A 144,179-nucleotide genomic window follows, 5' to 3' on the forward strand; every position below is an offset into this window, starting at 1 on the left:
GCAGGTGCTTTGCAGGCCTTTTAAGAGGGAATAGGGTAATAGGGGACGGTAGGGAAGGGAATAGGGTAGGGGATTGGGCCTCCGGTAAACTCACTCACTCTGCGAAACACAGCGCAAGCGCTGTTTCACGCCGGTTTTCTGTGAGAACGTGGTATTTCTCCGGTCGAGCCGGCCCATTCGTGCCGAAGCATGGCTCTCCCACGTCTCCCACGTCTTCTTCTTATTTCATGGCAGGGCCGCTGTTGATGGAGCTGTCGCCACTTCTGTACACCGCCAGCAGATTTTTTATAAGAAATGACATTAGCATTCTCTAAATTGACTTACATAGTTTTTAAGCTTTTGCATAGCTTTTATCGCGGGCTTTGCTCGCGGCGACCGAATTAAGAAATTCCGTAATGCAACACACCTAACATTCGTCTAACGTCGTTTCGGTTCGGCAGACTTCGGCTCAGTGTGGCTCGGGGAGTGGTGCTCACCGGGTGCGAAGCATATATCTATCTGTGCCAGTCGGTGGACTGGCACAGATAGATATCAGAAACAAACTGCTGTCATGTGACGTAGCTAGACTCGGTACTGTGTTCGTGTGCGTGCGACTAGACGTATACGAATTATAATTGCATACGTTGATTTTTCAATCTATAAAATGCTATGCAATAACTTTACCGAGGCAGTCCCCGAATGCCACACATATTGGAACGTAGTTCCTTATCGCGCGTTGAGCCTTAGACTAGCCTGAAAAAGTTGTAACGACACTTTTTTATTAGTACCTGCATGGCAGAGGGCGTTGATAGTATTTCTGTGCGTCAACTAGATGGCGTTTTTTGAGAATAAACAGTGACGCCTTGTTAGTATTCCTGGGCGTCAGCGTTTTTTTTTTTTTGAGTGTATGATATGATATGATATGTATGATATGATATGTATTGTTCTTCGAACATAAGGCTGCCTTCACATCCGCGCGGCTCGTTTTAGTATATAAGTTGCGCGGCTGCCGCACTACTCGTGAGTCGTGACTTAATGTGAAGGCAGCCTAAGAAATAACTTCGTTCCATTCGGGTGTCCCTTGATACCTCTCAAGTTTTTTTTTTCTTGGTCTTACTTCTTGCTGATGATGATAAGCTAAATATTATATTTGAAACAGGTCGTGCTTTTATAATATTAATATAAATTATAATTTTAATCATAACATAATCTTGTACGTCGAAGGGAACTAGTTGACCTACAGAATATGAAATACGGCGAGGGAAAGCCCTCTGGGGCGAACTTAGGGCTACAAGTGATTTAACTAACACGGTTATTTACAACTCTGTTAGCGTTATGGGCGGTTTATTTTTTGTCGTAAAATGTTTGCGTGTTTTTTGATGATGTATTAAAGTTCTCTATTAGAACCATGTTTGTTATAAATCATGTAACTTGTTGTAAAAGCAAGATTGAGTTTGATCAAATCAATAGACAGATAATAATTATTAACTGTTTTGTGGTATATTAGTAGCATAAAATTAATATTGGTAGCATAGTGTTCTATGGTATGAAATTGTTAGTGCCTTATCACACTGGCGATTAGTGAGCGATTTGAAAGCGACGCAACTGCGCAGCGCACACGCCGCGATTGCGCGGCGTGCACGTCGCGACAGCGCAGCTTCGTCGCGGCGTGGCGTGTACGCCATTTTGTACACTCGTCTACACAGATTATTATTATTATATATATTATAGTAGAATCGTCTTGGGAGTGACGTCAGAATCCATTTTGCTGCTGAGTGTCCAAAACGCCGAAGGCAAGCTGCGTGCACGCCGCGCAATCGCGGCGTCATCGCGGCGTGTGCGCTTCGCAGTCGCGTCGCTTTCAAATCGCTCGCTTAATCGTCAGTGTGATAAGGCCCTTAGATATTATGAAAAATTTACTCAGATAAATGCTTCACTTTTCTTTATTCTATACATTTGGCAGATATGTTTAATTTTGTGTTTACATGCGTTAACATTTTTAAGATGTAAAATCATAGAACAAAACAAAAAACCCGTTTGGTATCAGATCTTAAGATTTTAAGACGGAAACAGTAAGTAGGACGTAACTGAGGATTATAACAGTTACAGTTAGTTACTAAGTATCTGGAAAAAAATCCATAGGGATATATTTTTTCCGGAGAAATACCGAGAAATATTTGAAATAAAAAAATTATATTCCGAATAAGTCGAAAAATTTGGTCCGCCCCGCTCCCTTCTGGGCTAAAATGGTCGCTTTGAAGAATCACATTATGAATCATGTTATGATTCATTCTTTTAAAATCACAAAATGCAAGTCTGCTTGCAATTCATATCTAGTAATTCGTACTAACTTGACCCTTTTAACCTAATTTAATAATTTTAACCCCGCTGCGCGGCTAAAATGGTTACATTTAGCAATTCCTCTCAATCAATTCAGCAAATGAATTGTCAAAACTGTCAAACTGACAAATGTCAAATCAGTACAAAAATACAGAAATGAATTGCAAGCAGAGTTGCATTTTGCGATTTTATAAAAATGAATCATATTATGATTCATACATGATTCTTCAAAGCGACCATTTTAGCCCCGCAGGTGTTAGTAACATCACATATTTTTTCCCATCTAAAAATGCCGAGTGTGCCTAAAGTTTTCACTTGAAATGCTTTTATCTGCGGAAATGCATCAATCAGAACGATGTGCTTCTGATTGGAAGATGTCGCTTTTTTGTGTCCCAGTTAGATCACGTTAGCTTAGATTCCAAAAGTCTGATTGTTTTGAGGCACTAGAAATATATACTTACCTACCATTGTAGTGTAACTGCTCAGTTCGGCCACAAATTACAATAGACTGTATTTTTTCCTATTTCTTTTAGTTTTATATTTCACCCACCCGTTACAATTTTGGGTATGCTATAATAGGATAAACTATACTAAGTTTGACCATAAAAAATTTAGTAAGTTAAAAAGTTTTAATACTTAATTTGCCAAAATCGTTGCCAATCCAAAGTGTACTCGTACAGAGGGCTTATAAATGGCATATTATTATTGAGTCTACAAATAATAATAAATGCCAAGATTCAAAACCAAAAATCTTAAGAAAAACCAATAATTTAAAAGCATTTTCAAACATTAAAATTCTAAGTAAAATGTACAAACATTACTACAACTATTGTCTATTACAAAGCGAGACAGTATTAGATCATTACTGTTAATGAATTAACATTTGTTTACAGTTGGGAACACGAAAACTTTGCCAATTAAGATAATGGTGAATAGTTTCTTATAGTTCAGACGGCTTAACAGAATTGCAAAGTCTTGAATATTAATTCTGATGTGGTTTACATCTTACGGACTTGTATGAACTCTTGGTAGATGTATAACTTATTATATTATTTGTATCGTCGTGTGTGTAAATTTTGAATTTAATTATTATTTTTGTAAGAATGTAAAGAATTATTTGAAAATTTAATTAATAATTCGAGCGTTATATCAATCATGAAATAATTTTTTTATGCTTGAGAATTATCCTCTCCCTAATTATGAATCAACTTTGGCCTAATGGCCTTTGGTTCGCACTCGAAGAGGGTGCAGGTTCGATCCCGGGTGGAGGCGTGTACCAATGAGACATTTTCTGATCTCAAGTACATAATACTTACAGACGCTCGTACGGTATTTGAAGAGTGGTTACTTCACTCTGAAAATACTGTATAAATCATTCACAATGGATGGAAAGGCCTAATTTAAATTTTAATTATGAATATTATGCAACGTGTAAACTATTAACTATTCAAGGTCTGCTGTTTTAGTCTGTCATGTGTATTTTCCAATATGACAGACACAAACAGACAGACAGATATTTAAATATTCTAAATAAAACCGCATTTAGTCGTCAATTTATTTATTAAAATTTTCTTTATCTTACTTAAAGTCTGTACACTTTTACACAATACCACATCCAACGCCAGTCATTGAAACAATCTTCAAGTTCATCATATTACTATGTTAATAAAAAAATACAAAGAAAAACTTGAATATTAAATTTTCTTTGTATTCTACAAATATTATATTGTATTCATAGTATTGAAAAGTATTTTATACATGATGGATATTTAATAATATATTCTCAAGATGTTGATGTTTATAGCTCTTTCCCTTGCAAAATAATTACTTTGTCTACCTTTTAGGTAAAATTTGCAATAATCTTCAATACCTAGAATATTTTTTAGCGTTTGGTGAAATAATTGAACACTATTCATGCAATTTTCAAATTTTTCATCGGTTAATATTTTGTAATAATCATAGAAATAGGAGTATTTTGTATAGAAATATCCGAAGATTGTTTCAATGACTTACTGACTACAGTACAGTCGTGGAATGAACATCTTACATAGGATAAACGCAACTAAATTGTCTCTTGGTGGCAGTGTTCAATTTATTACTATTATAGTTAAATTTCAGGCTTAGTAAAGATCGGTGCAAACGGACGACAGATTTATAGTCAGATGGCGGAAATACGTCACTTGGTCGACCTATGTCAATTCAATGTTTGTGGTGATTTGTCGGCTGCGTTTGAAAAAAGGCAACCAAATTGCATAATACATAGGTCCGCAATCAGCCTATGAATCTCTTCTCTAAGGGTCCCCGCAGACTTACAATTTCAAGTTGGCCGACTATCGTACAAACCACAGAAATATATCAAGATAGAAGCGCCATGTCGCTCCAATTTGTATGAACACGAGCGTCTCACTTTTTTCATATCTACTGTGACGTCACAAGAGCGCTTTAGTGATGGGAATACGGAATACCCGTACGCGCGGAATCGATGACTTGTGACGTCACAGTAGATATGAAATAATTGAACACTATGCCTTTTTCTGTTCGTCAAAGTGTGCCTTTACACTGTGCCTTTTTCTGTTTCATGCCCGCCACGTATGCCCTCTGACCGTATCCAAAACTTCGAAAATGACAATATTGGCGTTGCGTTCCTTGAGGCATTCAATTATTGAATGCGCCAATATGAAAGTTGATGACGAAAATGGAAGATGAAAGTGCACAGTGTGGAGCTATAAGGTATGTGCCCGTCATGTAGAGTTAATCGTGATAGTATCAGTGCCGAAAGTAACTTTGAAGAATTAGCCAAAAATGACAAAAATTGACAAAGTCACTCTTTTAGCATTGCTAATTTCACAGTAAACTCTATACAAGGGATATAAGAATCACACTCGAAAATTCTAAATTGTATTTTATTAATTTATGTTACATACGTGGAATAGCAGATATTATATTTAGAGTTACTAGTCGCCCGTCTGCACCGACCAGAACTGGATAAAACCTCTTAGCCTATCCCTGAAATACAGAAAATACCAATTACCTTCCAGTAAGGTAACATTTTGATGAAACTAAAAACAGAATTGATGAAGACGTCTCCGTTGAATACAAAAAGTATTACACCGGAAATAGGCTTATAAATGTAAGAGCTGTAATCACTGAGACCAGCAGACCAGCATTGTAAACAGAACAATAAACTCTTAAAGCTTTAATTAAAAAGAAAAGAAAGTAGGCTGGCGAAAATTACAATAACTGTGGACTTATTACTGAAATTTATTCATAAGTAAAACAAACCTCTTGAGACGTTAAAAATCAAGTACCACCTCAAGATTAGGTTCTGAACAGTCATTACATTAAGTCTATAAAAAGTAAAATAATTATTTAGAAAGAAATATAACGAATTATTTTGGATTTACGGTTTTTGGCTTTACATCATCGCCATGTAACTTTATGAAAAGTATTAGCCATGATGAAGATCAGAGACAATAATAATTAATAGATTATATAAATTGAAAAACAACAAGAGTGATCACAAACTTTCGTTCTCCCATCTTGCCCCACCTTTTCACAATGTATGTGTTCAGGAGGTTTTCACTCGTTAATTCGTAGACGCCACTTTGCTGTGAGTTCACAGCGATAGTGTAAAGCCGAGATAATATTAGTATTACACACTAGTTTTCGTGCCCACATAAATTTTGTAACTTTCCGGACAGTCGTTTACGTTACGGGAATAAAACATACATTTTACTTATAATACCGACCAATTTACGGTAAATACAACCTGTTACGCCGTTTATCTACTATATACATATATACAAACGAAATGTTGGTCCGTCTATAAAATCAACATGGAAGATTACCGACGGTCGGTAAAGCGACGTTAACATTATTGCTTTTCCATACAGCCTTCAAAAATAAATCAAACACTTCATTACTTCACTGTACCTAAATAGTGACGACAACTGTACTTTACGGTATACCTATTTACTCCTATTATACAATATGTATTTTTACATTAAATTCATTTCAGTCAAATTCAAAATTTATTCTACGTTAAAAGTTACAACTTGGTGTTCTAAAACAATGTATCTACCATTATAATAAACCAAATTTGGCAGAAATAAATATTTGTACATTAAAATATTTTGTAACACGAGAATCGTATATTAGGATGGATATGCGGCTGAGCCTATATACAGTCTATGTCTATATATACAAACATATACACGAGTTCACTAAAAGTGTCCGGTACCAGGATTGTCCCGCACTCGTCAAACGCATGGATATGATAGTCTGTCACTTCACTTGGAACACTTAACGCCTTCTTATTTCAAGTGCACTTTAGTCCGACCACTGCAGAAGTTGGAAAACAATAAAAACATATTTGAACCACTCACTTTGAAACTGTCATTTTGTAGCTAACTGGCTCGTAGCGAGGTAATTATAAAGATCATTATAATAGAGCTTCTGAGAATATCTCATTTCTGTCGTATCTGAAATGTAGGCACGGGAATTCGTAGAATTTATCGAAGACGAAACGAAACCTAGTCTGAGAATCTCGTTCAAAGACTCCCATTAATGTAATATTATTTTATTGACAATATTTTGTAAATTACTAAGTTATCTCATTGTTTTCTAATATAATTTTCGAGTTAATTTTGCTCTCGCAATTTGTCAGAAATGGAATTCTTGTGAAGATGATATTACAAGAATGTGTCCTGCTTTGTTACGAAAGGGCTCAAAGTTTCCCTTTCAGCCCGTTGGCTTCGCCTTCGGCGTTTCTCCTACTAAAATTCCCCGCGATGGGTTCAAACGTGTTCGCTTACAACTTGTGATCAATGCACTTGAGAAGGTCCGGCGTGAGTCACACTATCTCGTCGTGATGTGCCACGTCACTGCAGCTTCCAGCCCGCTGCAGTCAGGCTCTCTGACGTCACACCCTCAGCTCCTCCATGGTAACGTTGGACTTCGCGTTCAGCTGCGTGTTCTTCTTCGTCAGCGTGCTGGTGTTCATGATCTGCATCTGGTGGGCGGATAGCAGCGGCTGGTTCTCTTGAAGCTGCCCGCTGGCTAGAGTGTTTATGTTGCTCTTACCTAGCTTCGGGGGTGGAGGCGCTCGAGGCAGCGTCGCCATGCCTGCGACGTTGTTGCTCGGCAGATCGGCGAACTCAGGCGGAGGTAGCTGGTGATGATGGGTGTGGTGATGACTCAGGATCGTCGCTGGGTCATTCTTCAGGCTCGTCTGGTAGGACAGAGCGCTTTCGAGATCCCCGCAGATGTTGTTCGGCATCTGCCCGTTTTCGACTCTCTTCTTTAGATGAGAGCCATTCGCGTGGCCCTCCTGCCCGTTCATCCTAGTTTTATCCCTTTGGTAGTATACCCCGGCGAATATGAGTACGTTTAATATTAACAACGAACATCCTATAGCTATGGTTACACTCAGAGCGGTGGAGTACGCCGCGAAGCCGTCTTCGGGGGGCGAAGCAGTCGCGTCTTTGTGCACCTCGGCAGCCACAGTGCTCTGCGTGACGGTATTTAGTCCTACGATATTAAAATTTAAAGAGGAAGTAACATTTAAAACAGTCAGTAGAGGAACTTTGGTGGCGACACCGGTATCCGTCATCACAAGTTCTGTGGGCTTCTTGAATGGGGGCGTGAAGGTTTTGAGGGTCGGCTGCAGGGAAGACTCCTCGTGCTCCAGCTGATGATGGGATTGAGGAACATCCTCTCCACCCGGACGGTGAAGATCTGGTACCAGATTCAACCAGAACGACAACCTGTAAATATTTTCCTTTTAAACAAAACGAAGACTTATTTTTATCATCTTAATTTTTGCATTGTAAATGCTGGAATATTTGCTCTTTGATCCTCATGTGTTATTATTCAATTCAAATATCATGCTACATTTAACATTAAAATACCTTAAATTATTCATGAAACGCTAAAACTATCATAATTAATTCGCTCTAGAACGTAATACTGACACAAGAACGAGCAATTATTTTATTTCTCTTGTCTGAGTATTAGTTAAATTGTATGAATTCGTTAGGTAAAATATACCTTTAGAAATTATACACATAATGCTCAACAATAGCGAGGAAATAGCGAGGAATGCTATTATTACGATGTTTGACATTGAAGTCTGTAAAGCTGGGACTTTGTGAAATGGGAAAAGATGTGTATTATGATATAATATTACTAGCTGTTGCCCGCGACTTCGTCCGCGTGGACTACGGTTTATAGCGCGCGGTGTCAACAAAATTTTTGTCAAATTTAAGAGCTTTTTAAAACCCTAGTACCCCTTAAATAAAAATACCCAAAAACAGCTGTGCAGTGTTATTTCATTATTTTAAATTAAACTTTATTTATGCCAAATTTTAAAGCTTATTTAGCCCCCCATTACACAACTTTACCATACATAAAATTTCATTACAATCGGTTTAGTAGGTTTGGCGTGAAAGCGAGACAGACAGACAGACAGAGATACTTTTGCATTTATAATATTAATAATAATAGTATAGATATAGAAAGAAGAGGAACTATATTTTACCAACTTCTTTACCAAGTAAAATCTAAGGTGCAAATCGATTCGTTATCGGCAAACGTAGTCGCCTACGCAAAAGGTCGTAACGCCAAAAAACATAATTTTACTAGAGATTGAGTTTTTGATATGCATAGTGTTTTCGTTTATTATACAATAATAGATGACCCGGTAAACTTCGTATAACTTTTCTCCTAAAATAAACCTTCCGCAAACATTTTAAGACTAAAATTAGATAAACCGTTTAATTTCTGGCGTTCTGGATTTTAGCGAGACTAATGACAATAAAAAATCTTTTTCTTTTATATTTAGATTTCATCCAACATCTTTTTACGTTGTCACAGTCCCAACTCGCAAAGTTATAAGATGAGGCCAATAATCACAAGAAACAGCAGAGTGGCCTAACCGTGAAAACTTTCAAGCCATGGCTTTAAGGCTTACCTGTGAGCTCTGTAGTGGTTCTTCAACTTCGATTTGATGTCAATATTCAAATACTTCTTGTGAACGGCTTCGTAGGCCGTCCACTCCATATTCTTCATTCGAACTCTCTCTTGCCTGCCTGCCCTAATGGGATCCATTTCTTGGGCTTCATTTGGATTCCTATAGATATATAAGATAGATAAAATAAAAATAATAATCATATTTATTACATGTTCAAATTAAATTGGACATGAATTTAAAACAAGCTACACTTGGGATTAAATTGTCTTTGATTTCCATTTCAATAACTAACGAGAGTTGTCTATAATAAACTTTATTTTTTTATTTATCTTTAGAGATAATAAAAAATACTAAAGTTAATTATCACGAAATTAAACCTAACTTATATTTTAAAATATCAGTCTAGTCTAAACACAGCAAGAATTTAAGTTAAACGACATTTTTTTTACGAAAACTATAAGATAATCGGCCAAGTGCGAGTTGGACTCACGCACGTAGGGTTCCGTACCATTCTGGGGGCGATACCGGTCCGTCCACGTCGTGTCCCTGGGCACCTCCCCCGTGCTATCGTGAGCTTTTTCACGGTGACACGGGAGGGGTGGCTGAACGCCGGTATGGCGTGTGTTTGTGTGCGTGCTTGTTGTGTGTGTTTGGCTGCGCCCGCAGTGTGAAGAACGGGCCCGCGACCGGGGGTGTCGGAGAGATTAAGATGGCAGAGCGCAACTTGAAAAATACTCCCCGGGCGGGTCCCGGTCCCTCAGGGGCCGGGGAATCCCGCACATCCCCGAAAGGGGATGTCTGCCGCGCGTATACGGGGGCGGCACAAATTGCGTTGAATGAATTGGAGGCCGCAAAAGCGGCGAGGCAGAGGGCTATTTTGGCGGCCCTAGGAGGCGATGACGGCGCGAAAAAGCGCGACAGCCCGAAGCCGGCGCCCATTACCGCGCCGGCGGCGGAACCACAGACTGAGAAGAAGTTGAGGGGCGACAAAGATCTTCCGCGTGTCCTGCTGACACGCGATGCGATCATGCCGCCCCCGTCTCGAATCCCCGGACGAAACACTCCTGGCCTAGACAGCGAGGACTGGCTCTCGGACTCCAGCGAAATGTCTGGCATGTCGCTGGACTCCGGGAGCCTGCCCGCATTCCTGGACAGGACACGCCGAAAGAGGCGAGCAGATGAAGACATGGCACCGCCCCTCAGCAAAGGAGTGGCGCCCAAACCAAAGAGAGGTCGTGGCCGCCCGCCGACAACCAGCCAATATGCCGGTCTGGCGAAGGCACAGGCCGACTTTAATCGGGAGAAGGAAGAGGTCGCTGAGGCAACGCGGGAGGCGAGGAAAACGCGAGCGACTATCAGCTCCGCCCGCTCCCAATCCGGACTCCCAGTTTCTTCTCCTTCCCGAGAAGAGGCTATGGAAAGGACAGGCGTTGATCTCATGAGGACGGTGGAGACTTCGCTGAAGACCATTGAAATGGTCGCCACGAGGTCCTCGAATCTTAAGGGTACCTACGTAAGGTACCTTAAAGAATCGGTGGCGACCATTAAAATGGTCTTCGAAGAATTGAAAGATCGTTTCCTTAAGAGAGATCAAGAGGCGGCAACAGAAATATATAATCTGTGAAAATTTCAACTCTCTGGCTATAACCGTTCTTGAGTTACAGCCTGGAGACAGACGGACAGACGGACAGACGCCAGACGGACAGACGGACAGACATCGAAGTCTCAGTAATAAGGTCCCGTTTTTAGCCTTTGAACCCTAAAAAAGTACAGTATGTAACTTACCCAGTCTTCGCGAAGTTGCCCCAATACATCATGACGGACTCGGACAGGGCTACCTCGGCCTTCGTATAGTTCCTTGGAAAATGCGCCAGACCTCCGATCAGTGGGGCTCCGAAGATATAAGGCAGCTCCTCCCCGTGTATACAGCCTTGACGCTGTTAAAAAAATATAATATAGTGAGTGTGGCAAAGTGCGCCTACCAAGTGCGCCCTATAGCTCATCCAGATCTTTTGGAGATCTCCAATTAGCAGTATGGGAAAATAGCTAGTATATTATCCCACAACATGAGAACTTTTGTGGTACATTTTACGAAAAAACTATCACACCTATTGATTTGTGCTTTAGCCTTTAACAAAGTAATTTTTATTTATATGTAAGTAAATGCGTTATCATCGGTCAGTCAAGGTTTGGTTACTATTAAAATATAAAAGAAAATGCCATAAAGATTATTACCACGCAGAAAAAACGACGCGAGCCCTCACATAGTTCGTCTTTTACCTAATATTAGTAGAAGAAAGCCTTTGCTTAGAACTAAGTTTATTTTTTCAAAGATAAGTAGGTGCTGAAAAATTGTGTGCTTTTACATATTAACGTAAATAAGATGAAATAATTGCACAGTATGTTATATTTCAATTCGTTAGTATAGACGAGGAAAGACAAATCTAAAGACTTATAACGAATCTAACGATACACTTTAAATTCTAATGCATCGGTTATGGAGCAAGCCAAAGAATACAATACATGGATACAGGAAAAACATAAACCCTGTAACCAGTCGGGTGAAACTACAAAATATCTAATTTACGATACTGCAGAAAAAATGTTATTTATGTAAAGCTCTTAAAACTATCCGACGTTGGCGGAGTTGAGCTCGGTCCAAGAAAATGTCATTGTCATCGCAGAGAGAACCCTCGTAGTCGCTACAAGGTTGCTGATCCATCAAGGCTGGTGTTTCACTTTTAATTAGATACAAAAATTTGTAAATTCTTAAGAAACATACCTACATGAAGACTATGCAATTGGTATGCTTATTTAATCTGATTTTTTGTAATGAAAACTTTTTAGTTACGTTTTACATCTTATTCGGATGGGTAAATGTTTGATTCGCGTTCGCTTAACATAATTGTAAGCATTTTCTTGCGAGACTGTGACAATCAGGTGCCGCACCAGCTTGTTCCTAAGTCCCTGGAAATTCCCATATTTCGGCCCGTATAACCACTATCATTTGAAAGGGCCTTGAGTCGGTCAGTGGGATTCGTTTCCAAGTCCATAATTCCACAGAGTATAACATACCGGAAAACTTTATAAACCTTTCCGAAATTGGTGATTTTGTTGTAATATAATTGTTTTTAGCCTTAAATGTTAGCTGTTCGAGTAAAAAGGTTTAAAACCATCCAAACGAAACACATTAGTACTCGTAACGTAAACGCTTTCCCACACCTACATCATTATTCAAAAAACCTATTAACGTTAAAATTAAGTTTGCGGTAAATTAATGTAGCGATTAACGTGTATTGTGCCTCCATAAATAACGTGCAACAAATTAATTATATTAACGGCGTTAAATGGCTCGCGTAAATTGCTCTTTTGTATTTCAAGTTGATACTAAAAGAGAATCACCAAATTCGAACGTGATGTCTTGAGTAGGGAAATCAAATCTTATTATACGAGGCACAACGTTCATATTTGAGGAAACAGAAAAAATAATTTAATAATTTCAAACATAATATTACAATTACAAAATCATTAATTGTAAATATTATTTAACATTACGGTAAGCACAAAGTTTATAATTGAGAAAACAAAATTACTAATTTGAAACATATTATAACAGTTATAAAATGTTACCTATATCCAAGGTATGATATTATTGGTTAAAATCAGTCACAAATTGTAGTGCTTTCTAATACTTTCTATTCACTGGTAGGTAACTACATTATATAACTAATGTTAAACTATTATTATGTTAAAGTTTAAATAATTACATGGTATTTATCACGTTAAGAAAGCATTGCAATACAATAATTTTCGTTAAGATTATTATTATAGCGCTCTCAAATATGAAATATTATGTATTTTTTTATTTTTTTTTTAATGAAATAAGGGGGCAAGCGAGCAAACGGGTCACCTGATGGAAAGCAACTTCCGTCGGCCATAGACACTCGCAGCATCAGAAGAGCTGCAGGTGCGTTGCCGGCCTTTTAAGAGGGAATAGGGTAATAGGGGAGGGTAGAGATGGGAAGGGAAGGGAAGGGAATAGGGGAGGGTAGGGAAGGGAATAGGGGAGGGTAGGGAAGGGAATAGGTGAGGGTAGGGAAGGGAATAGGGTAGGGGATCGGGCCTCCGGTAAACTCACTCACTCGGCGAAACACGGCGTAAGCGCTGTTTCACGCCGGTTTTCTGTGAGAACGTGGTATTTCTTCGGTCGAGCCGGCCCATTCGTGCCGAAGCATGGCTCTCCCACGTATTTCAATTATTTATACCTAGGCTCACAAATGGAAATCTTAAAACGAAATATCAAAATTAATCGTTAATATTGAAGGAATGCGAGTGAAAAGAAAAGAAATTTTCACTTCGTTCGTGTGACAAAGACATTATTGACATAGGAGGAAAAATTGCGACAAAAACTTGCTACGGAATAAACGTACAAGGTACTGTATATACAAAATAATATTTGATAATATATAATATTTACTATCTGACCCGGTAAATGTTGTTTTGCCGTATAAATTATTTCTAGTATCAATATAAAAAGTAGATAAAAGCCTATTCTCGGGCCTAACGAATATTGATAAGTATAAACATTAAAATCGGTTGAGCCGTTTTGGAGGCGTTCGCTTACAAACACTGTGACACGGGAATTTTATACAGGGTGTAACAAAAATAAGTGATAATACTTTAGGGTCTGTACGTGTTCCTTGTAGAGAGTTCACTGTGAAAGTAGCAGCGCTGAAAGACCAATTTTTTTTTCACTTTTGTATGGGGAAACTCGAGAGACTCAGGCCCTTGCCCATACAAAAGTGAAAAAAGTTTTTCGTCTTTCAGAGCTGCGACTTTCACAGTGAACTCTCTACAAGTAACACGTACACACCCTAAGGTATTATCACTTATTTTTATTAGACAACGTATATTAGATTTACTTTGTAAACATTTAAAAGTAAACAAAGGAGCGTTTACTTATTCATCTCTGCTACTTGTTCGTGAAGTAACATCAATTTTGCATCAGATCAGTACCCTTAAGTTCGCAACTCCATCCATAAAAGATTAGTATACAATAGTGTACGAGACTGAGCACGTCTTTACTGAGCAATTTAAGCGGCCACATCATTGGCTTACTATCTCGTTAGCTTCAAACTAGGTAAGTTGAGATTTTCCGCAGTATTAATATCAGCTTGCTCGCTTCCATCTAGCTTGACCTCCAAGTCTGTCCTGCCTCCTCCATCACGAGGCTCCCATCGGCTGGCCATGTTTAATTACTTAGCTTAAAATGAGGAGCACGATCGTTGAAGTTAGCTAATGTTGGTGTAATGTCGGGACATTTGCTAGTTAATTTGCTATACGTGCGAATGGGCCTATCGATCGGTACGTCAAACAAATCAATGGTGGAAGTTTTGATGGAAAATTGTTTAAATAGATGTATTATAATGGTACCATTATAAAAATTGATTTAAGTATATTTCATAGGCAAATGGCAGACCTACTTACTTGGTTGAGTTATATTACAATAGAGTAACCGGTTGTGCTACCGACCAAATTACGTAGGTCCGTCAATTGACCATGAAACAATTTCTCAGTTATTACCTACATAAACTAGCAGTATAATATACGCACTCTGTAAGATGGTCTGCTTTTGAAATAAACACCTTTTGTGGGTGGCCTTTATGTGGGAAAATTGTAAAACAATTATTTCAAACGTTTCTCATTCATTGACGTGTTTCAAAAATAAAAAATAAATAGATTTTTTTATCCCATAAAGAGAACCCAACAAAATCGACAAACTTGCGCGGGATAAAAGTGTTATCGTCTATTTTCTTTGGGACTAAGATGTTTGTAATAAACATTGAAATTTACCCCTATTTACGCAATTTCAGATCAAAGCCTTCGGATATTTGGTCTTTTTCTGTACTCGAGTTTCGTAAATATTCTGCAACTTTCGAGTCCCTTCCAAATTCGTTATCGCCGATGAATAAATAAGGAGTTTTAAACGATAATGTCGTTTGGAATGCCACCAAGAAAACGCGCCAAACTCCATCATGGAACTTCAAAGCTGTAAAATATGTGCCCTGTTGATTCCACTTTATATGCTGCTATTGAATTTGGCAAAGTACGAAGTTCTGCGACTCGGTAATAGGCTGCATAATAGATCTAATGCATGCCCCGCTAATGCAGTATTTGATAATGTGTGCGTCAAAATTTGCAGTTCGGAAGTATGTGAATTTCGGATTTTCGGAAAGTCCCGCATAGTGTGCACTATGTACGATGAGTATTTAGGGCATGAACAGTATTGCACATCATCACCACTAAGCACAAAGTGTCGAATCATCAAAAATCTTTAATCTGATGAAAATTAGAAAGACTTTCAATGCATTTGACCTAAGTTATACTTTTTTTAAGATGGCGACAAGATTAACAAGCGAAATCTAGGTGCGTATAAAATACTCTTAAACAACTAAAGGCTCTTATTTTTCAATTTAAAATTACTCACTAGTCCATTTTAGTCGTATGTGTGAAATGCGTTATATTGTTTATACTATGGTCACAGAATAATTATATAATATAGCTATGGTGTACTCGATGAATCTATAATAATCTCTGTCTTTATATAATAAGAGGTCAATAATTTTATTCTTTAATATTCTAAATACAGTGCGAGCATTTTTATTTAGCGCCTAGACTAAAAAGGTCAATGACCGGTACCGCCTCGATTCGCCGAGTACACTTTAGTATGAAATATTTCACATCTTTCTGTCTTTTTTTCAAAGAAATGTGCGTAATAAAAACTGTGCCATCTAAGTACAAGGAAAAATCTCCCCGAGTTGAAGGAAACAAATTGAATGTACACAGAATAATGTTCTATATTTAGAAGTGTTCTTTTGATCTCGATTCGAATTTAGTATGAAACGACACTCTTGAGAATAATTCGGCTCAAAATGTTATATTGAATTTGTTTGATGTACTGTTAATGACTTTGAAATTATGATTAACTTGACAAGGTAAGTGTATTTGAGTGTATTTCGTCTTCTCCGACTCTATTTTAAATCATAAGGCAATATGCGACTAAATTTATCCTCATTCCACGGTTATTGAAATATTGTCTAAAAAATTGAGGAACATAATAACTTACACGTAGATACAAAGTGAAACAACCTTTCTGATGTCCGAATTAAGGAGGTAAAGCTAAAAGTAATGTCTTACAAGAAACCTAAATTAACGAAAATGTAAACTGAAAAATCTTCTTTAGGAAAGCGAGGGGTTGATATTCTTCAATGTTTAGATATTAAATTAAGTCGTACATTACACGCTGATTAGAATAATCCAATATTTTAGGCGTGAAAACATGGATCCCGGGGGTACTCTGTAAACGTGTAATCCTATTTGGCTCGATGAATCGACGGGAATTTTTATAAACAGTAGAGGCGAAAGCCTCCATTTTCCTTTACGCCAGAAAATTAAAAAGTTCCCAGCGGGCAGGAGATTTCGCTTAAAATTTCTAAAATGAATTACTCGGCGAAGTTAAGTGGTTACTTATGGACGCCGGATTCGGCGGGAGAATTAAAAATTTTTTTTTCTTATTAAAATTGTGCACGGTTAAATGTTTCCTAGAAGTTTTGTATTTCAGTGGTGTATTGTTTTGTTTGAAATACTTTAGATATATTTTATAATAGTCAAAATATGATGTCTACGACGGATTTATTTTGCTAAGCGGACCCCTAGAGCCTAGACCTACAATAATTTTGAACAATATTTTATGAATAACTTGTTCGACAATAAGATTGATAGGCCGGCGCGTTCACTATTAACCCGAGACGGTGAATAATATTGCACAACACGTGATATTGCCTAATAAAATTCATCGTCTAAGAGGCCCGCTAAGCCAACTTAAAAAAGCATAGAAACGAACTTCTAGAAATTTTGAAAAATTGGCACCATACCATTTGATATCCATGTTGATGTTGGTTATCTAAGTACATTTTTGTACTAGTAAGAGTTTGTACTATATTATTTGAGCAAGTTGTATGTGTCTTGGGACTTTGACGAGGGGCAGAACGGAATGTTTAGGACTAACACTTAATTTTCCCAATGGCACAAATTGGCATATTATAGTTATCATGAGACTGATAATATATTATACTGTCACTTTAAATGTAACACATTAATAAACAGAGAAAGTATTTAAGAATTTAACAGATATAACACTGTTTGTAAGATGATAGTCAGGAAGAAACTCACTATCATGAAACAGCACACGAACAGAAAAGGAAAGATAAATTATATTGGTTAAACATTTTTAATCTATCAAAGTTGTCTTCAATATAATATTATCTTAGTTTAACGTTTTTGAACACACTTATTTTGTTCGAGATTCAATCAAAGGACCTCAAATCCGGGACACAATTATTATTAATATACTGCTTACAGAGTACCATCAAACAAATAGATTTTGCAAGTTTTTCCAAGTAACTGTAAGTTGTAATTATTGGAATTGATGTAACCTGACCAAATGAGGTAGAAACACCAACTGCCAAATCAATTTCTTTGATATTACCAGCAGAAGAAGTGTTAGAAAAGTGTAGCCATGTCACCTACCTGGGGATAATCTCCGTATTTGGTCTGATAGTCGAACACGTAGAGGTAGGAGTTCCTCCGCAGCGCTGAATGAGTGTCTGCTGTGAGGACTGTCGGCGCAACCACCTGCGCGTCGCTCAGCGCTTCTAGCGTCTCGTCCCTGGTGATAAGAGTTATTATCGTGTGTCATCCAGTCAAATATTAAGTAAATATTTAAGGGTATGATAAAACGGTAGAAGAGATGAACCTCAATTAAGTTGTTTCAAGTTCACAAAGTATCTGACTGATCACGCATTAGACTCAGTATTATCATATCAAGTTAGTTTTATTGTTAGTGGGCCAAGTTTTTGGTTACTGCGTCGCCTTCCAGAACTATTGATAATTTAAGTAATTTGTAATATTTGAATTTTGTGTTACAGAGCTAGAGGATTATCTAAAGTAATAATAAATATAAAAAATACGTGTGTCACTCGAGGACTGCCGCGGGAAAGCTACTGCATAGCATGTTTATCAACTTTTACTATTAAAAATTGCATACGTCTAGGTGCACGCACACAAACACCTTGCCGAAGTCTGCCGAAATGAATTTCTTGATTCAGTCGCCGTACTCCAAGCCCGCGATACAAGGTATGCAATAGCTTAAGGTGACGACGCGTTAAAGTAAAAAATCATTTTTGGATATGTTTTAGATCGCTTGTTTTGAAAAACAAGAAATGGAACAGCAAGAAATGGAAAGGGCGTAAGCGACAAAATAGTAAGCGACAAATGTGTCGCGTAATTTACAAACCATAAATATATTTCATATAAGCTATGGAAAACTTATAGTGTATGCTTGAACTAATCTATGTACAAATTTTGGAAGCTTAAATCACTCTCCTCTGTTGGCAAAATTAGAATCCCTGTTTTTATAGAGGTCTTTTTGATTAAATATTTTGTGTTATAAAAGTTGACCAATCGTGTTATGCTATGGGTAATTCGAAGATAAAGACATAATTAATACTGACAATAAACTTTAATTTCTTAGCTTTAGTCATTGCTGAGAAAAATCGATATCGCTACAGCCAAATTATCAAGGCGTCACCTATAACATACAAACCTTATATTGATCGGATGCTGCACTGGTCTCTCCCAGTCGGTATACTCATTGATGATCGTAGCTAGAATCTCCGAGAGGTGATACGTGTAAGTATTCCGGACGAATGACTTCAGAATTTTCGATCTCCTGTCCGCCTCTATTCCATATTGGACATCGTCTCCACTGAACGCAAAGTAAGCTTCCGCCTTCGTCACTCCAAGCATCAGGTCGTACCTAAGAGAAATATTAAAATCAATACCGATCTGCGCCAGACATTGTGCAGAAAATACGAAGCCTGTCGAACATAAGATAAATTGCATTACGTGAGGTTAGCACGGAATAAAAATGTCAGATCTAAAAATATATCTTCCAAAGGGCATTCAAGTTCCACAAAGCCTAAAAGGTTACCTAATGTAATATTGTTATATGTTATAACAATGAAATAGGTATGTTATTTGACTTTCTTTCTTTCTTATTTTCAAATTTTTTTTATGAAATAAAACGAGCAAACGGGTCACCTGATGGAAAGCAACTTCCGTCCCCATGGACACTCGCAGCATCAGAAGAGCTGCAGGTGCGTTGCCGGCCTTTTAAGAGGGAATAGGGTAATAGGGGAGGGTAGGGAAGGGAATAGGGTAGGGGATTGGGCCTCCGGTAAACTCACTCACTCGGCGAAACACAGCGCTAGCGCTGTTTCACGCCAGTTTTCTGTGAGAACGTGGTATTTCTCCGGTCGAGCCGGCCCATTCGTGCCGAAGCATGGCTCTGCCATGTATTAAATGAAGTTAATAAATATTTCAATCTAAATAAGTTTTATAATAGGAATGCAAAAACACTATGTTCATTGCGATTTAAAAACACAAAAATCCGCAATGTTTAAAATTCTAAATATTAATACGAAAATTCAGATCCGTAATAGACCAGAAAATAACCATAAACATGACCATTTCACAAACAGGACACCAATGTATGCAACCATTTTACAAGCCACAAGACACCGTAGTGGTAAAAGTATCTTGTATCCAACGCCATTTACAAGAATGTCTAAGAATTTTTGTATCACCAGTAACATTGCTGCTCAGGGAATTAATATTATTCTGTGAGCGCCAATAAGGTTCGCCACATCTTGTATTCAGGTTTGCGGCTTGCGGGATGCTCCTCCCTGGTAATCGCCATGTTTGCTCGTGTCGGTTAATCGTTGAATTAATTGTGGCGATGCAATTTCGGAAATAGTACCTTAGATTATAGCGTTCTGTAGTCTTGTTTACAAAATTACCGGATATATTCTAACAAGACTTTTAAGAATTCGCTTCTGTATTATTTTAAACTTTCTAGGAACACTGAATATTTCCTACACTTATATGGTTAAAACGTCTTTTATATAGGTTTTTAGGTCGTTAATTCATATTGATAAATAATATGAGAAAATGCCATGCCGTTGCGCAGTTATGGACATGGCATTTTGCCCAATAACATTTATTCCTACCCAAACCGTTAAATAAAAGAAATAGACAAGTTTATAAACTAAGGAGGCAAACGAGCAAACAGGTCACCTGATGGAAAGCAACTACCTTCACCCATGGATACTCGCGACATTAGAAGAGTTGCAGGTGCCTTGCTGGCCTTTTGAGAGGGAATACGCTCACTTTTTGAAGGTTTATTGGTCCGGAAATATTGATGGTGACAGTTCATTCGAGAGTTTTACAGTCAAGGTACTTCCTTTTTTAGTTAAGTCGAAAAAAATTCTATCATGGATAAATAGCAACTCTTACTTGGTAAGCTGTGCGACCGCACTCTTGCGCATGAACACTGCGTTGATGACGTTGACAGCAGTGGCGGGCTTGCCGAGCGACGAGTGCAACGCCTGCCAGTCATACCCCGGCTCGGAGTTCAACATCATCTCGCCTGTATCTGGAAATATGCCTTAGCTGAGTTCCTTATTTGCCTATGAAATTGACAGGAAAAGGGACTTCTGCCATCGAAGAAATTGGTTCACAGGCAGAATATGGCGGGGAGTTATTTGGTCAGGCTATATCAAATCAATATAAATAGTCGTGATTTGACACTTGTGATTGATATAACGCGATGAAATTACATTTCTACCTTTGAATCAATTTCTCTGATTTAGAATGTGTACTTTCTAAATATCAACGTAGAAAAAGTTTTGCACAAATTATAAATTGCGCTTGCAGATTGTTCCAATCACAATATTACCAAGGCTCAACTTCTAAAGTAAACATTCAAATACCTAAGTCGTAAAAGGATAATTATCGAGAGACGAGGAAACAGGGATCCGAAAAAGTGTGTAGATGAGAAAAGTTTGGGACAATTTAATAACGTGGACGAACGGCTTGTCAGCGGAGACGGCAATTGGGAGGAACTATCTGGAACAAGATATGCCCGAGCTGAAACTTTTATTTGTTCTTAATTAATTTGTTACGATATAGTTGGACACAAATTCATTTCTATAAATGCGGTGAGCGGAGGAAGTTTTTTACAAAAAAACTAGAAGTCTTTTAATAAAAAGAAAAACACTGAATGTCAAGAATACTGAATAATTATGAACATAATATAATTAGGAACGCTTAATTAAACAAGACAAAAGATAATGCAGGTCAGTCATGTCCTCTCCAAAATACTACAAAACTAACGCTATATTTTGCAAAACAAGCTTGAATGTGTTGGTACGGCGAAAACAAAGAAAAATAAAAGGATTACGAAACAAAGTGTTGAAACTTATATAGAATGCAGCACAAAACGCTGATTATACAGGTACTGATAAAGTTGATAACGATAACGTCCGAAACAAAGCTAAGAGACAAACAATAGAAGTTGGTGAATTCACAAGTGGACGGACAGCGCGTGCTCAGACTGCTGATATAAAGTTCCCTTTATATCTGAAACTTCGTGCACATACAGATATTGCGCTCGAATTACATTATATTATCTCTAAAGGTGTACGAATAAAGGTGAAATTTTGGTCGTTAAGCTCACCTATACGCCATTAAGAACACTGAGGTGCTTCGAAATTTAGCTCGTTAAACGTGCACAATTTTGCAATGCAATATGCTGTTTCCGTGTTAGATATTTGATATTCAAATGTTTCTTTATTGGTTTAGATAATAGAGCAGGTAGCAAATAAGATTGTAAAGTATTAAGCAATGAGCTCAGTATTAATTATAATTACGTAAAATTATATTATTTTTCTTCTTTGCTTTTAAATCAAAATAATGTATTCAACTTTTCACATTACTTAAGTTGTAGACAGGTGAACGTGTCTCTAGAAACTTCAGCTCAGAATTTTGTTCTGAACTAGCAAAAGACGTGAAATGAATTTGTGGAAATCCTTATCCGTATAAAAGATCTGACGTGTAAAATATACCAAACTAATTGAGCAATCGTTTTAATAGAATCGATTACGACATGAGGTCAATTATTAATTGATACTGTAATATCAAAAGTATATTATCTAGAAATATGATTTAAAAAATGTTTTAGTCGAACCAGTGGTAGGCATAGATAAGACGTAACTTTGATTTTGTTTCTTACCAATAACAACTCCATCCACGCTGGGCCCAAACGCATAGGCAAAGTCGGGCGCCTGCACAGGAGCCGACAGCAATGCCTCTAGCGGCCTCTCCCGCAAACATCGTAGCAACGCGGGCGGAGTGAGCTCTAAAAGAAAATCATTAGAAATGTAAATTACTTGAAATTGTTCAAGGGCTTAGAATATTCATGAGGTGGTTTAAATAATTCAGGTATTAATGGAGTTATAAAAGGAGAGCAGGATCGTTTTGGGCCGACAAAAATATTATTCAAATTTAATGTTAAGGACTACAGATAGTATTGTTTAGTTTCCGAGTCCTTAGTCAGGCCCTAGAGATAGCAATTCCAAAGAGCTAAGTAAATTATACAAATTGAATTATATCAATGAAGCGACGCAATTTATACATCCATACCTATTTAATACTTTAAATGCCATACAAATGTATGACATTTAAAGTATTGATGAGAGATGCAAAGTTGATTCAATATAAAATAGCAACAGTTGTTAAGAAAAAAAAAATACTATAAATGCGAAAGTGTGTGTGTTACCTCTTCACGACCAAACCGCTAAATCGATTTTACTAAAATTTGGTATGGAGATACTTTGAGTTCCGGGTAAGGACATAAGATGCTTTTATTTCAGAAAAATGTACGGTTCCCACGTGAGAAACGAATTTTGGCACGACGGAGTTGCAGACTTATCTAGTTCAGTATATTATATATTCCTAGGTTGATACCGGTAAAGTTAATTTACCTGGTGAGCAATTCGCATGGCTTGCTACAATCGCAGCGTACTTGTTGGGATCTGCCACCAGAGACCAGGGACTTAGTCCAGAGCCAGACATCAGAATTGCTCTGTGGAATAGCAGACCTGAAACAAAATTACATTTAAATGTTGATTTACTATGCACGGTTGTGAAAATAACGTTGAGAAGTTTGGCACTTCAGAAAATGATTATCAATGGCAAGTTAATGATTTTATCAATGATTATCAATTAGGTTTCCAATGGCAAGTGACTGATGGCGTCATTCTCATATTATTATATTTAATTATGGGTTCAATTATGGTCGCAAGTCCCAATCATTAGGTAATTCACAATTAAGGGCTCCCACTCAAAACTGCGAATTCGCATCGCATCTAAAAATCGCAGTAAAGTTTTGTCGCAGATTTTTGCGGTGCGATGCGAATTCGCAGTTTTGTGTGGGAGCCATTATACAAGTCGACATCCATACTAATATTATTAATGCGAAAGTGTGTCTGTATGTTACCTCTTCGTGCCCACACCACTGAACCGATTTTGCTGGGACATAATTCGAGTTTTATGAAAGGACTTAAGATACTTTTTATTTTGGAAAAATTTACGGTTCCCGCGCGATACAAATTTTGGCGCAACGGAGTTGCAGGCGACATCTAGTTAAGGATAAGGTTTTATAGCGTTCTACCTGGCTTGACTTATATAATTATTATAGTTTTCATCAGAAAACGTCTTAAGAAAAATGTCTGACGCAATAGTTTAAATATTTTTTAAAGGTATTAAAGGTTGTCTGGCAGAAACTGCTGCTAGCAGTAAGAGATTCTTTTCATTCGTAACTGTTACGAATGGAAAGAATCCAATTAAAGTAAAATAAACAAAAAAAAAAAAAGTTAAGCATAATTGAAAATAAAACGTTATCTTCCACGGCCAGTCTACAATTACATTTTACCGAGAATTTCTGTTCTTTTAACTTTTATAAACAAGTGTTTTAACCAGTGTACTCTGTTTAATTGTATTTAAATGAAAGCAAAAAAACTGTATGTTAACTAAATAATCAAAGCAGCAATCAAGTCGCACGGATAACACGTGATATTTAAACTGGTAACATTATAGTCGTCAGCTTCATAAAACGAGCCACGGAGGTGTCAACCGAACACATAAAAGATTATAACATAAAAATGGCTATAAAAGACAGGAACGATAAAGTCCTAAGCCACATGGCGGGTAGATTCGACACAGAACGATATCTCTTTAACACCCTAGAAACTGCACCCAGCTTGAGTGACCCCTCTCCACCAAGCCAATGTCACAACATCTAAAGGCAAAGGGTGGAGCAGCATAAAATCTAAGGAAATCGGAAAATGTCGGATCTACTGGCCGCCACACCGACTGGGACTCACCGTTCAAAACATTAATATTATTATTATGTAATTTATAAAACAATAAATATATATTTATTTATTATATGTATAATATATTATAGTCTATTCTATTAAGTATATATAATATATATATTACTTATAAAAAAAAGGTGTCCATGGCGTGATGGACCACGATTAATTAAAATTCATAATATTATCTCAATTATCCTTGGTGCGAAAGATCTAAATAATAAAATAACAAAAAAAGGATATGGACGAACAGTCCATAAACGGCTCCAATTTTATAATAAAAAAATAAATAAAAAAAAACATTATAGTCGTTAATTGATACTGAAATTTGGGACCAAAATTATTATTAAAGAGGGCAGATACACTAAAACATTTCTCTGAATCATTTTAAAACTCTGAACATTCTATTTTTAAGTACTTAACATAATCCAAACTAATATTATAAATGCGAAAGTATGTCTGTCTGTTACCTCTTCACGCTTAAACCACTAATCCGATTTTATTAAATTTGATACGGAGATACTTTGCGAGTTGCACCCGTGGCATGCAGGCTACAGTAGAAATACGACAGTATAGACAAACAGCGGAGATAAACTGAAGGTGCCGTTCCGATCTTTACCGCGGCTAGCCGCGATCGACAAAAATTCAGTTAAAATGCCACTTTATGACATAAACGTGACGTCTACGTCATAAAGTAGGATTTTATTTGAATTTTTAGCCGCGGTAAATTATTTATCTCCGCTATTTGTCTATACTTTCGTATTTCCACTGTAGCCAAGCTTCGGGTGCTGGGAAAAACATACGATAGTTTCTATTGCGGAAAAATGTACAGTTCCCAGGCAATAAAATTTTAGTGCGGAATTGCGAGCATTTACTACTATTATACTAAAGTCTAAAACTGTTTGTCAATTCTAAATGTTACGCTTCCCCCCTTACAAGGTGGAGGTATGAGGGTTCTACCTATGCCCTTGTTTGTCACAGTTATCCGGAGATTAACTATCCCGTCCCGGACGTGTATCCTTCAAACCCGGTCGTACCCGGGTGTGCCCGGTCCGACCCGGTCTAAACCGGGGGTTAGGGTATTGGTCAGGCATTGATTGAGGTTGGCGGATATACGAGTAAATGAATTAGTTAAATTATTTAAATGTACACTTGTCGGAAATACTAGCGTGGATATATTGCGCATGTCGATTTCGGTGATTGTAAGTTTCAATGAAACCAGGGCAGCGAAATACATACTAAAATTATAAATTATTTATGTCTGTCTGTCTTTCTGTCTATCTGTCTGTTACCCCGTCACGCCTAAACTGCTGAACCGATTTCGCTGAAATTTGGTATGAAGATACTAATTTATGTTCCAGAAAACGACGTGGGATACTTTTTTACCCAGAAAAATGTACGGTTCTCGCGTGATAAACAAATTTTGGTGCAACGGACGGACTTCCGGGCTTCATCTAATGAATTTATATATTTTCTGCGTGTGTGCAGTACACAAGAATACTCTCTCTTTAGTGTCATGACCCAGATTAGATAGACAGATGACCGACACGACCGATTAGCGTACCCATTGCCTATTCGACGCACTAATCTTTCCATTCAGACAACCAGGCAAGGGACATTTTACAATATGGTATAAGGTATAAGGGTTGATTCAGATGACGCGACGCGTAGATGCATTTCTATATTTATATGGATTTGACAGATTCGCTAGACGTCTCACGCAATTGAAATCTGTCAAATCCATATAAATGTATGCCGTGCCGCGCCTCGCCTCGCCTCGTCGCGTTGCGGTCTGGACTGACCCCCTAATTTTGGCCACGAAACTTAAGTGAAACTTCTTTTTCTGGATAACGACAATTTCAAACTATTGGTGTTAGTACTTTAAAAATGTAAGATCACATTTATTCAGATACTGAAATAACTCTCATATTAAAGTTGACTTCCACGTTATCTCACATAAAACATTCATAATTTATGGCTACAAGTCTTTGATCTTGAGTTTCCTTATATTAATCTAAAGTGTATTTTCCTCACAAACTTGTTACGTACGAAAAGGAGTTTTATAAAAAGTTTCACATGAAATTCTGTTACCGTAAGTCTGACGACAAAGTACACAGTCGTTCGCTTTCTGCTAGGGCTCGCAAAAGTGATTTTTGAACTTCTAGTAATATGTTGTCAAATTTTGGAGAGCATTTAATTTGTATATCTCTTATATATATAAAATTCTCGTGTCACAATGTCAGTAAGCATACCTCTCCGAAACGGTTTTACTAATTTTTACCTATATGCATACTAGCTGTCCCGGCAAACGTTTCTTTGCCATATTATAAAGTATTTCACTGAGACTGATGGCGACCATTGTTTGTGCGACGGGATAGCGATGGACGTTGCCATGGTAAATTACTTATTTAATCACTTCAATAAAATACTAAATAGGGGCGAAATACTTTATATGGCAAAACAACGTTTGCCAAGACAGCCAGTTAAAATAATAAAATTAAATGTCTCACACACAAAATGCCCGGAAGTATTCCACCCAGACAGGAGTAATCTTAACGTGCCTAAGCGTGTGCGCTAAAATTACACAAGAACACTCTTTCTTTCTCTACAATCATAGCCCATTGAGACGAATAACCAACACGACTAGCGAAAGATCAGGCACAGGACTGACATTTTATATGCCCATTCGACACATCAGCTTTCTTAGCAGACGACCAGGTGATCATCCAGGCCCTTTAGATAAAACGTCGTGGCTGAAGGGCCTGCATTGTCCTAACCGACATTGGAAACAACATATTTCCAATATTTAGTCTAACGAAGTTCTAATTTTATATAGAACATTGTTTTCGACAACCCTGTTTACGAAGCAAAAATGAAATTTCAAAGAAATTTATTTTACAAGTCGAACTTATACTGACATCTTTGAAAAGTTATCACCACCTTACAGAGTAATTGAAATATTGTAAAGGCTACTTTTTCTCTACAATTTTGGTAAAGTGAACTCTAACCTTCATCCTTTTAATTAAGGGCACCTAATATTAGAAGCCCTTTCATATAACGTATTCAACGGAGAAAACTTTTCAACAAACATGTACACAATATCATCAGACATTCATAAAGCTATTTAAAATGCCGGCAAATATTGAAACAAATTTTGTTTATACGTATTATAGGTCATAAATAAAATTAGCTTATAAAGTGAAACTTCTAGTTGCATTTTGTTTTATAATGCTATTTCAGTTCATTTTGATCGACAATATTATGTTTAATTAAACTTAAATATTATTCATTTAAGATAAATAATTTTTCACAGAAATTGAAATAAAGTGTTTATCATAAAGTTAATATACCTAGCGAATTTTATGGTGTTTATGTGGCCATATGTGGGTACCCCACAGACATAGATAGATACCGCATGTCCCTCCATTTGTATGAAAACGAGCGTGCCACTTTTTTCCTACCTATAACTGTGACGTACTGATGATAAGAAACGTGTCCATTATCTAAGCCAACGTTTAAAAATAATTTCTACAGCTCAATACGGCACTCTTAGGCATTAAGGCATTTTTAAAATTCCGATTGACGTCCGATTCCGATAGCAGACAAGAACAGACTTGCGAAAGTCGAGCATTGCTCGTCGTTTGTGAACGCGATATGGCACGCGAAGTACATACAAATGCGGTATCTATCTTGATCTATGTATGTACCCAGATACTTTGAGTGTCAGGAAATGACAAGTAATAGTTTTTAAATACCAAAATTTTACGACTCCCGCACGATATACAAATTCAAAAAAATTATGGCAACATCTAGCACCAAACAAATATACCATAAGCAGTTTCCGTGAGGGTAATTTTCGATGCCTTGTTAATTTTCGATTGTACTATTGTTCTCAATGTCCCCAATCTAACTTTTTATCCCCCAATCTTCGAAATTCATCATTAATAAACTTTTGCCCGAAATTCCGTCCACGAAAATTTCTAAATGCCTCCTTATAAGCTTACTTCGGGACAGCCCGGAACTTTCTTTTAATTAAAACGTTACTTTGGATAATTTTATTGATTTTTGCCAAAATATGTAACTTTAGAAGTTTTTGCTTAACGAAGTATGACGTTGTTTTATTAACTAAATTAACGATAACTAATTTGGATATAGGTAGTTTCATAAGTAATGTGGTTATGAAATAATCTAATACCGTAACAAACAAAAAATCTGAAAAATTTACTAATACTAGATGACGCCCGCAACTCCGTTGCGCCAAAATTCGTTTATCGCGGGTATCGTACATTTTTCCGGGATAACAAGTATCCTATGTCCTGCCTTGGGATTCGAATTATCTCCATACCAAATTTCAGCAAAACTGGTTCAATGGTTTTGCTCAGAGGAAGTAACAGATAGACAGATAGACCCGATTTCGCATTCATAATATTATTATGGGTTCCGCAATATTTTAATGAATAGCTAACATTCTACAAAGTTTGTTCTGCAGCAAAGATAAGAAATCTGGATCCTCATAAACAGATAAAAGTAAATATTTTCGAAGAACTTCGCTTAGCTCTACTACTAAAGTTACTCCGCGGGCAATATCTGCCGCTGACATCTGATTTTCTGAGAGATCACTTACAAATTGAACTTTAAATTTATGTTCGTGGTCACTTGTCTTCAGCAAGCCAATTTAGATTCTAAACCAACGTTTAGAATTTCCGGAAATAGTTTTTAGTAAACTGTGATTAATTATTTTCGTTCGAAATTAGAAGATTCAATATTTAGGTGTATTCAAAAATAACTCCGCCGACTGATATATAATTTACGAAAAAATGTTTTTACAATAAACGATTATACTCATTATTATTTTTAACAAAAAATTAAAACCGACTTCCAAGGTAAAAACAATACATCCTTATAATATGAACTAAAAAGTATTAAATAATTTTTCCTATCGAATAGTGCCTTTTTCCGTACATATTTGGCTAAAACTCAACTATTTCTGTACTCAATCTTCATAATTTTGAAGTCGGTACCAGATAGCTGAATCTTCAGTTTTCTGACAGAATATTTGAAACTTTTGGAACTGGCACCGACTTCAAAATTATGAAGATTGAGTACAGAAATAGTTGAGTTTTAGCCGAATATTTACGGAAAAAGGCACTATTAGATAGGAAAAATTATTTGATACTTTTTAGTTCATATTATAAGGATGTTATTATTGTTTTTACCTTGGAAGTCGGTTTTAATTTTTTGTTAAAAATAATAATTTCACTCTTTTTAGTTACCTAGTAAACTATCGCGTACTATACGTAGAATAATTAATACACTATATTATTATACGTATCTTATTACAAACTCACCGGTGAGCGAGACACAATAGAATAACAATAGATTTCCAAGAATCCACGATCGAAGAATTAATAGGAGTATAATCAGTAAAACCGTTTCGGAGGAGTAAGGACACGAGAATTTTAAATAATTTATGAAGATATTAAGAAGATGTACTTATTTATTGTATTAAATATTAATATTATAAGGCACGTATTTAAAGGGGCAGTTGTAAATTGCAGTTTTGGTAAGTTTAAAAATGGCACGTGTAATAACTAGTTTAGCAGTTAAAACTAAGCAGTAAAGTAAACAAAAATGAGTTGTAAAAAATAATGAAATGGATCATTGAAAACATTATTAAACAGGAAAATAATTAAATGAGCGGTAAAAATTGATGAATGAGCGGTTACGTGTGGGCAGTAACGAATCGGAATTTGTCAGTAAGAAATCTCATTCTGAGCAGTTTTTTAAACAATGAAGTGGTAAAATATAATAAAATTGGCCAAGTACGAGTCGAACTCGCCCATGGAGGGTTCCGTACCGTTATAAAGCGAAAGTACGTTACGTTATCCGTGGTTAAGTAGGCCTTCTGTTAAGTCGTTATCGAACCGCTCATTCCATCATTTTTATCTCTCATTCAGTTATTGGACTACTCAATTATTTTTTTATTACTGTCCATGTTTTACAGTATTGCGATTGTAAAACATGGACAGTAATTAATCAACCGCCATAAAACTAAATAACTGCTCAATATTTTTTTAAACTGATCATAATAACATCTCAAATATTTAAATAACCGCTAAAAAAATAGTTCCCATATTATAATAAACGTAATTATCCTAAAACGTAAGTATATAAACTACATAATAGAACAAAAGTTCTGATGCAATTTTAATAGTCTAATTCAGCAACTCCACAGAATACACATTTGTACAAGCTACTCTAATTTAACGAAATTATAAATAGTTTCTTTTAAACACATTTACTTATAAGTAGGGAATTATATCGTGAAAGAAACACAAGCACGAATATTTGTTCGTAATTTATTTATTTGACAACTACTTTGCTACATATCCACCATCCGGACATCTACCGGTCCCTAGCACTTGTAAGTTGTATGACTCGGGCGATCTTTACACGAAATATTATGTTTTGAGAATACACAAACTATTAGCAAAAAATTATATCGTGCAGGAAACCGGTCTCGAACGCTTCAACTCCCAAGCGGCCACATGTGGTGTACGAATTCAGACATCTAGAACCGGTCCCACTCGTTCGACTCGAGCGATCTTTGCGTTTTTATTACTTTGTATGGAAGTGAGACATGCATGTTATACTTGTATTATCGAAGCAGCTTACTTCTTAGAAGTAATGTCAAATGTGTGCCTTACGCTCTGGAGTTAAAGCTGAATTTGTTATGTTTAATTTTGGTGACATTGGTGACCCTGACGTGGTAATGATGATGATGATGATGAATGTAATTTGCATAGTAGCATATGCTTTCAGTTCTTAAAACAGCGCCTAAGCCCCCAAACTTGTATTTATAAGGAATCCGGAGTTCTGTTAGTATCTTCAGAACCATAGTATACCTCGGTGCAAAATCTTGCGTTTTGGTAGCATATGCTTAGGATGCTTCTTATAAAACCAAAATCACCATATTTTCCATATAAATTTTGAAGAGTTCCCTCGATTATTCATGGATCCCATCATTAGGTCACCACTTTTGTGAACATGGTACCAAATTGGAGTGAAACCTAATACAACAAAATAAAAATTTCGAAAATCGGCTCACAAACGGCGGAGTAATCGTTGAACATACAAAAATAAAAAAAATAAAAAAATATATCCACAGCCGAACATATAACCTCCTCGTTTTATGGAAGTCGGTTAAAAAGGAGACTGAGGTCTACACGCTGATATCCTTAATGTAAAATAAAACGAGAAAAGAAAAACCTTTTCAACAAAATTCGTTTTAAAAATAACATTTTAAATATTATAAAAAGCGCAAGCGAGAAGCAAAAAATATTTTGTTTTAGTAGCATAAAAATATATGCAAACATAATATTATATCAATATCGAAAACAGTTCTAAATTAAATACCGTATTCAACGTTACCTATTTCCCACGAGACGTATGAAAATGTAGAGAAAATAAGCAAAAATATGTTTTTGTCCAAATAAATTCTACAAGAGCTTTTGAAATTGGGTTGAATATTTTGCGTTTCCATTCCCCGTTTTCAAAAATTCCTCCAGCATGCTTTGAATATTTTCATGCTTGGGTCGCCTTGGAAATTTGTTTTTAAGTTGAACATGTACGTGAATTCAGTTCTGAATTTGAGAATCGCGGCGCAGAAACTTTTGAATATTGTAAAATGCTCGTCGGGTTTTTGGATTTACGCGAGTCGGTGTTTTAAAATTGTGTTAAAAATTAATGATGTAATCTTTGTCGAATGTTTCTGTTAATATTTTAAATAAACTTGAAAAATCTTGAAATATTTGTGATATTATAATATTATAGTGTATGGTAATTAAATGAATTTCGATGGATATAAAAACGAGATACAACGAACATCCAAAAGTACTTTTGTCTTTCTAAACTTAGAAATTTATACATTTTCAAAGCGACTAGTTCTCAAAAGAAGTTTTCAAAGCGAGGCTCTTAAAAAAACATCGTAATACCTTGTGACGTTGCAATGTGAAACGATCCTAACTGGCACCATTGGCGATCTTGTCGCCTCTAGCTAGACCGAACAGGCCCTATGATAATTCTACTGGAATCTGATCACATAAACCGAGCTATACTCAGGTACCAGCTCAGAACATCCCTTTAAGCCTAATAGCTACGTCACGTATGAATAGGCCGGCTAAGATTGAATCAGTGATTTTCGTAGTGGCCCCATGTTACATTCATAAACAGTTTGTGGATTGGATTCACAGCCATTTTGTGATTAGTCTCTACGTTGAACTGATCAAATATCAAACGATATAACGATAAATTAAGTACGATAGGCCTAGTGTCCGTCCCACATTGTTATGGGAGTAAGGAAGAGTACTGTTGTGAACTGTGCATCAACATTCAACATGGATTTTTTAAAATCAAATAAGGGGGCAAACGAGCAAATTTTGGGGTCACCTGATGGATAGCAACTTCCGTCGCCCATGGACACTTGCAACATCAGAAGAGCTGCAGGTGCGTTGTCGACCTTTTAAGAGGGAATAGGTGGTAGGTGAGGGTAAGGAAGGGAATAGGGAAGGGTAGGGAAGGGAATAGGGTAGGGGATTAGGCCTCCGGTAAGCTCACTCACTCGGCGAAACACAGCGCAAGCGCTGTTTCACGCCGGTTTTCTGTGAGCCCGTGGTATTTCTCCAGTCGAGCCATTCGTGCCGAAGTATGGCTCTACTACGTTTATGTGTACTATGGATATTATAAAATGACTCCTGCTTAGCCTGGTTGCTTTGAAATCGACCACCATCACAAAAACCGTAGACACCAGTCATAAAAGGCAGCAGTTATAAAAGTGACCTGTACGAGTTAGTCTGTCCAAAAGTATAGCAAAGAAATATTACAGTTTTTTGGAATTTAAAATTCTAGGGATAAAATTTTCTTTTCACAAAGACAAAGAAAACAAAATAAAATCTGACGAAATTTCCAATTGAATTTACCCATTAACAACAAGAAGACCACGCCGTACACAGAATGTAAATAAATCTGGCCGCGTAAAATATTTACCCGATACAGCGGCGAATTAGAAAACGCGTTTTGAATAAACAAAAGGCAATTTCGACGAAAAATGGTCCAATTTAAATATTCCCACGAAAATATTCCTGAAAGTTTATAATCCCGACCGAAATTAGGGCTTAGTGCAGTTAATCAACGGGATAGTGCAATATTTCGTGAAGAAATTTGCTTGGATACAATGTTGCTTTAGTGTAACGGAAAATAAATCGTAAAATTGTAATTAATTTTAAATACAAACAAAGGATGCCTGCTGTCTTTATCATAGTAAGTATTAAGATAAATATATTTAGTATTCTTTATATATATAACCAAAGGATTACAGGGAGTGTCGGTAGATGTAACACCGAAAAAGCAAGAATGTCCTTTTTTGCCGCGAGTAAGAGACGGGGATATTACTTCCTCTTCTGCTCGATATCAGCAGTCTATATAAACTATAAGATTCACGAATAACAATTCGGTCCATTTTTTTTAATGAAATAAGGGGGCAAACGAGCAAACGGGTCACCTGATGGAAAGCAACTTCCGTCGCCCATGGACACTCGAAGCATCAGTAGAGCTGCAGGTGCGCTGCCGGCCCTTTAAGAGGGAATAGGGTAATAGGGGAGGGTAGGGATGAGAAGGGAAGGGAATAGGGTAGGGGATTGGGCCTCCGGTAAACTCACTCACTCGGCGAAACACAGCGCAAGCGCTGTTTCACGCCGGTTTTCTGTGAGAACGTGGTAACGGACGAGCCGGCCAATTCGTGCCGAGGCATGGCTCTCCCACGTCTAAATATTGCCCATATTTAGACGTGGGAGTTTTAAATTTAATTTCCACCCCAAAAAAGCCGCTAAATTAGGCATAAATCTGGCAACGATTCTGTTTGCCTTTTTCAAATATTGCGATAGTAAATAACTATTTTTGTACTTTCTTCGATGTAACATGAAAATATTTTATCCCACCGAAACATTAAATGTAAAAAGGAGCCAAGCAAAATATTTCATAGCCATGCAATATATCTATCGTAAAAAGTTTTTAGATCGCATTCAAGCCAAGCCTTCAACCTATTTTGTAATTTAAATTAACATTCAGTGAATTTATAAATAGTTTTCTTTATTTCATAATTATTATAGTGGCTCGGCAATGAGCACAAGAAAAACAAATATAAAACTTCATATTTGGGGTAGTCCATACTTACACAAACGGCAAGCGTAAAGTCTTTTTAGTATGTAACGACGCATGTGGACGATGGTACTCAATAAATCCAATCAGTCGCTGATTATTTCTCTAGTGCTCATTGCCAAGCCACTATAATAATTATAAAATAAAGAAAACTATTGATAAATTCACTGAATGTTGATTTAAATTACAAAATAAGTTGAAGGCTTGGCTTGAATGTGATCTGAAAACTTTTTACGATAGATATAAGTATTGCATGGCTATGCAATATTTTGCTTGGTTCCTTTTTTCATTTAATGTTTTGGTGGGATTTAATTTCTTTTTTTATTGTTTCTTTTCTTTTCAGGTCACGTTAAAACTTTTCTGTACTTAGCTTAGCACACATTCTCTATCTCTAGGTATATATTCTAGGACATAAAATTAATTGGTACTTCTACAAAGTACAAATTCTATGACGATAGCCCAACAACTTTTGAACTTTCAGGAGGTTATTCGTGCACCGATGTTACTTTCGATTGAGTATTACGACCTATCCCGGATTTTTTAAAACCATAATAATTATACTCCGCAAACAAGCGATACCGCGATATAAAAATAAGCGAGTGTACATCGTAATTCGCAGTTCTGATTTCATTTATATTTTAATCGAATTTAATTATCATAGTTTCATTGTTAACTTTGTTAACACTATTTTTCCTTTTGTACGTAAAATCGAAGTCGAAACTAATTTTTAATGTTTTTACAAAGCCACAAACATAAAAATCTTTTCTTTTATTTAATAAAATTATATTATACTTTTCAGTTTTTAGGTTTCCTTGTCCAAAGGATGAAAACGGAAGCCTATTCCTAATGAGTCTAGACTTCGCTGCCTGTCTGTCGTCCGTCCGTGTGTCACGAGGCTAGATCTCGAGAACCGAAATAGATATTTTAATTTTTTACAAATTATGTACTTTTTTTGTCGCTATAAAAGCTAATAGCCCAACTAAAATAAAATTAATGATTAATTGGGGGTCTCATACAACAAACACATTTTTTTGCCCTTTTTTGCTCTATATCCATAATGGTAAGAGTAAGGTTTTGAAAATTTCAGAAAATACTTAATTGTATTTCAACTTTAATAATAAGTAATAAAATATACATAAACTTATGATTAAAGGGGGTGTGAAAAAGCCGCGAACCGCTTCGAGAAAAGTATGCTACGGCCGTGCCTTTGATAAAAAGCTTGGCTGGAGCACTACCGTGCTCCCAGATAACTAAGTTGACCTAGCTTAGTATTATTTCTGTAGCGTAAGAATATTATGTTAATAGAATACGTGGATTCAGCATGGACCATCTGTTGAATATTAATTTAGGAGTAGTGTTCCTTTAGTAACACGTGGAGGATAACCAAGTCAGAACCACGAGTATAATCAATATATCTTCTTATATATAAAAATGGATTTTCAAATGTGTTAGTCGCGCTAAAGCTCAAAAACGGCTGGACGGATTGGGCTGATTTTAGTCTTGAAATATTCGTAGAAGTCCAGGGAAGGTTTTAAAGTGACACGAAGTTCACCGGGACAGCTAGTAATATACAGTGTGTAACAAAAATAAGTGATAATACTTTAGGGTGTGTGCGTGTTCCTTGTAGAGAGTTCACTGTGAAAGTAGCAGCTCTAAAAGACGAAATTTTTTTTTTAATTTTGTATGGGCAAGGGTCCGAGTGTCACGAGTTTCCCCATACAAAAGTGAAAAAAAATGTTGGTCTTTCAGCGCTGCTACTTTCACAGTGAACTCTATACAAGGAACACGTACACACCCTAAAGAATTATCACTTATTTTTGTTACACCCTGTATAATGTTAGCATTTAACTTCATAATAGAAAGCTTGGTAAACATTGTTTGATACATGACTTATTCAATGGTGTTATTTTTAGATACCTACTAGTTTATATGAGTTAGTTCTAGTTATTTTAGTATACTGACGTGGGAGAGCCATGCTTCGGCACGAATGGGCCGGCTCGACCGGAGAAATACCACGTTCTCACAGAAAACTGGCGTGAAACAGCGCTTGCGCTGTGTATCGCCTAGTGAGTGAGTTTACCGGAGGCCCAATCCCCTACGCTATTCCCTTCCCTATTTCCTTCCTTACCCTCCCCTATTCCCTCTTAAAAGGCCGGCAACGCACCTGCAGCTCTTCTGATGCTGCGAGTGTCCATGGGCGACGGAAGTTGCTTTCCATCAGGTGACCCGTTTGCTCGCTTGCCCCCTTATTTCATAAAAAAAAAAAAAACTTGTGCATACTTTGGTAGTAAGAAAGGAAATTAATTCGGAGAGTTTATTCATTCATAAAATAAATAGTCCTGAAACTATAAAAACTGAAATAAAATAAATACACGTCTGAAAGTAGTCCAGATTCATAAAATAACTCAAGAAGTAGTAAAAAGTAGTGAAGAAAATAAAATAAAAGAAATAAAATAAACGCAGGAATAAAATTCAAAACTGCAGTTACAAATAAAATAACACTGAGGATGCACCGAGATTTCATTATGCACTACTTCTCTAGGATAAAGGTGCATTTATCGCCGACGATTACCAACATCCAGAAAATGTTCACTTGAAAATGCTAAAGAATTTACTCTAATACTAGATTACTCTCTTTATATCTCATCGTCTTCAAGTGTTTTTAGTTGTTCAACTGGTTCATTAAGATTAAAACACGATTAATTTAAATTTACCATAACATTCTTAATATTACTAGAGACCGCCCAATGGTCGAAATTCGAACTTAGTTTCAACGACATTAGGACTACTACCTATATTTTGTAAAAAATATTGACTTTATCATATTTTTCAACTCTTGTCTCTGGGACTCAGCTGATCTCAGGCTGGCATTTAGTATAATTCATTATAAAAACTATAATCCATTTTCAATTTGTCAACTTGTTGTCAACAGACTTCAACCATAAAATATAAAAGAGTAGGGGGAGGTCCCCCAGTGGCGGACACTTAAGGTTTTTTGGAAATAGTTCACTATAGAAAATAAAAAAATAACTTTTATTCATGAGATCTCAAGAGTAACAGAGTATACAATCAATAGAAACTAACAAAACAGCAATTTTTGCTTAAACATAATTAGGAACTTAAATTGAACTTTGGTGAAAAATAAATCAGTTTCTGAAAGTGGCACCTAGTACCGGACGCATATCAAGTCAAACCCGTAGCGCCGGACATAATCAGCGAATCAAACACCTATCGCAGATATAGCAACCTGCGCATTCAGGAATGTCTGCACACTCTTCGTGAGCCCACCCATGACAGTTGGACCACTGTATCTAATCTTCGTCGTAGTCTTCTAAACTCATTTTTTGATAACACGTTATCGATCGCTTCTTGTAAGTTCTTTGGGTCTCACTGTCCTTTCTTTTTCAAATTCTCAATTTTTTTTAGTTTCCGACAGTATTTTCTGTAAAATAAAATTATTTTAGGTTAAAAATATCAATGAAAATAAAATACCTAAGGAGCATGTTCATGTCCGGTACTGGGGGAAATGCCCATGTCCGGTACTAGGGGACGAGAACGTCAAAAATTAATGCAATTCATACAAATACTACTATAAAAGTTGGTATTTTTTTTTAGATTACATGGAATATGATGTCATGTTTTGTGTATAAGAGAACGTAACATAGTAGTATATAAAAAACCAAGAGCTTAATAGTTACCTGAATCTTATTGCGGTGCATCGTTTTCCCGCCAACACAAACAAAAACCCTCTCTAGCTTACACTCGCGGGCCAGTGGCCTGCTGCACCCCTCTCACACGTCTTTCAAACCACCGCGTTTTGAATTATCAAAATTTTGCTAGTATCCGACGCTAGATGCCGTCCGGCGTTAAGGGATTTCCCCCTATAATTCGTATGTATAGGCTTGTCACTAAAAAAATGTATAATAAATGCATAATTTCCAAATAATATTAGCTCGATGCTCGATGATCACCATATAAACTATAACTGTGCAAAATTTCATTCACCTACGTTTCCCCACTTTCGTCAAAAGGGATAAGTAGAAAGTTTTTCGCTCGCGTATTAATATAAAGATACTCATCATAAGCGTCGTCATTGTTATCAAGCCCATTTTGATATGTTTATAATAGTAAAGAAATGTAGAGTTCTTTTTATTTTGTTTGTGGTAGCTGTTAGTGTTTTAAGACTAGTCAATTTTTTTGCATATTAACTGCTGTCCCGTATCCAATTCGTTGGGCATTCAAAATGTTGATCTATAAAGATTATAATATGATTCCTTGATTGGCCTTGGCCTGGCCTTCTTTCGGTTTTTAGCAACAATATTGGCAAAAACAAATCCGTTCAGTAATTGTCGAGTTAAGTGTAGTTAATATGTGTTTTTATACATAATATTATAAACCCTGCATAATTAATGTATAAATTTTAGTGATTTGAGTTTATCTTTAAGGTTTGCAAAATTGTGGTTCGTTGATATATCAGCGAGTTCATACAACGTTTTCCATTGCGTTAGTATTCCTCATCTCAGGTGTACCCCCAAGAGGCAAGCATACTTAATGAGATTCTACCTGCATCGCCAAGTATGATGAAAGCCGCGATATTAAAAGCCGTTCTGTCTTTGTTATACGGCAATTTATAGAATATTTTACAGTATGATAAGTGTCAAGTGGAGATCTATGTTTGAGTTTCATTAGAGTTGAAATGTAGGTCACTGAGCTATGTATCGTTCTACATTCATGGTTACATTGCAATTGGTCTATTTCATTAGTATTAGCTTAGACGCGTACCCTCATACTTATAAAAAATCCGATGTGTATAGACCTATAGAGACTTATAGACGTAATTTTTGTCTTGTCTGCACTATCTTTTCTATCGTTACAGCCAAAAATGAACATGAAGTGTATATTATTATTGTTGTATTTTTTATTGTTAACACCTTCCTGCTACTGGTAATCCAAATTTCATAAAACATTTTTTTTTAGATTCTTGAATTTATTTTGTTACTGCTTCATACTAAGCGCTCACTAAGCTCAACTAAAACAACTGGATGATTTTCAAACTGAAAAACTGTTGAGCTCACAGTAAAATGTATGTATTCAAAAGAGTAAAAAACTGCCTATTTTACTTACCTTCCGGCACAGCAAGCGACGTCAGCAGAAAATGGACACACGCGGCCCCCGTGCCGTGGCCCATCAACGTCACATTCGTTGGATCTCCTCCGAACACCGCGACGTTCTCTTTGATCCAGTGCAGAGCTGCGATCTGGTCCATGAGGCCGTAGTTCGCCGGGGAGCGGGGGTAGTCGTCCGAGCGGGGGTTGAGGAAACCTGCAACAAGTGAAAGATGTTTTACGGTCTTGGTGGAAACAGTTGAGATGTTGGTTCTTGGTAGAAATATATTATAATAGATTTCATTTTCTAGTGGAATTAGTTTTGTTGTTGCACCCATGCTGGTACAGCTTTATAATGGCGTAGGTTGAAATCTATAGCTTTTTTTTTTAACGAGCTTTGGCCCACCACACATTCCCACCACTGTATCTCCTGTGTCGCCAGGATCGACAGCGGCAGAAATCTATAGCTATAGCCTAGGTCAGTGTCATTTTATTAGAATTTTTATCGTTTGCGGTCGCTTGCCGCGTTGATCGAAACGTTACCTTAAGACTTCCCGAGCTAATGCTACCAAGCATTTGAACTGAGCCAAATAGATTATATTTAAACATTACAATTAAGTTTTATCCAAACTTGACAAAATTAATAATAATAGACTGTTTCCGAGTGGCTATGGAGTATGACTGTACGTAATTCTTTCTTTGACACGCTCCATAGCCTTAAAAGCTTGTCGAAAAATATGCGTTATTCCACAAAAGGCTTAATGAGCAGAAATATAAAATGGCTTAAACATTTTTAAACATGCGGCAAGGAAATAACAGATTCGGTGAAACCTGTCATACGTGATTAAATGCGAATTCGTACGGAAAAATGTTCAAGCACGTGCGAATTTTAAATTCACCACTTCGAAAACGCACATTCGTAAATAATCCCACATAATATCACTCTGTGGCTTTAGTAAAAATAATATTGCAATATATTTAATGTGCTCAAAATATTTCATATTTACAGAATTAATGCGCTTTCCACGGTCGGCCATTATATTTAAGAGTATAATAAATTCCACAGCCACCATACCGAATACAATAAATAAATACGCATTTTGGCCAGCTTTATAGTGACTTTGACTTCAAACCAATGGCATTTATTATATTGCGCTATGCTTTTTGCACGAGTTTTTATCACTAACACCTTCGTGGTCTAGGTGCTCGTGCTCGGGTCTGGACTGATTGAGGTCATTGGTTCGCTTTCCACGAAGAAAGAACTAAAAAGAAATAAAGTTTTGTTATGAGTTATGACAATGCAGATTTATCATGTATTTGATTGTTTGACATGAAAAAAGGTCGGTGCGTCGGATGGGCGTTCTGATCTATCATCTATCGTCGGTCGTGTCGGTTTACCCTTAGGGTTATGGAAGCTAGGCAATAGATCATAGTGGGATCTGTTATTAGATACTAGTTCTTACTTGACTCTCCCATCCTGATATTTATGACTATTTGAATTTTGAATATTAACGGACTCAGGTACACATAGTTATTTTTGCCACTTTGTGTGTACGTTATATAACAGATTAGAAAAAAAAACTTGAGAGGTGTCAAGGGACACCCGAATGGAACGGATTTCTTACGTTCAAAAAACCTGTATACAGGGTGTAACAAAAACAAGTGATAATACTTTAGGGTGTGTACGTGTTCCCTGTAGAGATTTCACTGTGAAAGTAGCAGCGCTGAAAGACCAAAATTTTTTTCACTTTTGTATGGGCAAGGGCCCGAGCGTCACGAGTTTCCCCATACAAAAGTGAAAAAAATTTTTGGTCTTTCAGCGCTGCTACTTTCACAGTGAACTCTCTACAGGGAACACGTACACACCCTAAATTATTATCACTTGTTTTTGTTACACCCTGTACATAAACTCAAAAAAATTATTTAAAAAAACGCCATCTAGTTAAAGCACAGGAATGCTTACCATCAACGCCCTCTGCCCCTAACATGCAGGTGCTAATAAAAAGTGTCGAGTTCAAATCAAGATCAAATATCGTTCTGTCTAGTCTTCAGATTTCCGTCGAACGCGCGATAAGGAACTTCGTTCCAAAACATAGCAATTCCTTTATATTTAGTGCTGTTACTGCATCTTGCATAATATTATCCTTCACATGTATGCTCTTCATACAGTGTATTCAAATGTTTCTAGTTTTAAATCAGAAACTTCAGTTTGGAGCACCATCGTAAGTTTACAAGCGCCACTGGCAATGTTCATAACTACGCCCTCCAGTGGTCTAAACTCACATATAGAATTAGGTCAAAGTAAATGACGTGTTTCAATGGAGATAGTATAGAGTATAGACTAACTTAAAACGCTACATATAAAGCTGATCAGGGTAAACAGTAATACAGTGTAAGTTCAATTACAGAGTAAGGGGTTACAGGGTAAGTTAGAATTTTCCAAGTTAACTCTAAACCAGCACTCATGACTTCCATTATACAAGTACGCTGGACTTACGATACCCATTGAAATGACAGCTATTTTTGTTCCTATTTGAAGCGGAATCAGCGCCCCCAATGCGGGGGAAGAGATCTGACGTAAAAATGACGTTTGAAAGTCTCCATATTGGCGCTGATAGCAGTAATGAGAGTACTTGGAACTAATACTACTAATGAGAACCAATAACGACTAAGCGGCCATTTGCAAGTTAGGTCAGATTTAGTTCTCTTCCCCCGCATTGGGGGCGCTGATTCCGCTTCAAATATGCACAAATAGCAGTTGGGTGTCATAAGTCTAGCGTACTTGTATAATGGAGGTCAGTGTAAACCAGCGATTGGCGTTTGACATTTTTATCCGCCACCATAATGTGATATATATTATACCATTTTCATATTCTATAGCACAATACAGTCAGGCGTGCAAAATACTTGCCGCATTAGCGTTAACTTGAATTATCGAGACTTGCTCTGTATCTGAACTAACCTTGATTAACTTTGCATTATAACAGAATATAAACTCTCTAACTTAAAGAAATACTAAAGTATATTACATACTGAATATTGTACAATCCTTCAATTATTAATTGGCGGGTAGAGGAAATCTGAACGATCACTTAAGAGACACACTCCTCTTAAAATTCAATAACAATAGTAGGTAATTAATTTCACTCACAACGAGTTTCCTCGCAATATTGGTATTTCCCGCAACAAAATAAGTATATTTCGCCAACTTTGTGGCATAAAATGTGCAATGCCAGTATGATATACAATTTCCGAGTTCTGAACTAGTTGCGAAGCCGGAGCAAAAGATAAACTTTACTCAAATTAATTTGTAACGGTTGCTGAAACAATTTAGAAATGTTCCATTGCAGCATTTCCTGGACCGCGTCCGACGACTTAAACGCCAAAGGGTTACAAAAATACAAATATAAACAGTAGCATAACTAAGTTTGGTTTTATCGTTAAGCGTTTCGCAGCGCCGTTGGAGCACGCGTGTTCGAAGCTGTAACAACGTATGGACGAACGGCGCTGCTCAAGCGCGCGACTTTGAAACGCTTCTACTACCCCCATACATCTTCGGACGCGCGGCATTCCAACAGCGCTGCCGAAACGCTTAACGATAAAACCAGCCTAAGGGCCGGGACCGGAGACACATATTATAAACACGACGCGGCGTCGCATCGTGAAACGACGCCGCATCGTGGTACGACACGACGTCACGTCATGTGTTTATGTGTCCCGGCTCTAAGGCGTGTTCCTGAAACCAGTTTTTTGCAATTGCACGCTTGAAATTTCCTTTTATTTTCAATTAACTTTCTATATCTAATCTAATCTTTTATCCATCTAATATCTAATCTTTTAGATCTTTCTATCTCTGTTGTGACAATATGTGTAACGATAGTGAGCTTATGCTCATTGACAGATTGTATAGTAGTATAGTGAGTACTATAAGTGAGGCGGCCTTGGAGAGCTTTATGTGTAGTGAGGCTAAAAGAAATTTGCGCGTTGTGGGATGGAACAAGCATATTCAACCGGCTCATTGAGTGGCTCGACACAACTATCATGTTTGGTTATCTCATGGGAAACCTCGCTCGGGTGAAATCTTTGAAAATATGTCCTCGTCTCGAAGAATATTTAAGTCAAAACTGAGGTGGTGTCAGAATAATAAAGTTAAAATAAAAATGGACATTCTGGCATCACATCACACTAAAAAGAACTTTAAGTCTTTTTGGAGGCAAACCAATAAGCTCAATCCAAGGCCGTGCATCCCACTCAATGTCGAAGGCATACAAGAGCCAGTTGGAATTGCCAATATGTTTAGGGAGAACTTTATGATAGAGCCCTTATCCAGTCCAAACTGTGTATCTCAGCCGCTCGAGTCTAATAACCACTTGCCCAGCCGGACAACTGCTCACCCGATACGCTTTACTGCGAAAGAGGTGTCTAACACGATACGCACTATGACAAAGGGTAAATCTCCAGGTCATAATGGAATTAGCATCGAGCATCTGAGATACGCTGGTTCACATTTACCAAGGGCTCTATCTTTGTTTTACATCCTATGTATTAGGCACACGTATTTGCCTGGTGACTGTAGTGAAGACGGTTGTTGTACCAATAATCAAGAATAAAACTGGAGATTCCTCCAGTAAAGCAAATTATAGGCCCATATCGCTAGCAACAACAATAGCAAAGGTCCTAGACAGTCTGCTTGATCAATATCTAGACAAGCATCTTAAGTTACACGATGCCCAGTTTGGCTTTAGAGCAGGGCTATCTACAGAAACGGCAATTTTGTCTCTCAAGCAGACTGTCAAGTACTATACTGATAGGAGCACTCCAGTTTATGCATGTTTTCTGGACCTTTTGAAGGCTTTCGATATGGTGTATAAATATAAAATATAGTTTATAATACCAATTTAGACTGCCTTTATGCTTTTTTGTCTCTTTTGTAGAAGTGTGTTTAATGGCATTATTGTTTACTAATTTTATGATAATTTTATTCAGTCCATCACGCCTTAGGATTTGTATTGTTTTTTTTTTTATACAATTAAGAAAGTTAGAACAGAATTATAGTTAACATTAATTAATAATTAATTATAGTTAACATAACATTAATTACAGTTAACACTACAATAATAACTAACTCAAAAACACCAGCAAATCCAGTCAGATCCATTATAAAGTACACTTCTGGCTATTTGCTAATGTAACGTTTAAGCGATCCTGTCTCGAGGCACCAACGTGATGATAATTAACTTGAGAACTACGCACTTGAGATAAAACAGTTTGTAGTTGCCATAGCAACTGATAAGGCTGTAACAGCAAGATAACGCAGACAAGTTAAGGCATGTTCACAGTAACGATGTAAACGCAAATACTGAATCAATGAGAGCAAAAAATCGAACAATTGCTAGTCGGACTAACGCGTTCATACCATAAAGTTAATATACCTAGCGGAATAGAGAAACAAAGGCCTGAGCAAGCGAGATGTCACTATTAGTAACACTGCGTGGTAAAAAGAGACGTGTGATACATGACAGCAGTACTCTTTTTTTGACGTCCAGTCGGCACGTGCCGCACGTTGACAATTTAATCTCATAGAAATCACGTTCAATCATGCTTGTGTAAGTGTATACGTACACATATTTTTACACACAGATGAAACCAATTTCGGTTACGTTTGACAGCTCGAGATTGTTGCTCTATTCCGCTAGGTATATTAACTTTATGGTTCATATACGCGATGACGAATACTGAACCAAATGATATCAGAAAAGTTGACCAAGTGCTGGTCATACCAACGCTCACGACTGTTTTTCCGTTTGAGGTACAGAACTCTTAACACAAGAAGTATAAGTAAAAATATGCATAGAATTGTATATCGCTACAAAAATAATAATACGACTAAAAGAGATGTCATTTTGGTAATAATAATCTGAAAAATTATAATAATATTTTCGACTATTAGCTTGCTTTAAAGTTTAAAATATCATTAGTAGTCAAGGTCTATCAAACATATTTTTAAAGTAAAATATAATCATACTATTTCCGACTATATCTTGCTTTAAATGTAAAATTGTAAGGATCATAAATATTAAATATTTTAAAGTAATTAAGCTACATTCACACTCATATTTTGTGATTGTGAATTGAACATCTCGCGTCTTGTACTGCGTACTCACCTTAACACAATATAATGTTGTGAAATAAAGTTGAATGTCGAGATTTGTGCCTTCCAACTCGTGGCTCAGTTGACGTTTACTTGTTTGTTAATCATGATCTGAATGTATCAAATGGTAACATTTTGTATAACATCTGAACATAATAATATTGTTACGTGTACTTTCGACATCAACGTGTCATAGAAATTCAGTGTACATCTCAAACTTTGACTCGTTTGGATGCTACAATGCCACAGACGGACACACATACACAGACAGACAGACATACAGACACGTCAAACTTATAACACCCCTCTTTTTGGTCGGGGGTTAAAAATATAAATAGTTCTAACCACGACGCCACTACGTTAGGCTATCCACATCTTATCTGACAGATACTTCATACGCTATCTGTGAGATAAGTTTAGGATGGCCTATCCGGCACTTATCAGGAAGTGGTGAAACATTAATTGAAAATAGAATTAGAGCAATTCTATTTTCAATTAATGTTTGATATTGGAACAAATTGTTTGCACGTGTGAGGCAGTTATAATAAAAATACTTCGACGTTTCTCTTGAAAATATCAAGTTGATCGCTCTAGTAAAATACGTCAAAAGCACTAGGTTTTAAAATAGTTACAAGGTTTAATGTTACGTTTAGTGCTCACGATCTGAGCAGTAAAGAGTTCTAACTATTTTGTATTTGAAGTTCTCTAAAAACACAGGTATATGAATTTATTCGCAGACTACATGACGCCCACAACTCCGTTGCGCCAAAATTCATTTATCGCGCGGAAACCGTACATTTTTCAGAGTAAAAAGTATACTATATCATTTCCCGGAACTAAAAGTATTTCCAAACCAAGTTTCAGCAACATCGGTGCAGCGATTTGGGACTGAAGAGGTATGAGAAAGATACACTTTTTACATAAATTATATAGGTTCTACGAGTATCCAACTATTATATTTCTAAATAACATGGGTGCTTAATAAAAAATATTACGCAACGTTTATTTATGCGGTTTTTATCAATAGGTCATCGAGGTATTTATGTGCTTTATGTTTGTGCAAAAGTTAGTTATACGAGCTTTTTACCGCTAATACAGTTCAATCCATTAACTCTGCTTTTGACTCAGAAACCAACCAGAGATTTCATTTTATGCTAAAATCCGTAACTAAATTAAACCTCTTATGTTATGGCCGACCCCGCTTGTCAGGAATCAAAATCTTCAAGTTAGAAATGTCATTAGTTTCACAGTTTGGAATTATAGAGCGTAGCTTTATTAAACTCAGATCAGAATTAAACTGTCGCCAAATGTGAAAAGTAGGCACCTAAAATATAATAATGTAATAACAAGCTGTCCCGGCAAACGTTGCTTTGCCATAATATAAATCAAGTATTTCGTATTATTATTTATTGAAGTGACTTAATAAGTATGTTACCATGACAACGTCCATCGCTATCCCGTCACACAAACAATGGTCGCCGTCAGACTCGTGTTGTAATAATTTACTATTATTTATTCAACAAATGCACTTATCAATATAAAAAGTACCCAGTAGCCGATTCTCAGACCCTCTGAAGATGCATATAAAATTTGGTTAAAATCAGTAAAGCCGTTTCGGATAAGTACGCGGCCTAACATTGTGACACGAGTTTTTTTTTTTTTTTTTAAGAAATAAGGGGGCAAACGAGCAAACGGGTCACCTGATGGAAAGCAACTTCCGTCGCCCATGGACACTCGCAGCATCAGAAGAGCTGCAGGTGCGTTGCCGGCCTTTTAATAGGGAATAGGATAATAGGGGAGGGTAGGGATGGGAAGGGAAGGGAAAAGGGGAGGATAGGGAAGGGAATTGGGCCTCCGGTAAACTCACTCACTCGGCGAAACACAGCGCAAGCACTGTTTCACGCCGGTTTTCTGTGAGAACATGGTATTTCTCCGGTCGAACCGGCCCATTCGTGCCGAATATATTATAAGATAAAGCGTCTTTATTGAAAGTGTCAATGCAAAATTCAAATGTATATGGGCGCCGGCTGGGGGGTGCCAGGTGGCGCACTTGCACCCCTTGGGAATCTCGGGATCAACAGGAGTTATTGAAATAAAAAGCCAAAGCCCTAAAACCCTATTACCATGCCGTACAAAGATAGTTCGTAATGTTTCGGCACTAAATGTATTCTGTTGACGTAAATAGACAGTCACTGTTGTTCGTAAAAAGAAAATAAAGAAAACTAAAATCTGCACCCCTTGGAAATTATTTCTCCCGGCGCCTATGAGAATGAATACAATTCATACTTATATTATAAATGCGAAAGTGTGCCTGTCTGTATCTGTCTGTCTGTATGTCTCTTACCTCTTCACGCCCTAACCGCTTAACCGATTATGCTAAAAAGTATGGATAGTCTCGGGAAAGGGCATAAGAAACTTTTTATTCCGGAAAAATGTACGGTCCCCACGCGATAAACGATTTTGGCGCAACGGAGTTGCGGCTATCAACTAGTATTAATCATAATATTATAATATTTCTTTTTTTTATTATGTTATTTGGGGCCGTCTATGGGCTATTCGCCCATATCCTTTTTTCGCTATATTTGTATATAGGTTTTTTGCACCAAGGATAATTGAAATAATCTTATTACTCAATTGTTACAAATACAATTAGGATGATATTATAAGATTAAATGAAAGAAAGAAATAAATAAATATTAAATAAGTAATAATATTATTTCAATTATCCTTGGTGCGAAAAACCTATAGACAAAATATACTATAACTAGATGATGCCCGCAACTCCGTTGCGCCAAAACTCGTTTATCGCGTGGGAACCGTACATTTTTCAGAGAAAAAAGTATCATATATCCTTTCCCGGGATTCAAAGTATCTCCATGCCAAATTTCAGCAAAATCTGTTCAGCGGTTTGAGCGTGAAGAGGTAACAGACAGACAGACAGACAGACACACTTTCGCATTTATAATATTAGTATTATTACTTGCGCTGCTGTAAAGGGACCACAGACCAGGAGTAGTCGTAGGAACAGCGTGGCGCGTTACCATGGCAGTAACAAAGATGCTCGGGACGAGCATCTCTGAGAGGGGAGTAGTGTACACGGTATACGGACATGTGGTGCCATCTAGCGGCAAACCAGCGAAACTGATCAGGGGACACACTACACATAAATCCCCTACTCGAAACTAGATGGCGCTAGGTGGTACATGCTGGAGCCTCCTAGAAAGTTCCCATACTTGTTTACTTGTTTACGTGAATCGGGAACTTTCTAGAATTCGTCTCGCCATATAAAAAGCCGCAGGTAGACGGCCCGGCAATTCAGTTCGATCTGAGCGATCTTCGAGGCGACAACAAGTGATCAATAGTGAGTGAACCAGTGAAACCTGCGACTTGGCTACGACCTAGGACAGTGATAGTGCTTAGTGATTGGACCTAGTGATTAGTGTTTGGACTTAGTGCTAAGTGTTGTGACCTAGTGTTTAGTGCAGTGTTAATAAAGTCTTCAAGAGAGTCACCAGGTCTTTCTCTCCAAATCCTCGAACCCTAGCACGTAACAGTATGGATATGGATATAAAAATATAGCAAAAAAGATATGGGCGAATAGACTTTTTTTAATATTATATAGAATAGATAAAATATAATGTATATGTCGCAGCCGACTGGTTTAAATAGCCGTTCAATCAAACAGCTAGCCCTTTGACTGAACAACGCCATTCAATCACACGGCTATACGTCGTTTAGCCGACTGGTATACTACAACGTTCAACACTACAGCTAGACGACGCTTAGCCAACTGGTTTGTTTTTGTTTTGGCGGGGGGCTGCGCCCCCGAGCCCCCCTTTTATTTGACGGCGGTCGCTGGCTGCTGCCGCAGCACGCTCGCTGCGCTCGCTCGGCTCATGGGCGTACCCAGGTTCTGGGCCAGGGGGGGGGGGGGGGCAAATCAGATTTTTCATAAGCTAGGTGTTTATAAAGAATAAAAAATTAATAATTTTTAGATGTAAAAATATTGTATTGCAAACAAATGGCAAAAATTCGTTCTTAATTTTTAATTTTTATAGATAAAAGTACTAGATAATATACTTAGTAGGAACGTCAACATGATCCAGGGATGGCAGCTGAATCTGCCCAAGCTTTTGAATCAGCTGTAGTGTTGAACGTTTTGAGCGACTAAAATATTCAATATAAAAGCTAGACGTGTGATTGAATGGCGTTGTTCAGTCAAAGGGCTAGCTGTTTGATTGAACGGCTATTTAAACCAGTCGGCTGCGACATATACATATATATCATGTAATAATTATTATTATAATATTTCAGTACAAAAACATATTGTTTCTAAGAAAACGAATGTAACTGCAAATAATATGTAAATATATTTTGCTGCTATCTGAAATATTTAATTATCTTATTGTGTGTTCATCACTAATTACGAATTTACAGTGCAAATTGAATATTTAGTCGCAAATTGTCGTTATAATTTTTTACCTAGTTTCCCTCTTTGATAACGTAACTCTTTTCCAAATTTAACTTAACTTTGGTCAAATAATCCGCGACGCTTATGGAAAATTCTGTGCATATTAAGTGGAGTTATATATAGCCAAAATGGGAAATCAGGTAGTCAAGTATAAAAAAGATAATATTATGTGTGTAAATTTTATGTAACCACAAAATAATGTACAAAACTATAATATTATGCACATTGCATAAATATTAAATATACATTATACATATTATATGAGTCTCCTATAAAAAATAGTAGGTAGGTCTAATAGATATTATGAAAAACTTTAAATATTTTATTATACTCGTAATACTGGATAACCCGGTTTATTTCGTATCATATTCCTTCTTATAATATAAAGATTCCCTAGACTTCCACGAATCGGTTCAGCCGTTCACAGTTTTAGCGAGACTAACAAAATTTGAAATAAATTTTTATTTATATCTAGATGTTTAGCTGGTGTCCTTATTAATAAATTATATATGTTCAGCTGGTGTCCTTTTTAATAAATTATATTACAACTGCAGTCCAATAGTATTTTTTAATATATATTTTTTTATAAAATAAGGGGACAAACGAGCAAACGGTCACCTAATGGAAAGCAACTTCCGTCGCCCATGGACACTCGCAACATCAGAAGAGCTGCAGGTGCGTTGCCTGCCTATTAAGAGGGAATAGGGCAGGGATTGGGCCTAGAGCATAGAGTTTTTTAGAAAAGTATAATATTATAATATCCTTACTTCAAGGATTCACGCTAATTTTCCATCAGACTGCGGTACTTTCATATACAAATTCATATTTATATACGCTTTGTAATATTTTATGTATATTTCGTATTATATCCGGTCTGCATTACAGGAGTGGTTTCAACTTGTTTTTGTTTTTACGCTGAATAGTCCACTCAGTCCACATGAATAGCTGCAGGAACAATGATATTCAAGGTTTAATATCTGTTGTGTTTTTTTGATTATGAGGTCCTCTTGTAGTTCAATTGTTACATAATATTATAGTGTTTTATTATGAATATTATTATAAACTATGTTTCATATTATTTTTAAAAGGCATGAGTGGATGCAGTGGTAAGTAACAATTTGAAATCATCCTTTTTGCATTAACGGAGGTTTTAGGACCGGGAAATTTTTTGTAATAAAAAAATTTGTATCGTACTTACCTTCTACTCGTATGTATACTGTATAGCCGAGTATATTATCCAAATGATCAGGCAAATTACAAGGTTTGTTCAAAGGATTAGGGAAAAAGTGAGTAATTGCTCATAAGTTATAAAATGTTACTTAAGTATCTAATTTATTTCAATATTTTTTTATAATTAGAACTTATCTATGCGTGGTTTATAATAGAAAAGATGTGATTATTTGCGTACGTTGAATAGTTTCCAAAATTACTGGCCTTATTTTAATAAAACTTGGCACAGATAGGGAAAGGACATCGGGTACTTTAAGTTAGACAATGTGTCGCACACAAAATCTCAAATATTTGTTTTTCTATCGATGTTATTCTATTGAAATCAACTACAAATAAATTATTAAAATAGAAATAACATGAGATATTTATTGAATAATATTATTGCAATACATTTTAATGAGATCTGTCAATATATTTTGTTTGTATCGGCGAATATAATATTATCCTGCATTATAACCTAATAGGTGTCGTTATCCAAATAATAAATTATTCAACGTACCTATTTGTTATTTATTGTCTAGATGTGAAGTCTGTATTGCTCGAAATCTAACGTAGTTAAAATTACTGTTTTTAGGGTTCCGTACCCAAAGGGTAAAAACGGGACCTTCGACTTCGATGTCTGTCCGTCTGTCCGTCCGTCCGTCCGTCTGTCTGTCTCCAGGCTGTATCTCAAGAACCACTATAGCTATACTTCTGAAATTTTCACAGATTGTGTATATCTGTTGCCGCTATAACAACAAATACTAAAAATTAATATTTAAGGGGGCTCCCATAAAACAAACGTGATTTTTTGGCCATTTTTGCTCGATATCAATAATAGGAACAGGTACTTGATATTTTCACAAAATCCCTAGTTTTAATATTATGTTTACTTCAATCATTAATAATACTTAATATTAAAATAAAAAAATAACGGGGGCTCTCATACAAATAACACAATTTTTGGTCTATTTTTGCTGTATAACGGTACGGAACCCTTCGTGCGCGAGTCCGACTCGCAGTTGGCCGATTATTTTTCTTCATCTTGACTTTTGATGCATAGGTTTTTTTAGAATTTTAAGACAACCGTAGTAATCAATACTAATATTATAAATACGAAAGTTTGTGTATCTGTCTGTTACCTATCTTTCACTTAAAATTATTATACATACGCACTGTATGCAAGCAGAAAACATGCCAAATATTGTGTAGTTTTATAGATTTCAGAATAGGGACTCTAGAAACAGATGGAAGAAAACGTCTTTTTTTTCTACTGTGTACTGATATTCCACAAAACATAATTGTGGAGGTGGATCCAGTGAATAATTATCAAAGAGTTCCTAATTTGTTACAAACAAATTCGTCTTAAAGTCAATTCCGCGGGGAATAATTTTGATCTTTAATAAACCCAGTGCGAATAACTTATTTAAAACCAAATTTTAACATTCTCTTTGTGGTAGGAAACATAAACAATGTTAATTTTTAAAGCCGAAATTACTTGGATAATTAACTTTTGATGAAATAACACTAAAATTATTGTTCGGACAACGATAACATTACCAAAATTCCGATGTTGAAAAAGTTATTTTCCATTGTTGATTGTATTAAATTTCAAAATAATAAGATTAAAATGAACCTATCATAAGTCAAGAAACAGGAAATGACAATATTTTTCATTAAATCAGTAAGTATAGTGGTACACTGTATGATATCCTACTAGATGAGATTCCGTATGAAGACACTTTGAGTTAGGACTCATACTGCCGCACTCAGAATGGAACATTAATTAGTTAAATGTAATTAAGTAATTCAAAATTTTGACATAAGCCCCATACATTATCTGTCAATGATATTCTATGTTACTAACGTAACTAGATTGGAAGTTTACGGTAGCAACGCGTTGCCACTTCGAAGATGCCTGCAGGCATATCTCACATACATAATGACATAACGTATATATGACTTGACATTGTCTTTTGAACAAAAAAGTGGTTACGCATTTCTGAGAATCTTTTGTAAGACATTGCTATTCTAGTATTTTAGAAACTCATTGTTATCTGTAAAATTCTCCATTAAATTGAAGGTTAATCGTAATTAAATGTCTCTGAGTACGGCGGTAAGGACAGTTTTATAAATTAACGAGCTTTTGCCCGCGGCTTCGCTCGCGTTAAGAAGCATTATTATATACAAACTTTCATCCCCTATTTGAACCCCTTGGGGTTGGAATTTATCAAAATCCGTTCTTAGCGGATGCCTACGTTACAACATCTACCTGCATGCCAAATTTCATCCAATCCGTCCAGTGGTTTGGGCTGTGCGTTGATAGATCACTATGTCAATCAGTCAGTCACCTTTGAGTTTTATATATATAGATACGGCGTCGCACGGGTATAAAATATATAGCCACTGAAAAAATGATTAAAATCGATAGCCTATGATCCTTCACGTAGTCTACTTCTTACGAGTATCTGTGCCAAATAACATAAAAATTGCTCCAGTAGTTCGCGAGATAAGCCCTTTCAAAAAAACATATTACAGTTTCCACGCGATAAAAGGAGGAAGGGGGAAGGAAGGAGGTAAAAGGACTCGAAGGAAGTTGCGGAAAACATAATATTCTAATTCCTAAATAACAATAATATTAATAAGTATTAAGATTCGCAACAATACACAACTTGTGCCGACCACAACGACCCACGGGAAGTAATTCAGAACTTCGTAAGAAGTCAGAGTTTAAAAGTTCGTAAAAGTTTAACTGTTACCGAGTAAAGTGCTGACTTTGTCAAGAATTGTGTTCTCAAAATAAATTATTTATTTAAAGGTTCAACTTCTAAATTACTGATCAAGTTTTGAATAGGTTTACTTTTTGTGGCGCTAATAAAAGGTCTGCTGACATTGTTTGAATCTGTTTTTGAGTTTATATCCGTGATAATATACTTTTCTTGTGTGACGTCTATGCCAAATACCTATTATTACGAGTACGAATTATTATCTATAGAAAGTTAGGTTTTGAAACAACATTTTTATACTGAATTGCTTTTTTATTTAAGTTTTTAATATTCCAAGTCCTTATATTTCTTATTTAAAATTTATCTTATTAGCTCTCATCATTTTCTTATATAATTACATTACATTTAAGTTTCAAGTAGGTTTCAAATATTCTTATTTACCACAGTTTACCACCATTATTATTTAGTCCGTTGATTTAATTCTTCTGTTGTATTTAATAGCTCATCTACTCTTATGATTACTATTTACATCTAGCTTATTTTTATCACTCTCATTATTTTCTTATCTAATTACATAAGACAGTTGACCAGTAGATTTCAAATGTTATTATTTATCACAGCCATTACTTGGTCCATTTATACTATTCTTCTAACGTATGTAGTTCACCCACTCTCATGATTATATTTCACTCCATTGGCTCATCCCCCATAAGTGGGTTATAAATAGCCGATAATATTCTAAATTTGAATGTTAAATTTACTGCCGCCATCAAGTTAATAGCCGAGTACGTTCGTCGGTTTACGAGTGATCTCGCAAATCTCAATTACGGCAGTAAAGTGACTGGAGCGAAGACGTATTTGCACATACATCGTTATTTTCCACATAATTAATACCGTTTAGTGTGTGTGTCTGAACGGGAGCAGGGTTACATAAGATCCTAATTTATCTTTTGGGGAATATAAAGTGTAAGTCGCGGGCCCGAGTCGTATACCTCGTAATGCTGATCAATTGCAATATGTACTATCAGAGAAGTTGATTCCTAGGCAGATGGGGGACCTACGTAGTTTGGTCGCGTTACGTCAAACCCAGCCTACAGATCACAATTAACATTGAATTGACATGATCCAACCAAAAGACGTTAGTCTGTCAACTGCCTAGGAATCAATTTCCTCGATGGTACCTACTACGAATAAAACTGTATATTTGTATGAAAAGTACGCGAGAACACGTGTAAAACATATCGATCTAGTTTAACTTACACGTGAACGAAAATGCTATAAATAGAATTTAAGCCCTCATCGGTAGAACACCCGACTAAATACGCGCTTTTTTAATTGGAGTCTGCCACCGGTAAAGCCTTACCTTGAGGTTTTTTGGGGTCATTTTAACATTTGAGATTTAGCCTAGTTTCCGAAAAGCCCAGCATACCAATACTGAAGACGTCATATTTGCAACATTGTGCTAGTGCCGCTGGTTACGTGTTATATTGACATCCAAATAAAGTCATAATCAAACGTGGCGTATATTTTGGACGTCATGAACACTGGCCTAGGTCCTAGGTAATATTTCGGAACATACTCTTGAAATTTACGAAGACGATTAGCATTTTTATTTATTTAAGGACCAAATAAGGGCTAATATAGAATATTTATACTACTAGCTAATCGTAACAATAACATAGTTTGTACAGCCAACTATATTAGCCTCAAGTTAAATATTTACTCGTATGCCTGTTAACCATAAACCTTAGTCTTATTCTACATTTTGAAATAATTATATCACTTACCCAATATCCCCAGCCTGTAGTTGATAGTGACCACCACGAGGCCAGCGTGTGAGGCCAGCACGGTACCGTCGTAGGGGTTACCGGAACTCCACTCATAACTTTCTCCGTGGACGAAGACCAGGACCGGGTACCGCGCCACCGCATCCCGTACTCCCGCTGTGGAGAGATTGTTATGTAAGCCTTTTGCAATGGTTGAGGTGTAAAGTACGTAAGCCTTGTCCAAAACACTATTGTGTCTATAACAGCCAATGTAAACAGGGGAGAGTTATAAGTTTGACATGTCTGTCTGACTGACGACTGTGTCTGTCCGTGACGTCTAAACACCAAAACGGGTAGACTTATTTCGATCTACTTTTTCTGTTTGAAAACTGATAATTATGATTGAGAGTGTTATTATACTCATTTCATCATGATCAGTTTGGTCATTGCTCGAAAATGACCGGAGTTTGTTTTAAATCCCCTCATGCATATAAAAAACAGAAACGGAATCACATCCATGGCTGCAAGTAACACTTTCGGCAAATTAGAAATCATAATAGTTTTAGTTCAATTTTTGAAGATTCTCTAAACTACTATCATACATTTATTTAATAAACAAGAATAGTTTACTCGATAAAAAATACGATTCGATAGAATAATAAAGTTATTACGATCCATAATATTTTCGATTCCAAAATGCACGTAACAATTACCTGGTAGAGTAATTTTAAGAATAAGTCATAAACATATCAATAAAAGCCAAGTTTAGACGCAGACAAACTTTGAAATGTATGTGGTTGACTGCGAATTTATATTCGCCTATTAAACCACGGAGGATGCTCCATGAATAAGTTTACTCACAGCCTTACTCAGCGACATTTTAATATTTTTTTATTTAATAATTACATTACGTTAATTTAATGTAGGAACTAGTAATTAAATTATAGCCAAAGCAATCACAAAATTTCTCTAAGTACGGCAGTTAGTCTAAAGAATATCCGACTAAACGGAGCCAATAGAATGTACATCGCTTTTTCTGACAACACACAATAAATCGGCAAATTTGATTACGTCACGAAATTTACTAATCTCGCAGCGAGTGCCAAGAGCGTAGTATTGATTGAGCATTCTCAGTAAATGTATCCCGCAACGGCAAATCCTTTTCTCCGGATCCCTTTTTCAGATACGATCATTTGTATTGACGGGACCTCGCTACTTTACTAGATTTGTGACTTTCCGAACGGTATGAGGCATATTATATATTGTTTTCCTTTGATTTCGTCTGTAGGTTTTTGAAGCGTGACTTTATTTTATTTAAAAAGTTTTAATCGTTAAAAAATAATAAATTTTGTGTTAAAAAATATTACGTTTGTGGAGTTAAGATTATCTTACTTTATAATTAAAATTAACTTTGAAAAAAAATCTTTTTTGAAACGCTGAACTGACAACTATAAAATGAATTTCTCTTATTTTAACGTTCAATTTTATAGTTAATTAAAGCATAAACGATATAAAGGAAGCGCTGAAAGAAAGCTTTTAAATTACGATAATACCCCGCAGTAAAAATGGAATGGACGTATGTCGTCCCGTTAAATGACGGCTTAAGGAAGATGGCGGATGCTCCTGTCAACGGTCATTTCGGGGTTCCCGCGCGGAATTTATATTTCGAACTCTTTATTGTCTTTGTCTAGACCGATTATTGTAATTGGAATATCAAATTAAATAAAGTTGCAGATAATATAAGAATGTTCTGTGAGAAAAGATGATGTTGATGAAAACACAGAAGTTGTATACTTTTTCTCTTCATGAATGTCAGCATCTCATACTCAGTTTATTTGCAATTTAAGCGATTGAATGAATTTTTGGATTTGATTTTGTGAATTTCAATAATTATTGTCGCGAATGGAAGCATTATTAAGAACTTACCAAATAAAGGGTTCTATACAAACGTTATACATTTTAACCACGTTAATAATATGTAACATTATTATACACGTCGCCTCACACACGCTCAACCAATATATTTTGTAATATTTAATTTAAGTTAAGAACCTTTAGGTCTTTTTATTGTATATGTCTTATATGTAACAGTGCTTTATTATATTATGACTGTATGTGTTCTAAATAAAGAAAAAAAAAATGAGGAAACGAAAGACAAAACTTGTTTACTTAAATTCATTGTAACCCTAGTATCCAATACCCGCGAAAGCGTCTTCTCTGTATCGTTCGAAAGAACCCAAAGGATTCAATACGAACTTGACCGGTTTTTCGCACTTATCTCGTATATACATTCGCTTTATTTTAGCTGAAATATCTACACCATTTGTGAGGAAAGTATGTCATTAACTTCCTAAATAGTCGAGTTTTTGTAAGCAATATACCCTGACGTAAAGGTTTATTTACTTCTCAGTTTCAGGACTTAACACTATCACGATTACATCTTGTTTTTCAAAGTGTCGAACTTCGAAAAAAAAGTAGTGCTACTTATTTACAATGTGTCTCGACACTACAGTGCCCCAGCTTTTAAATGATGATGACTGTATGGTATATTTTATGAACAAAGACATCATAATATTGAAGGCTTCGACCCTGATGTCGAGACACATTTGTATATTTTTCACTTGTATCAGCAGAGTGTACGTGTAACAAACTCTGAAGATAGTTAAAACTCATATTATATTACTGATAATATGATTAGTGCTCTTGTGTACTGCGCACACACTTGGGCACTATAAAATTACTCTTGCATAGCTATGCAACCGGCTACCGTCACCGAAACCGGTGTGGGAGCTATTATTATTATATTTCTGATGGTTAGCTCTCTGCTACCGTTTCATGTTCAAACCTCTGAACCAATTTAAATGAAATTAGGTATGGAAACTTTTAGTGGGTAGACTACGCAGGAGTCCCACATACCCCGGCCGATATCCCCAATTTGCCGGGGATGCGTAAAGCATTTACCCATGTTAAAAAAAAGGTATGGATACTCGGTTCCGGACTAGTTTTCCTTATTTAGAAATAAATAAAACGAATTCCTATGCAACAAAGTTAAAGGCAACATTGTCTTTGAGTAAAGGAATAAAGGTACTAAAGACAGATAAAAATATCCTATTACAATCCGTAATAAATCTAAGTAATGGAGAAAGAATACATATTTTAGTTTCAATGAAAGTATCAATTTCACCCGTTCGAAGAAGTCAATATAAAATTAATTACGACGAAACTCAAGACATAATAACGATACAAGAATTCAATAAAGATCAGACGAACAGAACAATAAAAGGGAATACACCGGGTAATATTGAGACATCTGTGAGCAAGAATGGCTGTGTATTTGGTCAAAAATAGGCTCTTAAATTAAGAGATGGTTTAATAAGTATGACGTGAGACTTGATATTTTAAATTAATGATAATATAATATTATGATTGATGATAACTGAAATAAAATACATACAATTATTAGATCACGGATCATCATGGACCATGTACAAAGCCAAAACAATATAAATCATTCAAAACATTATTATTTTATTTTCAAATTCAATGAAATTAAATTAGTGAAAGAACTCAAAATATTTTGTAGAATAATCAAGAAAATAGTTATGCAGAGCATTGACAATTACAAAAACCCTCGCATCCCCAAAACAAATTATCCAAATTTATTTTACTTAACGACTATTAATTTGTAATCTGTCGAAGGTAAACCGACCCCAGACTCGATTTAGTTAAATGACAAACTTTTCCATTTAACATTGCACCACCCGAAAGTCACAAATTCTGATGAAATCGCTAATCGAAATTGAACCCATGGACCTTATCGCGATTGATCGGAAATAAAAGAGATCAAGTTTTTTGAGCAAGATGAAATACTTTTCGAAATGAAAGCAATGTTTTAGTTACTATTGATATTACAATTTGCAGTTTAAGTGATTACAATTATTAGATCAGAAATTTTTTGTAATCTTTAGCTGTTTTAATCTTCGATGCTTTTATCATATTTTCTAACATGACACAAAATTTTAATAATAATTTTTATCTTCCACTATAACCTTTATTTTAGACGTTCCATAAACTGTTAATAAAACTTAGCCATTCGCTATTTAAACAAACTACGCATTTTACCGAAGAATGATTTTTAAATAGAAATACCGATAGCAGAAATAATAGTGAGTATATTATCAAATTGTTTAATAGCTACAATCGACAATAAACTATTATATCGTCCATCGAGACGCTCGGTTCGCCGCTACACACATTAATCTGTTGTTATTGTTTTAGAAACAAACGACTTAATTACACACAAATTAAATGGAGAATGGAATTTGGTTGTTTTCAAAGCAATTCGAATCGTTTTTGTGCATTTTGTCCATTGTTATAAAAGGGGATTGATGAAATGAATTGACCTTATCAGCTTTGTATGACGTTATACTCGTAAATCGAGATGTTTTATTCCTAAATTGTTTTAATAATGGCTGTATTTGAATGATTTTATAATAATTATGACTGTCACTCTAAAATTATCATCTACTTGTGTCATCTCAAATAACAAAAGTAGATGTAATTTTAATCCTTTGGATACTTTATTTTCAATTTTAGCTTCTGTGAAAATCGTCAAGTTCTTGAGTCACTCTTCGAACCTGAATTTTTCTTATAAAATATTGCAACCCATGTATCAAGTAAGGTCCAATAGATTTTGTCACTCCAATGAAACGGAACGATAAGTATCTCTCTTTCGTTTGGCTTAACTAAGCCTTTCCCTCGTCACCTCGTGTCCGAAGCTATTGTCGAGTTCCCGTGCTATTTTGTTCATAAATCGAATTACACTTCGGTATTGAAGCCCGAATTTTTGCTGAGGTTTTCACGCTTAAAAGACTCTTTCGATGAAAAGATTTCCTTTGGATTTTTTTTGTAGTATGTCGCATACCAGGAACCACGTTAGTTTTATTTTATTAATCGTATTTTCTTATTTTTTAATGTTACTGTCATTTGTTGTTTGTGTACAGAAATTACCAATTTTGACTAAGCCATCGTTCACAACACTTCAAGATTTCGGTCACGGTGTACTTTTTTTATTAACCTAGCCCATACACCTCAGCCACTTTCCAGCGGCCGTGGTCCATTGATTATTGCTGGTATAAATGACATCCTAATTGCTATTTCACGGATCAAAATGAATCGGATTGGATATACGAGTATTTTAATCGAATTCCAAAGCCCAGTATATTTAGAACAACACAGTTCTACGGCACTAAATCCGGCATTCACATCACGTTATTACGCTGTTTTAATCGAATCTCCGCGAATTAGCGGTGGACTGAAATGTTATGGAATTTTAAACGCAGCGTTGCCACTGCTTCGGTCATCAACTCATCATCAATCATTCCCAGTTATCAAACATTGGGGAATTTTGAGTGAAATATTTCACTAATAATGCCGTTTTCCATTCAAATACTGGAATTCCGGAGCGCCGTAAATTCCGGAAACGGATATCCGTACAGAACAATTCTCGTAATGTTATTCCGTGTCGTAAGGATATGTATGTAATTGATTGCCGAATACATTATGGTCTAGGAGTCGGAACAGCGGATTGTTCGGACTCCTAGCCGAATTCCGCCGAGTTTATGCAGGTAAAAGTTTCTCAGCGCATGTTTAAATACCTACGTGTGTGACATTACTACCGGTTGAGGAATAATATGGAGAAGTTTTCTATTGCATTATACCATATAAACCACCATCGAAATTCACTTATTTGTACTCACGGTTTTTTTCTAATTTATATATTTTATCTACTACGTTATGACTTCATTAACAAAAGGAGTAGCTTCTACTCTGGAAAAAACTTCAATATTATTGTAATAGACCATAACCAAAATACAAAATCATAGTGAAAGAGCAAAGGTCTAACACACATTGACTCCTCATCTATTATGCATCTTGCATAAGTCGAGCTATCCCTTTTTATTGATATAGAGCAAAAAGAGACAAAACATTGATTTACATAAAGCTTTCGTCGACTAAAGTGGGATTGACGTTGACAAATCGCGTGTTTTGCTTTCGTGATTAAAACAATAAGCGAACGCCAAAAACTATTTTAGTGTGGACATGAACATAATATCGTGATATGTTCACGTCCACACTAACCAAACCAAAAGATTACTTACACCGTGCTGTAAGTAATATTTTTGGTTCGCTAATGAATAAACAGATTTAGAAGTTTTGGCAGCAAAATATTATGTGTCGTACTAGATAACCCTTTGAACTTCGAATCATTTTCCTCATGATTTCCCTTACCTTTTTTTTGCGCAGGGGAAACCCATCATGGGTCCCCCGGGTCGGGTATGTACCTCAGTTAAGCTGAAGCACCCCGGGGGTATGTGATGATTTCCCTTACCTAAGCTAACCTTACCTTCCCTGAGCCAAATAAATAAAGTCCAGCAACCAGCCGTTCTCGAGTTTTAAAGAGACTAACAAAATTTAAAAAAAGAAAAAAAAAAAAAAAGCATTTAATTATATATATATATATATATATATATATATATATATATATATATATATATATATATATATATATATATATATATATATATATATAAATATCTTAGCAGATTAGAACTTAAAAATTCAGATTAAGTTTAGAACTGTGTGCTGGTCTAGCTAGGCGTATAATATAAATTTATATTATTATACGCCTAGCTAGTCCAGTACACAGTTCTGAACTTAATAGCATAAGAAGAAATAAGTAAAATTTTACAGCAGAAATATCCAAGTAACTGTTGGCCAAATAATAAAAGTAAATAAGTAGAGGGGCGTGCGCTTAAAATGAAGCAACCCAATATTGTGCCATTAACAAAATAAAATATAGTGTAGTGTGTATATCATAAGAATTAGGTCGTAAAAAGGGCCCGCGACCTTATAAAAGTTAACTATAACGTATTTTTCCCTTATTGTGGTTATTGTAATATTAACAATGTTACGGGAAGATATTAAATTCTTGAGTGTAATAAATTTTGTGAGACACGAAGTTAAAATTAAAACGTTGAGAACAGAATGTACATTTACCGTCTTATCTTACAAGTTATTTTGGGTATGAAAAACAGATATTAGCCAATTTCCAAATCCACTTGATACTCAGAAAAAACTTTATTGAAATCGGTCCACCCATTTCAGAGGAGGTAACAAAAACTGCGATACGAAATTTTTAGAGGTTCACATCACACAATAATAATATTATTATAATAATATTACAGATAGTTCCTAATAAAACATTAATTTATCCTGACATAAAATATACCGGTCGAGACTCGAGGAACTCCTTACAAAATTCAGTTCGAATAAAGCCATACTTTTTCTAGAAGCCAATAACACTTAGTCTAGCATTACCGCTGCCATCGACGGAAGGGGGAAGGGGGGAATTACGTGAATAAATTACCCGCTATCTTTGAACGTCCTGTTTGCGACATTTGTTTAGATTTGCGGTACATTGAATAATGCGTCCCGCGCACGTAGAGCACTGCAGTTCGTGACACGTAATGCACAGCGTATTGTAGTTTGTTATTTAGTTCTCTTGCTTAATTGCATTCCCAATGTGGCCCAATCCCCTACCCTATTCCCTTCCCTACCCTCCCCTATTCCCTTCCCTTCACATCCCTACCCTCCTATTACCCTATTCACTCTTAAAAGGACGGCAACGCACTTGCAGCTCTTCTGATGCTGCGAGTGTCCATGGGCGACGGAAGTTGCTTTCCATCAGGTGACCCGTTTGCTCGTTTGCCCCCTTGTTTCATAAAAAAAAAAGCGATTTACAAGGTAATCGGATTTGAGGCAATCGTAGCTAGTTTGTAGAAAAGTGCAACATGATGCATTTAATATGAGACGGTAAAAAAAGTAGAAGGCTTTAACCGTATTGTTACTGTCGTGGCTTTAGCATTCCAATTGTTTATCTATCCATTATTTATTGTTTATATATATATATATATATATATATATATATATATATATATATATATATATATATATATAAATGGATTTTCAAATGTGTTAGTCGCGCTAAAACTCGAAAACAGCTGAACGGATTGGGCTGATTTTAGTCTTAAAATTGTCGTAGGAGTCCAGGGAAGGTTTTAAAGTGACACGAAGTTCACCGGGACAGCTAGTCTATATATATATATATATATAAAAATGGATTTTCAAATGTGTTAGTCGCGCTAAAACTCGAAAACAGCTGAACGGATTGGGCTGATTTTAGTCTTAAAATTGTCGTAGGAGTCCAGGGAAGGTTTTAAAGTGACACGAAGTTCACCGGGACAGCTAGTCTATATATATAAACATGGATTTTCAAATGTGTTAGTCGCGCTAAAACTCGAAAACAGCTGAACGGATTGGGCTGATTTTAGTCTTAAAATTGTCGTAGGAGTCCAGGGAAGGTTTTAAAGTGACACGAAGTTCACCGGGACAGCTAGTCTATATATATAAACATGGATTTTCAAATGTGTTAGTCGCGCTAAAACTCGAAAACAGCTGAACGGATTGGGCTGATTTTAGTCTTAAAATTGTCGTAGGAGTCCAGGGAAGGTTTTAAAGTGACACGAAGTTCACCGGGACAGCTAGTCTATATGTATAAAAATGGATTTTCAATTGTGTTAGTAACGCTAAAACTCCAAAACGGCTGAATGGATTGGGCTGATTTTAATCTTGAAATACTCGTAGAAGTCCAGGAAAGGTTTTAAAGTGACACGAAGTTCACCGGGACAGCTAGTAACCAATATAACAGGGAGTTTTTGTTCGAAACAAAAACCCAGCTGTGCTAATACTAATTAATGTTATCTATTGATTAACGTGAATATAATCCATACTAATATTATAAATGCGTCTGTCTGTCTGTTAGCTCTTCACACTTAAACCGATGAACTAATTTTGCTAAAATGTAGTTTGGAGATACTTTGAATCCCGAGAAAGGACATAGGATAGTTTTTATCCCGGAAAAATGTACGGTTCCCGCGCGATAAACGAATTTTAGCGCAGTGGAGTTGCAGGCGTCGCGTCGTCTTATAAATCTGACTAGCCGTTACGGTCAGTTTACATCTATATATTAATACGTGAGCCAAAAACTTTGTAACCCTTTTGACGAAAAATGGGGAAACGTTGGCAAATGAAATTTTGCACAGTTATAGTTTATGTGGTGAAGGAGTGCATCGAGATAATATTATTTTGAAATTATGCTTTTATCATACATTTTTTTAACAAATAAACCATTACACACACTACAACACACACTAGGAAAAATGACAGATTTTTGAGTGACAAGCCTATACATACGAATTACACTCTTTTATTTATGGTTGAAGTCTGTTGACAACAAGTTGACAAATTGAAAATGGATTAAATTTTTTTTTATTGAATCTAAGATACTATTAGACAATGCTTACACGGCCAGTCTGAGATCAGCTGAGCCCCAGAGACAAGAGTTGAAAAAAATATGATAAAAATATAGATAGTAGTCCTAATAATATAATGTCGTTGAAACTGAGGTCGAATTTCGACCATTGGGCGATCTCTAGTTACGAGTAAATACTCCAATCTAGTAATCTAATCCAGGACTATTATAGATTCGATTACTAGATAAAAATAATACCTAATTATCAGCCCGTTCTAATAGTTTCAAAGCAGAATAAACTAGATAAATAAGGTATTCATATACATAATATTATAACAAATATAAAACATACTAATATCATTACAACAAGATAAGAGCCCCCGCAGACTGCAGACTTTTAATCGGCCGATTGTTTGATCGAAACCATAATCAGTACGAAGATGTATCGTGCGCACAGTAAACGATTTGTATCGGCCGATAATAATTTACTGAAACCAACTTGGTCAAACTTTTTTTAGACGTGGGAGAGCCATGCTTCGGCACGAATGGGCCGGCTCGACCGGAGAAATACCACGTTCTTACAGAAAACCGGCGTGAAACAGCGCTTGCGCTATGTTTCGCCGAGTGAGTGAATTTACCGGAGGCCCAATCCCCTACCCTATTCCCTTTCCTACCCTCCCCTATTCCCTTCCCATCCCATCTTTACCCTCCCCTATTACCCTATTCCCTCTTAAAAGGCCGGCAACGCACCTGCAGCTCTTCTGATGCTGCGAGTGTCCATGGGCGACGGAAGTTGCTTTCCATCAGGTGACCCGTTTGCTCGTTTGCCCCCTTATTTAAAAAAAAAAAAAACTATCGGCCGACTAAACGTCTGTAGTCTGCGGGGGCTCTAAGGGAAACTCCTAGCCGAATAAAATATTTAAAACATTATGTTCGGGTGTTGTTATTTTAGAGGGGATGTCAGCTTGTCAGAGCCCGTATTGGAATAAAAATGGCGTCGGAGTAAACATTTTAAATTTAATCAATCAGTGCACTTACAGAACGACAGGCGAGATTTAAAAGGCGTCAGAAAATACAAAATGAATTTTAAAGTCGCACAAAAAGGAGTTAAAATTGAAACTTTATCGAATCATAACCGTTCATATTACTTTTACGACAATATTTCACCCTGTTAAGGCCATCTTTACTTGATGATGAAATCCCAGGTACTGACCAGAGAAATCTGAGACTATCCATACTCATATTATAAATGCGAACGTGTGTTTGTCTGTCACCTCTTCACACTCAAACCGCTGAACTCATTTTGGTAAAATTTGGTATGGAAATACTTTGAGTCCCAGGAAAGAACATAGGATACTTTTTATCCCGGAAAATTGTACGGTTCCCGCGCGTTAAACGACTTTTGGCGCAACGGAGTTGTTGGCACTTGGCATTATCTAAAACTTGTTTATTACGCGGGAGCAGTACAATTTTTCGGGATGAAAAGTATCCATTATGTCCTTTTCCAGAACTCACTTCGAGTTCTGGAAAAGGACATAATCCAATTCAATCAAATCTCCACAAAATATGTCAGCAAATTCGGTTAAGCGATTTAGGCGTGAAAAGTTATCAGACAGACATACACATTTTGGCATTCATAATAATACGAGCTTTTGCCCGCGGCTTCGCTCGCGTTAAGAAGTATTATTATATACAAACTTTCATCCCCTATTTTAACCCCTTGCGGGTGGAATTGGTCAAAATCCTTTCTTAGCGGATGCCTACGTCATAACATCTACTTGTATGCCAAATTTCTGTCCGATCGGTTCAGTGGTTTAGACTGTGCGTTGATAGATCACCATGTCAGTCAGTCACCTTTGAGTTTTATATATGTATATAGATTAGTATGTCAGTATGGATATCAAATAATTCTCCTTAAACCTCTCTATAGATCCCTTATTTATCAGTATAACCAGCTTCGACTCGAAATTGTGCCAAAGGGAACAATAAGATGTAACAAAAGACTCCGTACTCCCGTATCTGCAGTCACACATACAGGTAGACTTTGCCTCCGCAGTATAAACATATGCAGTAGTGTAAGTTAGTCCACTTCTAGAAATTATTCGTGGAACACAAATACAAACAATTGGTTAAAAATTACAACTCGTTACCGGACAACGTAAATATAATTGGTACATTATTTGAAAAAAAATAATGTTCCGTATAACAATTGTATCTAACAACAACTCACTTCTAAGAATCAAATCAAAAGCTTACGAGAGCACAACAAACACAAACGGAGAACAATAATAATTATTATAATCACTAGCATTTCTTTCGATTTTGCGGAAGTCAGTAAATATATGTAGTAAATATAACAACCTGTTATATTGATGGTATTCTGTATTTTTTGCCCTTCAGAGTCATCTGAATCCCCTTTTAGGTATAACTATGCCCGATTCAGGCACATTAGCATTATACTGTATAATAAAATATTACAATATATCCTTTGAATCTCTCAGGGAAAGAAATGTAAATAATTTTAAAACCAAATAATCACAAGTTAGATATTCCAATAACGAAGCTTAGCAAAGTGAGCAAACCTTTCCAAGGCCAATGTATACGTCTATATTATAATAAAATCCCAGAAAATATTCAAAATCTTTCAGTTAATAAATTTAAAAAAGTCGTTGAAGAACGTTTGTGTGCTAGGGTTTATTATAAGACGAGCTTTTGCCCGCGGCTTCGCTCGCATTAAGAAGTATTATTATATACAAACTTACATCCCCTATTTGAACCCCTTGGGGTTGGAATTTATCAAAATTCTTTCTTAGCGGATGCCTTCGTCATAACATCTACCTGCATGCCAAATTTCAGCCCGACCCGTCCAGTGGTTTAGGATGTGTATTGATAGATCACAGAGAGAGAGTACAGATATTGTTTTTTGTTCGTATTAGATAAATCATTTCTGGGTTATATTATCTGTTTTACATAGTATAAACTACTTCAAAAAACCTAATCAACAATATCATGACCTCAAAATTGCGTGACCCGGATTTTTTTATTTTAATAGGCCAAAAAGCTTGCAATGAATTCAGAGTAAGGTCAGGCCTAACCAAACAAACTGTCCTAAACAACATTTTCCGTCTTTGGTTTTTGTGTTTGAGAAAAATCTTCTTACATTAAATGAAAAACATACTAGGTATAATTATATTGAGGTTTTATGTAGGAGAAATAGTATTTTAGGAATTTTGGAGTTCGCAATTTTGAATTTTTTATTTGATTCTTAGAAGCGATCATTAGTTGATTGATTGATAGTATCAAATAAAAACAACGTCTTGCTTTCAGGGTGTGCTGGCAGAAATTCAAACGAAATGACAGCATCTATTTTTGACGCACGGTAGGAATAGTATAGGAGATTAATAACGTCCTCTTCTACGCCTCATCAGCGGTATTTTCTTCTTCTGTTTCAAACTATTGTATAGCTTTTATCGCGTGCTTTTGCGTAGCCACCGAATTAAGAAATTCCGTAAAGCGGCGTTGCCAGACTTTGGCACGGTGTTTGTGTGCGTGCGACTAGATGTATGCGAATTATTACATAAGTTAATAAAAAATGCTATACAATAGCTTTACCGCGGCAGCCTCCGAGTGCCACACGATTTTTTTGATCACGCGTCCTGATTAAATTTTTTGTTGTGTTTTACCCATACCAAAAACTACACAACGCTGCTAAGAATTTTCTTCAATATTATAGAGATAAGGACAGGTGCTGATAATGACAAATATCATCATCATAATATTAATACGCGAACGAAAAACCCTTTTTACGAAAAATGGGGAAACGTAGGTGCATGAAATTTTGCACAGTTAAAGTTTATATGGTGAAGGAGTGCATTGAACTAATATTATTTTGAAATTATGCTTTTATCATACATTTTTTTTAACAAATAAAACCTTACACACACACACACATGAGAAATGACAGATTTTTTAGTGACAAGCCTATACATACGAATTATATTCTTTTTATTTATGGTTGAATTCTGTTGACAACGAGTTGACCAATTGATAATGGATAACTTATAGTTTTTTTTATTGAATCTTAGACACTATTAGACAATGCTTACGCGGCCAGTCTGAGATCAAGTAAGTCCCAGAGACAAGAGTCGAAAAAAAATATTATAAAGTCAATGTTTTTTTACAAAATATGGGTAGGTAGCAGTCCTAATGTCGTTGAAATTAAGGTCGAATTTCGACCATTGGGCGATCTCTAGTTTTTAATAAATAACAAGACGAATTAAATGGGACACAGCAAGGAACATCTCGTAATATAACTGCGCCATTTCTTCCCCATCTAATTACGAATAAACACTCGCGCTCATATAACCCGCTAAATAAACGTACTTTCATTTAATTTGTTCACTGCATGATTTATTTATGTAATTAAATTTTGGTTAATGTGGTGAAAAATGTGGTAAATTCTTACATTACTTATCTCAAATTATATAATGTTTCGAAATTATTAATATTTAGTTGTATTATACTATGATGAAATTAATCATTCATCTAGTACAATTATAATTACTAGAGATCGCTCAATGGTCGAAATTCGACCTTAGTTTCAACGACACTTGGACTACCACCTATATTTTGTAAAAAATATTGACTTAATCATTTTTTTTAACTCTTGTCTCTGGGACTTAGCTGAGCTCAGACTGGCCGTGTAAGCATTGTCTAATAGTATCTTAGATTCAATAAAAAAACTATAATCCATTTTCAATTTGTCAACTTGTTGTCAACAGACTTCAACCATAAATAAAAGAGTATATTTCGTATGTATAAGCTTGTCACTCAAAACTCTGTCATTTCTCATGTGTGTGTGTTAGAGTGTGTGTAATATTTTATTTGTTAAAAAAATGTATGATAACAGCATAATTTCAAAATAATATTAGTTCGATGCACTCCTTCACCATATAAACTATAACAGTGCAAAATTTCATGCACCTACGTTTCTCCATTTTTCGTAAAAAGGGTTACAAAGTTTATCGTTCGCGTATTAATATTATGATGATGATGATGATTGAAAGAAAATATTGTTTTAAAATATCTGACATATTATATACAAAATCGATATAAAAAGCAGCACAATAATAAATATAATGGAAAGAAAATATTGCTTTGATATAATATTCGATTAACTTAATTTTAATTTTTTATACATAATACTATCGTTACTTATCATACCTCCAAAAACATACGTACAAAGTTTCATGATAATTGAATAAGAAGTTTTCACGTAAAATCGTAAAAAGCTTACATTCACATTTTTCAATATTAGTTGGGATATTAGACAATCGAATGTACTTCGTTATGAAGTTATATCTCCTCAATACTTTTCTAGAGACTGATAAATGTAGTTCTTAATGAAATAAAAGTGAGATTAGTAGCGGGTGCGGCGGCACTCAATAAAATGTAATTACAGCTGAACCTATTTATTTCTTTAATTAAACATTATGTTCTCATCTCTGTGTTCGTTGCTGAGGTATTGAGTATTGGCTAGCAACTAATTATTTCACTTGGAAAATGCACTCAGAGACATTTAATGATGATTAAATTTTAATTTAATGAATTTTGGCAGATAATGTGTGGGGCTTAATTCAAAATCTTAATTTAATTACAGCTAAGTAAATAATCTTCGTTTCTGAGTGCGGCACTCAGATATGTGAAAATATTTCACCTAACTTTTATTTAATGATTTAGACAGAAACTCTATACTATTTCTGTCAAAGTTTTTATTAAATTAAAGTTCAGTTATCATTAAATGTCACTGAGTGTGGCTGTAATTATAAAAATGTTAATGCGGTTATAATTGACGTCAAATATAACATTACTTCAACAAAATTGTCTGAATTTTAATCAGAATATGGTCAGTCTGCACATGTCAATTGAAATTTAGATGTACGTTGATAAGATGTGATTGTAAAAGAGGTATCTCTCATTAACATCTGTACAATATGGCGGTGTTATTTCTTCAGCCAACCCTTGTAGGATTGTATTTGGATTACAAATTCAAAGCAATCAAAATACTTCAAATATATACCACCCATGGCCCAAAATGTTTGAACTAAGAACTAATCTGGACAGTGCGTAGCTTCATTGTACCCTCGAGACTTGAGACTGATTAACAAGAAAACTTGTTAGGCCTCCACGATAAAGAGAATCAAAGGAATACAACTTAATCAATTTGTGAATAGCCTTTTAAAGTGTTTGATTTGCTTAAAATCACTTGCTCTAAGTGATTTTAATCGGTTTATATAAAAATAAAATATTCAAGCTTGGAAAAATACTTTAAAGTCCTTGTTCTTCTTCTATTTATTATAAATATTTTATAAGCGGGTGGCTCCTCTCACTAATAAAATATTCATACACTGACAGTTAACGTGAAATTTTGTTTTTGGTTAAAAAGTCTGTTCATAGTCAAGAGTAAACATTTTAAATTAAGGGTAAAGGTGAAACAAATTATAAATACCTTGAGCGGGCGCATAGATGTTCAAGTACAGGCAATCCTCCGATTGGTTTGTGAGGAACGGCAGTATCCTCTTCAGATACTCCAGCCTTCCTTTCGATATCCTCTTCAGCACTGCTGTCTCATTCCTTATATCCGGCAGAACTTGTGGGCACACCGGACTGAACTCCTCTGCTATCTTCACACCCGACCACTGTGCCCCTGACACCGGTGGCATGAACCTCAAGGTGCCAACTGGCGGGGAAGCGTACGGGATCCCTCGAAAAACCTCAACCGGTTCGAGATACCTGGACTCAGGAGTCACAATAAAACCTCTGATGTCTCCGTACTTGGTTCTTACAACTCTAGAGCTTATCAGCGGTTGGGCTTTGTCCTCCATGGTGGTGTCTCCTCTCACGGATCTGGTGCTGAGGGCCGGTAGCGTGATGAAGTGGACTAGGATCAGCACGAGCATCTTTTCGCTTCCACCGCAGCCGCTTGAGGTAGATAATGTCCGGTGCTATAAGTCGACCATCTCGGACAATGGCTCTGTGTCGGACCATTTACTGGATTATCTGGAACAAACGAAGAGAGATTAGATGGAAGTTCTGTTGAAGCAGATTTACATTGAGTCAATAACAGACGTTAGTCTACTGGCGTGTGCACTGCCATAGTGTAAATTGATTTCAAGTCAGCACGACTGACGACAACCACTGACATATGAATCTGCCTTTATGTATATTCAGTTAGTTGGTCAATTAAAGATAGATTTAACAAAATTAGCTTCTGGTAACTTGCTTGTGCGAACTAAGATAATGGAATGTAATGAATATCAACGAATCAAATAAGTACATAAAAATTATCAATGTGGAGGGTATTTAAAATATTAAATTTTCAGTGGTTGTAAATATAATTAGCTGGTGCTATTTAGAGACCATGGGGCCCGAACATACCCTATACTTCGTTTTAGTTAATTTTCAGTCAAATATTGACAAAAAAACTCGAGCATGTGTTATCACTTATCCCACTTCTTCATTGACCGACTGATATATCCATGAACCTTCCGTTTAAGTAATAATATCTTCACTATGACTTGCAGCATCAAGATAAAATACATCAAAATAATTTGACAGGGAGTATAAAATTTGCATTCCAAAGATCCAAAAATGTCTGGGTTTTTTACACACTCATTAATTAAATGTTAAAAATTGAGACCAAGTAAAAATATTCCCGAAAGTTCTTCAAGCGCCACTTCACAAGTATAAAAATTGTTCGAGTGCAGTTTATTTTGTAATTAGTTGAAAATTCTTTTCAAATATTTAACAGTGCAACACTAGACATGTTCCAATTTTCGCGTGCATTGAATACTCCTTTTATTCTTGCAGTATCGTTCTACTTTCATGTCAAATTGCATTCACCCATATGCCTTGTTTTAACGTTTCAACCTGGGAAATAAAAGTATCATTTTCATACGAACGTTTAATGATGTACTTGTAGGCGTACAGGAAAATTATTTTCTATTTTGTAACGACTACATTTTTAATACGCACTTGATATACTTAATTTGTATTTACAGCTACCGGATGTCAAGTAACGAGATTTTTTTTAACATTAATTTGTTCCTTGTAAACATTTATATTAATAAATTAATTAAATTAAAATTACCATTTAAGAGCCCATATGACCCTAACGTGACTACATACATTAACCTAGATCTCAAAATCTGTAAGGTCTAGAAAACTGATTTTTTGACACAAGTAACTTCAGTTCATAAATATTAAATGCTCAAGACGAAAGCACAATTACTCAAAAAATGCTCGATAGTTTCTTTTTTACAAAAAACCTTGTTTTAGACACATTTTTGCTTGGATCTTCAAAGTTTTCTGTCTTTTCTTTAATATTTTTTAATATCTAAAAAGGTATTGATAACACCTAAATCTGCTCAAAACACTTTTTTCATAATCATTATAGTTCGTCTTTTATTCAAGTAAAACTAACTCGGCGATGATTCCGCGCCGTCCTTTTTCACCTGGCATATGAAAGACGGGCGTGAGTGTGAAGAGAGAAGGACGATGTTTGATTTTTAGAGTCAGGTGAGATAATATAATATTTTGCAGAGTTATTTCAAAAGCTTCTCAGTATTTGTGTAAAGAACGTAAAACCAAAATGGCTGCATTCAAAAGATTCTAAAATTAAAAATAGTTTAACGTTGAATGAAATTTTAGAGCTACGAGGTTATTGTGGAAACGTTTGTGTCCGACGACAACTCGGATTTGGGACACAGCCTGCTACGTAACTGCCTTGTCATGACTTGAAATTATTCAAAATCCAGCTTTTATATTACTCGGAATATATTATCTTAATACATAGTACTGCATATTTTAAATGTTACTAAATATATATTTAAATATTTCGAATATTATTCTACTACCTCTACTTTTTCGTTGCGACTTGCAGGTCCCAAGACAGATGCGGGCACCTCTGAAACCGTAAGAGTTTTCGTGGTTGCTTACCACTGCTAATCCTAGCGAGTAGCGACACAGGAGTTGCAGTGGTGGTAATGTGCGGTGAACAATTGCCAGTTAAAAAAGATAAGACTAGAAGTTTAAACCTAAATGTAAACTTTTGTTATTACTATTACATAAATAGACCATCTGTAATGATTCATGAGCTCCATGAAATAATGAATATTCCCATATTAAAAAAAAATTCTATTCTACGCTAGGTTACAAATGTAACCTACACGCAAATTGCAACTTTAATTCAGTCACGTATTCATAATTCTATTGATTTTATACCAACAAATAAAAGTATAAGAGAACCAGTATCCGCCTCATATATTATTTTTATTTCTGAAACTTTTCTGGATAACTCTACCTACATGACGGATGGTGATATAAATTTTATTTTTATCCATCGGGCAAAGTTTTTCCTCTCCTCGTCGTGTCCTTTTCTGTCCCCCTGACAATGGGTACAAGATTTAATTATGGCTGGATTATCTAAGGCATTACAAACAGTAGCACATACATATTATTATTTGGAATACGGACTTACTTTATAATTTTAACGAGCTTTTGCCCGTGGCTTCGCTCGTTAAGAAGTATTATTATATACAAACTTTCATCCCCTATTTGAACCCCTTGGGGTTGGAATTTATCAAAATCCTTTCTTAGCGGATGCCTACGTCATAACATCTACCTGCATGCCAAATTTCAGCCCGATCCGTCCAGTTGTTTGGGCTGTGCGTTGATAGATCACTATGTCAATCAGTCAGTCAATCACCTTTGAGTTTTATATATATAGATTATAATCTTTATGGCCTAAGAAATTTTGGAAAAAAATGAAGAATCAGGGAATGGCTTAAATATTCAGGATCTTGGCTTGCATCAATTAAATTTTTCTCAAGTACAAATGTCTTTCTAAATGTCTCTTATCCTTGCTCGATTTCCCGAGAAACGTTCAAAAAGTTGGGTAATCTTCGAGAACGTCCAAACTTACCCTTATCTCCTTTATTTTATGATAATAAACAACATCGTAAAACAGGAACAAGCGGACATAATACTCCTAGATAAGGCATAGATGTTAGCTATTGACATAGTAAATTCTACGGGCAAACATACGACGTAAACCCCAGAAGCGAAACTGTATTCTATTCCCCTAAAAATACAACATAAAATCGTGTGCGATATGAATATTTATTATACGAGCAGAAGACATAATTCTGGACCGAAATTCGCTTCGACTGCAAGATAAATATAACTTTAAATAGTTAATGTTTAATCTATTGTATTGTACAATACGTTGTAGCTGGCTCGTGGCTTGAAATTTAAACATAGAATAGAAGTAGGTCGTTATTTTGTGTAACATGTTCTATTGCTTTGCCAATTCATGCTTTTTAGAAACAAGTTCACATTTGTGATTTATAGTAATAAAACCTACATTAGGCTTCTTGTTAATTAAGCCTACGCTAGATAAATGATAGAATATTATTAATGGATGTATTTTCTTAATCAATTGTTCGTAGTGAACGTAAACATTATTCTAAGAAAATGTTTTAGGTAAGTATATCGTAACATTTAATTTATATAAAGCAACATATTTCAAACAGTTGAATTAATTTAATTGCTAAAAATAATCGTAAAAAATCTAAAAGCTTTTCTGAAAAAACTCAAAGTTGTCGATGGTAATGAAAAGTCCACTGTAAACAATTTATAAGAAGTAATAAAAGTTAAGACGAAGATCAGAAGTAAAAAAGCAAAAGTGAAATTCTTTGTTAAAAATATTAATTTCAGATTAGCACAGACAATCAACCCAGAGAGTAACGCGCTCATTTCCATAATAATAAACTTGGAACGATAAAAGTGTTTTAAAAACATTCTTACAGGCATTTACCTCGCGAGTGACGACAGGAATTTGCATATTTTAATTGAAAATTTCATACAATCAAATGCAGGGACACGTAGCTTATAATTATTGATAAAATCGCTATAATCGACAAAGAGTCCTGAGGGATCGGTCGTTTCCAAATTACTGGAAGGGAAGCTAATACTCCCCGAGCGACGAGACACTTTATCATTGCCTGTTTTTCAAATTGTGACCCACTTCAGAGCAATATATTTTCCTTGAAATAGCCTCACAGAATTAGCTGACTGATAAATGCTTTTGTTTTTGTAGTTATCGCTCCAGTAGTTTTTGATACTGGAGGTCGTCCCGTGTAGCTTTCAATTAATGATTAATCTGTTACGTAAACGAGGCCAATTTCCAAAGAGAATTCTATTTTATTAGTTCCAGCTTTTATTTCAATCGGTGATGTTTTTCATACAGAGTCTAAATTAAGGAAAAGTTGAAATACATCACTTTATGCGCCACGTTTGCCGATGATAGATAATCAAAATATAAACGTATATAAGAGGTGTGCATTCATTTATTTGCCATAGTCGACGTTGATTGTTCGTGCTATTGACAGCTTTGCAATCATGGTGGCAATATTGCTTATCCACTATAACCCAACGCCTTTTAATATTATGCTCAAACATCAGAAACACATAATGACGTCACGTTGCATAGCGTTATCGATAGATGTCGCTAAATAATTGAATAATTTGTTGACTGTTCCAGCGGTTCTGATTACGCGACTAATATTATTTCAATCAACAAAACAAATATGTGCGAAATGAAATAATAATATTGTGACTTTGTTTAATAATGACTTAAAATTGTGTTGGTGTGTGAACATGTTAATTGATCCCCTTTTTTCATATTAATCAATGAAGAATTGTAACAGTCTACACTCTAGGAGAATAATTTTAAAAAAGGTTATAATCCTGCGTTTCTCGCGTAACTTTCTGCCGCGCACTGTAAAACTCTGGAGCAAACTGTCACCGGCAGTATTTCCGGACCTATACGACCTGCAAATCTTCAAGAAAAGAGCGTGTTCACTCTTAAAAGGCCGGCAACGCACCTGCAGGTCTTCTGATGTTGTGAGTGTCCATGGGTGACGGTAGTTGCTTTCCATCAGGCGACCCGTTTGCCCGCTTAGTTCATAAAAAAAATAATTAGACTTACAAATATCCTTTGGCTCTCAGATAGCATTTCTAATGGGGGCAAGGATGCAAACAACCTCACACTATGGTTATGCTTATTCTGATTCTGGATAGATGACAAAATAGCCTTTAATTGAATTGAATTGAAATAGTAGAGTTTTGCTTGTAGAGATGTAAGCAGATTTTTTTGTAATTTAAGAATAGATCATAATTATTATAGAGGTAGGTTTAAAAATTAAGTGACGTGAATTTACTTTAAATCTAACGAACATTGACGCTGGTGACAAAGATTGTGTATCTTTAAATTAATATATCTTTCCAAATTTAGCTTATAATTTATCTCAGGGAAAATGTCAACCGGAAAGCTAAATCACTGTTTGCCACCACGCTTTGTTACATACAAAAGACTCCGCAAGATCCACCTAATGGGAATATAAATTTGTCTGGCTTAATACAGAACCGAAATTTTATTGTTAGAGATTCAAGACTTCATTATTCTGAAGTTTTAAGCTAATTGGAGGAGGTGATGAAAAAAGTGAACAATTCTATGATGCTGTAGTTAGCTTGCAACATAAATTTAAGAAAGTAATAATTGGATCTGATATTGGTCTTCATTTAAATTTGGATTTCAGTGTGGTAATTAGTCACTTTTATTTAAATCTATATTTAAGTGAAGACTTTTTTTTTTAATGAAATAAGGGGGCAAACCACCTGATGGAAAGCAACTTCCATCGCCTCCATGGGCGAATCCGCATCAGAAGAGCTGCAGGTACGTTGCCGGCCTTTTAAGAGGGAATAGGCTAATAGGGGAGGGTAGGGAAGGGAATAGGGGAGGGTAGGGAAGGAAATAGGGGATACCCTCCCCTATTTCCTTCCCTACCCTTCCGGGAAGGGAAAAGGGTAAAATTGGGCCTCCGGTAAACTCACTAACTCGGCGAAACACAGCGCAAGCGCTGTTTCACGCCGGTTTTCTGTGAGCCCGTGATATTTCTCCGGTCGAGCCGGCCCATTCGTGCCGAAACAAGGCTCTCCCACGTCAAACCAAAATAAAATACTTTTTCCATGCATGAGCAATTACAACAATAACTAGGTGATAAATCACAGAAATATTGCATGCTCCATGAATATTGTGTAGAACTGTAATAACATTTAAATTTTTGAAATATTAAAATTTATAAATTATTTTCTGCATCTATAATTATTAAAATAAGAATTTTAACTCTGAACCGATTTGGATACTTCTAGTCAAGAAATATGCGTCAAAGTCCAACGAAGGTTTTTTTTAATAATGCTCTTGTCCCTGATTTTTATTCGAGAGATTTATGTTCTTAATACAATTTATACTGTCCTATGTCTACACAGTACACAATTATCTTCTTCTGTTAATAAGTACTATTTACTCCTTTTATTATTTTAACACAATAAAGCAAAAAATCTTCCCTATTTTTCTTATCTTTTACAATTTCCTTTATGCTGTTAATATTTATTTCTACTCCTATTTTCATCTCCAGATCATATTTTGGCCTCGAGTATATTGGGCATTCTGTTAGAAGATTAGGCACATTTTCTATTTTACTAGTTTACCCTAGTTTACCGTTAGTCCCACGTGTGCCTTGTCCCAGAACAGAGATATCTCTCTGTTCTGGTTCAAGGCACACGCGATGTTCTTTTTAGTTTGTAAGGCAACCTTATTCATGGTTCCGGCGCTGCACACGGCCTCGATTGCCGCCCTTGAATCGCTGTAGATTCCGATTTTGTGATCCAACGTATCAAGAGCGACTTTCGAGGCCCTGCTCAGTGCAAGAAGTTCCGCCTGATAGACTCTGCAGTAGTCTGCAAGCTTGAGCTTAAGGTGTCGCGTTTCCCGATCCCCTGTCCATATTGACAATGCTGCGCCCACCTTACCCTCAAGCTTACTACCATCCGTGAAGATTTTTATCGGAATGTTGGTATCGTCTATCTCGCTCTGGTCCATCAGGCAGGTGTAGCCTAATCGTTGTATTTGTGCAGGGTGTTATTAAACGTTTCCACCGTTTTGATCTCCAAGTCCCGGATAATTTATTAGGAGCGAAGTGATACAAAGTTCACCGGATCATCTAGTAATCAATAGAAATCAGTTAACTTTCATCATTTCTGTTCCAAATAACTATAACTAAATTAAATAATGTTAGGTAATATTCCGCAGGAGATAGTGTTAATCAAATGCAAATTCCTTAGTCGAGATCATTTCACTGTCGAGTGTCGACGCAGGCATCTTCATATTACTAGAACACCAAGGCTCGTTTCACATCACAAGGGGAAATGAATATAATTTAATATTTCATACCTTATAAAGGCATAAAATAAATAATATAATGCGTAAAAAATTATAAATATGAATAAAAAATATAGTACACAGAACTAAAGTTCAAAGCGTTAAGCAAGCATAAAATGTTACTAAAGTATTCATTCAATGTCACAGGATAAACTTCTACGAAAATCACTAATTCATCGTTCATATTTTTTTCACATAAATTCACAAGCTATTTGATATCAAAAATGATAATATCCTCGCAGGAGCACCCGAGGAACTTCTATTTTTAGTTACCGTATGCGGAAAATATCAAAAGTAAACCATAAAAGTTGGTAAAAGAGTTCAAAAATAATAATAAAAGTACCGAAATAAAAATAATAATAATATTTATTTATAGTTTAAGTTCCAATTCATGTAGATTTAAAGGTGTTGCTCTAGATTTGTATGTGTAAACAAAAAACAAGCAAAAAAGCAAAAACTACAAACCAATTTGCCGCTTACAACACAACAAACAATTGAACGCAAAGCGCAAGAAATCAATACCTCAATTATTTCACACTCAACATACAAAAGCAACAATTCACAATGCGTCTTTCGCTCGTTGTGAATGAGGCATTGCAGTGAATGTCATTTGTCACGACATTCAGGACTAACCAGAACAAGGACTGGGACAGAGGAGGGAAATTGCAGGCTTTTATACGTCACTCAACGCCACTTGTACAGTGTCAATGTCAAAGACGTCTTTGTGTCTGCGTCTCAGTCTTGATTTTATTGTGTCTACGACTTGAGACTTTATAGTCTTACAAGTCTTGGCGCTTTGATTTGCAATATTGCTTAAATGGAGTTTATGATTGGAATTTTGTTGGAAATAATTACTGAATATTTCTCAATCTGTCGTAGAGCATTTTTATTGCAGCACTCAAGTTGAAATTGAATTTAATTAATTATTCCTTGTGACTAGACCTACAATAAGAGTTTTGTGATACTAGTAGTGTCACAAAACCTTTATTGGTTATATAATCATCAGGGCTCATAAATATAAAGCAGCTGTCATTTAAAAGAACATCCTAATGTATTTTTTTTATTATGTTTATTGTCTTTTTATGTTGTTTCTGGGCACGAATTAAAATGAACCTTTTAGCTGTAAGACTCCAGAATGATGACCGGAAAGTAAATAATAAAAACAGACGGTTACACGATAACTCAGTCTGGATCAGTCTCAGACTGATGGATTGAACTGATGCCAGATCGACCGTGTAACCATCTCTTAAGGTGACAGTTAAGCATTTTTTTGAAAATAGGGTAGCTTAGAATCCTTAGTTTTCAAATTCAATTATATTATATCCAAACTATATTCTATAAACAAGACTTAGTGATACTATTAATAAAAGTCTAGCAAGGCGAGTATTAAACGGAATATTAACAGCGATCCATAATTTGATTCCACCGAAGCTCTGTCTGGTTTGCAAATTATCCAATGTAGACAATGACGAGCAATATTTGAGGGAAATTTATACCAAGACCAAGGATTACAATATTCGAGCTATCATTACTGAATTCAGGCTGCAGGATTTTGAGTAAGGATTTCTTATAGTTTTTAAGATATAAAAAAGTCGTAGACATCTTCATGTCGTGCGTGGCATGTACCTATATATTATAGATGACACAGTGAATTTTATACAAAATTATTATGTTCTTATTTTCTTACCTTACAAACCTTCCCCGCACTTCCACGAATATTTGAAGACTTAAATTAGAAAAATTGTTTTTTGCGGGACTAACAAAATCATAATTATTACACACCCCTTTATATCATGTACACATTGTATAATCATGTACACATTGTAATATTACAACCTGTAATAAATGTGCAATGCAATACAATGTTAACAATAACGCACCGTCCAAATGTACAAACTTTTCATTTATTACAGTTTTAATGTGCCGTAAGTATATTTGGAGCATGAAGTCGTAACTTGCGATGTATAGATTTATCCCCTCCATTTGTTCTAGTTGGCTTTGCTTAGGATTAATATTTATAGTCCAACAAAGAGAATATGTAGTACTGAGTGCTTTCAAGAGTTACTTTGTGATCTGACTTAAGTCTTGGAGCATATTCTGCGAGAGGAGAATTTAGCTTTTCATGACTTTGCTTTTAGTTATTAAAAGTATTCGTGTTATAAGATATACTATTATTATGACAGTCAGCACCAAAAAATAGTCGCTGTTAATCATTAGTGTTCTAAGATCTAACCCACAATTTTTTGTTGTTAAATTTTGAATGCAGTCTTGTTCTAAATCATCTAAAGAACGTGATTTTTTGTGGGTTAGTACTCGAATGCTTAACAGCATCAAAATAAGGTTTATGTACTTGTCAATAAATTTGAAGTAGATTCTATTACTTTGTACTAAATTATTTTGATACGATTCTGCAACTTTTTTCTACTCAATAAAAATTACTCACCATTCACACTTTATGCAATTCCTTTTAAGCGAAACTAGAATCAATTTCAAAGAAAAACATCGAAAGTGTGACGGGAAAAAGTTGATTGATACAAAAGTGCCATCCAGAACCCTCTAGCGATCAAAGCATAGAACCGATTCAATAGTAAGGACCGAATTACGTATGCTGAATACAACGTCCGTGATACGTGTCCCATGTGAAATATACGCATTGAAGGCGATGCTGTTATGATCATCTCTCAAGAGATTAAGAGGATAGTAAGTACCGCATACAAGTACAGTAAAACCACACACATGGAAGAATATTTGAGTGGTAGCGGAAAATTTCCGGAATATTGTTATTAAACATGGGGTAATTCCTGTAGTAAGATACTATTTAACTTAATAAAATAATTATGAAGTAAGTTTCAAGTTACAAAAAGGTCGTAATCCTAAAATATTGAACAAGATAAAAAGGATGATAAGGATACGTATAGAGGAATTACTAAGTTAATCTCAAGTTACAAAATGTATGTGAGCGCAAATAATTATCACGAAGACGTGAACCCCTGGGGCATTATATTTCAATAAACTCTAAACTTCGCGATCAGAGATATAGAGAAGGAGACCGTTAAATCAACTTCTAAGTTTTAATCCCGATCACTTTCGAGATTGCTGACACAAACGAGAAAATTCCAGTGAAATGGCGATAAAATTTTATTCCCGACGGTATAATAGTGTTTTAACGCTCGCCCCCGAGCGTTTCAACATTACCGTTAATAAACAGTCCACTAACATCATCCCGCCGGCCGACCTCAATTATGGACCTACACGAACTTTTTCTTCGCGCAGCGGTTGTTTTATTGCCTACGTTTCGTAGTTGGCTTCTATCTAGGTTGCTTTTAAATTAAAACCCAACGTATTGTCCATTTCAACAGGAAACTTCCCGTAGTAGGTTTTGCTCTCAGGAAATTGCGACCTCAGCTCTGCCAGTGAATCTTCTAGCGAATCTCACCTCTATTCTACATAGAACAGGGCGAGCGCTTATATTAAGTAGCTCGGATAAAATATTCTTAAAGTCGCTCCTGCTGTTTGAGAATTACACTACTCCTTTGTAGGTTTCAAATTGTCTGTGCCGCTTTAAAATATAGCGGGTGAAACGGGGCGTGAAAAAAACACGGATACCTAGATTGCTCCTATCAACGCAATGGAAACAATTCCACATTTCTTTGTATTTGTTACGAAAGAGCTGCGGATGAATGTAAAAAACTCTCTGAGTCTTCTATTTTTAAATTTTTACAAACACCAAGTCTTACCAATTGTTCTTTTTGAACTTGAATTCTTGAGGCATTTTGATTGTGCATGTAGCATTACTGAACGCAAGTAACAAAGTAAACGATTCTTGTGCCAAATATTGTCCATAAGCCCATCTTTTATTAACAATGATAAAATCCAAACGATTTCAATCCCCAAAATAAAGCAACAAGCTTAAATAAAGTACGCAACAAAGGTTGAAAAATATCAGTCAGTTAATACAACGGGACAAAGTCGGTAATGAAAATGATTTATATATCTCGTTGTGCCGTCCTGATTGGCGGGTTTTTATCTCTTTTTTGACCCTTTTGATTTTTCTTCTGGAGCACCGGAAAGGCTTTGTCTTTGACAACAATGGGAGCGAGTAATCTGGAACATCATCTCAGTTACGAATTTCGTAGATTGTAAGTGACATGAATAACTAATCAAAGAGTTGGCCTTTGTTTTGAGTATTGCAAATATGTGCTCAGATTTTGTATAATCAATGAATATAATAAGTTATTGTTTATTTAAATCAGGATTCTGAAATTTTTGACGCCGTAAAGTGTGCAAAAAAAGAATTTATTAAATAAGTTTTTTCTATAGTTTATTAATACGCTAATTACTTAAATATTATAAATTTGAAAGTGTGTCTGTCTGTCCATCTGTCTATCAGTTACCTCTTCGCGCCCAAACTGCTGAACTGATTATTCTGTAATTTGACATCACAGAAAACCGGCGTGAAACAGCGCTTGCGCTGTGTTTCGCCGAGTGAGTGAGTTTACCGGAGGCCCAATTCCCTACCCTATTCCCTTTCATATCCTCCCCTTCTCCCTTCCCTTCCCTTCCCTACCCTCCCCTATTACCCTATTAAAAGGCCGGCAACGCACCTGCAGCTCTTCTGATGCTGCGAGTGTCCATGGGCGACGGAAGTTGCTTTCCATCAGTTGACCCGTTTGCTCGTTTGCCCCCTTATATCATAAAAAAAATATACTCGGAGTCCTGGAAAGGACAAAGGATATTTTTAGTCTCGAAAAAATGTACGATTCCCGGGCGTATGAATTTTGGCGCAACGGAGTTGCTGGCGACATCGAGTATGAAATGTTACAATTATGGATTTTAAATTAAATATATTATTAAAATGTTCGTGGCGCAATGCGTCGTCACTAAATAAAATATCTAAGTTATCTCTAAAAAGATGCTTATAATATGGGTTTACAAGTTGACGTTTAGCTCATGTAGGCGAATTTGTTGCCCCTAAAATTTTTAAGCTCTATTTGAAAGTTTGTGATTGATCGGGGTTACAAGTTTCGGTACATTTACGCTTGCACAGGGTAAATTGAGCGCTAGTTACGAAGAAATAGTAAAAAAGCTAACCTTAAATTTATTTAACTCGGCGTCATGTTGGTTTGGTCTGTGAGACCCGTCACATTCTTAACAGCTGGAGCTGTCGAGTTGTACTTTGCATCCCAAAAGATATAATAAATTAATATTATTATATTGTTATTAAAAATATATTTTTTTATTAAAAATCTAAAACCACCATTAATATTTTTGTTTATAAAGGATTTTTATAATTTTTATTTTTATTTATAAATAAATGGGTCTGTGAAACCCACGTCAACATCCGAGTGACACTTTTCCACCCCATGACGCCGGGTTAAACATATCGGCCTAATAAAAGTTTCAATTTTAATTGTTACTGCTTCTAAAAACTATAATATTTTAATAATATTATATTTTTATGTTCAGTAGAGAATTAAGCACAAAAGACCATGATTTTGCTTTGCATCTATTCACGATTGTACTGTGTATGTGCAGTATTTCAAGACATAAGTTAAGACATTACGTGTACCTAAGTAATGTCCTTCGTGTGTGTAAGTCGTGACAGTCGACACGGTTAATCAAGTTTCGACCATATCCCTTTGTGATAAAGTTCACAATCGGTGCACCTGTATGCAGTGACAGTAAATGAAAGCAAGACACGGAACATCCTTATCTGAAAGGGTTGTCGCACACTTGACATCGAACATCGTCCAATTAGCCGTACTATTCGTAGGTTAATTACTAGCTGGATGTTTTGACTACTGTCAATTTTCTCCAGTCATGGGTATGTTCCAAAATACAACGTGAAATTTTAGTGGTTGTTTTCCCGCAGTAAAATGATTATATCTTAGTAGTACAATAGATTTGTGAAGTTTTTTTTTGTGCCAATATATACATCTATACATAGGTACATATAATAAATAGTACATACTGGGTTAGTATTCTAGCCAGTGCTATTGGGTAGACCTTTGGTGCGCAACCCCGGGTGGAGGCGTATTATACGGACGCCGCACTCGTACGGTGAAGGAAAACATCGTGAGAACAGTGCGTTTTTCGCGTAACTTTCTGCCGCGCACTGTAAAACTCTGGAACGAACTGTCACCAGCAGTATTTCCGGACCTATACGACCTGCAAACCTTCAAGAAAAGAGCGTATTCCCTCTTAAAAGGCCGGCAACGCACCTGCAGCTCTTCTGATGTTGCGAGTGTCCATGGGCGACGGAAGTTGCTTACCATCAGGTGACCCGTTTGCTCGTTTGCCCCCTTATTTAATAAAAAAAAAAGAGGAAACCCGCACATGGTTGGTCCCAGACGTATTGTGCGAAAGACGAAAGTGTGACTATTTGTCTGTCTTTCTGTTAACCCATCACACCCAAACCGCTGAACAGATTTTTCTAAAATTTGGAGTTTTTGTATGGAATATGGATATACTTTGAGTCCTAAAAATGGATGGTCCCGGCGTGATAAACGATGACACAACTGAGTTGCGAGCGTCATCTTACATTTAGTGTAGAGTAAAATTTCAATATACTTTTATTTTTCTAATTAAATACTACTACTGATATTTGATATAATAATAAAAGAGTTTCCATGTGTTATAAATAATACGTCACACTTGCCCTAGTAGACAAGTGGCAAGCGATTATCGTAAACGCTAACAAAATGTATGCGATTTGATATAAGTCATCGCTTCGCTAGCGAATACTAATGTCAAATCCTATACATTTTGTGGCGTTAGCGTTGGCGTTTACGATAATCGCTTGCCGCTTGTCTAGGCCCTCAGATCAGTTAATGGTGTAACATTCAACACGTCAGGAGCACTAGTATGCACTAGATTACATTTTGGAACGTAATATGCAATACCTTTTCGACCTCTGTGGCTCAGTGGTGAGCGCGTCGGTAGCTCAAGCCGGGGGTCGCGGGTTCGAATCCCGCCGACGGAACAAAAAAGTTTTCAATGTTCCCGGGTCTGGATGTGTATTAAATAAGTGTATGATATAATAAAAATCTTAAATATATGTATAGTATAAATAAAAGTATTAAATATATTTCCGTTGTCTGGTACCTGTAACACAAGTCCTTTAGGTACTTAGCATTGGGCCAGACTGACGTGGTGTGAAGCGTCCATAGATATTATTATTATATTATTATTATTATTAATATTATAATCACGGTCACATATTCAGTCCGTGTATGAGCCTAATCAAAGCAGTAATTATTATGTCAATAATGTAACTCTAGTTACGAACAATTTTCACGTGCAAGCTCGTAAATTCATTTGAAAATATGTTTTTGTCCTACAATTAACATTGACAAATGATTTCGACCTTATGCAAATATTAATAAGGTTGATAAGTAACGAGCATACCTTCGTAATTACTTTTAGATCTGTGTCGGCGATACGACTTTATGAAATGCTTTATTTTTGTTTATTGTTTTATAACATACGTTTTGTTCCATGTAACAATGAAAGTATGCCATATAATAATTATGTATCTGATAATTTTAATTATTTTAATATTTAAGGAACAGTACAATTAAGGTTCGTACAAAATAAGGAAAATTCCTAACTTTGAAAGGTAGGTTTTTAATAAAAATTCCGGTACTTTTTGGCTAATTTTAATTATAAAATAAGGGAGGAAAATTGGTTTCAAACAGTTAATTGATATCTGGAGGACAAACGTTTTTAGTTAACACAATATAGTGTGAATATTTTTCTCGTCGCTCCTAAACTAGAAAGGTCAATGACCTCTGGTGCCATCAATATACATCCTCTTAGAACGGATTTCACAATCATCTATTTACTAATCATGAATGATTTAATACCAAAATGTAGCTAACAATTAAAAAAAGAATGTCTTCTCTTGCTCATAATTACCGCACCGAGTATCGAATCGGTATCGAGTCGCTATCGTATCAAGTTGGTATCATTAATCGCCGCCCGATTACCGAATGCGTCGTTAATCATCGCACTCCGATTCCGAATCGATACCGGCCCATCATTACCCGAATAAATTGGCTTCTCGGAGTTTTCACAATTTATACGTCTCCGCCCCATCGCAGTGAAAGACCGGTTAATTTATATACCTACTGATTTACGTATTCGAATTTCAAAAGAAAATCGATTTTGAGAGCAACTGTAATTTAAAGTACCGTACGTGTTTTCTTTTGTATAATATTTTATTTATGTAATATACGTGGGACGTACGGTATGTACTATGCGTTACTATACGTGGGAGAGCCATGCTTCGGCACGAATGGGCCGGCTCGACCGGATAAATACCACGTTCTCACAGAAAACCGGCGTGAAACAGCGCTTGCGCAGTGTTTCGCCGAGTGAGTGAGTTTACCGGAGGCCCAATCCCCTAACCCCTATCCTATTCCCTTCCCTACCCTCAACTATTCCCTTCCCTTCCCTTCCCTACCCTCCCCTATTACCCTTTTCCCTCTTAAAAGGCCGGCAACGCACTTGCAGCTCTTCTGATGCTGCGAGTGTCCATGGGCGACGGAAGTTGCTTTCCATCAGGTGACCCGTTTGCTCGTTTGCCCCCTTATTTCATAAAAAAAATGTAGGCATTATTTAAGGCATTGTATAAGTTCTGATAATATGTATTGTAACGACTTAATAATGATATTAATCTGAAAAAAAATATTATTATTATTATTTAAAATATTGTATGAATTGTAAGTGATGTCGTTTTTTGAATGTGTTTGCCAGGGCGTGTGAGATTTTAGTAGGTGGGTGGCTACTGCATATTTTGGGTGCAACGAAAGAACTGATATTAAAAAAAATGTTTCTAGAAATCTGACCTCGACAGATATTTGTATACCTTAGAAAACCTACCTTGTTTCGAGTTTGTAAGTTTTATAGTTTCTGAGAATTTGTGCTTTGTGCATGGTATTTTGCTCCGAAGAAAAGGAATATTGTGTGGAAAATTCAAATTAAAATAAGTTTGAGCTGCTGCTGATGATCTAAACGCTATAACACTAATATTGTAGCCTTTTATAGGTCACAATAAAAAACGTGTATCTAGTTCAGGTCCAAAAATAGAGGTTCACGCTCATTTGGCTCAATCAATACGCGCGGCCGGCGGAACTAACGCGATGAGCTACGGGCTACGGGACGTCAACGTTGCTATTCAATGGTTAAAAGTGCCATAAACTTCAAGTCTCATACAACAAACGCTATTTCAAGTTCAATTCATAAGCGGCATTGGGTTAGGACGGGTAATACGCAACGATATCAAAATACTTAGATACGAGGTCAAAACTGTAGCAATGTTTTTGCATGCAAAATACACGTTCTAATTCTATGGTAATACGTCCCGCAGATGTTTCGGTGACTGTGGCCAGTTTCATTGAAAATAAACCAGTGCGCAGTACTCAAGACACCTTTCTTTTACACTCATAAGTCATAACCCAATGGGACGGACGATTGACACAACTGTCCAGGGATCAAGCGCAGGACCGACTTTTTACATGCCCATTTGACGCACATCTTGAGAGACTTAATCAGATCACCTGACCTGCTTTGTCCTAACCAAACTTGTAAATCTATACTAATATTATAAATGCGAAAGTATATCTGTCTGTCTGTCTGTCTCGCTTTCACGCCAAAACTACCGAACCGATTGTAATGAAATTTTGTATACATATAGTCTAAAGCCTGAGAAAGGACATAGGCTACTTTTTTACTGGAAAAAAGCGTTGTAAGGGGGTGAAAATGCGTAAATTTGTTCAAATTAATTTAGTTCCAAAAATTCAGAATAGATGGCGCCGTGCGTCTCCTACATCGCGCTAACGCTTGCCCAGAAGTCGTTCTATAAGAGGTGACATTATCGTATAGTTAATTTTGTTCGATTGTTATTTCTTTTTTACGTTACTTATTTTTTACGTTATTTATTAAATCAGTAGTCAGTTGTGTAATTGGGGGGCTAAATAAACTTAAAAATTTGGCATAAAATATAAAGATTAATTTAAAAAATTGAAATATTATATGTATGCACACTAATAGGGTTGTTGAGAAAGTGATTATGAGGAAGAGGAGGCAGAGGAGGCAGAGGAATTTTAACGCGCAAATTTAGAGGATGCGGATGACGAAGAGGATATTTTTTGAGGAAGAGGATGCGGATGAGGAAGAGGATGATAGGAAATTATAAACACTAGTGGACACAACCTAAAAGTCTTTGTCCTGTCTATTCATAACTAGGTACATACATTACACAAAAAATAATTAAAAGGGCATTTTCCAGTGGACCCAACTATGAATCTAAACCATTCTCAAAACACACACAATAAAGAAACATCAAAATCGGTCCAGCAATTAAGGAGGAGTTCAGTAACATACACAACACACGCACACAAAAAAGATGGATACGCGACGCACATGCGCAGTGAAATTCCTCATAAATTCCTCTTAAATTTTGAGGAAGCGATAGCGAAAGAGGATTTTTTTATTTTTATTTATGAGGATGCGCTAACGGTTGTGGAACCCAAAATATTGCGGAAGTTCCTCATTATGAGGAAGCGGAAGAGGAATCCTCAGCAACCCTACTGACACTGCACAGCTGTTTTAATTTAAGGGGTACCAGGGTTTTTTATTAAAGCTTTTGACACCAATTTTGTTGACATCGCGCGCTATAAACTGAAGTCCACGCGGACGAAGTCGCGGGCAACAGCTAGTAACATAATAATTTCTAACGCAGGAATTAGACGCGCATTCTCTGAGCTCAGAAACAGGCTCTAAACCACTGGACCGCGGAGGTCTAAAGTGTTACTCTAAACTTAAGGCTTACCAAAATATACTTCAAATTTATATAAAAAAAAGTATCCCAAATACCTCATCGCAAATTGATAAATATAAAAACAATTTGTTTGTATTGAAGCTAAATAAAACGGAATCTGCGGAATAAAAAATTCATTGAAAACTAAAAGCGTCGAGAGTTACTGCTTGTTTATTCGGGATTATTTTGATCGCGAAATGCGTTGGGTTAATACATTTTAATAGAGTCAGCCGTTTGCACAGTTTTATTGCTTAGCAAGGATTTGGATACTAGATAATATTTTTTTAACTCGTTTTGATCAATAGATACTCCCACACCGGTTTCGGTGACGGTGGCCAGTTTCGTTGAAACCAGGCCAGTTACGCAGGAGAAATTTTATAGTGCCCAAGTGTGTGCGCAGTACACAAGTGCACTCTCTGTTCCTTTTACGCTCATGACTCAATGGGACGGAAGACCAACACGACTGGCGAGAGACCAGGCGCAGGACCGACTTTTTACATGCCAATCCGATGCATATGATCCATGCGATCGAAAAATGATTAGAGTTAATAAAATGATTAGAGTTAACTCAGTGTAAAATTCAGTTATACTGAATTGAGATTATCTTAGATCTGCATTACTGTAATACCCACTACTAATAAAATAAATATAATATTATATAATTGATTGTACTGTCGGTTCTTAGTGGAAATTCATTTTAACACAAATAAAACACAATATTACGTGCACGTTTTCCACCATATTCATTAAGAGCTCACCTGACTCTAAAAATCAAACATCGTCCTTCTCTCTTCACACTCACGCCCGTCTTTCATATGCCAGGTGAAAAAGGACGGCGCGGAATCATCGCCGAGTTAGTTTTACTTGAATAAAAGACGAACTATAATGATTATGAAAAAAGTGTTTTGAGCAAATTTAGGTTTGATCAATACCTTTTTAGATATTAAAAAATATTAAAGAAAAGACAGCAAACTTCGAAGATCCAAGCAAAAATGTGTCTAAAACAAGGTTTTTTGTAAAAAAGAAACTATCGAGCATTTTTTGAGTAATCGTGTTTTCGTCTTGAGCATTTAATCTTTATGAACTGAAGTTACTTATTTAAAAAAATCAGTTTTCTAGACCTTACAGATTTTGAGATCTAGGTTAAAGTATGTAGTCAAGTTAGGGTCATATGGGCTCTTAATTACTACTTTAACTTAAACACGACCTGTTTCGAAATAACACCTGATGATGATTTATTTCGAAACCAATCGTGTTTAACTTAAATTTGTAGTAATTAATGAATATAGTGCAAAATAATCAGCTTATAGAGATGCGTTAAGTTTTGTCCGTGTCTGATAAGCTTGAAGACGCAGTTGACAGCGAAAGAAATACCATTGTGAATTAATTACAACATCTATAAAGTGTTTTTAAAGAACAAAGAAAAACACAAATAGACAACTAAATGTTACATTGACTCCTATACAGGGTGACATAAAAAAGCATTCCGCACTCTTATCTACATTCTACGTAATCTAAGACAGTGAAATTAAATGTTGGGGCACTGCCAATTTGTTTGTCACGCTGTCCCGCTGTCTCGCTAATCGTGTACAAGAAACTACGACGTGTTACAATTAGGACATCGAAAACTGCTAACATGTTTATGAAATTATCGTTGTAAGTACACTCGGGTTGTTCTTCAGGCATAATGTTAGTGAATTGTACAATTTCTGAAGTAGGTTACTCTACAGTGACTTAAAATAAGATGAAATTAGTCAGTAAACGAGACAAAAAAGGGATAATATTGGTGGAATCCTAGTATCGACCTACAACTGTACAATTAATATACTTACTATAATATCATCCAAATGTCCAAGAATATTTTTTTGGCATGCAAGATTAATGCTTATCCCAATCGCAATCATATTACAATAAAATTGTTTATCTTGGGAGAGCCATGCTTCGGCACGAATGGGCCGGCTAGCGACTAGCGAAATACCACGTTCTCACAGAAAACCGGCGTGAAACAGCGCTTGCGCTGTGTTTCGCCGAGTGAGTGAGTTTACCGGAGGCCCAATCCCCTACCCTGTTCCCTTCCCTACCCTCCCCTATTCCCTTCCCTTCCCTCCCCTATTACCCTATTCCCTCTTAAAAGGCCGGCAACGCACCTGCAGCTCTCCTGATGCTGCGAGTGTCCATGGGCGACGGAAGTTGCTTTCCATCAGGTGACCCGTTTGCTCGTTTGCCCCCTTATTTCATAAAAAAAAACATCGCACAGACTTTGAAGAAACTCGCAAGTGAACATAAAAATAATTAAAAGACGTGAATAAGTGGACGAAATCTATGTGATACAATAGAAACGTAATTAATATTTCCATCAGGGCCGAGATTACCGGCGCCAAATCCTAATAAGTGTCTAGCGCGATGAAGCCTTTATTTATCTCCCGCTAATACAAGAGGCTCTTGTTACTGGGTGCTCGATGTCACAGAGAAATGGCCAATGGGAAGTTTTATCCATAGTACTACCTATGCAAGACGTAACAAAACTATGTGATAATACTTTCTGTATGACTCTCCTGTTTACTGAGAAAGTGGCAGCGCTGAAAGAGCAACTTTTTTTTAAACTTTTATATTTAGGGCGCTTGCCCATACAAAGCAAAAAATGTAATGTGTCGAGCTAGCGAACGGTCGTGCTCCACGTTACACACGCCGCAAATATTATTTAATTAATATTTTCGCGAATCGCGCGGCACGTTGCCGCTGCACGTGACCATGGCGCTCGTAGCCAACGAGTTGCTGGCGTTTATCCAGCACGCCATCGACACCATGGACGAGGTCAGCATCATGCAGATCTGCAAGTCCTCCTTCACCAGTGAGGAGATTTGCAAGGGGAAGCAGCTGCTGTATGAGACGCTCGGCCAGAGCGCGAACATGCCGTCGCGACGAAGAGACGGAACCGAAAGAAGCGTTCAGGACATCATCTCCCTGCTGAAGCAGACTGATCCAGATGAGGTACCGGCTTTTGTGGCCAAAGAGCTGCACAAGCTGCCGCCCGTCACGTTGGACCACGTCGACTTCGTCAGCCTACTGAAGGACATCAGGTTCCTGAAGGAGGAGCTGACCGGAGTTCGGGGTAGATTGCAGGCGTCAGAAGCTATCATTAGTGATCTACGTAATGAATTATCACATCTAAAAAGTAATCATTCATTATGTAGGTCACCAGCTGACGCCGCATTCGTCACTCATCGCCGAGGCGCACAAGCGATGACGTTTAGCCCGTCAGCATTATCGGACGGATCAACGAACGCCGCCGCTGCCGCCCCCGCCCGCGCTCCCCTCCCGGTTGCGCCGACGCCGAGTCCACAGGCGACTCAGCAAAACTACGCGACTGTTGCTGGTCGCCCCGCGCCTCCCCCGCGGGCGCATAAAAATGGGGAAAATGAGAGCTGTAAGGCTTCGGAGAGTCGCAAGACTACGGAGAGCCGCAAGGCTACGAAGAGCCGCAAGGCTAAGTCTTCTCGACCTGGCACGGACAAGAGCAGGAGGTGCGATGAGGAGGGCTTCACACTGGTGGAGAGAAGGAAGAAGAAGCCCGCCGCCCGCAACCATCACGGCACCGCGCCATATGTACCTGAGTTGCGTCTGCGGAGCGAGGTCCCCGCGACGCCCCTGTACAAATCCCGCCTGCACTGGTCCATGGAGGTCGAAAACGTCGTGGACTACATCCAGAAGAAGACGACACTGCGCCTGAGGGTCGAGCGTCTGCAGTCTCGCCACAAGGTCAACTTCAGTTCCTTTGTGGTGAGAGTACCGACGCATCTTCTCCCGACCTTGGAAGCGGAGGTATTCTGGCCGACTGATGTGGTTTACCACATCAGTCGGCAGTTCGGCACGAATGGGCCGGCTCGACCGGAGAAATACCACGTCCTCACAGAAAACCGGCGTGAAACAGCGCTTCCGCTGTGTTTCGCCGAGTGAGTGAGTTTACCGGAGGCCCAATCCCCTACCCTTTTCCTTTCCCTACACTCCCCTATTTCCTTCCGTACCCTCCCCTATTCCCTTCCGTACCCTCCCCTATTCCCTTCCCTACCCTCCCCTATTACCCCTTAAAAGGCCGGCAACGCTCCCTCCCGTCCCCCGTCCGTCCCCCCCCCCCCCCCCCGTCTCCCCCGGAACCTTTTTTTTATGAAATAAGGGGGCAAACGAGTAAACGGGTCACCTGATGGAAAGCAATTTCCGTAGCCCATGGACACTCGCAGCATCAGAAGAGCTGCAAGTGCGTTGCCAGCCTTTTAAGAGAGAATAGGGTAATAAGGTAGGGTAGGGAAGGGAAGGGAATAGGGTAGGGGATTGGGCTTCCGGTAAACTCACTCACTCGGTGAAACACAGCGCAAGCGCTGTTTCACGCCGGTTTTCTGTGAGAACGTGGTATTTCTCCGGTCGAGCCGGCCCATTCGTGCCGAAACATGGCTCTCCCACGTATAAATCCCACGTATATTTAGGGCGCTTGCCCATAAAAAGCAAAAAAATGGATCTGTCAGCACTGCTACTTTCACAGTGAACTCTATAATATGGAGGACCCATACACACCCTAAAGTATTATCACTTAGTACACCTTTTGGCCAAGCATGCGTACAACGAGATATCTCACTCTCGAGTGTAGTTATATTATCGATATCGACATATATCTTTTTTTCCCTAACATACGTACGTCGAGAGATAAATTTCTCGTTGGTAGACTAGCTTACTCGATAAGATATGTCGATGACGCCATTTGAGATATATATTTTCATTAAAATAAAGGACAGACATTGCAAGCGTGTTTCTTTACCTTCCAAACCTACGAATAATAAAAACTAAGGAAGAGTACCTGTGTCAAAAATTTTGTCCGCGAGTCTACAAAATGTGACCCGAATACATGCATACTTTATGCAATTTTGTGTTTTTAATTTTTATACACGTGACAATAATTATTGTCAACTGCTTTATTTCCTAAATTTGAATGTTAGTGTTTCGTAGCTATTTTCATATTTTAGTGTGCGGGAAAGAACCAAATTCAAAGCGGTTGAAGTATAGGAGTTACGTTTCCTTAGTTTTTATTCTCATAATGTCATAATCTGAACAAAACTCGATAAAAATGTGCTGTCATGTTAGGGTTTGTAGATAAAAATAGCACAGATTAAAAAAACTACAACTATCTCTGATTTTGACGACAGACACGAGAAACAAATTATGTCATGTTAGAGTCAATAGAGATGAAGGGACAAACAATCAAACATCGAGAAAATATGTAGACAAAATTTTCTCGTTGTGCCCATGCTAGACACACTCGTATATGGATAAATATACCGATTTCTTTTTGTATACAAACATTATGTTGTATAGGCATAATTAAATAGTACCTGGATGACCGAGCTTTGCTCGGTATAGCAAACACTCATTGACTTCGTGTTACTTATAACACCATCTGCTGGTCGTTAAAACAATTAGTTGCCAACAAAATAGTATTATTATTCGCCAATAGATGTCAGGAAGAGTAATATTTTTCAGTTTATCGATTATCGATAAAACACGAATAACAAGAATTGCTCGTTTAAAGATATAAGATGATAATGAGAAAGTATAACTCTCAAATCTCAACTGGTGATTTGATTTCATTATGTTTGGTATGTTATGTTCAATGTACATATTATTATACTCTGTAAAGACCTCAGACCATGGATAAAATTGTACGAAACATAATCAAACTTATTTAATAGTTCGCTCATAATTATATCACAATAATAATAAATCAGAAAGTTTGTAAGTATGTTTCTAACTATTTCATGCAAGCACTACTGAAGAGAAATGCAAATAAAAAGAACAAACGAATTGATTATTATACATTAAAACATGGGTTACTTTTTATGCCTTTATTCCAGAAAATTACTGTGTTTCCATGGGACTCTGTTTTACAGTTTGCCAGTTTACCAGTTTTAGTTATTAGTCATAATATTTTATGTATTATGACTATTTTTATATGACTAGTTTTTATAGTAGAGGACAAAATTTAACGTGTCACTAGCTTTAAAACTATGATGATAATAACAATGATACATCTCAAATATCTCGAATTCATTTGGCCGTGTAGTGGAACAATATGAAATAGGCGATATCGCGAAATCGATGCCCCAAATTCAAATTATGAATTTGAACCGATGTTATAAATCTAGTTTTATTACTTTATTATCTTAATGGTTGTTTTAAAACAATCAATTATTACAATTTTAGTAATTTATTAAGATATAAATAAGTACTGAAAAACTTACATGTCTTTTCTTTGCAACCAAATATGTATTATATATTATTATATACATGTATAAAACTAGATGTCCTGCAACTCTACAACTCTACAAGGCGCAGGTTCGGCCTCATATGGAATATTGTTCTCATCTCTGGGCAGGGGCGCCAAAATACCAACTGCTCCCTCTGGATCGTATCCAACGAAGGGCTGCTCGAATTGTTGACTGCCATAGTGTTTCAAACAGCTTGGACCCCCTGGAATTACGCCGAGATGTAGCTTCACTCTGCATCCTCTATCGGTTGTATCACGGGGAGTGCTCTGAGGAATTGTTCGGAATCATACCACCTGCAACTTTTCGCTATCGTCCCACGCGAAAAACATACCATCCTCATCACCTTGATGAGTGGCAGTCTTCCACAGTGCGTTTTTCGCGTAACTTTCTGCCGCGCACTGTAAAACTCTGGAATGAACTGTCACCAGCAGTATTTCCGGACCGATACGACCTTCAAGAAAAGAGCGTATTCCCTCTTAAAAGGCCGGCAACGCACCTGCAGCTCTTCTGATGTTGCGAGTGTCCATGGGCGACGGTAGTTGCTTACCATCAGGTGAACCGTTTGCTCGTTTGCCCCCTTATTTAATAAAAAAAAAAAAAACCTTGCACATAAGTGATTACGTTATTCGCATACAAGTTCATCGCGTATCTTACTTTTTTGCAAAAGACAAAATATTATGCTCTTTGACATCCATACTAATATTATTAATGCGAAAGTGTGTCTGTCTGTCTGTCTGTTACCTCTTCATGGCCAAACCACTGAAATGAATTTGCTGAAATTTGGTATGGAGATACTTTGAGTCCCGGGAAAAGACCTGGATTAACCCGGAAAAGTGTACGGTTCCCGAGCGATAAACGAACTTTGGCGCAACGGAGTTGCGGGCGTCATCTAGTTGATAATATTCGTATGTTTGGCAATCACTCAAAATTATTCTTAGCGTTGCCTGTTAACGAACTATCCCTCAGACCCCAGGGGTGTAGAAAAACCCCTGGTCCCCATCTGCCGGGATTTCATGGGATTACCCCAAAAGACATTTATGCCCGGGACAATGAGGAAACGGAACGGGAAGGGCATGATAAGAGATATTAAATATTTTATAGCTCCGAACGACGGGAAATTGTATGAATTGTAAATGTCAGCCTATTTATCTAGGGGGGAAACTTTTAAGATGAAAGCATGTACCATTTTGAGAACCCATATGGAGATTGTTCTTGTACCTACTAATTAGTAGTTTAAGCGACTAAGTAGATTTACTGAAATTACAATGTAAATAATAATATTACGTTAATACTAGCTAAGATCCGAGCTTTGTGAGGGCTCGCGTCGTTTTTCTGCGTGGTACTCGTATTAATTTTTAAGGCAGTTTTTTTTTAATATTTTAATAGTAACCAAACCTTGACTGACCGATATTAACATAATATCTACATATAAATAAAAATTACTATGTTAAAGCACGAATCAATAGGCGTGATAGTATTTCCGTAAAGTGTACCACAAAAGTGCACAGGTTGTGGCCTGTGGGATATAGTAGGGCTCGCTTCGCTCGCCCTGATATTTTTTTGGGTAGCAATGAAACACTGAGGATTCTATATTAAAATTATTATAAGATATTGTTACAAATTTCTTGAAAATGAATGAATTTTATTCAATTCTGAGAACGAAATACATAAACACTTATTATGTGTATTGTATATGGTAATATCATATTATCCATACTAATATACTTATTACCAATATTACTAATTACTAATATACTAATATACTAATATACTAATTACTAATATACTAATAATATTATAAATGCGAAAGTGTGTCTGTCTATCTGCCTGTCCGTCTGTCTGTCTGTCTGTTACCTCTTCACGCCCAAACCGCGGAACCGATTTTGCTGAAATTTGGTATGGAGATACTTAGAGTCCCGGGAAAGGACATAAGATACTTTTTGTCCCGGAACAATGTACGGTTCCCGCGCGATATATGAGTTTTGGCGCAACGGAGTTGCGGGCGTCATCAGTATCAAAATAAGTCATACACCAAAAGGTGATAGTGATACAGTTGTAGGAAAAATAACCGGAAAACTAAAAACTCTTTGTTTCCCTCCTCAAATATAATATTCGACTAAGAAAAACGAGCGCATTCGGAGGTTACTAGGTCATTAAAAGAGGTTATATATTTTGAAATAGCCCAACTTTTACTGCTCTGAATATTTTAAGCTGTAATAATAGGTCATGCGAGCGCTGCTTGTCGATTTTCACCTGTTGAAAACTGTCGCTCCCAACGTCGACAACAAAATTGCTTTTTCTATGATGCGTACATTATTATGTTTGATATCCCTAAAATCTTACCTACTAGGACGTACACGCTACGAGTATTTCATAGCATTAGTACGCACTTGCTACGAGTATTTCGTAGCACTAGGACGTACACGCTACGAGTATTTCATAGCATTAGTACGCGCTTGCTACGAGTATTTCGTAGCACTAGGACGTACACGCTACCAGTATTTCATAGCATTGTACGCGCTTGCTACGAATATTTCGTAGCATTAGTACGCACTTGCTACGAGTATTTCGTAGCACTAGGACGTACACGCTACGAGTATTTCATAGCATTAATACGCGCTTGCTACGAGTATTTCGTAACACTGGGACGTACACGCTACGAGTAGTTCGTAGCACTAGCAGGCCTGTCTCACTCGTGCGTGTAGGTATCTAACTGTAAGTACCACCCGCGGGTGGCAAATCATTAGGGACTCACAAGCGAGCGGTGACGCAACACTTTTCGTCGCATATTTACTGTTTACTAATTATAGAGAAATTTAATTCATGATACTGATTTAACCGATGCGACAAAATTGTTATAAATCTTATAAAAATAAGTAATTAAAAAAGGCCAATGAAATATGTATTTGAATAAGGTATTTAAATACAAAAAGTATTTAAATAAAAACTATACAAACATAGCAAATGAATCAATTTCATACGAAGAAACACACAAACTACACAGAAATAAACACAAGTTAGTATGTTTAAATTGTAAAAGTTTCCTGCACTATAATCGAATATATATAAAAGTACTATAAAATATAGGTTGGATTACTAAAATTTTATATTACTATAAAAAGGATTTAACCCTTCAGTAAGTGCCAAAATCTTTGCAAAAATGTAGGGTACGTAGTTTGCAAAAAAAAAATGGCACCCGGCCTACCCTCTTTGTACAAATAATGTAATAACCTTACATCTAATCCATATTTTATGTTTGAGTGAAAAATATTATAATATATGTTAAATTTTCTATCTATCAAGCCATCATAATATAGTATTTAGTCAGATGTGATATTTGTCTCATCACTGTAAACTTTGAAATCTATGTTTCTAACTATTTCGCAACAAATATATTAATACATTATTATAATCTCAATAACACAGAGCTATACAAACTGTTTATGTAAACAATTCTTTGAAATAACTTAACTTGTTATCAATAAACAGATAAGAGATAAGAGTAATAAAAACCGGTTTTGGTATTATACACAAGCAAACTTCGTCCTTAGTGCAATACAAATAAAGTTCAAAATGGCCGCGGCCGGCAAAAAGCCGTTATAAATAGGTAATTTTTATCTTGATTATTTTACTAAAACGATACCATTGTATACTATTACTAGGATCTTAATCGTTTTGTACACGATAATATACGCTTTTAACGTCAATTATTTACAAAAATATTAAACAAATCGCGTTCAAATCACATAAATAACAACCAAATTTTCTCGTGTAAACTAGAAGTTATTACGATGTAAGTATTTCTTTCAAATGATTATCTAAAACTATTTATAAATTATAATTAATAAATTAAACTATTTTACTACTTACATTCGTTAAATCCATCAATAATATCAAACAAACAACACAACATGGCAGAACACACACGAAAAATTCACGATTTTCAAATGACTGACAAATATTCGTCGACCACAGATTGTATAATATTTTGCATGCAGAATGTGGCAAATTTATCGTAGATCATAACTAACCAAACTTCTTCATACAAAAGTAGTCTCTAAGTCAACGAAATACGTAATTCAATCGAACGAAAGAGCGCGGCCACATCCGGCCGCTTGGGTGTAGACGGAATGGCTGCAGTATAATCTGTGGCGGCCGGATCCGGCCGCTTGGGGATTAAAAGGTTAAAGGTATATTTGCTATTCGTACCAATAGTAATTAAAAAAATATTTTGTTTTCTAAAAGGCGAAAACCTTGATTTCGTCAGAAAAGGTACGAGTTATGCGATAGAAAGAGAGCGGACATGTAGGTAAATATAATTGTAGGCACCTAGCACTGCGCGGTCGGAACTTGAACTTTATAGTATCGTAGTATGAGTCGTTATTTCTTTGAACGGGTTTCGCTAGTGGGAATTCTGTTGGTACTACTAATATATTATATTCTGTTGCACTAGTCCGCGCTTGCTACGAGTATATTATAGCACTAGTAAGTACTTGCTACGCGTATTTCGTAGCACTAGTACACACATGCTGCCAGTATTTCGTAAGGCTGGATTTACACGGCTCGATTTTAGTCGCGCGGCAAGTCACCAGTCGAATCACCTGTCCAAGCCGAATCGCTACCCCATTTACATATTCTACAAAAATCGCCTGTGCCGCCTGAGGTCTGCGCTCGCTACAGTACCGACAAACTATGCAAGCAAGCGATCGCTTGCAACTGAGCGTTTGCACGGTCAATTTTAGTCACCAGTCGCATGTGGCCATTGGCTGCACGACTTTGGGGCTTGTGGCTTTAGCCGCATGCGGCGAAGTGAATTGCCATTTAGACGGTCGATTTTCGCAGTGCGGGGTAAATCGTGCGGCTTAAGTCACCCGTGTAAATCCAGCATAACACTAGTACGCGCTTGCTTTAAGTATTTTATAGCAGTAGCTGTACGCGCTTGCTACTGGTATATCGTAGCACTAAACACAGGAGTGCTTCAAGTTTATAACATAAAGTTAATATACCTAGCGGAATAGAGCAACAATCTCGAGCTGTCAAACGTAGGTAACCGAAATTGGTTTCAACTGTGTGTAAAAATATGTGTACGTATACACTTACACAAGCATGATTGAAAATGATTTCTATGAGATTAAATTGTCAACGTGCGGCACGTGCCGACTGGACGTCAAAAAAAGAGTGCTGCTGTCATATATCACACGTCTCTTTTTACCACGCAGTGTTACTGATAGTGACATCTCTCTTGCTCAGGCCTTTGTTTCTTTATTCCGTTAGGTATATTAACTTTATGGTTTATAAGCTACGAATAAAAAGCTGTACGGTATAATATTATTCTTGATAACCTCTAAACGGCATGAAATTCAAAGTGATTCCAATATCCAATTAACATTATCCTACTCTTTCATGTTTCGCCATAATTTTACGCCAAATAAAACGTGATTCCAGAGAGTTTTAAAATCGATTCTCGGAATCGTAAATTCTGACTCATGCAAGGCTTCTATATTAAAATGTTTCATATCGTATTACAAGCGCCAGGTGTCGCGCGGACTTTTCCTGGAAGATTCAATATGCGATATCATTTACCTGGCAGTTTCATAAACTCTCAGGTGTCTAGGTGAAGCTGACCATGAAAATATTGGTTTGGCACCATAATATTATTTCATGTTCCTATAATACGATATTTATAAAATATTATGTAACTGTCATAGACTTTTAATATTGAAACATTTAATGAGTATGATATTATTTTGTTCTTTTGTAAATCTCGCACGTATTAAAAAGGCGTTATAAATAATCAATAGGTTATTTAATATCCTTGCTTGTTACCGATTTAATTATTTTTATGATTTTTTTTTATGAAATAAGGGGGCAAACAAGCAAACGGGTCACCTGATGGAAAGCAACTTCCGTCGCCCATGGACACTCGCAGCATCAGAAGAGCTGCAGGTGCGTTGCCGGCCTTTTAAGAGGGAATAGGGTAATAGGGGAGGGTAGGGATGGGAAGAGAAAGGGGAGGGTAGGGAAGGGAATTGGGCCTCCGGTGAACTCACTCACTCGGCGAAACACAGCGCAAGCGCTGTTTCACGCCGGTTTTCTGTAAGAACGTGGTATTTCTCCGGTCGAGCCGGCCCATTCGTACCGAAGCATGGCTCTCCCACATTTAAAATTTCGTCACGAATGAGTCGATTTCTCCGGATATCACGAGAAAAAAAGTCAGGGTACTGAATTTTACATCTGAATTGCATTGAAATTACCTAAAATTTCCCATAGTTATATTACTTCTACGAGTGATTTCCATCATGGAAATAATCGATTTCGATATCAAGACAAGTTTTTGACCTCGATTTGATTTCTTTATCCTTTTCTTCTTTTATCTTTTTGTTCTATTGTCGTCTTTGTAATGTTTTGTTCGATTTATGTTATTGCTGTTTATTGGGAGGTGACATCTTGTCGCGATGAATAGGGTTTGAAACGAGGGTTTTATGTGGTTTTATTGTCAAAACATCATAATGATTTCTATCTAAGAGACGAAATATCTATGTTTCCGATTTATCATTGGGATTTGAGAGGTATATAAGTAAATATATCGTGATGCCTCAAATGTTCTTCTATAACAAAAAACTCCGAACGTATTGGATCGAATTTGATGAAAGACTCAAATCGATATTTGAGCCTAATTTTATTATGTTCTTTACTTTTACATCTGTGGTCTACTCTATAGACCACAATGAAGAACATGTAAACAGCTGATTACTTCATATTGCAGTTAAATGTAAAATTGGCACTTATATTAGATCTCAAACAAGGACATTCGTTAATTCAAAAGTATATGGATCTCACGGTATTATAATAGAAATAATTTAGGGTCTACACAGACGGATCTTGCACTAAAGAAATAAGCAAAAAGTTGTATGCAAGTTGACCTTATTCCGGCAAACACTACGAGAAATTGGGCTAAGATTGTAAATTAGAAACTCAACTGGAATTCAGCGGAGAAAGGATTTTAGAGCTAAGTAATTACTGGGCTCTGCCCGCCTTTTTAGGGTTCCCTGGATAATTATAAATAAATTACCGTAACTAGAGTTCAGATGAGCTTAGAAGTTTTTTGTGGAGTTTTTAAATTTTTGCCTCAGCTTCATTATAGAACGCTCGGTAAAAAGGTTTTTGGCTTAATTTATTCCATTAAGTACTAGTCCATTTACTAATAAAAATGTTTAAATAGCTATAACAAGATCTGCTTGTCTCTGTCTGGTATTTTAGGGAGGTCATATGAGGTACAGAGATAGTGTACCTTAAATAGGTTGTGCGTTACCTAAATTATTAATATCAGTATTATTATATTAACCTGGTGGTCTTCGTCTATCTGCCTCTCATCAAAATCAGCTAAGTAACGTAGAAGCCTTTTTGATGTAAAATAAATTCGATGCTTTATACATTTATTAAAAAAAACTGTAGTTTTTTAATACTTTATTCAAAGTATCAGGGTTGTAAGTTTTATAGTTTTAAAATCAATTTGTAGATGGTGGATCTTAATAAAAAACTAATTTAACTTGTTCCCTGTACTATCTTTAGAGTTCAGGCTACACGGTTTACATAATTCAAATTTATAAAAACTTAATGGAAATAGTTTTATTTAAAAATAAGATTCAAAAGAAATTAACTTTAATTAAAAGTGTTAGGTTAGGGCCGGGACACATAAACACGACACGACGTCGTGTCGTACAACGATGCGGCGTCATTTCACGATGCTACGTCGCGTCGTGGGAATGTATGACGAGCATCGTAAAAAACTACGTCGCGATATCGTAACGTGCCATGATACACGGCACGACGTCGCGTCGTAGAAACTAACGATGCTAATCTTTGAATTTTGAATAACAACTGTGGCACTGACACAGGAACGCATCGTGAATTTCTACGACGCGACATCGTGCCGTGTATTGTGGCATGTTACGATGTCGCGACGTACTTTTTTACGATGCTCGTCGTAGATTCCCACGACGCGACGTCGCAACGTGAAACAACGCCGCATCGTGGTACGACACGACGTCGTATCGTGTTTATGTGTCCCGGCCCGTAGGTTAGTACTTAATTAGAATAGGAAAACTAGCTCTTTTTTTGTAATCGTAAAGTATATCGCAATTTTATTGTTTTTACTATTCAAAATTATAGGCACACATACAGGCAAGGTTACTACAGAAGCATAAAATATAAGTCATACGCTTAATTGATCGAACTTTATTTTAACAGTAGGTTCTCTAATGCAAAATCATATCAAAAATGTTAAGACATTTAAAAAAAAAGGCAAAAGATTTGTGGGATAAGTCCCACAAGTCTTTTGCCTTTCTTAAAGCATGTCATATTAATATCCCTGTCAATAAAACCTTCAGAATCCAGGAGAAGAGTCTCCGCAAGGCGCTAATGGACTGATGTATCACTTTTACGCAAATGGTTTGGTGCTCGGTAGGAAATGCGGTATGAAAACAGTTTACAGCGAAATGGGCCGGCCCTTTCTATTCCTCAAAAAATGGATCATTTATCTCCTGGTATAATGGAGAAGAAATATTGTTTATATTTAGGTCCAAAAATCATCTTATTGCTGTACTAAAATGTTCGTTGCCCTGGGATTTAATTTTTAAGATTTTGTGGCCCTGTTGCACTTTTTGGATTGGTTTAAATATTAAGAAATAAAGTAAGGACATGTGAACTGTTTGAAAATTAATTATAACTAGATGACGCCCACAACTCCGTTGCGCCAAAACTCGTTTATCGCGCGGGAACCGTACATTTTTCCCGAACGAAAAGTATCCTATGTCCTTTCCCAGGACTCAAAGTATCTCTGTGCCAAATTTCAGCAAAATCGGTTCAGCGGTTTGGGCGTCAAGAGGTAACAGACAGTCAGACAGACACACTTCCGCATTTCTAATATTAAACATTATATACATTATATGAATACGGAGGGAGAGTAGACTGGCACGGCGTAGAACAGGAAATAATATCAACCACTCCTTCTACTAGGGTAACAAGGATGTCAATTTAAAAGATGCAAGTTTTTTTTAAATTGTCTTAACTGCGGGTACCTTAGGGTGGGTTACACCAGAGGCATAGTTATAGTTAAGGTTAAGGTTATCGTCAAACATGACGTCCATCATGGCCTTTTAATAGGGATTTGACAGTTCATTTCACATTTTGTTATGGTTAAAGTTATAGTTACAGTAAGTTGCTGCAAGCCACCCTTAGAAATATATTTTAACTAACACGCGAACTATCGTTAAAATAGTTTCATTGCTTTCCTTACACACCGTTATAAAATCTTCAATCCATTTTTCGTATCTTTATTACTCGGAAACTTTAGAAACGTAACGAAAAATACATAAAAACATTTTGAAAATGAGAATAATTTCCCAATCTTTTCATTTGAGAGTAATATACTTTTAGTGCGCTATAAAATTATACTACTTTAGCCGTAAAATAATTTTATAGTTTTAATACAGTTTTATTGCTTGCAGATAGAGTTTGATAAAGGCTATTCTCAAAATGGCACCGCGCACTGCGTGATTGGTGAGACATGTTCAACACTAGAGGACGTGATATTTGGCTATTATATTAAGAGCCCATATGACCCTAACTTGACTAGATACTTTAACCTAGATCTCAAAATCTGTATGGTCTAGAAAACTGTTTTTTTGACATAAGTAACTTCAGTTCATAAAGATTAAATGCTCAAGACGAAAACACGATTACTCAAAAAATGCTCGATAGTTTCTTTTTTACAAAAAACCTTATTTTAGACACATTTTTGCTTGGATCTTCGAAGTTCTCTGTCTTTTCTTTAATATTTTTTAATATCTAAAAAGGTATTGATAAAACCTAAATTTGCTCAAAACACTTTTTTCATAATCATTATAGTTCGTCTTTTATTCAAGTAAAACTAACTCGGCGATGATTCCGCGCCGTCCTTTTTCACCTGGCATATGAAAGACGGGCGCGAGTGTGAAGAGAGAAGGACGATGTTTGATTTTTAGAGTCAGGTGAGCTCTTAAATGAAAAAAATAATAAAAAAAAATTGATCTCTGAGTAAATATAGCTTAAAGTTAAATAATTATTTAGCCAACGCATGGACATCGCGCGCGGGAAGGGTAGCGGCGCGGTGTTTCTTTGATGACGCACGCCACAGCGCCGGCCGCATAGTATGCCTACTTGCCTAGCCGCGTAATTTACTTAGTGTCCATGATTCATTTATTTAAAGGGAAATTCGGACTAAAATTAAGTACCTAATTTATTTACATACATATAATAATAAAAATATCTATGGACGCTTCACACCACGTCAGTCTGGCCCCAAGCTGAGTACCTGAAGGACTTGTGTTACGGGTACCAGACAACGAAAATATATTTAATACTTTTATACTATATTTAAGTAATTATAGTAATTACTATATTTTACATTTGTATTATATTATACACATAATTATTTAATACACATCCATGACCCAGGAACTTTGAAAACTTTTTGTTCCGTCGGCGGGATTCGAACCCGCGACCCCTGGCTTGAGCTACCAACAGCCCACCAACTGAGCCACGGAGGTCGTTTCTCGAATAATAATGAGAATCGAGTACCGAGTAGGTACTCTCCTTAAGGGAGATCGCAGCTTTTTGTGCGATCGAGTCTGCGGCGCCCATACAGTCAGCATGTCGCGGCCATGCCAACTGTATGGGCGCCGCAGACTCGATCGCACAAAAAGTCTGTCGTCTGCGATCTCCCTAAGTATTGAACATTGTTACAGGTTTTCTTAAAAGAGGAATAAAATTAAAATAAACAACTTGCGTTTCATTCACAAACGAACCAAATGAATGCTGAAATAGAAGGATAATAATGATCTAGAGCCCCATATAAAATTTGTTGTAATAAATCACAAATTGACATTTTTTTTCTCTTTATTTATAGGCCTTACATTGTAAGATTAGGTCGGCCACAAATTGACATTTTATACCGCTGAAATATCATTATTGGGCCAAAACACTTTGTAAAGGCTGAACACCTCGACGATTCCTACTATGGTTGCTAGCTGTCTATCATGCACAATCGATGAATTATCATGCCCATTAGGGCAACCATAGACAAAATATGCCCCTCTATATTATGTTCTGTCCGTCTATCCGTCCGTCCGAAAGTCCGTCCATCTGTCTGTGTGTCTCCAGGCTGTATCTCAAGAACCGCTCTATGACTTTTGAAATTTTCACAGATTATGTATATCTGTTGCCGCCATAACAAAAACTACTAAAAACAAAATAAAATTAATATTTCAGGGGGGCTCCTATACAACAAACGTGATTTTTTTGACCCTTTTTTCTCGTTATCAATAATGGCGACAAGTAGGCACTTGATATTTTCACAAAGGCCTTAATTAAATGTCTATTTTAAAAGTTAATAATAATAATATTAAAATAAAATTTTAAGGGCGGCTCCCATACAAAAACACAATTTTCAGCCTATTTTTGCCCTATTGTATGGAAACTTTCATGCGCTAGTCCAACTCGCACTTGACCGATTTTTTATCGACATTAGTCTAGCGACCCAAGCTACCGGCGCTTTATGGTGGATTTACACGGGTGACTAAAGCCGCATGGCGAAAATCGACCGTCTAAATGGCAATTCGACTACGCCGCATGCGACTAAAGCCGCAAGCCCAAAAGTTGTGCGGCCAATGGCCGCATGCGGCTGGTGACTAAAATCGACCGTGCAAACGCTCAGTCGGAAGCAATCGCTTGCTGCAAATACATAGCGGAGATCTCGGGCGGCATAGGCGATTTTTGTAGAATGTGTAAATGGGGTGGCGATTCGGCTTGGACAGGCGATTCGACTGGTGACTTGCCGCGCGACTAAAATCGACCCGTTAGTCACCCGTGCAAATCGAGCATTAGGCGCTTAGAGCAAAATTTAGAATAATCATTCTGTACTTCATTGTATTTCGATGGCTATAAAAAAAATCCTTATAAACGTCTGATAAAAGGCAAATTATCATCCAATAGACAATAAAAGCGCTTTATCATTTCCTTTGATGACGCCGTAAATCAAGAAGGCAGTGACTTACTCGTAAAAAAATTATTAACAAATACGAATCTAGGTTGACTAAGAAAATAAAACGTGAATTCCATACTAACATTATAAATGTGAAGTTAAGTAAGTGATGTCAGAATTTTGCCAAGCCTAAAATGCTATATTGATTTTGGTTGGTATACTAGCCGGGAAAGAATAAAGAATCTATACTTCTATACTTATATTATAAATGCGAAAGTGTGTCTGTCTGTCTGTCCGTCTGTCTGTCTGTCTGTCTGTTACCTCTTCACGCCCAAACCGCTAAACCGATTTTGCTGAAATTCTGTATATTACGTACGGGGATACATTGATTCTCGAGAAAGGACATAGAATACTTTTTATCCCGAAAAAATGTACGGTTCCCGCACGATAAACTAATTTTGGCGCAACGGAGTTGCGGGCGTCATCTAGTAATATATACATAGTCCTCGTTGACAACGGTATCCTAACCAGATGATTTTTTGTATAATGATAGGTTTATAGTTATATAATTGTCTTGTAACGCCTCCGTGGTCTAGTGGTTAGAGCGTCGCTCTCGACTCCGGAGGTCGTGGGTTCGAATCCCGCATTGGATACATGTTATTTCCAAGTTTGGCTAGGACAATGCAGGCTAATCACCTGATTTTCTGACAAGTAAGATGATCCATGCGTCGGATGGGCATGTAAAAAGTCGGTCCTGCGCCTGATCTCTCGCCAGTCGTGTCGGTCTTCCGTCCCACTGGGTTATGAGAGTAAAAGGAATAGAGAGTGCTCTTGTGTACTGCGCACACACTTGGGCACTATAAAAATTACTCCTGCGTACCTAGTCTGGTTTCAATGAAACCGGCCACCGTCACTGAAACCGGTGTGGGGAGTATTATATAATTGTCCTATAAATAGAACAATCAATATTTTAGGACCACCAAATCGAAATGTTAAATCCTTTCTATCTCTGTTAGCTACCACTTTCGAGATTTTTCGCAGAAGAAATTGTTGTTCATCTTATTAAAATGAATCTACTGGCGAAAAATGAGCTTGATAGTAATAAAAAAATTGTTCTAAGGAACCTGTTCTAATAGTACGGGAGCCCTAGAACATTTTTTTTTATTACTATCAAGCAATTTTTTTGTTAGTAGCTTCACTTTGATAAGACGAACAACATTTTTATTTGCAAAAATCTCGAAAGTCGTAGCTAACAGAGATAGAAAGGATTTCATACTTTGACTTGATGGTCCTAAAATATGGATTGTTCTATTTGTAGGAAAATGTTACTCTTAAATTATATGACTTTTAGTCTATCAATATATAAAAAATATCAGCTCTTTAGGGTTCCGTTCTGTAATCAACAAAAAAAAATATTCTAGGGCTCCCGTTCTATAATAGTTTTTATCTTGGAAAAATGTAGGGCTAAAACAAACGAATTCACAATGCAACAAAGTTATGAGCGATATTAAGTAGGTTATATTTATACCTTACTTCTGTTTGTTGTATAAATTATGAGTATAATTAAAATTTAATTGGTAGGATTTGTAATGAATCTCACTATTGGAAATGACGCCTTCCATAATTAAATTTGTTTATTGCGATGACAATTTGTTTCCAATAAAATTACTCTTCCGATTTCTATTATATTTTCAGTCTTAGTTATACTATAAATATGAATTTGTCTGTTTGTCCTCTTCGGGCTTAATGGTTGGACCGATTCAGATGAAATTTTGTATGGAGAGCCTCTACTTTACTTTAAGAGATGGGAAAGGCCATAATGATAGTTATTATTTCTGGAAATGGATGGTTCCTTCGCAGTAATCTTATATATAGAAATGGATTTTGAAATGTGTTAGTCGCGCTAAAACTCGAAAACGGCCGGACGGATTGGGCTGATTTTAGTCTTAAAATATTCGTAGAAGTCCAGGGAAGGTTTTAAAGTGACACGAAGTTCACCGGGACAGCTAGTCTATATATAAAAATGTATTTTCAAATGTGTTAGTCGCGCTAAAACTCGAAAACGGCTGAACGGATTAGGCTGATTTTAGTCTTAAAATATTCCTAGAAATCCAGGGAAGGTTTTAAAGTGACACGAAGTTCACCGGGACAGCTAGTCTATATATAAAAATGTATTTTCAAATGTGTTAGTCGCGCTAAAACTCGAAAACGGCTGGACGGATTGGGCTGATTTTAGTCTTAAAATATTCGTAGAAGTCTAGGGATGGTTTTAAAGTGACACGAAGTTCACCGGGACAGCTAGTCTATATATAAAAATGTATTTTCAAATGTGTTAGTCGCGCTAAAACTCGAAAACGGCTGGACGGATTGGGCTGATTTTAGTCTTAAAATATTCGTAGAAGTCTAGGGATGGTTTTAAAGTGACACGAAGTTCACCGGGACAGCTAGTTAAATATTAAAAATTTGTAAACGACATGGAATACCTTATTGTTGGCAGTATCCGCGGCTCGTGTATTCTAATTTCTAGCAATACCTCAAGAAACATTTCTAGTTCTTGGTCCTTAACACCTCCATCGTGGGTATCGCAGACGCAGTAGATTTACAACTGTTATGCGGCAGCCGGCTGCCGCTTGGGGATTAATGGGTTAATAATAATATACCTTGTGGCGGTACCCACAATTCGCCTAACATTCCTGCATCGCGCTATCGAAGTTTTCTGAGCGCGTCGGTATATATACGACAGCTGAGATGTATCACGTGGGCTCCGGCCTGACCGAGCATAACACCTCGCTCGGTCGGAAGATCTTCCTTTGTGGCGGCCACGCTTATTCCCACACCTTATAAGGGAGGTGGTTAGCTACATTGCGCACACAAACTTACGTGTAGATATAGCAAACACTATCCCCACGCTCGCCTTATAATATGCATCCGCGCAAACGAGTGGTCTGGCCGCTACCCTGCAACGATTTTTTTAACCCATCAATCCCCAAGCGGCACCCGGTTGTCGCATAACAATTGAAAATCTTTTGTGTCTTCGATTCCCATGATCGAGGTATTAAATAGCGGCGCGGTCACGCTCTCATTTACATTTTATTGTCACCTCTGTGGTTCTGTTGGTACTTGGTGGGCTGTTGGTAGCATATCAAGCCGGGAGTCGCGGGTTCAAATCCCGCTGAGGGAACAAAAAGTTTTCAAAGTTCCTGGGTCATGGTCATGGATGTCTAATAAAAATGTGCATCATAAATAAAAATCTTAAATATATGTATAGTATAAAAGTATTAAATAAATTTCCTTTGTCTGGTACCCGTAACACGAGTCCTTCAGGTATTTAGCACGGGGCCAGACTGACGTGGTGTGAAGCGTCCATAGATATTATTATTATATTATTATCATAAGCCCCTGTAGACAAGTGGCAAAACGCTAACGCTAACGCTCGCGCTAGCGCTACAAAATGTATGGATTTGACATTAGTATTCGCTAGCGAAGCGATGACTTATGTCAAATCGCATACATTTTGTAGCGCTAGCGTTAGCGTCAGCGTTAGCGCTTTGCCACTTGTCTACAGGCCCAGGCGTCTTTGTGCAACTGGTCTAGAATTGTGGCCAGTTAACACTCAAAAAATGTGCTGGGTTTGACATAACGAAAATTGCCTATGAATTAACTTCTCTGATAGTACCTAAAAATACAACAGATAAAAGTACTACTGATGTCTATTTAGATGGTGGAATTACGTTGTAAAGTCCGTCAATGCATATACTCCCTTTACGTCCAACTCCATTTATAGGCACGAACCAGTGTTCAATTAATTTAATTAAAAGTAGAACGGTTCAGCGTAATTATATACCTAAATGTCTAAATAGCCGCACCTGATTGTAAGTTACCAGCCCGAATTATAAGGGTCGTATGACGGTAGTTATAAAGGATTTGACAATTGTGGACCACTCGAAAATGTGCACACTAAAAGCAGCTCTATGCTTAGAACATAAGGTTTATATTGTTGTAGCAATGAAACATTTATTAAGTTTTATTAGATACTAGACCGCAGCTTCGTTACGCAGAAACATCGCGCGGGAACCGTGTGTTTTGCCGCAATAAAACAGTCCAATATCATTTCCCGGGTTTAAGGCCGCGTTTCCACTGACGCGGAGCGGAGCGGAGAGATGCTTAGCGGTGCCGGAATTGACCAATCATGCTATTCCAGCGGAATGACAGCGAAGCGGAGCGAAGATTTCGAACATGGTGATTGGTCAATTCTCTCTCCTCTCTTCTCCGCTCCGCGGCAGTGGAAACGCGGCCTTACAGTATCCTCATTTAAATTCAGCGGTTTACGCGTAAAGTGGTACAGACAGACAAACAGATATATTCGTATTTGAAATATTAATATGTATGGATAGTAAATTCGCACTGCGTTATCCCCTTTTATTTTATGGCCAAGACAATATAGGTAAGTGGCAGTAAAATAAAGCTTTACTTGCCATAATCCATACTATTACCTCTTCACGCCCAAACCGCTGAACCGATTATGCAGAAATTTGGTATGGAGACACTTTGTGTCCCGGAAAAGGACAAATGATGCTTTTTATTCTATACAAATGTACCCCGCGATAAACGAATTTTGGCGGCACGGTGTAAGTTAAGTTATGTGACAAAAATCTATTTCATTATACGATCATACAAGTGACAGTCAATTCCGTCAATCATGAATTATGTTTGACTGATGGTGACTGATGGACTGATGAATGGTATTAGACGGTCACTCAGTTCTCTTTTATGTCAGACAGTTTTATGTCAGTCAAAGCCAAAATTTTCCAAGGTTTCTAATTTTCTTCCTATTTTGTCAGATGTGACAACACTGACTCAAAATACGTGACTGATGTTTGCATGAAGCAAAAATCAAGATTTCCAGATTTTCGTCAATCAACTTCATGCGACCATCAGTCACTGCATAACACGACAGGTTATGCATCAGTCACAGTCATGACTGTGGTAAAACTGACAGCAAAACCTACCGTGTAATGTTTGCCTAATAGTAGAATGGCTTTAGCTTTGTGTTAGGATTATTTTGATGTCACTGATTTGGCAATTCCGCGAGGAAAAACCACATTAAACTTCAATCTCTCGGCCGGAAATTATCGTCTCCAGCTCACGTCAATTTTTGGATAAGCGTGTGGATTAAATATAACAAAATCTTAGAATCTTCTTTTTGCAAGGTCATAAAAACTCATGCTTTAGGAAAAATGAATATTTACTCTTACTAAATATTTTTTACTGACATAAAACTGAAGAGAACTGAGTGACCGTCTAATACCATTCATCAGTCCATCAGTCACCATCAGTCAAACATAATTCATGATTGACGGAATTGTCTGTCACTTGTATGATCGTATAATGAAATAGATTTTTGTCACATAACTTAACTTACAGATATGACTAGAAGTCGCCTGCAACTCCGTTGCGCTACATATTATTTAAATATATGTATGATATTATTCAGTATACAAAAAGGTAATTAATGCCATCACAAGGCATCACATATTAAGTTTAAGTTCTAACATAGATAGTAGCTAGAAAGAGTACAAAACATGCGTTGTTGCGAAGTATAATAAAAGTAGATATTGTTATAAATAAGTAATAGTTAATACTATGTGTGGTTAATTAGTATCGTATTTAAAACGTATCCATTTATGGTATATAATAATATTATTATGTTATACATTGGAGGAAATTTGATACAAGAGATATTGTTAATACTGTAGTAAATTTTGGTGACCCTATTATTATTCCGCATTTGGTTATGCCTCAATTTGAGACCGTATACGTTATTTATTAAATTATTGCCAGAACAAAGATATATTTCGTTAAATTTGTATAGCAATTTATCATTTTGCCTTATTGTATGCGGATCAAAATATGCAGGTATATTTAAACCCATTTTCCGCTCACCAGTACTCACCATCACGGTGTAGGTACAGTTACTAATAGTTTCACACACAGTCCTCATTTCACTGCACACACACAACACAAACACATGTATTCCAATTCGATATATTTTCGTAAATCGAAGGCGCGGTCCCACGACGGCCTTGCTCCGTTCACTGATAGCGTTTGAAGGGAGGCCTCTTCTGCGCATGTCAGGGCAGTTCCGGAGCCCGAAGGCGCCCGGAAATTCCCGAGGATTCCCGAAAGCAGCCTAGTTAACGGTTCCGCGGAACGTCGTATAATAAATCGGAGTTAATTCTGTTATTGTGACGGAGTCAAGTGTTTTCCTTGTTTTATCCCAATTTCGATAATCTCAGAATCGAGAGCGCAATCACGGCCTGCAAAAGTTTGGAAGATATAGCCTCAATTATAAGTTTGGACTAAAAACATCAAAGTCATTTTTCAGGATTTTGAATGTACCTTTGAATGCACCTGAAAATATTTTAAGAACTGCTACAAGCTTAAAAGTTTCTGCGTCATATTATTTTTTTGATAATATGGGGAAACTTTCATCTATATGAGATGAAACTCAATCGAATTTAATATTAATTTAATTCTTTCTACTGACAATGTAATGAAGAAATTAAAAGTTCCTTAAAGCTATAAAATATACCGACAAAAGTTTAAAAATCTATGACTCCGCCTTATTGTAACACTTATAGTAGTCGGAATGTATTAAATTAAAAGAATTAGAATATTAATTGTATCACTTTATAGACAGTTCCATACAAAGTTATGACATTATCATGACAATGTCATCGAAGTTCCACAATATTCTTATTAGCACAGTAGACAGAACTAAGTTATTAAAATGTACTATCAGAGAAGTTGATTCCTATGCAAATCGGGGACCTAAGTAGTTTGGTCGCGTTACGTCAAACCCAGCTGACAGATCATAATTAACATTGAATTGACATATTCGACCAAATAACGTTGGTCTGTCAATTGCATAGGAATCAACTTCCTCGATGGTACAATAAAGTATAGTAAACATTATCAATTAACATTATAAAAATAGCTTTAACTAAATTTTCTGTCATTTTTAAGCGAGACAAAATTACTGTGTCAACAAGGATTTTGTTTGTGGCAATATAAGATCGGCTGAAATGAAAGCCGGTGCCGGCTTCACGGCACAATCGCCAGTGTTGACCGACGAAATTGGCCGATACATTTTATTTGTCCGAGGTAGAGTCACCAAGGTTGCGGTAGAATGTGGGACATACCAGGAAATGAAAAATATTTTTAAATGGACAGTTACAGAACTAAATATTAAAAATAATTTGATAAGGTTCAAAATAGATACACCATGCTTATGGCAAAAATTGAACATTACAGAAATTATACAATAACTTTTTTTTTTATTATTTTCGTAAGGTCTTAGAATCATCAGGGTTGTGGCAAAATATCTGGAAGTAAACAATATTAATAAATAACATACTTTCTTATTACAAAATAAAGTCATAAGAAGCAGAGAATACTGAAAATTCATTGACTATCTTTTGGACATAGTATAATTTGTAAAAAGTAAATTGCTATTGAAACTTTGATAGACAAAAAAATACCATTCCAAAGTTAAGATTTTAGTAAATTAATAATTATGTGTAAGTACTTAAGATATAAAAACAAGTTTGTCTACTGAGTTATAACGTTATAAAAATCTGTTAAAATGTTGACTCAATGACATAACTAAGCTGCTTAACTAAAACTTAACTTAACTAGGCACTTAACTAAAAGTGCCTTAATATTCTGTTTAATTATTTTAATTATTGAACTTAATTAAACCAGAGTGAGTAGGTACTAGAAGGCCGACCATGCTTTAGCCGTCTCCAAAAATCTGGATGTGTATGTGTGTATAAGCTAAGTTAGCCCGCGGCGACGCTAGAACAAGAGATTTCCATAAAAGTCTCCCCTTTAAAAAAAGTCATCAAAAAGAGAAGATATTTTATGTTGCATATTTTTTTTATCAAAATTAGGGGGCAAACGAGCAAACGGGTCACCTGATGGAAAGCAACTTCCGTCGCCCATGGACACTGCAACATCAGAAGAGCTGCAGGTGCGTTGCCGGCCTTTTAAGAGGGAATAGGGTAAGCAAGGGAATTGGGAAGGGTAGGGAAGAGAATAGGGTAAGGGGATTGGACCTCTGGTATACTCACTCACTCGGCGAAACACAGCGCAAGCGCTGTTTCACGCCGGTTTTCTCTGAGCCCATGGTATTTCTCCGGTCAAGCCGGCCCATTCGTGCCGAAGCACGGCTCTACCATGTTTACTCTCAAATCTTTCGTCTATTTCTTCAGTTTTCTCTTTCAAATTATAAAAATGTCCTCTCAAAATCTTGAAGCATCTTCACCCTAAAAAATAAAAGGCTGGCTGGATCGCGATGGCATAACACGAAAGTGTGTGTCGGCTTAGAGCTATAGCATAACATTCCTGTTTTATTGTGTACCAGAATTTATTCACGAGGCCTGTGTTTAAAAAAAAGTAAAAAAGCGGTAGAAGTGAAAGCGAAAAAAAATCATAAAGAGAGTGTGATAATATAACATTTCTTAGCCATCACGAAAAGAAGTTTCACTTTTTTTATTTAGAAACTCAATAAAATAAAGAGTTTACGGGTATAAAATATGGTAGCCTCAATAATATTCTATCTGACTCAAATGCAAATCCTCAAAATTCGTTGTTCCTATATTTTTAATCGAAATAACATTTATATTGAAATTGAAACAACGTAGGTCTTATATTGCCACGAACAAGCTATTTCCAAAATACGACAAGCAGGTCTATCAAAATAGCAAGCTCGATAATCTTAAAGACCCTTACCTACTACCATGAAAATATATTTGTGTTACGAATTGCATGATGCTTTGAGGTGAAAAAGTTTCGAGAGTCTATACGTGGGAGAGTCATGCTTCGGCACGAATGGGCCGGCTCGACCGGAGAAATACCGGTAAGTGAAACAGCGCTTGCGCTGTGTTTCGCCGAGTGAGTGAGTTTACCGGAGGCCCAATCCCCTACCCTATTCCCCTCCCTACCCTCCACTATTCCCTTCCCTTCCTTACCCTCCCCTATTACCCTATTCCCTCTTAAAAGGCCGGCAACGCACTTGCAGCTCTTCTGATACTGCGAGTGTCCATGGGCGACGGAAGTTGCTTTCCATCAGGTGACCCGTTTGCTCGTTTGCCCCTTATTTCATTAAAAAAATACATGAAATTCGAGATATTATGACCTATAATAATGTGCTATCGTCTAATATCGTCAAAAAAACGGTGCAAAAGTTAGCACGCAATTAGCGTACAAAATTATGTTTCCAAAATATCGTGGTCAGCAGAACGTTAATTAAGTTTTACAATTAAACTAGTTAAATTATTCTATACATATAAAAATACATCGCAGAGAGAAACATGGAACAGTAGCGGGACAGTTTAAGCTTTAAATTATATCCATACTTCCATATCCATACTAATATTCTAAATGCGAGTGTGTCTGTCTATCAGTTACCTCTTCACGCCAGAACCACTGAAACAATTTAGCTGAAATTTTGTATGTAGATAATTTGAGTCCCGGAAAAGGACATAGGATACTTTTCATCCCGGATAAATGTACGGTTCCCGCGCGATAAACGAGTTTTGGCGCCATGAAGTTGCGGGAATTGCCTAAACTCTAGTCTATTATAATTAAAGAGCGCAATTATTGCTCGCCCCACCCAATATCCCAGTGAGTAATCCTTCTAAGAATTGAGGAAAAACAAATATCGAAAAGACGTTTGGACCACCGCCAGCGCTGGTGCTTATGTCATTTACGTACGGTCCCAGACCATACACTGTATCATTATTAACCTTATTGCCTTAGCCATAAGGGCGCCAAGTGATAAAAGTGGCCGTACACCGATAATACGCAGTGCTACGCCAGTCATTCGCTACTTTTATTAAGACAATTCCTATAACTTATGGTGTTATGTATATTTCGTTAAATAGGCTAGTAACGACATGTCGTTGTCTTTTCATGTGAACGATCTTTGCCATTAACTTTAATTAATATATTATGTATTATATTGGTGTGACTTTTAGAAATAATTTTTTGGCTCTTAAATTTTTATAGTCTTTGCCTTTTATCTTTATCTGCCGATGCAGCGAGCCTACGTAGCAGCACGTCTACGGTTTAAGATCGTAGCAAGTCTACGGTGTAGCACAGCTATGGTATAGTGAATCTACTTCATAGCACGCCTACGGTGTAGTGATTCTACGTCGTAGCACGCCTACGGTGTAGTGATTCTACGTCGTAGCACGCCTACGGTGTAGTCATTCTACGTCGTAGCACGCCTACGGTGTAGTGATTCTACGTCGTAGCACGCCTACGGTGTAGTGATTCTACGTCGTAGCACGCCTACGGTGTCACTACATCGTAGGCGTGCTACGAATCACTATTCTACGTCGTAGCATAGCTACAGTGTAGCAAGTCTATGTCGTAGCACGCCTACGGTGTCACTACACCGTAATAATAATAATAATAATAATAATAATAATAATAATATTATAATAATATAATATAATACACATATAATACACAATGATTCTACGACGTAGCACAGCTACAGTGTAGCAAGTCTACGTCGTAGCACGCCTACGGTGTAGTGATTCTACGTCGTAGCACGCCTACGGTGTAGTGATTCTACGTCGTAGCACGCCTACGGTGTAGTCATTCTACGTCGTAGCACGCCTACGGTGTAGTGATTCTACGTCGTAGCACGCCTACGGTGTAGTGATTCTACGTCGTAGCACGCCTACGGTGTCACTACATCGTAGGCGTGCTACGAATCACTATTCTACGTCGTAGCATAGCTACAGTGTAGCAAGTCTATGTCGTAGCACGCCTACGGTGTCACTACACCGTAATAATAATAATAATAATAATAATAATAATAATATTATAATAATATAATATAATACACAATGATTCTACGACGTAGCACAGCTACAGTGTAGCAAGTCTACGTCGTAGCACGCCTACGGTGTAGTGATTCTACGTCGTAGCACGCTTACGGTGTCACTACATCGTAGGCGTGCTACGAATCACTATTCTACGTCGTAGCACAGCTACAGTGTAGCATGTCTACGTCGTAGCCTACGAATAATAAAAACTAAGGAAAAGTAACTCCGTCAAAAAACATGCTCTACAATACTTGTCAAAAAAGTGTACCTTAGGTACTCATTTCAATACATTTGCAATATTTAGATGACCTTGAGCGGTACTAGCCTGACGTTACATGACAGATCAAAAGGAACCAAATTTAAAACGGTAATAGTATGGGAGTTACGGTTCCTAAGTTTTTATTATTCGTAGGTCGTAGCACAGTTACAGTGTTGCAAGTCTACGTCGTAGCACGCCTGCGGCGTAGTGAGTTTACGTCGTAGCTTGCCTTTTTTTTTACGCACCGAAATGCTGTGTCGCATTCGACGCAGGGAATGGGGACTCCCGCTGCGGATATGTGGGGTTCGCCGCGGCGAAGATGGTGAGTGCCGCGGCCCTACCCACTAAAATACTGCGTTGTTCCTGTCTCCTACAGCTGGCGGATGCACGGGTCCCGACGAGCATTTCTCCTTTGTTCGGTCAGCGCAGCGCCTGCTTGGTCTTACGCAGGCCTCTCTTCTTGGTGGGGGTGTTGCCCCCCTAGGCCGAACAGAGGCTCCAAACGGGGGGAAACGCGTCGTAGCACGCCTACGGCGCGGTGTAGTGAGTTTACGTCGTAGCACGCCTGCGGTGTAGTGATTGTACGTCGTATCACAGCTACGGTGTAGCAAATCTACGTCGTAGCAAGCCTACGGTTTAGTTAGTCTACGTCGTAGCACGCCTACGGTTTAGTTAGTCTATGTCGTAGCACGGCTACGGTTTAGTTAGTCTACGTCGTAGCACGCCTACGGTTTAGTTAGTCTACGTCGTAGCATGCCTACGGTTTAGTTAGTCTACGTCGTAGCACGCCTACGGTTTAGTTAGTCTACGTCGTAGCACGCCTACGGTTTAGTTAGTCTACGTCGTAGCACGCCTACGGTTTAGTTAGTCTACGTCGTAGCACGCCTACGGTTTAGTTAGTCTATGTCGTAGCACGGCTACGGTTTAGTTAGTCTACGTCGTAGCACGCCTACGGTTTAGTTAGTCTACGTCGTAGCACGCCTACGGTTTAATTAGTCTACGTCGTAGCACGCCTACGGTTTAGTTAGTCTACGTCGTAGCACGCCTACGGTTTAGTTAGTCTACGTCGTAGCACGCCTGCGGTTTAGTTAGTCTACGTCGTAGCACGCCTACGGTTTAGTTAGTCTACGTCGTAGCAAGCCTGCGGTTTAGTTAGTCTACGTCGTAGCACGCCTACGGTTTAGTTAGTCTACGTCGTAGCACGCCTACGGTTTATTTAGTCTACGTCGTAGCACGCCTACGGTTTAGTTAGTCTACGTCGTACCACGCCTACGGTTTAGTTAGTCTACGTCGTAGCACGCCTACGGTTTAGTTAGTCTACGTCGTAGCACGCCTACGGTTTAGTTAGTCTACGTCGTAGCACGTCTACGGTTTAGTTAGTCTACGTCGTAGCACGCCTACGGTTTAGTTAGTCTACGTCGTAGCAAGCCTGCGGTTTAGTTAGTCTACGTCGTAGCACGCCTACGGTTTAGTTAGTCTACGTCGTAGCAAGCCTGCGGTTTAGTTAGTCTACGTCGTAGCACGCCTACGGTTTAGTTAGTCTACGTCGTAGCAAGCCTGCGGTTTAGTTAGTCTACGTCGTAGCACGCCTACGGTTTAGTTAGTCTACGTCGTAGCAAGCCTGCGGTTTAGTTAGTCTACGTCGTAGCACGCCTACGGTTTAGTTAGTCTACGTCGTAGCAAGCCTGCGGTTTAGTTAGACTACGTCGTAGCACGCCTACGGTTTAGTTAGTCTACGTCGTAGCACGCCTACGGTTTAGTTAGTCTACGTCGTAGCAAGCCTGCGGTTTAGTTAGACTACGTCGTAGCACGCCTACGGTTTAGTTAGTCTACGTCGTAGCAAGCCTGCGGTTTAGTTAGTCTACGTCGTAGCACGCCTACGGTTTAGTTAGTCTACGTCGTAGCACGCCTACGGTTTAGTTAGTCTACGTCGTAGCAAGCCTGCGGTTTAGTTAGACTACGTCGTAGCACGCCTACGGTTTAGTTAGTCTACGTCGTAGCACGCCTACGGTTTAGTTAGTCTACGTCGTAGCAAGCCTGCGGTTTAGTTAGACTACGTCGTAGCACGCCTACGGTTTAGTTAGTCTACGTCGTAGCAAGCCTGCGGTTTAGTTAGTCTACGTCGTAGCACGCCTACGGTTTAGTTAGTCTACGTCGTAGAACAGCTATTGCGTAGCAGTACGCAGAGATGTCAGGGTAGTGCGAAGCTCTTTACATCGACGCTAGGCTGTAGACGTGATTCGTGTAACGAAATGAACGGGCATACGATACATTGGTAAAATAAGCTTTTCAAACTAAACTTTACCACATAAGAAAATAAACATTGAATTGACGGACTTGAAATCTGGGGGCACGGGAGTGCCCCCGCCAAGATGAGCCAAGCGAAGCGCGCAAGGGCAATACCTACCTTTTCTCGAAACTTTTCGTCGTATTTTTGAACCTTCGTAATTTAGTTATTATTTTACTTTTTATACTTTAAGAAGTTTGTATCCATATTAATACTACGTGACATTTTAATGGTTATTTTGCCGCAGTGAAATGATTCTATCTTAGTATTACAATAGATTTGTGAGGATTTTTTAAATTTTTTTTTTCAAATCTCGCTCCTGCCTATCGGCATAAAGTTACCACGTACGTCATAAAAAATATTTTTATTTTCAAAAAAAAACTTGCATGATTCGATAGTACTACTACAGGTAAATCGTTCTGCTAGTGTGTGCGTCGTCTAGTGTGTGTATATTTTTATTTATTGACATTGTGCGATGCAGGAATGTTAGGCTAATTGTGGGTACCGACCCACAATTCGCCTAACATTCCTGCATCGCGCTATCGAAGTTTTCTAAGTGCGTCGGTATATATACGACAGTTGAAATGTATCACGTGGGCTTCGGCCTGACCGAGCATACCACCTTGTTTGGTCGGAAGATCTTCCTTTGGGGTCGCCACGCCATATTCCTACAACGTAATAACGAAATGGGTTGTGATAAAATTTAGCATAGTAGCTTTCTTTTTTAATTGAAAGTGTTACCGTAAGATACTGTAATAATAAGGTTAAGCCCTAGCTTTAGTTAATAGCTTGTGATTTTCTGTTGGCCATTTTTAACCCGGCTATTTTATAATGCCAAAAAGTGTGACAACACTCTTTTTAAGGTTTCGTACCCAAAGGGTAAAAACGGGATCCTATTACTAAGACTTCGTTGTCTGTCCGTCTGTCTGTCCGTCTGTCTTGTCCGTCTGACTGTTTCCAGGCTGTATCTCAAGAACCGCTATAGCTAAACTTCTGAAATTTTCACAGAGTGTGTATATCTGTTGCTGCTCTAATAATCAATACTGAAAACAAAATAAAATTAATGTGAAATTTTTCGGCCCTTTTCGCTCTATATCAATAATGGCAAGAGGTAGGCATTTGAATTTTTCATACATTCTTTTGTTGTTACTTCCTATTATTATTATTATCAGCCTACAGTGTCCCACTGCTGGGCAAAGGCCTCCCCTCTCTCTTTCCAAAGTTCACGATCCTGTGATATTGTTGGCCACTCTTTATCAAACGCATTTAGTTCGTCGCACCACCTTTTCTTGGGTCGGCCTCTGTTACGCTGACCAGTCGGTAGCCACTCAGAAACTAGACGCAATGTTATATGTTATATTATCTTTTGTTATGTCTGCACTTTAATATTTAATAATAATATTAAAATAAAATAAAAATTTAAGGTGGGCTCCCATACAAAAAAACACAATTTTTAGCCTATTTTTGCTCTGTATCGGTACGAAACCTTTCGTGCGCGACTCGCACTTGGCCGATTTTATTCTTTGTTGTTTTAACTGCGTTGGATGAGTGACACTATATCAAGCACAGGATTGACTTTTAAAATGCCCAAATTTTTAATTAATCATAATTATTGTGACATTGTAATAGGGCAGACACAATATTGTATAGGGATATAATACTATTATAATTTTAACGTGGGAGAGCCATGCTTCGGCACGAATGGGCCGGCTCGACCGGAGAAATACCACGTTCTCACAGAAAACCGGCGTGAAACAGCGCTTGCGCTGTGTTTCGCCGAGTGAGTGAGTTTACCGGAGGCCCAATCCCCTACCCTATTTCCTTCCCTACCCTCCCCTATTCCCTCCCCTTCCCATCCCTACCCTCCCCTATTACCCTATTCCCTCTTAAAAGGCCGGCAACGCACCCTCAGCTCTTCTGATGCTGCGAGTGTCCATGGGCGACGGAAGTTGCTTTCCATCAGGTGACCCGTTTGCTCGTTTGCCCCCTTATTTCATAAAAAAAATAAAAAAAAAAATAATAATAATCTACCATCGTTCACAACAGTATCAAATTACACAAATGATATTAAAGCTGATCGCACATCGCACATTTGTCAGCATCGTACGCGTCGAACGCACCGCATAGTACACGAAGTGCGGCGCGTACGGTGCTGACGAATTTATTCATTATTTTGAAATAAGGGGGCAAACGAGCAAACGGGTCACCTGATGGAAAGAAACTTTCGTCGCCCATGGACACTCGCAGCATCAGAATAGGGTAATAGGGGAGGGTAGGGAAGGGAATAGGGGAGGGCAGGGAAGGAATAGGAGAGGGTAGGGAAGGGAAAAGGGAAAGGGGATTAGGCCTCCGGTAAACTCACTCACTCGGCGAAAAACAGCGCGAGCGCTGTTTCACGCCGGTTTTCTAGTAGTATTTCTCCGGTCGAGACGGCCCATTCGTGCCGAAGCAATGGCTCTCCCACGGAATGTGCGAGGTTTCACATCATTTCATACAACAAATTCTAAAATGCGGCGCGTTCGGCGTGCGTGATGATAAATGTGCCTTAGCGTGATATCGACAGATTACCGGTAACTGTTTAATTAAAAGAATCGTTTCATATCCTCCGAGTACTCAATTCACATAAAATTAATTAACAGTTGATGTTGAGTGTCGACATAAGATACTTACTTGCAATCTTACACTACTTCAATGTTTAAGTGGTAGATATTTCTGCGCTCTCTTAGAAATTATTTATCATTTTATTTCATTTAGTCTGAATGTAAACAAAGGTCATAGGTGGTTACGGTGTTATTATGTATTTTAACGCCTCCATGGTCCAATGGCTTAGAGCGTTGCCCGTGGGTTCGATTCCCGTGTTAGAAACATGTTATTTCCAAGTTTGGTTAGGACAAGATGGTCGTCGCATGGGCATGTAAAAAGTCGGTCCTGCGCCTGATCTCTCGCCAGTCGTGTCGGTCTTCCGTCCCACTGGGTTATGAAAGAAAAAGGAATAGAGAGTGCTCTTGTATACTGGTGAGGAAGTTATTATTAAAATTATGTATCGTGAATTGCCATGCTTACACGCAAGATGTATTGTGGCATATTTATTTTGTATATTTTTTTGGTTAACCAAATGTTTAAAATTGTAATAGAGTATAAACATGGTTTGTGTGGCGTCCTATAATTACTCCCTTGTTGAACATGAAAACTGATTATAAGGACGACTATACATAGATGTCATCTATGTATAGTCGTATATATATATATATATATATATATATATATATATATATATATATATATATATATATATATATATATATATATATATATAATATAGATACCTGGCACAATATTCTGAGTTTTCTAATCATGTCATATTTTACTCTTTCTATAAATAAAACATCGATTAAATTGAACCAAACATAATACACGAAAGTAAATAAAGTTTTCAATTAGTCCTTTTGATTCAAAGGAATAAAATTAAAAGCTCGAGTCGCAGCTTAAGAATATACACTCTAATATCGGAACTAGGCCGGGCCACCTCAGGGTATAACCTATATGCACTGCCCCCGTTAGCGCGTAATGAAATCTAAATACTTGCGAATATTGTATTCCTGGTGTATTGTGGTTTAAAGAACTTCCGAGTTTTAGATAAAGATAATATAATCATAATATCTATGGACACTTCACACTACGTCAGTCTGGTCCCGTGGTAAGTACCTAAAAGACTTGTGTTACAGGACTACGGAAATATATTTAATATTTTTATACTATACACTAGCTATTTGACCGAGCTTTGCTCGGTATTCGATAAAACACGAATAAAATAACATTTTCTAAAAATGATTCCTAGCTAGATCGATTTATCGTCCCCGAAACCCCCTATATACTAAATTTCATGAAAATCGTTGGAGCCGATTCCGAGATTTTAATTATATATTTATATATATACAAGAATTGCTCGTTTAAAGATATAAGATATATCTAAGATTTTTATTATATCATACACATATTTAATATCCATGACCCAGGAACTTTTTTGAAAACTTTTTGTTCCGTCGGCGGGATTCAAACCCGCGACCCCCGGCTTTTGCTACCAACAGCCCACCAACTGAGTCACAGAGGTCGTCAAAAAATGGATTGATATTTTTGAAATAGTAAGTTTAACTAAGACAGAGTTTGTTTAAATTTTCTAAATATTTATATTTGAGAAGAGCAATCAAATTAAACTTGTATCATTTAAATTTATAATAATAATTAATTCCAATAAAAACGTACTTGTATTTTCCTAGTCTAATGCAAGGCAACTCACAAAAAAAGTTAAGAGATAATTTTTTGCTCGACTCGGTAAGATCACTGCTATACTTATATACCTACATGACAATTTTGAATATAATGGAAAGAGTTGTCTTGATTTGTGAATTCTGTAAACATTTTTTGCTATTACCTGCAGAAGCTAATAAAATAAAGGCACGAGTCAAATCATTCAACAGTGTTACAGACCGACAAGGCTTTAAGTGAACGTGGGGGCGGTAAAGGAGAACTGTCAATAATAGCGTTTTTGTATGGTGGCGGCGTCAGTTCCTTTTTTCGCCACGTTCATTTAAAGCTTTGTCGAGCTATACAGACATCATATTACATTAATTGGCAACGGTTATCGTTTTACATTAGTTCCTATCGATCCTATCTGTACCTGTATCCTATCTGTCCTCAATAAAAAATCCCACAGTTTCAACAGAAACAGAAAGAATAAAATTATCTTTTATATCCGGGGGACCTGTAAACAAGTGTTTACAAAAGTTTCGTCCTTTGTATTCATTCTGTCGAGTTAACGCTCATTTCGGAGCATAAGGTGGGGTTTGCTGTTTTATTTTCAGCTCAATGGCCGCTACGTGCGAACGTCCGTGTTTGCGCTGCTGATTGGCGAAACTTTCAGTCCGATTTGAATGGCAAATGTGTTTTTAATTGTGATTCCGTTTGTCTTACCGAGAATTGCTTCATGAAGTTTTGTTTGTCTAATGTACAGTTTAAACTTTGCAAAATGTATTTAGTTATTTTTTTCTATTTATCTAATTCTAATAGTAACTGCAGTTCGCTGATATAATGAAGGTTAAACACATTCGTTGTCACACTGTGTATATTCGGAGCAACGCCATACTATTATAGGCATATTAGGTGAGTGTGGGCTTACATTATTAGGTTATGCCAAGTCAATCTTCAATCCATATATATAAAACTCAAAGGTGAGTGACATGACATTTACATAGTGATCTATCAACGCACAGCCCAAACCACTGGACGGATCGGGCTGAAATTTGGCATGCAGGTAGAGGTAGATGATGAGGCATCCGCTAGGAAAGGATTTTGATAAATTCCAACCCCAAAGGGTTCAAATAGGGGATGAAAGTTTGTATATATTAATACTTCTTAACACGAGCGAAGCCGCGGGCAAAAGCTCGTCTTATATACGAGCCATATTTATCAAAAGTTGAGATCTCAAGATCCTACAGGAAATAGGACCTTCTGTTTTTGACTGTAATTTGCTCTGGTTTTGTTAATATTAATACTGTAAAAAATCAACAAAACCCGAGCAAATTACAGTCAAAAACAGTAGCTCCTATTTCGTATAGGATAATTAAATCTTGATTTTTGATAAATATGGCTCGAACGTCATTATCACAGTTACTCCCACAAGCACAAGGTAACAATATAAATTCATGTCCATGCTAACAAGCATACCGTATAACCCAAGAGCTAGTGACAGCCAGACTTTAGTTATTTTACAAAAGCTGGAAGTTTTCATGTACGGTACTTACTTGCTGTATACACATACTTAAACTTACTTAAAATATTATACTGGTAGTGAGAAGCAAGTGTTCAAAACGTCCCGCAGTAAAGAACGAGATTTTTACAGTTATCCCGAATAAAATAGGATAAAAAAACGAGCTTAAATATCTATCGAAGATCAGGTAGACCTTCAGAACTGGATACCTCCTAAAGTAACCGCGACCGAAACTCCATAGTTGCTGGTCGTTCTTACCTCTATTGGAATCATAAACATGTAAACTTTCAGCTTTTACAAAATGACGAATCTGGCTGTTGCTGGCTCTTGGGTTAGTAGTATACTCCATCGATGCATGTCGCGCGTGACGGCGCAAAATGGCGGCGGAATTAGCGGCTAATGAGGCCCGAGTTTGTTTTGTTTTGTGTCCCTTCACTTTCAACCCTCCATGGTATGAATTTTCAACCTACATTAAAATAAAACCATGATACAAGCTTCGTATTCGTACAACATACTTTCATAGTTTCGAGTACAGTTTTATAATAATCTTAAATCCCACTTTAACTGCTAAAACCGCACATGTAGATTAGTTTTTTTATTAAGTTTCTATCATAACTAAATGAATCGATGAACTTTGTATCCTAACATATACATTTCCTGGACTTCCACGTATACTTCAAGACCAAAGCCAAGGCAAATAGGTTTATCCTTTCTCTAGTTTTAGTGAGACTTTTAAAAATAATTTCTATTTAAATACATCCATATTATAATGAGCCGAGCTGTGTTTATAAATCATCAATGAGCTCTGTAGTAATGCGATGGATCGAAACAATAGATGTTTTTGTTTTATCGATTTCAAATAAATCACAAAAAATTCAGAGGTGAAAATATAACATCAGACACTCTCTGCAAAATTTAAGAAATGCTAGGAAAAGAACGTCTGCTTAATGTCATCTATAGCACGAATATTGATATCGCATCGTGCAGATAACATTTTGATCCTTATCATTGTAGCATACGGCTGAAAATAGCTCTGTGCATCGTAAAATTGACGTAACAGCAATAAAATCGAATTGAGGTACAGAATTTAATCTAGCAAACTGCCTTCGGCGCGATACTGATTTGTTTATAAGAGAGATTTTACTACACATATTACTGTAGCATGCATGTGTGGGAGAGTAATGATTCGGCACGAATGGGCCGGCTCGACCGGAGAAATACCACGTTCTCACAGAAAACCGGCGTGAAACAGCGCTTGCGCTGTGTTTCGCCGAGTGAGTGAGTTTACCGGAGGCCCAATCCCCTACCCTATTCCCTTCCCTACCCTCCCCTATTCCTTTCCCTACCCTCCCCTATTCCTTTCCCTTCCCTATCCTCCTCTATTACCCTATTCCCTCTTAGAAGGCCGGCAACGCACCTGCAGCTCTTCTGATGCTGCGAGTGTCCATGGGCGACGGAAGTTGCTTTCCATCAGGTGACCCGTTTGCTCGTTTGCCCCCTTATTTCATTAAAAAAATATTGTGCAATTTTATTTTCAATTTTTGTCATCTTCTTTCATTCAACTTTCGTTTCGGCGCATTTAATAATTGAATGCGTCAACGAACGTCACGCCAACATTGTTATACACGTCATTTGTTATACACGGTGTGTCAGAGGATGAAGTTAACCGACTCTTACTTAATCTCAAAGAGGACTCAGGACCAGGATGGGATGGCATCCCGATAAAGGCATTAAAAAGCATAACCGAAACTATTGTTCCTCCTAATGTTTGGAAGATGGTGTGTTTCCTGGGGTTTTTAAGAAGTCTGTGATTGTCCCCATTCACAAGGATGGCAAAAGGGACTGTCTTTTTAAGAAGTCTGTGATTGTCCCCATTCACAAGGATGGCAAAAGGGACTGTATTGGCAATTATCGCCCAATATCAATTCTTTCACTACTGTCAAAGATTTTTGAAAAAATTATTAACACTAGATTGGTAGCCTACTTGGAGAAAAATAACTTGCTCTCTAATAACCAATTTGGTTTCAGACGCAAAAAATCAGCCGAGGAAGCTGTAAATTTATTTGTTACATTTGTTGCTGGTAAATTAGACAGTGGTGAAAAATGTCTAACAATCTTCCTAGATTTAGCGAAGGCATTTGATACAGTCCCTTTTGCTAAACTTCTAAATACCCTGGAGAGGCTTGGTTTACGAGGAAATCAACTGTCCCTTATAGCTGACTACCTCACAAACCGTACACAGTGTACTAAGATTGGTAGCACTATAAGCTCAGACTTACCAGTAACATGCGGAATCCCACAAGGAAGTGTACTGGGACCTACCTTGTTTCTCTGCAACATTAATAACTTGTGTAAATTAAGATTACCAAACTGTATGATTACATGCTATGCCGATGATACTGCATAGACTTTTTATGGTAAAACATGGACTGATGTGTACAATACGGCACAATTTGGGTTAGACATGGTTGGAAGATGGCTTGCAAATCACCACTTAACTCTTAATTCGTCAAAAACGAAATTAATTCCATTTGGTATAAAAAAAATCCTCGCTGCAGCAAGAGCATAACTATTTTAAGCTTATAGTCCATAATTGTGTTCCCCAATCTCATTCACCGTGTGACTGTAGCCAAATCGAAAGGACAGAAAGTATAAGATACTTGGGTATGATTATAGATCACAAAATGAATTTTGCTGAACACATAAATAAATTGGCTATCGAAATTCGTCGTTTTACTTACGTATTTAAGCGCCTCCGTTATGTAGCCAATAATAATTTGTTTAGATATGTGTATACAAGTCTCTGCCAATCTATAATAACGTATGGTATCACCGCATGGGGTGGTGCACCCAAAAGTCTCATGATAAATGTTGAAAGGGCGCAAAGGCTAATTCTAAAAATTTCCTTTTTCAACCCAATTCTAACTCCCACTAAAGAACTGATGTCCTTACAGTTCGGCAACTCTTTGTGCTCTCTACTCCATCATGTGTATACATAAGAATACTCCCTATGACCAGCATAATCCTGTACTTTCTGAAAGAAGGCATTATCGAATTTGTAATGTCCCATCAACTAACACATACTTTGCACGAAGAAATTCCTCTTATATAGGTAGAAAACTATATAATATAGCAAATAAGAAATATAATATATATCCTTTATCTTGCAACAAAGTTAAATACATATTAGTAAAGTAGCTAAAATCGTTAAACTATGATGAGACCGAGAATCTCTTGGTAAGGACAGAGTAGGACTATTGGTATTGTAACTGCAATTTCAGCTATCTTTGCACCCTAGCAGTAGTATAACTGATCCCAAGACTTCTGTCGTAGGGCTAGGGTGTTGTAGCATTTGGCATACTTCTTGTACATCAAAGACGACAAACTTTCACTTTGTCACAATGCCGTATTTAATTATTAGTCCCTACCAGTGCACCCCAGCAGTTTTTTTTTTCAACTGATCCCAAGACATTATTCGTAGGGCTGGGGTGTAGGGAGTTAACTTAATACATATACTGAATAATAATAAAATAATAAACACACACACACACACACACACACACACACACACACACATACACACACACACACGCACACACACACAATTTATGATTAGATATCATTAGAAGATGCTTTCACAACTAGTGACTTACCTCTTAAATATAAATGATGTTAGACACGATTCAATAATACCTTCTGAGGGGGGGGCCTGGTGACCCTTTAACACAGGGCAACCTAGTTAGGGCACCAGTCTCCTACTATAATTTTTAACTAAGCATCATAATGATTGTATATGTGTTTTTTGTATTGTGGGAGAAATTAATAAAGATTTTTGAATTGTCATTTTTGTTCAGTTGCAGTGTCTGTCAGCTTCTTGTAACATGCGCGACGAGAACATTTTACTGGGTGGAATATATGTGGCTTATTTGGTCAAAACAAATTCCAGAAACAAAATAACAAACCGAAAGTTTTAGATACGGTCAGAGGGCATGCGTCGCGGGCACGCCTCACGTTCGCTGTTGACTGCGCTATAACGCATGCCCTTGACGCAGGAGTCACAATAGATCCTCATGTGTCGCAGTGATGTCAGGGCTACAGCGACCTGCCTTTAAAAAAAATGCCCTTGACGAACAGAAAAGGCACAGTGTGGACAAAGCAATTAGTGAGCTTTCGCGGAAATTCGTTTATTGTGCAGGATTTTTTTTTGTGATAAAGCTATCATTGGTGGGAAGATTCACGAATACACGAAAGAGAGAAGTACACAAAGTATCTTCATACCAAATTTCATCCAAATCGGTTAAGTAGCTTAGCGAGATAAGTTAAAAGAAAGACACTATTAATTCTTAATTAGAATAACTTATTGATTTGCGATCTTACTACAAAAGATTTAAACACCTGTTGAACAGTTGATTAGAGAAAAATTCAGTACAATCTGTACAGTCTCAAAACAGCTGTACAGATATGTTTAGTATTTTGTGGTAAGACCGTTACTTTCCAGTGACATTTTATTTGTCTTCGCTTTATTAAAGTAACTAGCAAATGTTTAGTTGTTGGGTTTCATTTCGGAAAAAATATATATGGTTCGTAAAATGAATTTCGGCATAACTAAGTTGCGGGCAACGTTGCGTCATAAGTGGGTCAGAATTTCATGAAATTACTTATCCCCCTGAATATTTGCTCCCTAAAAATTAAAATGTGCTCCAACAAAAATAATAAGTATTCATGACGGAGGAGTTAAATAGTAGAAAAGTAAATTAATTAAGCAAGTTCTCGACCGGGACTCGGGGTTTAGGAGTTACTTAGATTGCTTTATCTCTTTAAACGTTAGCGCATATTATAATAAACTTTGGAAAAATTATAAGACGTAATAATGTAACTTCAAACAGTTGTCCAAGCATGGACTTAAGCTTCTTGATTGATAACGATGGTGCAATGCCTTTGGTAGGCCCAGAAAAAAAAAGAGTATTCAGCTAGAGGTGGTTGTGGTATTTGAGCAGATGCTCTAAGCCTAAAGCCTTAAGTCAAAAATGACAATGATATAATAATATTTATTGTGGTAGATAAAGGATTTATTCAAGATACAATCTTTTTACAAAATTTGCTGGCATTATACATTTTTTTATTACAATAATTAGGGTTCATCTATGGGCCAGTCGCCCATATCCTTTGTTTGTCTCATTGTATTTTAAAGTCACAACATTAGATACTTATTTTGTAACGTCTGTAGTTAGCATGTAACGCAATTAATATCAAAGGTATAATAAGGTTCTCCTAATAGTAAGCAAATGCATTGTATTATATTATATATTTCAGTTATTTGTTCATGACTTTATTTTAAACTTAACTAACGACCCGCCCCGGCGTCGCACGGGTATAAAATATATAGCCACTGAAAAAATGATTAAAATCGATAGCCTATGATCCTTCACGTGGTCTACTTCTTATCTTTGCCAAATAACATGAAAATTGCTCCAGTAGTTCGCGATAAGCCCTTTCAAATCATTTCCCCCATTTTCTCCACATTTTCCTATTAATCTTAGCATGATAAAATATAGACTTTAGCCATCCTCGATAAATGGGCTATCTAACACTGAAAGAATCATCAAAATCCGTTGCGTAGTTTTAAAGATTAAAGAGAACAAAGGGACATGAGAAAAAAAGCGACTTTATTTTATAATATGTATAGAAGATCCAACCTGACCTTAGTACTCCCAAAAAACAAGTTACCTTTGAATAAAACTTTTAGGGAAAACTCACAATATTGTAACAAAGTTTCCCCCCACCCAGCAAAAGGCACTTACGAGAAAAGAAATTGTATGTTTGGAAATTTTGAATAGCATTAAACGTCGTTTGGCGAAAGGATAATGAGATATTGATGTACTTGGACTGTCCTGATATCTCTTATCAGGAAAGGTCTTCACATATTTTCATAAAACATTACAATATACACACAGGAGTTACGACTTTATTATGTAGGACGTAGAGGTGGTTACTCCATGATGTGTGTAAAGTAGGTTTTCGTCACTTCCCTTTGTGTCACCCTTTTGTGTGACTCAGTTTTTAAGCAATAAATTGTATATTATCGTATTGTATATTGTATTGTGAATACAATACAATCGTATGATTTAGTTGTGTACTTAACACTGTTTATAATATTATAGCTATTCAAATATTCAAAAAAACAATAATTGATAGCCCTTTTTAAGGTTTCGCAGCTAATTAATAAAAACAGGATACTATTACTAAGACTACGTTATCTGTCCATCCGTCTGTCTGTCAGTATGTCTGTCTCCAGGCTGTATCTCAAGAACGAGAGATTTAACTTAATTAAGAGTCATATAAAATACTGGCTGTGAACTGCGGTGTTATCTGCGGTTTTTTAGTGAAAGTTAATTGCGTATTAATAGTAGATGATTTATCGTGAATTAATTTTCATTGATTTTCCCATAGAACATATTAAGTGTTAATCCAGGATATCAGCTAGCTCCATACCAAATTTTATTAGAATTGTTCCAGCCGCATACACTCACAAACTTTGGAATGTTAGTATGATAAAATTATCTTTTTAACCCCCTACAAATTCAGGAACAATGTAACACATCAAATTCTCTTATCGCAGCGATAGTTGGCAAACTCCTTCAAAACAATGGGACTGATTTTGATAAAATTGTAAATAATTTAATATAATATCTATGGACGCTTCACACCACGTCAGTCTGGCCCCGTGGTAAGTACCTGAAGGACTTGTGTTACGGGTACCAGACAACGGAAATATATTTAATACTTTTATATTATACATAATATTTAAGATTTTTATTATATGATACACATATTTAATACACATCCATGAACCAGGAACTTTGAAAACTTATTGTTCCGTCGGCGGGATTCGAACCTGCGACCCCCGGCTTGAGCTACCAAGAGCCCACCAACTGAGCCACAGAGGTCGTCAAAATAAATGTCTATCTTGTAGGTTTCGGAATCAGCCAGCATCTTGTCATACCCGACATATAATTCTTTAACGGTGTCAGAATGTTTATAAGTTTGAGGGACTGTTTCTCCACTTCCTGATAAGTGACGAATAGGCTATCCACCAATTAACTTGACAGATCAAGTATGGAGAATCTGTCAAAAAAATTATGAATAGCCTATTCGGCACTTTATCAGAAAGTGGTGAAATAGGCCCTTATTGCTTGTGTATCTGACCGTGAGGAGTAAATTCGATTCAAACAAACATACATCAATATTTTCTACATGACATAATATTATCACAGCTGATGGTTAGGTTCATTTACCCCGTCCGAAAACAGCTGACTCCATCAGCATCACTTAGAGAATGACTGTCATGATTAGTCTTATTACTCGAGCATTAATGTACACTCAGACACATAAAAATAAGGAAATTTGAACAACAATACGAATATTGTTTTATTTTATTAAATTATTAGCTTAAGCATAGTAACTTTATGCCATAGCATGAAAGGTATCCTTTTGTTGTTATTGGTCAATTAAATATAAGAAATTATTTTGCATACCTGCAGGCGTAGCATGGTCACCGTAGAAACGGTTTCTTGATTCTTCGTACGGAACACAAAGTGACAGACAGTGGAAATCCGCCATTTTGTCGATAAAATCTGTCAGTATGTCGATTCTTCCGTAGAAAGAAACCATTTCTATAGTGACCATGCTACGCCTGCTGGTGCGATATACAATTTTATGTAACGTACTAACACTTTGAATTCATAGGCCAAACTAGTACTTTGCAATATAAGAACAATATAATAATTTGCAATATAAATACAATATAATAATTTGCAATATAAATACAATATAATAATTTGCAATATAAATACAATATAATAATTTGCAATAAAAATAAAACTTTATAATAGTGACACCAAACTTCTAGAGACAGTACATTATTAATTAATGATTTGAGTCGCACATATTAAATGTTTATTTAACTGAGTATAGTCGTGAACACAAACACGTTATCATCTCATCTAGACTAATATTATAAATGCGAAAGTATGTCTGTCTATCTGTTACCTCTTTACGCCCTAACCTCTCGGGATAGAACATAGAATACTTATCATCCCGTACAAATGTAGGGTTCCCTCGCAATAATATAATTTTGACGCAACGGAGTTGACAGAGATTCATTCGCATTATAATATCAGTATGTATATGTGTGAGATAATAATAATATTATATTGGTATTGTTTATAAGCTTTGGATACATATCTGGTGGCGACTGTACCTGTGATATTGCGTGGTTATGTGATATTATGTAGATGTCGGTGGTAATGGTTTGTGGTGGAGGAACCTTCGGGGAGCTTAGGCTTACTTCGATGTCATCATCATTACTGCCTTCGTACAGTCATTTGCTATCATTCCAGAATTAGCAGTATTTGTAGAATATGAATAAAAAATCAAAATCAAAATTGTTTTATATCTGAATAAATTTAAAATAAATGTTTTCAGAATGTCCTACATGATGCCTACCACCGGTTCAGGAACTAACCCGGCGAGAAGAACCGGCGTAAGAAACTCGCACGCGGCCCACTTTTTTGTATCTTTTTTTTTAAATAAAGTTTACAATGTATTTATGTATGTAAAACATAGTATTCTATCCATACTAATATAACATTACAAGCTGTACACCACCTGTTGACGCCCAGGAATACTAACAACGCATCGCTGTTTATTAAAAAAAAACGCCATTTAGTTGACGCACAGGAATATTTACTATCAACGCCCTCTGCCCCTAACATGCAGGTACTAATAAAAAGTGTCGAGGTCAAATCAAGGTCAAATATTGTTCTGTCATGCCCTCAGATTTACGCCGAACGTGCGATAAGGAATTTTGTTCCAATTATTGTGTGTGTGTATGTCTGCCTGTTACCTCTTCACGCCTAAATCACTGATTTTGCTGAAATTTGGTTTGGAGATTCTTTGAGTCCCGTGAAAGGACATCTAGGATAATTTTTACTCTGTAAAATGTACGGTTCCCGCGCGACAAACGAGTTTAGGCGCACCGGAGTTATGGGCGTCATCTAGTACACTATAAATATATCAGCTGATCCGTTGTTCAATCTGTTGTAGCCTGTAGGAATAATGAATATGCTTAAGAGCCTGAAAGAAAGAACTTCCGACAGAGCGAATGGTAAATATATTTTTTTAATGAAATAAGGGGGCAAACGAGCAAACGAGTCACCTGATAAAAAGCAACTTCCGTCGCCTATGGACACTCGCAGCATCAGAAGAGCTACATGTGCGTTGCCGGCCTTTTAAGAGGGAATAGGGTAATATGGGAGGGTAGGGAAGGGAAGGAAGGGAAGGGGATTGGGCCTCCGGTAAACTCACTCACTCGGCTAAACACAGCGCAAGCGCTGTTTCACGCCGGTTTTCTGTGAGAACGTGGTATTTATCCGGTCGAGCCGGCCCATTCGTGCCGAAGCATGGCTCTCCCACGTATACAATTTCAAATATCGTATCTATCTACACATAGGGGAATTTTAACGATATTTTTAAGTTGAAATTCTTTAGCATCGTTGTCAATGATATAATAATAAAATACCCAAAGCAGATAATATGTTACTACCGCACGCGTTGTGAAGCTTCAAATACGACCCAATTGGGTCGTCTTTTATTTAGTCTGTCTCTTTTATGTAAATGGCATTTCGTATCTTTTGTTCCACTTTTCTTTCAATTTTGTCAATGTATTTCGGAAAAGATTTAAGCCGGAAAATAGTATGAACGTAACAGATCTGTATAAGTAGAATATCATTGATCGTTGTACTATCAGAGAAGTTGATTCCTAGGCAGATGGCGGATATAAGTAGATAATTTAGTCGCGTTAAATGTTAATAGTCAGACGACAGCCGACCAAATGACGAAGGTCTATCAATTGCCTAGGAATCAATTTCCTCGATGGTACAATTTTTGTAGTGCTCAATAAAGCTTAAATTCGCGTCAGAACACGGTATCTGATCGAAAATTTGTAAGACGAAGGGAGAGTAAATCACCGAATTGAAATATTTCCCTCTCGGCGAGAAGACTGCTTCTGCTGTTTCATTAAACACTCCTGTCAAGACTCCCAGAGGGCATATTTTTGCATATTAAGTAACTATCTAATGGCTTTATCTGTTTTTTTGAAACCAGATACATTTTCATACACAATATTAATGCGAAATTCGAAAACATTGAAGCTTTGGATCGTATCAAATAAATGCTTTATCGAATCAAAAGCGAGTGTTGTATTACGTAAAAATGTCGACTACGTGAAACGTAGGGAGGTCGTATTCTTAACAATGTTATTTGGGTATCAAACTCGTATTTTGATACGAGATATTTTATGTTATGACGCACGACACGATAAAATTTATTAAACAAACACACAGCTCCTGGATTTTGAAGTATGAATATTTGTTTTTTTTTTTTTTTTTTATAATGAAATAAGGGGGCAAACGAGCAAACGGGTCACCTGATGGAAAGCAACTTCCGTCGCCCATGGACACTCGCAGCATCAGAAGAGCTGCAGGTGCGTTGCCTGCCTTTTTAAGAGAAAATAGGGGAGGGTAGGGATGGGAAGGGAATAGGGGAGGGTAGGGAAGGAATAGGGTAGGGGATTGGGCCTCCGGTAAACTCACTCACTCGGCGAAACACAGCGCTAGCGCTGTTTCACGCCGGTTTTCTGTGAGAACGTGGTATTTATCCGGTCGAGCCGGCCCATTCGTGCCGAAGCATGGCTCTCCCACGTAAAACTGTTTTCATAATTCAAAATCCACACTTTTTTTCCTAAGCTGAAGTACATTGTAGGGGTATACACTTTGGAAAAAAAAGTTTGGCGCGGTTACAGCTGGAACTAAATCTATATCTATCTATACAGTGTGCTAGTGTAAACACCGTTATCCTTGAAACCATCAAATGAGCCCGTCAAAATGAACAACTTTTTCTATGAGAAAGCGGGCTCATTTGATGGTTTCAAGGATAACGGTGCTTACACTAACACATATATAAAATAAAGTAGTGTTAGTTACACCACTTATAACTCAAGAACGGATGAACCGATTTGGCTGAAAATTGTGAATGAAGGAGACGGACATAGGATACTTTTTATCCCGTTCGACCGCGTTTCCGTGAAGTCAGTATGAAATAAAATATCTTATACATATATAAAATTCTCGTGTCACAATGTTAATTACCGCACTCCTCCGAAACGGCTTTACTGATTTTAACCTATGTGCATATTCAGTAGGTCTGAGAACCGGCTACTGGCTTTTTATAAATAACTAGCTGTCCCGGTGAACTTCGTGTCACTTTAAAACCTTTCTTGGACTTCTACGAATATTTTAAGACTAAAATCAGCCCAATCCGTCCAGCCGTTTTCGAGTTTTAGCGCGACTAACACATTTGAAAATCCATTTTTATATATATAGATAGTAAATTATTACTATGAGGTGTGGCGATTATGTGGCATGCGTTACAAGTTTGAATTATGCTTACTAGTATTATAAAGGAACATACACATTTACGATGATGAAGAACTTACACACTACAACAACTCGAGACTGACGGCGACCATTGTTTGTGCGACGGGATAGCGATGGACATTGCCATGGTGCCATACTTATTTAGTCACTTCAATAAAATAATATGGGCGAAATACTTTATAAGGCAAAACAACATTTGCCGGGACAGCTTTTTTTAATATTTAGCAACATTGCACTTGTTTGTGTCAAAAGTGCGTCCAAGCGTTGCCTTTAATTAAAGAAAAGCGCACTCATTCAAAACGCAATCTTTTGAGCTATTGCATGGCTTTTAATCGCGGGGTTTTAGCGCGACGACTGAATCAAGAAATTCCTTAATAAAAATAAACCCCACACCCCCCACTCGGCGACAGCGGTGGGGCGTTGAAAGCCGTGCATCGTCTAACGTCGTTTCAGTTCGACAGAATTCGGCACGGTGTTTGTGTGCGTGCGACTAGACGTATGCGTGTAGACTAGCTACTATGCAATAATTTTACCGCGGCAGTCCCCAAGTGCCACACGTATTTATTTTGCCAAGCTGTAAAATAATTCACATCGGGGCATTAAGAATAATGTACCTACACTGCGAATAACTGTACAAAATCTGCTATTCTTTGTCCGTTATGTGACGTTTACAATGTTCCAAAAAGATACAAGCAGACCTGGCATGTCACTTTGTTATATTATTTTTATTAGTAAAGGGGAAAAAATAAAACCAAAAAGTTTTGCTCCAGAAACTATTATATTTTTTGTAAGGTTTAATCTTTTTTATAATTAAAAAGACAAAACTCGGACCAGTTTTCCCCCTTAAAACACTGTAGGTACTCTAAAAATGTTTCATAAATAGTTTCGAAATAAGTGCTCTTAAATAAAATCGTGAATATGAAATAGCCATCCACAGGCTCGTTATGCGGCTCTGAATTTTCACAATTTCCACGATTTTCCACGGTTTTTCACCATTCCCAGCAATGAGTGCTGCTCCAAAACGAACAATCGAAACGTGTTAGTTGATTACATTTATTTTGTTACATTTTTATTTCGTGTTACTGCTGTCTAAAAATATTTTACGTAGTAACAACTAACAGCAGTAAAAAATATGAGTTTGAACATTCGTTAGTCACTACCAAATTATATCAATAGTTACTGTTACATAAGTATAACTATTTTGAGAGTAACAAATGTTTAGTAAATTTATACGTGGGAGAACCAAGCTTCGGCACGAATGGGCCGGCTCGACCGGAGAAATACCACGTTCTGACAGAAAACCGGCGTGAAACAGCGCTTGCGCTGTGTTTCGCCGAGTGAGTGAGTTTACCGGAGGCCCAATCCCCTACCCTATTCCCTTCCCTACCCTCCCCTATTCCCTTCCCGTCCCATCCCTACCCTCCCCTATTACCCGATTCCCTCTTGAAAGGCCGGCAACGCACCTGCAGCTCTTCTGATGCTGCGAGTGTCCATGGGCGACGGAAGTTGCTTTCCATCAGGTGATCCGTTTGCTCGTTTGCCCCCTTATTTAATAAAAAAAAAATTGGTAGATTTTTTTTATGTTTATAATTGTTATAATTGTCAACCTTTCTGTTACAATATTATAGTTTCATTTCAGCGACTAAAAATTAAAAATGCGACTAAATATCACACGTAGCATACTGAAATGCACGATAAACAAAAGTGTTGCCTTCAGTATAAATCTCTTGAAGATTTAATTTTATCAAACGTACTAACAACGGGCTATTTATTCCGAACATACTGGACTCATGCGATGCAAAAAGTGTGCTGCGAATCATTAACTAGTTTTTCCTGAGTATGCCGACAGTGACGGATGGCCGCTACGTAAGGAACTTGTTTTTACTCGTACCTTTAAATAAACCTATTTCAACACGTACGGCTGTATTTTGTCGACTACGTTCGTTTTTTGTTGCGTCATATTAAAATGGTCTTGAATAGATTTTACACTCGAATCGATATTTTAAACCTATCCAACGACACCCCACATGATGAGGTGGACGCGAAAAAAAAATCATCCAAAAATATTTTTTGAATTTTTCATGTACCATTTTGTCGAAATCATTAATATGTGCATTCATGCTAAATTACAGCTTTGTAGGTCCTATAGTCTCTACGCAAAACCGCGGACAGACAGACGGACGGACGGACAGACAGACGGACGGACAGACCGAAACTATAAGGGTTCCTTGTTGACTACGGAACCCTAAAAATATTTAAAATCTTACATGATAACATCTTTAAGTACTCTTCTAAGCAGTTTATAAAGACACAAACAAACCTTTGAATTTTTTGATATTTGCTTACGTGAAACATTTTAAGTGATATTTTGTTTTTCAAAATTCTTCTCAGTATATTTTAATTGACTTTTAACAGAACATTAAATTCATTCCTACAAATTAAACGAAACATTTCATTTATTCAAATGAGATATAAATCAGACGTTTAACAAAATCAGAGATAGGCGGCGCCGAGTCCCGGCCAGAAGTTTTACCGCTCTAAAAATTATCCATTTCACAATAATGGTCCTCCATAGCTTAATTTCAGCCGTTCAAAATGAGATATTACCCGGCGTAATCGATAGCACATTAAGAACAGTCTTTGGACTTGACAAATTCACTCCAAGATTTCGCTCCGAAAGTATTTAGGGGGGGTTCTAATGAATAGGGATCCAGCTGATGAATAGCCCGCCGCAACTTAAGGATTTTATTGTTACTCGTACTATCTTTTTGAGGTGGCTTTAGCTATACTGGTATAAATTATAGCTCATTAGCTATACGGGTTTTAGAAGTATAATGTATTTATCTATTTATACTTTTGCACAATGTTGGTACATAGGTGGACTTAATGCCAAATGGCATTCTCTACCAGTCAACCTTTAGGTGTTCAAAAACAAAATTGTGAAAGAAAATAAATAAAATGCTAACTAAAAGGGTCACAAGCGAGCATTTCACTTTGTAATACGAAAACACTCTAATGATACTATAAAAATATGCCTAATTTAATTCAAATTACTTACTATATTTACAAAAAATATCACGCAATTAAAACACACATTATTGTGTGTGAACTTATAAGTTTGTTCTGACAAATCGATTGTAATATGAGATGTAAGGTGGAAAACAGGTTTTATGTAATTTTTGGAGCATAATAGAAAATCACATCGGAGTCTTTTATGATGCTAATAAACGTAGCCTTGTTCTTCCCAATGTTTACTTTATTTTCGTGTATAATCTGTAGTTCCTGATTATTTAATAATAATGATAATAATATCTATGGACGATTTACACTACGTCAGTCTGGCCCCGTGCTAAGTACCTACCTGAAGGACTTGTGTTACGGGTACCAGACAACGGAAATATATTTAATACTTTTATACTATACTATACATATATTTAGGATTTTTATTATATGATACACATATTAAATACACATCCATGATCCAGGAACTTCGAAAACTTTTTGTTCCGTCGGCGGGATTCGAACCCGCGACCCCCGGCTTGAGCTACCAACAGCCCACCAACTGAGCTACAGAGGTCGTCAAATTTGATACAAATGAATTAAAATGCCTTTCTCCTTATAATTTTAGAATCTTACTTTTGCAGATAATATTCTCATAATCAATTTTATTTTATGCTTCCGTAAAATAAAAAAGTCATCAGAATTTTTGTAACAGAAGTCAACGAACACATAAATCTACGCGTGTTTGTTTTGAACTCGCTAAGAATTCCATGACTTTTAATGAAAATGTCTTGTTTCTGATTTTTTGCTTACTCATAACAGCTTTTGAACATTTCAAGTGGGAGTACAAGAAATATCGTCCGTCATCATCATCGTGATATCAGCCTATAGTCGTCCACTGCTGGACATAGGCCTCTCTCCGACCGATCTCCTGCTACTCGCATCCAACATGGGCCTGCAACTAAGCGGAGATCGTCGTCCCACCTAGTTAGAGGTCGACCTACACCCCGATTTCCCAGCCCTGGTATCCATTCCAGAGTAAGTTTACTCCAGCGATCGTCTGTTCTTCGAGCTACGTGACCAGCCCAGTCCCAGCCATTGTCCGTATTCGTTTATAATTTTGATAAAGTGGTAGCCACTTTTTAACGTGACGCCATATTGCCTGGTTTGTTAAAGTGATGACATATTGCTTGGTTTATTAAAGTGATGCCATATTGCCTGGTTTGTTAAAGTGATGCCATATTGCTTGGTTTGTTAAAGTGATGCCATATTGCCTGGTTTGTTAAAGTGATGCCATATTGCTTGGTTTGTTAAAGTGATGCCATATTGCC

The 144,179-nt window shown here is 36.9% G+C and overlaps 1 protein-coding gene and 2 long non-coding RNA genes across 3 annotated transcripts in view; 2 read left to right on the forward strand and 1 right to left on the reverse strand.

The window, feature by feature from the left end:
- Window positions 1–6,939: 6,939 nt before the first annotated feature.
- Window positions 6,940–115,216, reverse strand: LOC121729731 (neuroligin-4, X-linked). Its single transcript, XM_042118340.1, has 12 exons — window positions 115,093–115,216; window positions 72,149–72,699; window positions 56,289–56,444; window positions 39,964–40,161; window positions 23,233–23,349; window positions 22,482–22,607; window positions 20,705–20,843; window positions 18,954–19,166; window positions 17,879–18,017; window positions 11,075–11,226; window positions 9,290–9,448; window positions 6,940–8,084 (listed from the first exon to the last, which is right to left on the reverse strand). Exons 2-12 carry the CDS (start codon window positions 72,597–72,599, stop codon window positions 7,241–7,243), a joined length of 2,694 nt encoding a protein of 897 aa, XP_041974274.1. The 5' UTR covers window positions 72,600–72,699; window positions 115,093–115,216; the 3' UTR covers window positions 6,940–7,240.
- Window positions 79,153–85,884, forward strand: LOC121729732. Its single transcript, XR_006035998.1, has 3 exons — window positions 79,153–79,212; window positions 85,117–85,120; window positions 85,873–85,884. It is a non-coding gene; the product is annotated as an uncharacterized LOC121729732 (long non-coding RNA).
- Window positions 115,217–132,814: 17,598 nt separating the features above from the next.
- The window catches only part of LOC121729611, a 13,153-nt gene continuing 1,788 nt past the window's right edge, over window positions 132,815–144,179 (forward strand). Inside the window, exons 1-2 of the long non-coding RNA XR_006035984.1 lie at window positions 132,815–132,828; window positions 139,724–139,731. This is a non-coding gene — a long non-coding RNA (uncharacterized LOC121729611). The remainder of the gene's footprint in view (window positions 132,829–139,723; window positions 139,732–144,179) is intronic.

The sequence above is a fragment of the Aricia agestis genome, chromosome 8 (genome assembly GCF_905147365.1).
Source record: "Aricia agestis chromosome 8, ilAriAges1.1, whole genome shotgun sequence".
NCBI classification, from domain to species: domain Eukaryota; kingdom Metazoa; phylum Arthropoda; class Insecta; order Lepidoptera; family Lycaenidae; genus Aricia; species Aricia agestis.

Excerpts from the sequence above, each read along its gene's own strand:
- LOC121729731 (XM_042118340.1), bottom strand. The coding sequence starts at position 72,599 with ATGCTCGTGCTGATCCTAGTCCACTTCATCACGCTACCGGCCCTCAGC. Across the intron at positions 19,167-20,704 it reads GCGGTCGCACAGCTTACCAA|GTACGACCTGATGCTTGGAG; the intron begins GTAAGAGTTGCT and ends TATTTCTCTTAG. Across the intron at positions 18,018-18,953 it reads CAGCATCCGATCAATATAAG|GGACGAGACGCTAGAAGCGC; the intron begins GTTTGTATGTTA and ends TCTTATCACCAG.